Below are 109,503 nucleotides of genomic sequence, written 5' to 3'. Positions count from 1 at the left end.
AGGGCTTTCTGATATATCAATAATATTTTTGTGCAAGCATTCTTTGTAGAAATACAAAAAAAAAAAAGTGGGAGAAAAAGTAAAATTTGCTGACCCGTGAAAGTTAGGATATTTTGTAAAATTTTTATTGTGGGGGGCCCCTTTGTTGTGGAGGCCCTGGGGCAGTAGCCCCGCCTGCCTCTCCTAAATCCGGCCCTGTCTGGAGGCAGATGTCATCTCATTGAAGCTGAAAGTGCCTAACTGGTTGTAAAGTTAATTTTGCTCACCGCCGAGAGGCCACAGCCGGTGCGGTTCAATTTATGAATTGAATCCAGACTGATAAGTGTATAACCATCCTCTTATTATATAATAGCCGATGATCGAGTAACCTGCGTGTTTCAACAATAAAACTCGCGCCACGGCATGATAATTTGATAATATGTTTTAATAACGTTTAACATGCAGGGAAAGGCTCTATCATGACAAGGCTGAACTCGATCCAATAACTTAATTGTTTTACTGGCAAGACTGTCATTTCAGAGGAATCAAGAAACGAAAAGCGGTCAACTATAAATGCTACCTACTGGAGTTTATGGTTCATTCACTGGAGTTAGGGTTACAATTTCAACTATCAAAATATCCCCAAACAGGCAATGGCTTCGTTCAAATGTAGAAGCAATTTTCACCCGTCATACCTTGACGGGCGATTTTTTAGTAGTAAGATAAAAATATAAAGTATTTGCGCACATAGCTCAAAACTATCTGCAGGAATTAAAATCAACATGTAGTGGGTAGGTGAAATTTTTAGTAAGAAAATGCCCTTTACTTTCAATCATGTATTCATGAAAGCAATAATGAACATTTTTCATCAATTTATCTTCAAATTTTGAAGATAATTAATGTTTGATATGGATATTAGCAACAATTTTCAGTCAATGCACATATCTACCTACAGCAAATGTAACTATTATTACTGCTTTTGGCATATTTCATACAGTTCTGCCTTAGCCATAGCTTAAAGACGGTAACTTTCTGCTTAAATACCCAAGATTTTCCTTCAAGAGTTGAACTGCAACATGGCTGCGTATTCTCGCACACAGAAATTAATAGTAACAGATAAAACCCATTTTTGAAAACCTCCAATTATCCGACTTTTCGATTATCTGAATGATGTCCAGTCCCAATTATTCAAAAATAATTGGAGTTCTACTGAGTTGAGGATACTGTGGCACCCAGTTTGGGAGCTCCTGTACTGGCTGATATTCAATAAATAAAACAGAATTTAAGACTTTTTGAAAAAATCCTTGATTTTTCCAGCAAGATGAAGCCCTAAACAGTTATGCTTGCATTTTGTAAGCAAAATGGAATGATATCTTTTTTTAGTAACTGCAAACATGATCAAATGTTTCATCAGTTTTGATTTACAAATAATTCAAAGGACTTTTTAGAAAGTCTAAGGAGATAGATTGAAGTACCTTGGAAATTTTTTTTCCCTAGTAGTCTATATGCACCCTGATATTTTGTTACATGCTTCAACAAAGTTATTCGATTAAACAAAGTAAAGCAAATAATTGACTGAAAGAAGTAGGAGGTAAGAATTTCCTTAAGATTATCTAATTTCATTTCCTTTATTTAATTTTAGAACATTTATTTTAGACTAGTGGTACCCGCACGGCTTTCCCCGTAACAGAAAAATTAAAAGGTCTTTTGGTTCGCCTGTATAGTTACAAATAATGTATGGTGAATTTTTTCACCAATTGGCTTGTGCCCATGTTACGGTTCCATGTTATGATAATTTCGTAATTTACTCGTCCATCTTATGATGGTTTTGTTCTTAAAATTGAAACAGAAAAAGAACCACATCGAATTTTCGAAAAATCGCTTCGAGGTGCACACCCTCGTGCTACAAACTAACTTTGTGCCAGATTTCATGAAAATCGGCCAAAGGGTCTAGGCGCTATGCGCGTCACAGAGATCCAGACAGAGAGACTTTCAGCTTTATTATTAGTAAAGAAGATATACTAACTTAGAGATGTCAATTTTATTGTGCTTTTTCTTAGTACTAGTTTGTAATGATTCTTTTCTTTTTCGAATTGTTTCATGAGACTTAATAAGGAAAACCATTGCTTTTTTACAACAGCAAACATTGATACAACTGTGCATAAAAGTGATTTGTTATTCTTCCACAATCCAGTGTCTGCTCTGGAAGTAGCAGACTTTTATGTTCCCAAATATCATTCAACAGATCTTTTGCTAACTTAAATTCACATAACATTCTCAGAATATTAATTTTTTCTTTACCTTAAAAAAAACAAATGTACTAATAGTGAATACTTGTTTTTAATTAAAGATGATTTATCAATTATAAAATCAATGTTCACTAACATTTCAACAAAAGTTTGTGTAAAGCGGTCTAACATGCCCTGTGAGGTGGACCAATGTACCCCGGCAGGTTGGTCCATTTTACAACTGTGTTAGAAAATTAATATTAAAAAAGTAGATCAGTTCAACACTTTCAAAAAATAAATACAGGATGAAAAGAAATGCTTACTGAAACTTACTATAGAAAATCAAACTGCTCATTAAGTTTTTTGATAAGATAAAAATAAATAAATAAAAGTAGAAAAGTGTAACGAATGTGCCTCATCTCCCCCTAAGCCACCCTGCAAAGTTAGGCATATATCAAAAATCTTGAAAAACAAACAAAATGGATCAAATATATGTATACAAATATAAAAAATAATTTTTTAAATACACCGCCTACAATATATTTATAAAATATGGAAAAGAAAATAACTTTTTAAAGACAAAATTGATTACAATGGAAAATTACTTTTAGAAAATCCTTGCTACCTGTAGTATAGATAAGTGGAAAGAAAAGCTCCCATGAGATCTAAAACTTAAGGCAAGAAGTCTATCAACCAAGTGTTGGAAATCTGGGTATTGAATCTAAATTTTAGGTCAGATAATGTGCCTAGCAAGCTCTTATTTCTAACTTTGAAGACATATGACGCAGTGAGAAGCAAAGAGATGTAAGAGCCAAAATTAGAAAATTTTTGATAACCAGAACAAATGTTAGGTGAACATCTTCTCTGTTTTGAGGCACGAGATAGTACTAGTAGTCCTGGTATGCCCCAAAGCAGAATACTTTAGGATGTTCTGCAACGAAAAATCATTCTACCAAAATTGTTCTGTAAGTACTTCAAGCACTGTACATGAAGAATTTCATTTCCACAAATTCGGTGCTAAAAATCAAAATCTTTTCATATAGAAGTTTTTTTATTTATTTTAATTTTTTTAACTGGATTGTTGTTATTTTTTTCTGTGGAAATGAGATATTTCCGCAAACATCACAGCTTTCAACTAAATGGCTAATTAAAGAGCACTGAAAAAATAAAAAAAACTTTATCACAGTGTTAAACCTTAACTGATTGAGATTCTCCAAAAATAGTTTATATGCTTTTTAAAATGCCTAGAAAGAGCAAAGATACGAAATTTTATAAAAATCCGAACTTAGGTGTCAAACCACATTTTTTTTGGCTTATTTTACATGGCATGAAGAAGCAATTAAAATAATGTTACTCAATAAAGAAATTACTGAAATAATCAATAAAATGAGGCAAGTTTGGGTTGCATGCAATGAAACACTTCAAAACTTTCTAAATAATAGAAATCTTTTCTGGATCCAAAGGGATTGGAATCTCAAACAAGACACGCAATTTCCGGTGATGGACGTGTTTCAATGATGGCATGTTTCCAAAACATAGGCGTATGGTGGAAATTGCAGTGTATGAAGATTGATTTGGAAAGTCCCACAAAGGACTTATCGAATTCAACATTCAGAGCTTTCCGCCAAATTATCGTAATTTGCGAGAATTTTAGATTTTCTTCTAATTTTAAGAAATCTGCAGAATTTCTGAAAAATTCTATCTTGAGTTAGAAGATATTCGTAGAAAATCAGCAGTTTCTACTTATTTTTGGCACCGCGGTTTCTGCAGAAAATTCGTCAGTTTTCCTCTCACATTTGAACAGAATTGTTCTGCAGCTCTGGCATCTGTTCTGCGACGTACGTCGCAAATTTAGTAGTATTCTGCTTTGGGACTGGTAGGTGCTGCTATACAGCATGATTTAGAAAAACTTTTCAATGAAAGCTTATCTAGGACGAGAACACATTTTATTCAAAACTTGAAAATGCCCACTTACATCCCTTAGCTTCTCACTGCCTTACTTCAACACGTTACTCAGGACATCCACTACCCATGATACAAATTGACAATAGCAAGAACAGCTAAATACAAAGATTAATTTTCAAGAAAAATATTTTATTCTGATTTATTACAACCAGGTTAAGTAATATACTAATTCTTTACTGTTTAGGGAAGTCAATTTCCCATATTTTTACGGAATAATCATCACTACATGATGCCAATAAATTTGGAATTTTAGGATTCCAATCAATAGAATTAACATCCTGAGTATGAGCTTTTTCAGTTAGCACGAGACTATAAGTAGGAGCATGAGGATCAGAATCATTATCTTCTTTAAATATTCTGATACAATTATCGCCACAAGCAGTAGCTATAAGGTCATTCGACTTGTTCCAGGAAATATCGTAGACAGTACGCTCATGAAAACCAGACAACGTACAAACACATTTCCATGTTGGATCACGACCGATCGTTCCTATACCTTCGGAGTTCCCAGGAAGATATTCTCGCCAGATTTTAACAGTTTTATCATCACTACACGAAGCCATCAAATTTCCGGAATTGTTGAAATCAACAGACCACACTGTTGAAGTGTGAGAGGACAAAGTACAAAAGACAGACCAATCATCGCAATCCTCTTTGTAGAACTTTATGGTATCATCATAACTTGTCGACACAAGAATGTCATTAAAAGGGTGCCATCGAACACATTTTACATCCTGAGTATGACTATTTAGAACACTAGCACACTCGTACTCGCAATCTTCACCAACTTCCCAAATCCAGACAGATTTATCTCGGCTGCAAGTAGCAAGATATTGACCAGAAGAAGACCAGGAAACGCTTTTTACTTCATTTTCGTGCCCTTCAAGTGTTGCTACGCATTCGAATTCTCCACTCCTCTTATCCCAAATGCATGTTGTCGAATCGAAACTAGTTGACGCCAAAAAGGAACCACATGGCGACCACGCAATGCTACGAATAGTTCTTTGATGAGCGTCAGTAAGAACAGCGACAGAACTCCACGTATCACCTACTTTGCTCCATAATCGGATTGTCTTATCACCCCCACAGCTAGCTAGAATAGTACCGTTAGGATTCCAAGCAACACACCAAACTCTGTCTTTATGACCTGTTAGTTCGAAAACGTTTGTAATAGACATCACAGTGCACAAATGTTGTTATAACAGGATTTGCGATGCAAAAACGATGCTCAGAATCAAAAAAGAACTATGGTTCTACGCATAACAAATAAATCGCCTTATAAAGCTAAAATTGTCATTAAAACACTTCGAATAGAAATAGCGAAAGCTGTAGAAAGTTTAGCTAATAGCGATCAGTGTTTTAAAAGCGTTTTTAAAGAGCTCCCTAGGTTCGGCACCAAAACAAAAACAACACATGCTTCACTGAAGAAATTGAGTTGTAATTTTTTGACTTGAATGGAGTGCGTTTAAAATGGAGCAATGCCCGTGCTTCGGTGTGTTAACTTTCAAGCAAAAAAAAAAAAAAAGGTTATGCGTGTATTTAACGTGTTAGCGAAAATGAACAGCTCTGACTATGTTATATTTGTAAAAACTATTCTTAAACAGTTGATCTTCTTGACAAATCTGAAAAAGGATCCTCAACTCGCTGAAGAAATGTTGATGATGGAGCCTCCCCGAACCCCCTAGTTTCTAGAGTCCTTACAGGAACTCTACTAGTTTCAGACCCGGATCTGCGAACCCGCAGTGGAGAAGAGGGAGGGAGAGTGAAACGTCCTTAAGGGGCCCAATGACCCAAGAAATTAAAAAAAATAATAAAAATATTTAATTTGAATTTTGACATCTTGAATTCAAATTATGTTTTTCGCAATCACGAGTGTGTGTTTGTGCGTGTGTGGGGGGTATGTGTGTTTGTGTGTGTGGGGGTATGTTGTGCTTGCTGTGTGTGCAGGCATGTGTGTTTGTGTCTGTGCTAGCATAAGTGTATGGGTAGTTGTGTATAGAATGTGTGTGTGGAGGGTTTGTATGTGTGTGTAGGCATATGTGTTTGTGTCTGTGTGCAGGAATGAATGTGTGGGTAGTTGTGTGTATGTGTGTGTGTGTATGTATGTATGTATGTGTGTGTGTGTATGCCCCAGTAGCACAACAATTTTGGCCAATATCGGTCGAGTATTGGCCAAACCTGGCGTGCGTCGCCGTATGTCGGACGATTTTACCCGATTTTGGCCAATACTGGGCAGTATTGGCATCCCGATACTGAAAAAGTGAAAAGGCTTTATAAAACGTTTTTTAAAAGGAAATTTTGTGTTTAATATAAAGGTAGAACTGTTATAAGACTTTTTCCAGTAGATTTGGTATTTGAAACTCCTGATTAACGAAACTGACAGACCTCGCTATTGGCCGATCTAGTCCAATACTGTATAGGCTTGGCCAACTGATACTGGTCAAATCAGAAAAACTTAATCAACGGTTACTTTTCAGAACATTTCGCAATTTCCTCCCGAAAGAATAACATGAATAACAGACATTTAGACAAAATTTAGCACTGCAAAAATATATTTGGAAATTTACGCTTCCTGTCTAATGTCCAATGCTGTTCGATACTCAGCAACATTGGTCATCTCAATTATTAAAGTGCATTCAAAACAGTTTTCTTGCAAAGCATTTTGAAATTCAATGCGTGGGTACAATTGGAAAAATTATACTGAAATAATTTAGGAATCTATTATCCACAAAAACGAAACGTATGGAGGTTTGGTTCTGCCGACATTGGCCGATCGCATCTGATGCTGCGCTGTATTGGTATTCTGAATTAGAAAATTACTTTTAAAACAGATTTTTTGCAAGACATTATAAATTTCTATACGTAGGTACAATGAAAAAAAGTCATTTTACAATAATTTATCGATCTATAATACACGATACCGAAATGTACAGCGTTTATCTTCTGCTGACATTTGCCGATCGCATCCGATACTGTGCTGTATTGACAGTCTGAATTAGAAAATTACTTTTAAAACATATTTGTTGAAAGGCATTTTGAATTTTAAGGTGTAGGTTCAATCAAAAAAAGTCATTTTACAATAATTTATCGACTTATATAATCCACGATACAATGTACGGCGTTCCACTTCTGTCGACATTGGCCGATCGCATCCAATACTATGCTGTATTGACATTCTGAATTAGAAAATTACTTTTAAAACAGACTTTTTGCAAGACATTTTGAATTTTAATACGTAGGTAGGATTTAAAAAAAAGTCATTTTACAATAATTTATCGATCTATAATACACGATACTGAAATGTACGGCGTTTTTATCTTCTGCCGACATTAGCCGATCGCATCCGATACTGTGCTGTATTGGTATTCCGAATTAGAGAATTACCTTCAAAATAGTTTTCCTATTGGATGTTTGCTGCTTCTAATAAGTGTATAAAATTGAGAAAAATTATTCTGAAATAATTTAGGAATCTATTGTCCCCGATAAAGAAATGTATGGAGTTTCGCTTTTGCCGACATTAGCCGATTCCATTCGATATTGTGCTGTACCGTAAGGCTACGGCTGTACATCCAGCGCTCTCTGATGACGCATGCGCAGAGCCGGGAGTTCTCTCGCTCCGCTCCGTCGAACGAAGGACGCCATTGCTGTTGTTATTAGCTTCATCATTAACTCGTTCTGTGGGTAAGTTTGAAATCGTTTTGTATATTGAATAGAATTGCAAATTTCTTTAAACTAGAATTTGAAATGTGTTATACTTTTTGCATTCACTTTTTGTTCAATACACATAGTGTTCTGAATACCCGAAAAACCTTCCAAATTTGCTTGTGCTGTGTTTGTGATTGTTTTATGATGTCAATAGCGTGGGGGGGGGAGGCATTTCAATTAAAACTTTTTAGCATGTGCTATCCTTTATTATAAATTGTTCCTTTTCACGTTTTGAGAATCGAGCTATATTAACGTTATCGCTAACACTTACAAAAAAAAAAAAAAGACGCCGAACTGTTTAGTTCTATATGTTACAGCTATTTTGCTTTGTTTTATATTTTCTTATCTTGCAGAGATTTCATATAGTACAGGGAAATTGCATTTTAGCTGTTTTCAAGCATCGAGCAAGAGATAAAAACATATAAAATATTCTTTTTTTTCCCTTGAAAATTCTTCCCGTACTCTTGAAAAAATAAGTTAGAATATAGTTAGAATAATTGTCATTTACTGTCAAGTATAACGCTTATTTGTGAGGCAATATAAGTATTTAATTTATGTCAACAACCAGTTAATATATTTAACAATTCAGTTTTGAATCAGATATGTACCTACAATTTCTGAACATTTTGAGGCTTCGAGGAAAAAAGATGGAAACTTTGATTCTTTACAAACATTTTTTTTTTTTAAACAGTGATGTTTTGATGAAAATAATTTCATGAATTCACAAATATTTTCAATATTTCAAGTGCATATAACATATTACTTTTCAGGGAAATCCAAACTCAGGAAATGGATAGGTACCGTAGCAAAAGAGGGTTGTAGTAAGTTTATGCTCTCTGACGCTGTTTTTTTTTCTGGTGCACTTAACTGTAGTTGGCACTTGACATCAGTTTATGAAAGTAAAGGTATTGAGTTATTAAAGTAAGCAGAAATAGTATCTTTATCTCTGTTGTGCTGTGTATTTTCTCTGTATTGCGATTTCAGCGGTTGTATACTAAATTGTTCAAAGCTGTATGTAATATTAAATATTTATTTGCAATTTATTTGTGATTTGTGCTTATCCAAGTTATTTGAGATAATTGCAATATAATGGCTGGAAGTGAAAAGATACTTAATTCTATAATAATTGCTTAAAATTGTATCTGTAAAAATTATCATAACCACAAAAGATTACATAATCTAAAAGGTTACTTATTACATCATCCTACTTGCTGGAGTAGTAATTGCTTGTTAGTATTTTAAATAAAAAGCATATATGCCTTCAAGATTTTGATGCATAGAAAAATGCTCAACTAACTACATAGATTTGAGGAAAAAAAGAAATCTCTTCAACTAACGAAATCCCTATTATAGCATATCATAGTGTATGTTGTTATATTTCCTTATTTTCAAAAACAAAATTTGAAATGTTTTAATATTTGCTATTTTATATCTAAATGTGAAAAAGATAATTTCTAATTATAAAGAGTATTTTGATATTATGGCAAATATGAGTTTAATGTAAACTTCTCATTAACATCTTTCAGTAATTTGATTTGTTTGCATCTGTTAAAAAAATTGACTTTTTCGATTACATAATTTTTAATTTTGTCTCAAGAATTATAGTTCAAGGTTAGGAACTTAACTTTAATAAAAGTTTAAATAGTTGTACAAGACTTTCAGTTGTATGTTGCCATGGTTCGCTGGTATAGGTATATCTATATATGATATTTTTCATATTTATTTTTGGAACTAGGATAGAATGCACTGTAATTTGGTAAAAAATAAAATGCATACTTGAAACATAACAGTAATGTTTATTATTTAGGTTTGTTTAATTACTGCCTTTTTTAATATCTATGTGATTTTCCCTGCCAGAGGTTCAAGTTGTGCCGCCCGTATGACCTCTTGATCTTTTCAGCAGGGAATCCTCTCTCATCAGACTCTAGAGATGAATGATACCTGTTTGTCCACACAACAGAGGATCTTCGACCGTCTGGCTTCGAACCCGCAACCCTTTAGTCCACTTCACTGATCCATGATTTGGTAAGTTTGCTCAATAATAAAGCCAATTATAAAAAGTTTTTGTACCGCGATTTTTTTAATTTTCTGTCGGACCAGTGATAAAAACCTTCCAATTGGGAAAACATAAAATTAGAGCAATGACTAAAATGTACACATATTGTTAAAAAATAGACTCTTGTCCAATATTGAGAAAAATGTGTAGTCTTTACTTTTTTTTTTTTTTGGATACAATTTCACTTATAGCAGAATCTGTGCTAACATTTTTTTGCAAATTTACTTCTTGGTTGGCAATAATAAATTAAAATAGCTTTCTAATTTTTTAAAATAGAAAACATTTATCTGTTTTTGGAAATGTTAAAGCATTTCCATGTAACATAGTAAATTTATCTATGTTTAGAAAAATTATTAAGCTGAAACAACACATCTAAATTGATAATTTCTTTCCTGATACATGATTTGGGTCATTCCAAAGTTAATGCAACATTTAATGTCCAAGACTTTAAGTTGTAGGGTAGTTCTCAAAAGGTGAGAACAAAAACATTGCTTTTGAGCCATTTTTAAAATTTTGGAATTTGAAATCAATTTTGCTTTTATTGCATAGCATGTATACCTTGAACGTCATACACAAACATAAAAAGACAGCAGGTATTTATGCAATTTAATAAATAGCGAATTTAATGATCGGTCTGTAGATAACAGATTTTGGGCATATAGTTGTCCGGTAGGTAACAGATTTTGGACATCATCATAATCAGGGCTGTGGAGTCGGAGTCGGACTAATTTTGGGGTAAAGGAGTCGGAGTCAGAGTTGTTAGAAACCATGCCGACTCCGACTCCGGGGCTCTTTTTTTCTTTCATTTTCACTGACTCTCCTTGCATTTTTTAAAAACTGACTACCAATTGGTTCGATTACATGTATAAAAAGCTACTAATGAGAAAATAAGCCATTATGGCAATCAGCTAGCTTGAGTGCTTACCGAACTTTCTGTAGCCGTTCCCTAGTTTTCTTGCCTTTTAACTTAACTAAAAGCAACTGTCAGCAGACTGTTTTGTTGCCTAATATTGTCAAGTAATCACTTTCAAATAAAAATAGAAACATAGTGTTTTGTTCAATCTCAGTTATAAAATAGTAAAAGGAACATAACAATTTAGTTAGACGAGGCCCGTAGCTCAGGTGGAAACTTTTGAGAGTGATCCGCAAACTCAGATAAGTTCTGGCGAAAATGCACAAATCCAAAAGATCCGATGAAATAATAGATTTTTTGTTCTTTATTAAGACTATTTCTATAAGCTTAGTTCTCACTAAAAAGTATGGAACAAAATAAGTGTAAATCATTTCTTGGTTACAACACTCAATAATTACAGTTAATCTTAAAATCTTCATATGAAGGTTAATCTAAAGCAGCCAGTAAAATTTAAATTAAAAATTTAGCGAAGAAGAAATATAGGTATAGTAAAAGCTATTCGTACACATTTGTACACCGCCGAATTTTGTGTAAAATTAGCTCCTGATGTATATGGGCCCTATATTTGTTGAAATTTTATTGATAAAGTATAATTTAAAATATATCCGGGAAAATTTTCAGAATTGAAATATTTATATTTTTTATAAACTCTGAAATTAACTTTGGAAGTCACCTACCAGATGGGTGTCACCCGGGCCAAACCACCCCCTCTCAAGAACTTTGCCGGGAAAAAAGCTTTTCTCTCAAGTTACAGCTTTCAAAAATTGAAAGCACACGATTTGATCAATATCTATTTGTTAAACGTTAAAGGGGGGAGGGAAAATTACAGCTAATCCTTCTCAATTTTTTTTAAAGGGATTTTTAAGTCATCTCACTTTTAAACTCGTAACTATTGGAAAATTTGAGTTTTAAATTGAATTTCTAACGTTGTATGTGTCTTGGGTTTACAATAAAAAAACAAAATGCAAAATTTTCATAAAAAAGAATTAATATTTCAATCTCTGTTTAGAGGTTTTCCCCCTTTCCCTGAAGAAAAAAAGGGAATTGAAAAAGTACAATTAAAAAAATAATAATAATAATAATAAAATCAGGAGTCGGAGTCGGGCGTTTCAAAATCCAGGAGTCGGGGACAGAGTCGGCCATTTTCCTTCCGACTCTGCAGCCCTGATCATTATGAAAGTTTCACTTTTTGAACTTTTCCAATGAAAATTTTATCTATTTTTAAATCCTGCAATGAAAAATAGAGGATTTATGAAGTACATGAGTGACCTTATATACTGGTCTTAAAATAATAAAATTTTGTTATGGTTTTGTATAATCCGAAAAAAAAAACATCCATTTTGCCAGCGCAGGTGATCAAGTCGCCAAAACCGCCGCTGTTGGCGAAAACCTGAATTCCTCTCTGGTAACCCTCTGCATACTATACGCTGTGAGTTGTCGCCAATCGAGGTTTGCTTGGCGATTTTTGCCGCCTTTGTTTACTACTCGTTACATCATAACTTGAGTTTCTACTGTTATTTATGTAATGTCTAATGCATAATGTATTAATTGTTCAAAATAGCAATGAATTAAAGAAATTAACATTATAATAGCCTTTAGTTAGTAAGGTTACAAGACAGAAGAGCATATTATAATATTGAATAAATGGACAGAATTATCGGCGTCTAGATCGTAACGCAATTTGGACATCTCACATATATGTTTAAGAAAAGTGATTTTACTTCAAAGATACTGCATAAAAACACATGAAAACACTTTAAAATGATTAACAATTGATTTTGAGGATCAAAAAATACCTTTAAAACATATAAATCATATATTTAGTACTCAAATAATAGCATTGTCAAGATTGTAACTTTTGGACATACATAAAACTTCCAACTTCCTTCTTTTTTTAAATTTTTTACACAATTAATAATCTGTCTTTAATTTTTTAATTTGTAGAAAATATTATCAAAAAAATATTCAGTTTGAGATTCATACCCTTAATTTTGTTTTGAAACGGTTGGAAATAATTAAAAAAAAAATTTTTTTGATGGTACATTTGCCCAGTTAACGTTTTGAAAGTCCAAAATTGTGCCTTTTAGCAATGAAAATATATTTTTAAGGGTATTTGAAGAGCATTTTTTCCATAATTTTTAATATATTTAACAATTATTTCCATTTATCATTAATATTCCATAATTTTATTTTTCCATAATTCTTGCCTCTATACAGTATTATTATTTAACTCAAAAATTTTTGAGTCAATTAAAATGAAAGTTATTTTGTGTTGAAGCTTCAAAGTTGAGGTCTGTGCTTGCTCCCCCTTTTGAGAACTGCCCTGTAACCTTTTCCCAAATTTTACTCCAAAGTTAAATGTAAACATTAAAAATGATAGGTCTGACATATTTTTCATTGATACATTACTAAAATTAAGTACATTTTTTACTTTTTGAATGGGGTTATTGAAATTGTGTCCTATAAAACAACCATGTCCCAACAGCACTTTATTTATTTTTAAACCTTTTTTTTTTCATGTAATTTTTTTAAAATATGTTTCTTTTTCTTTTCAACTCATTATTAACATATTATACTAACATGTTTTTAAAATAAAATTTCAAATTTATTTTTATTTTATGGAAGAAAATCTTTTGTCTCCTGTGGTACTGCCTCCTTACTTCTTTAATTATTATAATAAGAATGTGTTACTTAAATATTGTCAACGATAGCTATGTACTCCTACAAGTTATTAATGTAAAGTAGCCATTTTTTTCGCATGTGCTATTTTGAAGAGTTCCAGGTGAGGAAAAAAGAACTTTAGACATAAAAGATATAATTATTTTATTGTTAAACCCATGTTAAAACTTTCAGGTTGAGTTTAAAAGAAAAAAAAACCATATACTTTTGCATTGTTTCCATTAATACAAGGGGAATTTTTAATACCATTTTGTCCCCTGTGTTACCTTGATCTTGGTAACACAGGAGACAACAAAGTAACATAGGGGACTTAATTGTTTCTAAGCTTGCTATGTAGTTAAATTTTAAAAGAAAAAACATATTTAGGTTGAAAGAATATGCAGTATTTTAAATTATATGAAAAATATGTCTGTTTAATATAATTAAGAAATTGCAAATGTTTCTTTGGTTACAACCAAATTTTATCACAGATCGATGAACAAAACAAAGGAGGACTAAAAGGCACATTTTTCTTCTCTTAAATTCTATTTAGATTTCTGTTGTAAGAATTTTTATCTCTTTTGGAGTTATCATTATATAAGTTCAGTTTTGGTACTTGGAAAATATTTTTAATGAAAAAGAGCACTATTTTTTTTTTTAATTTCAAGAAGGGTGTAGTGTTTAAAATAAGAAACAGGTTTTTACCTTAATGTTACTTTCTTAAAGACCTGCTTAACCTACAACAATGAGATTTTTAGTAAATTTGTCCTCTCTTTGTTGCAGAGTGCCAAGTATTTTCCTTTTTTCAAATCTGAATATTTTATATTTAATGTTAATTTGTAATGAATTGACTTATATATATATATATATATATATATATATATATATATATCATTTCTAGTTCATATTAATTTTTTTTCCTGGTTATTGTTAATTTTAAACGAGTTTGTAATCGTAAGGCTGATGCATATGGTCACGAGAATTATGAATTAAAAACAACAAGTTTTAAATTTAACATCTGAATATTTTCCTTTGCATTAAAATTACTTTGACAGTCTGAATTAATTTTGTACTGTGGACAAATTATAACTTTCAATATATTCAAAAAAAGTATGTTTCTTTATCGATTATTGAACATTTAAATTTGTTCTCTATTTCAAAATTATTTTCTACATCTGATGACTTTTTCAAAAATTATTTTCCACATCTATTTATTTCTGCATCTGGCAACTATTTTGAAGGCTTTTATATCATAGATTACTAGAAGCAATTATTTTAATAGCTGAAGTCAGTGGTAGCCCTGAGGAGATTTTGTTTTCATGAAAAATAGTGTTTATAGTAAAACTAGTACCAGGTTGTCTTAGTAAATTCAACAATAGTGCATGATTAAGAACTTTTGATTGTGAAGTATCTTTATTTGAATGACAAAGAAAATAGATGACTTACTTTAATACTCCTTGTATTTTGAACTTATTCAAGCCTAGAAATATGTTTTTATATTCTAAATATTATTTAGAATATAAAAAAATATTTCTATAAAATAATAATACAATTATTTTTAAAAATTAGAAGAATTAGCATCTAAAGCCTCTAGAATTTCTTTTCCTTTTTGCTTGCAAAATACAACAATTAGAATTGTGAGCAAAAATGAGAAGTTTTATGGAATCTGATCTTAATTTAAGAAATGTATTGATCCTCAAAAATCCATACTCTGAACAGTAGTTTGATAGATCATTTTTGAAAGTAATAAAATTAACAATTTATGCAGAATAAACTACTTAATGATAAAATAGATTCTTTCTATTAGATTCAATCTAAATTTAATTGTGGTAAGCTAAATCTAAAATAAAAATTTTTTCAAAGTGATTTTCTTATACATTTAATCTGTATTGAGTTTCTATCGCCTGTAAATTTTCTGCTGTAATTACCTAGCTTAGGTTTGTACTACATAAATTTGTTTGATATTGAACCTATAAGTCTTCACTCTTTCTGTTTACAACAACAGAAGTACACAACCATTCAAAGAAAATCATTTATATCCGCAAATCAAGTTATGCGTAATTTTTTCATTTTGTAATTTAAAAATACTTGCTAAAATAATATGAGGGATAATCTATTTGTATAAGTTATTTTACAGTGTCTAATAATTGCAAGGGTAAATGGGGGCTGCCACTAAAAGCCCACAGTGGTTCACGAGCAATCTTCGTGATCTGCAAACATTTTAGTTGATGGTGAACAGCATCATTTTTGTAGCTGAAATTAAATTTATCAAAGAAAATTTTTGGAATCATATGATTTCATCACACATAATTGTTGTAAAAAAAATATCTCCATTTCAACTTGTACCCTTTGGGGAAAGGGTTCCCTCCCCCCAAGCCGAAAAGAAAGGAAAAAAATGTAGGAATCTGCAAGAAATTTTTTGAAAATATAAATTTGCCAAAGTAAAGAGTCTTATCAAAGAGTAAGACATGATTTGGAAAATATTTCGTTACTGTTATAATCAGCAGTGAAATAATTTTATAGTCTTTAATCATCTCCACTGGAGCAGCAAGAATTTTTACCTGAAAGGGAGGGGAGATCTATAGTCTTGATGTGTTTAATTTTATCTAATTGGTAGCAAATTGCTAACTCTACCGTTTCTACAGTAATAGAATTAGCAGTATATGTTGAAGCTAAGAACTCGGGAGAGTTTGACCTCCAAACCATTCTTGTTGCACCACTACTTATGTCAGATTAACTACCAATTAATTAGCAATACCCTCATTTTACACGGATTTCATTACACACAGTTTAAGATTTGACACCGTTATTTCATTATATATGGATGAGTTTTGATTTATGCTGATTCAACATTAAAATGCATAAAGTTTTTCAAAATTTTCATATTTCAAACTTCTAAGATTGTAGATAACAAATGAAAACTGCATTTTGGCATGCTTATATATATTTGGCATGCTAAAAATGTCTCCAGTGGCTCATGCTCCCTTAAATAATTAGGGAGCTTGAGCCACTGGAGACATTTTTAGAGCTCTTTTCAGAGGTAATGTTATTAAACTCACACAATTTATAGCTCACTTGAAAAAAAGCTTTTAGAAGTGACAAATAAGAACAAAACCAACAACAATACCAACATTGATGATACTCGACCGAAAGCTTCCACATTTAAATTTTGAGCCATATTTTGACAGATCTTTCTGATTTGTGTTTATAAAGGAAGATCCCATCATGGAAATGATGCAAGTGACCATGGATGTGCTCATGCCCCACAAAGGCAGTCATTTTTCTATGCCCCTGCATAGAAAAATGACTGCCAAAGGAATATCATAAACAACTCTTATTCATATTCCCTAAGTTAATTCATATTTTCTTCATATCCATTGTGTATTTATATTGGAATTAGTACATATTTTTTATCAATGGAACATAACCTAATCTATTTTAACATTACTGTTAAGTCTTCATTTACGTTTGTGTGGAATGTAACCCCTGCAAAAAACAAGAGTCCATTGTATGTAGTTTACAATTTACATGTTGGTTATAAGTAGTAATCCTTACTATGTGTTTGCTTTGCACATTGCAGAGTTAAAAAAAAGGTGTAAATATATTTTAAGTGACTGTTTTTTTCTCTCTCTCTTTAGCAAGTGTAAAAATTAAGTAGGATGCTGCGAATACAAATGCTATCAGCTGCAGAATCGGCAGATACCTGCTGGAGCTGTAGATTGGGATCATCGGTCTCACAGTATCAAATAAAGGACACTGAATGGTCGAAACGAAGACAAAAAAGCTGATAATATGTAAACACAATGTATATGTATGTTTTAATGAAACATATTTATGTTATAAATAATATGTATGTTTTTTACATGTTACCTAGCTGATAATATGTAAAAAAAAATGAATAAAAAAAATTTTCCCAATGAACTTGTAAATATATAAATTGTTCCAAAATATTAATTTAAGAAAAAAATAAGGATTTTGATTATATCATTTATATGAACGAATGAGGGAACAAACATTTATGATGGAAATACTGTCAGTGGGAAGAACTATCATGCTTAAATCTGATCCTTACTCTTAACAATAATGAATCTTAATTTCCCACAATCTTAACATTTGGCGTAAAAAAAGTAATTTGCTGCTCATTAAAAATCATAAAAAATGAAAGATATTACTGTCAGTAATCTAATTATAAAATAAATGATAAACCGTCAATTTTCCTCTAGTCTAGTTATTGTAGCTGTAAATTATATCGTTTTAAGACAGAAAGGTCGAGGGACCTTTGACCAGTGCGCTAGGAATAAAACACAAACGCACAGTTCTGGGTTTTATACCTCTAGTGCAGTGTCAAAGCTTCATAGCTATGGGTACCACTTCTCAGTAAAGACGAATTCCGTTTTTTGAAGAAAAAAAAATCGTCACACAGATTTCCATCCTTCAATTAAAAGAGGTAAAACAAAACCCTAAAACTGGAAGGATGGAAGTCTGTATGCCGATTTTTTTTAAAGACTGAATTCTGTTTTAGCAGTATTGCCCAACACTGGCTAATAGCTACATATATGATCGGCCAGTGTCACCTGGCCCCATTGGCCAGTACTGGCTCGAGTATCGGCCAATGCTGCAATAGAGATTGCTACCCGGTATTGGCCAATTTAGTTCGGCCGGTACTGGCCAATGCTGGCATCAAGTATTGCCCAATATTGTTAAAAAGTCAGCCGTTCGACGCTGGCCAACCCAACTTTAACCGATATTGGCCAAAACTCGCTCCGAGTATCTGCCAATACTGGGGAAAAATTACCGGCCAACATTAGCCAATTTTGATTTGCCAGTATTGGCCAATACTGGCAACGAGTATTGCCCAATACTGTAAAAAAGTTAGCCGTTTTACGCTGGCCGACCCAACTTTACCCGATATTGGCCAATCTACCAAACACCGTGGTTATGACATTGGCCGATACTGCTGTGCTGCTGGGAAAATACAGCGACTATTTTAGTAAGTGTAACTGAAATTCGTAAAAAAGCTAGTTTTTTTTTTCTCCTAGGAGAAAAAATTTGTAAAAAAAATTAAAAAATTGCTTTTAAGTTTACCCCCTAGTTACCACGGAAAAAAAAGGAAAAGTTTTACCGAGTTTAATTTTTGAAAACAATCGTTTTAAAAAGTGGGAAAATGAAAGGAATAAAACATTCACAACTAGAAAAAATGTGAAATTTATATTTTTGTATAAAAAAAGTTTCGTTAAGTTTCGTCGCGATCGTAAAAGATCGCAATTTTCGTAACGGTACCGTTTTTGTGAGTGCGATTTTTGTAAAGGATTAGTTTTTGCAATCGCGATTTCTGTTTCTCAACTACTTCTTTTTTTTAAACTGTTTTTTGGTTCTTAATTTCTTTTATTCGTACTATACATTCATTTTTTAACGATAGCTAATTTTCTTTCGATCGGAAATATGAATGTGACGCTTCGAGCTCTTTTTATACAGTCAGTCTTTTACTGTTGTCTTTAATATTAACAGTCAAACAGTGAGAAAAATATACTAGAATGTGTCAGTGCTGGTTTCTCTAGTGTATTTATTCAGGGTTGGGCTAATATTTGAAAAATATTTTTTGAAGTTTTCCTTTTTAAAGGTTGTTAGGAGAAAAGTTAAATCACGAATGTCCCACTTCATGGCATTAAAATGATATAAATGCTTTTTTTTAATTTTTAATAGGAGACTATTTTAGAAATTATTTTCTGTATCTGGTAACTATTTTGGAAACTATTATTCATATTAAAGACAATAAAAGCAAATAATTTTAGTTGTGGAACTCGCCCCCTTCAGAAAATTTTGAAATTTTACAGTGGAAATGTTGGTTTTTAGTTGATTTCAGAGTGATTTTATTGTATTGTTTGCTGGAATGATGTGTAAGAACTTTATATCGTTTTTGAGGAAGTACATCACAATAGCCACATTTTTTGTCTTTATTAGCCATGGTTGTTTCAAAGAAAAAGAAAATTGTAATGTTATACCAATAAATACCAAATGTCAGAGTATAAAATTATTATATAATGCAGTACTGAAAATAATTAAGGGAATGTTTTTATTTGATTTATGTAATTATTTATCATCTTTCTTTTTTTAATGGAGAAATACTTTTTAATTCGGATAGCACAATTCTCTCACACTGGCGATGTATGACGACCGGGTCACACAATAAGCTGCCTATTATTGTATTTTTGGGTTTGCTTTCAAGTAAATTAACTTGCATTTAGCTGTAGAAAAATATAAGTTGTTTTACAAAATTCCTGAGGAGAAATATATATTTTCTTCTGATAAAATATATTTCATTTCAATTTTCTTTGAAAATCGAACCAAAATTGTTGGGGATGCGGCGCACCCCCCCCCCTCCCGCACCCCTGTAAATCCGCCTATGCAACGCAGCTAGTAAATAAATAATTACAAGAAAGTACATCTTCATATGGATGTCAGCATTGAAAATATCCCATGGACAAAACATATGAATTTATCTTAAAGAATAACATAAATAACCATTGAATAAAATTAATCTTACTCGTGAGATTGAAGTGATAATACGAAATTCTGGGCTTCATGTCCTTTGTTTCAAAGACTAGGGACGAAAAAAGTTATTTTCTGCCATTTCTAACATTGATCGCACATCGTCTGCGATATGACTTGTTTAGTACTATATTAATAAACAAATGCAAATATCAGTCATTCATAAGTTATTCCTAAAACATTGCTATTCCACACTAATAACTAATAAGCAACCAACTTAACGAAGCTTAAAAAATGCAACGCCACGTGCAGCTCCTCTGAACCGACTGAATCGATGTGCTAGCAATGCGAGGGACGCTGGGTAGAAAGAACTGTGCCTGTTACTTGTTAACTGTAACCATGTAAAAAGTTAATTCCTGTTTGTTTTGAAACACCTCAACTCTTTACCTCAAAAATGTGCTTTTGCGATTTCCGATTATTTCGTCTTAAGACATATTGAAGCACATTTATCCCTTTGATATTTTTTTAAAACATATATTCAAAATTAATGTTATTTAAAACATACAATTCTAAAGTTTTGTTCTTCTGCACTGCTTTTAAAAAACTGAAATGTCACAATGAGTATGCAACATTACATCATTGGAAGAAGCTTCGCATAATAAACAACAAAATCATGCCAAAAACGAGAACGATCCCAGACGAATTAAGAGAAATCAGGGTGAAAGCAAAAAATGCTTTAGTCGGAAAACCTCCCATTCCTCCTAGCGAAATGTATTTGTGTGTGCTTGGAAATGGAGCTTCCTCATCATGCAGAGCTGTGTTTTTAGTCACCGATCAAGGGAGGTAATACTTTTGATTATGAACTATTCCGAAAATGCTCAAAGTGTTTTTGTGCTCATTTAATAACTTAGTGCATTTTACTACTGATTGTTGTTGAGCCCAGAAAACTTTGTTGAAGTTTCAGGTTCTTTTTTTTCTTATGTTTTGAAGTACAATGTAGCACATTGTGCTGTTAGTGACAATTGTGTTGTTTTTTATAATTGCCTGTAACCCAAAGTTTTGCATCGCTTTTAAAGAACTGAAACATTGAGAACCTTATTTTTGGATTTGCCAAATTTTCAGAAAACAAATTGGTGATTATGAATAAATATGATTACCTATTTAGTGTAACTTTTTCTAAATTGAGGGACATTTTGCTATGCAGATTTTTTGTGAAAACATGTTCTGTGGAATCTTATTTGCTGTCCGTTTCTTGCTCCATAGCCTGGCCTAAGACAGAATTACAAGCAACCACTGGCTTACTGGTTTTGACATCCAGACACTGCAGTTTCACCCTTGTTTTTGTCTCAACAGTCTAAAACAGTCATAACCAAGCTGGAGACAGCTGTTTTTTCATTAGAGCTGAATTTAAGCTAGTGGCTAAAATTAATTTATTGGATTTCAATTTTGAAATAGTTTTTGGGTAGAGCCACAGAACCACCCTGCTCTTTTTCACCCTAAAGTCCCCCGTACCTACCACTATTTGTGGCTCAACTAGTTGGATGGGACCCTGAAGACAGCTCTGATTTTTTGAACCAGACCAGAAACCAAGCAATCCTTGGTCTAGCACCCCCAGAGGGATTGATTCACTTGGAGGACTTTGTGACCACAAGCATATTTAACGTCCCCCCAGTCACCATTAATGAAGACGGTGGATCTTTTATCCTGCCAGGATTGAACCCGAGACCCTTTGGTACAAGTCCGATGCCTTACCAATCAGGTCACCACGAACCGCCCTGCATGTAACATCATAGTACGGCTCAACTTGTAAAGTGAGGGTAAATTCTTAGGTTATAAGCTTATAAGTTTCCTCCTTATAACTGGGTTATAAGGAGGTATCAAATTGATATCCATATCAAATCGATCAAAGAAGTAAGCTTTTCAAGCTGACCCCTTCCAATTTTTCTAAAAAATTTTACAGAGATAGTGTTTGGTAATAAAAGTAAAAACCCAAATTTTTAAATTTTTAGTTTGAATATTCTTTGATTTATTCTTTAATTATTTTTGTATTTGATTATTTTTGTAATGATTCTTCTTTTTGATCATTACAAAAAATCAAATTTTGGTAGAAGGAGTAGCTTTTGAACATACATAACTTCTGTTCTAATTGCACTACATGCAAAAAACTTGATACCAGTTTAAAGCTCTTAAAACATGCTTTAAGATGATATATTACATGATACAAAAATGCAATCTAAAATTTTAAAGGTCATTCAAAATTACCTTTGACCTTGAATATTTCCTAAAGTTATTATTTTAAAAATCTAAAATATATATATATTGTACACATTATTGTGTTCTTTATTTGCGCCAAGTTTTATGTTGGGACAATTAGGGGATAGGCTATAATTTAATGTTTCATGTAACGGATGTTTGACATTAAATTGAAAAATAATGATATAGCAACATTTTGCAGATGATAAATTAGAAATGTATGACAATTTTAAAATTATATTTTCTCTTTTTAAAATATTGTCTGCGGATTGACTTACAAGAACGGGTTCCTATGGCATGTGTGTACAGTGGCGGATCCAGCCGATTGTTTTGGGAGGGGCCATCCGAAATTTTTGAACAAACTCCCCAGGACTGAATTTAGTTCCATGCCACCCCTAGGCAAATTTGAAATCTGCCCCCCCCCCCCTAAAAGAAGCAAAATATCCTTGACTCAAAAAAACGTAAAAAAGTGTTCCCCAGATTCAAACTCTCAAACTTATGAAGAAATGATGGCGTTTCACATTCTGAGGCGCCCCGATTACAGTGATCTCCCACAAAATTTTTTATTCGGCAAATTTTGCTGACGATTCGACAAATACCATGATTGAAAAACATTTGAATTTCATAAGATGTGTGAAAGTAATCATTACTAAATTACCAGAAAAAATGGTCTCTGGAAAATGAAAGAATGTTAATATTTTACGTTCAAGAATAACAATTTAATTCAAAAAATGTGTATTATAATAGCAAATTTGCCGCCCCTGAAAAGTTTGCCACCCTAGGCAGCTACCTACTCTGCCTATTGGGAAATTGGGCCCTGATAACTCCCCAGAAATTTTATTAAAATGAAGTTTTAAAAACTCAATTTTCGGGGTATCGAGACAATATTAGGTGAGGGGGTGGGTTTAGGAATCTCCCTCGAAAATGTTTCAAAATTTAAATTTTCGAGTAATTTTTAAAAATTAGGAAACTAAAAACGCATTTTGTCTATTTTTGATGATGTACGGAGAAAGGCCAGGACCCAAAATACTTTTTGAAAATAAAGCTTAGAAACCAAAATATTCTGTCATTATACATTGAGAAGTTAGAAGAGGAGGGGTGCTCTTCTAGCTCTTCAGCTGTCCAGCCTAAAAATGTACCTTTAGGTAATGTTTGCTTACATTACAGGACGTGTGAAGGTGCTTAGAATCCTTCCTTCCTGGAAATATTTTGCCTTTGAGGCTCTAAAAATTCGATTTTTAACTATATTTATACATATTTTAGAAAGGGATGGAAGATTCGTGAGTTCCTCCGAAAAACCTCCTTTTAAAGCTAGCATCACGATATAAACTAGGGAAGGAGGAGGTCCTATCAAAACTCGTTTGTAATTGAAGTCCAAAAAAAATTCATTTAAGTTGCTTTTAAGCAAGTTAAGTGATAAGGGCTGGATAAGCTAGTTTCCGTTGACACTTTTTCCAAATAAAAGACTTAAAATGCAGTTTTTTGCTACATATCAAGGCATTCGTGAAAGGACATGGGAAAAGGGGGTTCTCCTCCTAGTTTCGAAATTAAAGCCATAAAAACGAAAATTTAGGCTCTCTTTGGTCTTGTGAACAAAAGTTATACTCTGAGAACCGCAGCATTTAGAGATCGTCCAAGTGTCTGTAGTTGGAATCAAGAAATTGATGTAAAAGATGGAGAAAAATTTTGGAAAAAAAAAGTTTTGTTTTGAGGATAGGGATATAATTTTTCTCCCAATTAAGACCTAAACTTCTTTTTCAGCAAAATACAAGTGTTAAATTTTGTTATCTTCTCATAATATTTTTTTCTTTTTTTTTCTTAAAACAATTCCTACAATCACAAGGTTTTGGGAGGGGCCATGGCCCCCATGCCCCCCCCCCCCCTAGATCCGCCCCTGTGTGTGTATTGTGGAAGTCGGACTTCACACCAAATTACGGTACAGTTGGAAAAGTTAAGCAGCGCACCCCAAATTTCCAGCCTTTCTGGCACAAGACAAAAACAACAAAGGTTCTCATCCAGATGAGTTAATCAACTTTTTAGTTCATTCAATTCCTCTGGACATTGCCAAGTATTTGCTCTACACACGAGTAAATTTGTTGAGTTCACTCGGTTCAGTTTTAAAAGCACTGGGGTATTTTGAGAAGAAAAATTGAATCTACGAAGTTGCCTCGTGTGAAGATAATGGAATACCTCAGTCAACAAGTTAACAAGCAACTGTTTTGAAAAGTTGATTCAACTAACCGCTTCTTGTTTATAAAGTCCTAATAGAATGCTACAAGTAATGAAGTTCTTTTTGAACTTTCTTTACTTAAACATGTGATTGCATTGCAGTTTTAGCCTGTTGTAACAGGGCGTAAAACTGGTCAGTACAAGTCAGTATTCTTCATCTTTGTCAGTATTTGTCAGTTTTTTCAAAATTTAGTCAAGTCGGTAGGTTTTTGCAAATTTGCCGAAGAATTCATTTTTCTTAAAATGAAAAATATTGGCAGTGATATTTTTCCTGTTTTCCTTATAACTTTATAAAATGTCAAAAAAATGAGACATTGCCAATACTGCAACCTAATTTTGCCAGCCTGGTTTGGCTATTTTGCAGGTATTTTTGAGAAACATAAAATGTTTTAATGTTAATGCTGATTTAAATCCTTTACAAAGAGTAGGAGTATGTCAAAGATTTTTTTTAGATTTAATTTTATTTAATATACCGTCAGTAGATAAAGGGTTAATTGAAATAGTTTTTTGTAGATTTAACAGCATTGACATGCAGTACGTGGTAAATAAGGGGTGATTTCTTAAAAAAATTTGTTCATCAAATTGATTTTTTTTCCCAATTTTTGTCCCAAATGTAACAAAGAAAGAAGTAAATGACATATTTTTTTTTTGTACTTTTCTCAAAAAAGATGAAATATATGTTTATACTTCTTTTACATATCTCGTAGCTTTAATTGTGTTGATTGTGATACATTTGAATTCTGTTTTAACCCAATATTTCTTATTTACAATTAAAAGTCTTCTGAACATGATATGCTTGTTCTCAGTTTTACTAAAAAGTTGTCATACTTCTATTTAGGCTTTTTAGTTTTTTTCTCTACCTCAAGCGCTCATCATTACAGTGGCGCAGCCACGGGAGGGGTTTTGGGGTTAAAACCCCTCCCAGAACACAAGCACATTCATTTCCTCCATTAAAATCAATGGAAAAAAGCAGAGTACAGTGTGGTCTCGACTTACGAGAGGGATGCGTTCCAAAACCCCTCGCGTAAGACGAAATTTCGTGTTGTAAAAAGGGCTATGTATACGACTTTTTGATATGCATAAAACTATCTTTACATAAAACTATCATAAAGCTTTAAACTATTTCTTAAGTATATGTCAACGTTCTCCACATAAAGAACTGAATTCATACTGCATTTAAACGAAAAAGAACTCTATTCAATATAAAATACTGTTATGATGCACAAAACCAAAATGCGATCAGTATTTAGTCGGTATTTGTCAGTATTTTCTAAATTTTTGGTCAGTAAAGTCGGTATTTTTGTCCCTCCAAACAGTTTTACCTCCTGTTGTAAGCAAAGGCGACTGAAACTTTTAATTTTTAGGAGGTCTGAAATTCTTAATTTGTTGAATAAAACTTTAAATTTTGCCGAATGATCATAATTTTGCCAGAAAGAACTCCAAATTTTGCCTAATGATGTTAATTTTGCTGAAGCATCAGATAAAATTTGTTGAATAAGGACATTTTTGGAAGCTTATATTGATCTCCCATGACCTTTCTTGGGGCGCACCTAGTTGTAATCCTTTTCATCTGCCATAACATTGTGCATGAAGACTTGAGACCAGTTTTTACTCAAGTGCAGAAACTGGAAGGAGATATAAAATTGCAGTTAGAAGCAGAAAGCAACCTAGCAAAGCATTGGCAAGAAGAAGTATATAACTGTTAAGTCAAGTTTGACTGCATGGATAACTTGTATAATTATTTTATGTAGTGTACTAATTGTACATCACGTTGAATGAATTTTTCATTTTTCTAATGTTGTATTATCAGCATAATTATGATACATTTGGGCACACATGTTTGACTTTCAATTGATGGCAATTGATTTTTGGCCACTTTGAGTAATATTAGAGTTTAAATCATACATGATCCCATTGTTGTCCCAAAATGAAATATGGCTCAAATAAAGAAAATAACAGTTCATACAAAATATTTTTTTTTTCAGATATTTAAAATTATAACTTTTGAAAATACTCAAGATCAAAGGTAATTCAAATGTCCTTCAAAATGAAAAATTGTTAAATTATGCGTGACTCCAGTGTTATCACAACATGAAACTTGGCACAAATAATGAAAATAACTGTGTACAAAATATAATTTTTCAGATTTTTAAATTTATAATTTTTGGAAATACTCCAGGTCAAAGGTCAATTCAAATGACCTTCAAAATGAAAAAGTGTTAAATTATGCATGATTTCAGTGTTGTCCCAAAATGAAATTGGGCACAAATAAAGAAAATAACAGTTTATACAAAATATATTTTTTTCAGATTTTTAAAATTGTAACTTTTGGACGTACTTAAGATCAATGCAAATGACCTTCAGAATGAGAAATTGAATTTTTGTATCATGTAATATGTCATTTTATAAGCTCTTAATGTAAACTTTCAAAATATATAAAGTTCAAGTTTTTAGCTTTATTTATTCCAGAGTTTTGGTCAGGCAAGTATGAGCTGGTGGAACAAAACGTTAAAATTTTGACCCCTTATATCTGAAAACCTACAACAGCTAGAGGGTCAAAATTTGTTTTTTTCATACCACTTAGTAAATGGGTGTGTACCTGCATAATATTGTTATAATCTGTGAGCACTCACTTTTTAGGTGTGTGAGTTGACATGGAATGACCCAACTGGGGCTGAGCAGGCTGTGGCAGAATTGTAAACAAACACTGAGGGATTTGAAGTTTCCCTGTCATAATATATTATCTTTAAAATTCAGCTCTCATTTATTAGTTTGGTAATAATTATCATTTTCATCGCAGATTTTTTAAAATTGTTTTTTGCATATTTCAGATACCTCTTTAACTGTGGTGAAGGAACACAAAGGTTATCCCATGAATACAGGTGGGTGAATATAACAACTGTTAAAGATTCTTCAAATTTACTTCCAACTGAAATGGTTTGTCTTTACTGATTGTAAAATCTGAATGTTTACTTTGTTTGTATCTTTACTGTAGATTGAAATTATCAAAGTTGGACCATTTGTTCTTTACTTATAAAAGTTGGGACAATTTTGGAGGGTTATTAGGTAAGTGGGCAAATGTGACATTATTTATGCTTGTCTTGTAGTTCATTAGCAGACCTCAACTTTAATCTGAGGTCATTCCACCATCACGTGCAGCCCAAAAAGATGCTTAAATTTCATTAAAATTTTGTTTCATCTCTTAATATTTTAATTGAACTGGGGTAAACAGATTTTTTAATCTGCCTTTGATACAAAGATACTCCTGACATAGTTACCGTATTATCTTGCGTTATCCGACATGCCGCAAAATTAGGGGGCCACCAGATTTTCAATAACACTTGCCTGGTCCTTTCCTGCATACCGGAAAAATCGAGGTTAAGAAAAAAATTAATACTACCTATAAAAAATATAGGTTTTAGCTTAAAAATGAATATAAGTTCTTTTCATATCTTATTAGTATTAACAAAAAGTTTAATTTTGTAAAAATATTTATTAACAATGTCGTTTGTTATTTTAACAAGAAAAATATTGTTTAATAACAAATAATTTTATAAAATTTAAATTAAAACTAAGTAAGGAAACATTTAAGTAATAAGTTACTGCTCCTGAACCAGTGCTAAAGAATTTATCATAGCTATTCAATAAACAAAAATTAAACTTACCTCTTTAAAAGGAACCTAAAATAGTTTATTTTAAAAAAAATTGAACAAATCGCAGTAACGATGATTGTTACTGAATTGATTACTTTATTGGCATGTAGTTAAATCCATTAATAATGACCTACCTTAAATAGCAAGCACATATTATGTGCAATACACTTTTTTTTTTTTTGGAAGAAGGTTACTTTCGGTATTTATTTATTTATTTTCCTTACAGTGGTTTGCTTTCTGATCGGAACTGAATGGGGAAATTTACTTTTGCTTTGCTGCAAAATAAACCTCAAATTATCTGGCATGCCAGAAAATTTGAATTTCCTGGCATGCTGGTCAACCTTGCTTTTTTCCCGCATGCCAGATAATGCGGGGTAATACGGTATATTTTTATTAAACAATTTAAAATTTAATTTATTTGCATGCATCACTTGCGGGACATCCAAAGTCAACCTCTTGTAACTTGCTTATGCATTAGTTAATATTTTTGCTCTATTCATGTAAATAAATTGTAGATTTTGAGAGCAAAGGTTGTAGTGTATAGGAAACATATCTCATTTTTTGAGAAACAGTAGTTTAAACCATTGTAAAAAAAATATATACAGTAGAACCCCTCAATAAGGAACACTAAGGGGACTGGACAATCTGTCCCTTAAGCAGAGGTGTCCCTTCTTCGGAGGTAGATGAATTCACGCATGTTGTGTAAACTTAGTATAATTTCATAATAAATGTAAACTAATGATATTTTAAGATTAATTATTGAAAATATTTCTAAAATTCAGAATTATTAAAACTAAAAAAAAAAAAAAATTAAATTGTATCACAAATTTTGTGGTATCAAAGTTTTGTAACTGATTTTCATGAATTACAATTTTGAGTTATTGTGTCACATGGATTTTTTTGATGTCTTGTAATTTGAAATGCAAAAAAACAGTGATCATATTTCAAGTTTTCTGTACAAAACTTTTCATGGGCGGCACACTTTTCTGTTCAGGCTTAGCACATTTGAAAAGAAATGATGAGAGGAAAAGCATGAATGTAGGCCTCAGCAAGAATTTTAGAATACTTATTTGTTTACTTGCCTGTTGATCTCAAGACAAACTTTTATTAGTTAATTTTTGAAAAAAAAAAGGAACCTTGAATTCCTGTGAATTTGATATTCCTAATCGATATAATTTAATTTGATGAAATTTATGCATAAGCTTTTTGTAATTTTTCTTTGTGGCTGTCCCTTGAAGGAGGTACTACTGTGTATGTATATATATATATATATATATATATATATATATATATATATATATATATATATATATATATATATATATATATATATATATATACTATATATATTAGCATTCCGCAAGCATTTACTTTCGGGTAATAGGTCGCGGGAGTTCACAGTGCTTGGTGCACCTAGTTTCGAAAATCTCCTATAATAATTACTTATTACCTATAATTTTTTGCAATTTTGAGAGGATCCCGGGACTCTGGACTCCATATATATATGCCCTTGTCCTTAACCGATCTTCAACTGTTATTAACGATTTTTTTAAAGTATTGATTATCTTTGCAAACACAAGCCATCCACATTTTATTGTTATACCTATGTTTAAGCAAGAACTTCTTTGTATACAACATTTTTAGTTTTTTTTTCCTGGTGCTAAAACTATTAAGCTGCTTGATGAACTGATGTTGGAGTAAGCTACATAAAATTGGCCGTGTGAAAAAAAAGTCTTCTCCAAAATAGATCCCTGCTACTTTTAATGTCTGTCCTTCTGACTTATTAACGGTTATTGCAAAGCAAACTTTTACAGGAAACTGCACACTTCTAAATTCAAAAGAATAGTCCACCTGTGATCAGGCTTACAGATAATCATAGATTACGTAATCGTAATCTGCGTAATCGATTACATTTTTGTGTAATTGTAATCATAATCATAATCTATAAATGGGAGACTCGTAATCTCGTAATCGTAATTTTAATCAAGTGTTTCTTGCATAATCGTAATTGTAATCTAAGTTTAGATAATCGTAATTTTGTTACGTAATCGTGTAATCCCAACTTGCTGAAAGTGAAAACTTTCAAGTTGCGTTTCTACAATGCTATGCAGACGATGGGATCTGGACTGAGGAAAAGATAAGACTTCAATAGAAACGTACAAAGGACTAGACAGCAGAGCCTTTAGGCCCTGCTGTTAAAAGGGCTCGTTGGCGAAGGGTCATAAACCTGCCGCATCTTAGTGGGTTTTGTACCCTGTAGGTGTCATTGACAGGAACGCGTCCCCAAGTTGAATTGGTCATCAATTTTCCTTTTCATCTGTGAATCACAGACAAACAAGCGGAGCTACCGCCTCGGAAAGAGAACAATATCAACAGTGCCGTACAAGCACATGTTTTCGTTTCGACAAAGTTCTAAAAAAAAAGTTTTATGCCTTTGGTGGGTTTTTTTTTTTTTTTTTACTTTCATTGGCGGAAGAGGAGGAATTTTGTCAAAAGAAGAGCGAATTTGGATTTGCACTTCAGTGCTCATTCACACGCACTATCTTAGCGGTTCTTTGATTTTTGTGATGATTGACCAGAGTGATTGAAAAATCACTCTGGTAAGTGATTTTTCAAAATATTTTCACATCTAATTTAATCTTAAATTTATGCTTTATATTTCAATGCTGATACTTTTTAATAGGTATATAAGAGAAAAAAGTTTGCATTTAAAGAATTTAAAAACATTTGTTTTAACCTTTGTAAAAACATTTGCTTTTGAAAAATATCATTATAAAATGCTTATGCATGTGGGGGAAAAAATAATGCCTGGAAATCATAGCAAAATTTATTATACTCATTTTTACTTTTTAAAGTGCTTTACAATTATATTGCTTTAAGAGTGTTCAAACACTATCTTGAGGACCTCCTGACCAAAAATTTGCAATACTCTAATACGACAGTAAAAAAACTGTTGTCAGCACTAACTTCTTCTAGAATGAGTCACTATGAAGAATCGGAAGCATTTCAAGTGGCTTCATTTTTAGACCCAAGGCTCAAATGCAACTGGTACGATTCAAGCACAAAAAATAAAATAAAATAAATTATCGAGGAAGAAATAATGTCTAACAAAGACTGTCATAACATTTGCACTGAATCAGAAGATAAGGACATAAAAGATGTGTCACCAAAACAGCCTGCAGAAAAAAAGGGAAATTGTTCGCATTTTTAGAAAAACCAGCCAGCACTTACAAAAATAATAATTCTTTAATACAGGAGAAAATCGAAAGCGAAATAAATGCGTATGAAACTATCGTACCAAATGGGCATAATATTGATCCCCTATAATACTGGGGATCCAATATTCATGTATACCCATTACTGAGCAAAATTGCTCCCAAGTACTTGTCAATTTGTGCATCATCTGCACCTGTTGAGCGGTTATTCAGTATTGCCTGAAAGTTTTATACCTTACAGAGAATGAGGATGAAACATGATACATTTAAAGCATTGGTATTATTAAAATGCAATAAAAAATTGTCTTGATTGCAGTATTTATTTTGAACATTTATTTTCCTATCATTTATTTATACTATTTGAATATATTTTAATACTATGCATGTTTTGCAAAATTAAATACATAGGGTTTTTTTTTTTTCAAAAATAGGTTGAATTAAATAATATTATAGCAAATTGTAGAGAATAGAATGTAGAAATATAGTACATAAATTTTAGAAACTGTATTGGTTGCATGAAAAATAATAATGAAAATTTAAATCATGTACAAAATGCATTATAATGTGGCAAGTCATTTGGATATGGGACACCTAATTACCTGTGCAGGATATATGGTCAAAATAGTTATGTAGCATTTAAAAGCACAATCAAAAATCATAATTTTTTAACTATGACATTGTTGCCGCAAAATAATAATTAGAATAATATAGTATATGTGTGCATGTATTTTCCTCTCACGAGTCTGTAATCGTAATCAAAATCGTAATCGGCACATCGTAATTGTAATCGATTACATTTTTGACATAATCTAATCGTTGCTGTAATCGTAATTACGTTTTGGCAGAGGATTATAATCGTAATCATAATTGTAATCTCCTATTTTTCGAGCTGGTAATCATAATCGTAATCGATTACATTTTCTCGTAATCAACTCCAAGCCTGCCTGTGATGATGTTCTTAAAAACTTTGCTTCTAGTTTTGAAAAAATGAAAGCAAAAGACAGAAACATTATTATTTGACTTGAGAAAAGCCTCGAAGAATCACGTGAGAAACAAAAACTATATCAAATTTAAAAATTCACTTTCGACCAAAAGTTGAGATGAAGTACTGAATAATGATTTGAATGGAGGAAAGCCTCCAAAAATAAGGGAATTAAATTTCAATGACAGGTTTTAATTTCACTGAAATTAAGGGGTTTTAATTAATTTCTCCTAAAATAATTGATATTTCGAAAAAAACTTTCTTAGTGGATACTTTCATAATCATGTGAACATGCCTGCCAAATTTCAAGTCTGAGGCTTCAGAAGTATTGGCTGTGTGTTGATATATATATATATATATATATATATATATATATATGTTATCTCAGGACATTTATATATATATATATATATATATATATATATAATTATTTTTTTGTGCTGATAAAAGATGCAATTCGGTATCTTGAATTACATACCTGCAAGATATATACACTAAGTGTAGGGCTGAAATAAGCTCTTAACTATTGTAATTTGAATTTATTTTTTTCTTTCATGAGGATGGTAGTTAAAAAATAAATTTCATACATTATAATTTTTCCCAAAAATATATTACTTATGCTGTAAATGTTCACATAAAAATCATTAGAGTTTTATTTTCAGGTTTATCTTTAACTGTGCAGGACATTGGAGTGCCTGAAATAAATATACATGGGCCACCAGGCATTGTATGTATACGTAACCCATTTTCAAATTTGAAATCTAATACACAAAGTCATTAGGTTTAAATTCACTCTTGGTTGTAAGTTTTTATATTAATGAAGTCATTAAATTGAAAATGAGAACAATGAATTTTTTATAGCATGTTTATTATTATTATTAATATAAAGCTTTAATTTTGAAAGCTTTATATGCTACTGACTTCCTAAATAAAGTCCAAATAATATTAATAACAATTAGAAGGTGCTATAAAAAGGGCTGAACCCACGAGTAATGCCACCCCCTCCCCCAATACCAGAGATGCCCCAAAAGAGAAAAATACCAATAGTGCAGTCTGTGCATTGACCCCTTCCCACCTCATGTAAGCACCAATGCTTTTAATGAACTGAAATCAATGCTTGAACTAAAAAATTTTACATCTGGAGTTATAATAACACCTGGTGTTAGATTCCAAGTCTCAAAATAAAACCAAAAATACATTTTCTGTAAACAGTGTATTTAATGATGAAATTTTTTAGTGAATTTAAAAAAAAACGATACACATGCACCACAAGATTATTTATTTATTTGTTTTCATTATTATTATTAGGGTAACGGCACCAGTAACAGACATGCTTAAGACATTGCTCTCAGGTTAACTCAATTTTCTGAGCCCTTTAATGGATTTAGACTTTTAAAGCTATTTTTCTCTCATTCAACTACATCTCATCTAACGTTCAACTGCTTCTGGGTCCTCTGATTTAGTTAATTCTATTTTTATTTGCTGAATTTCGGAAAAAAAAGGTCTGACCCCCAGTAACAGACACCGACAATTGTGATGGTAACCAGTAATAGTAGGATGAGGAAAGGAGATAGAGGGGTAGGATGGGTAATAGACAGAATTCCGCTTTTCTCTTCAAAATGTGCAAAAGTTCTTTATTTTTAGATCTAAAACCTTATTAAACTCAAATGAACATGAAACACCGGCAGACCTAGTGGTGGCTGTTTATAACCTTCCACCACTTCCTCCTAAATACCAACTGGCTTATAAAATTACCTCTGACAACACTAGATGGTTGCACCGTATTCATGGGTCGCAGTAACATCAGTGTTACCCGCCTAAAACTATTATTATTTAAATCCAAGCTTACGACTGTCTATTACTGGTGATGTTATTATTATTATTTTTTTTAATGTTAAAATTGAGAAAATGCTTCTCACTTTCCCTTCTTGTGAATTACAGATTGGGATGAATTGGAGAGTCAGAAAAGGTTTTCAATGTTGTCTAAAGTTTTGAGCCAAAAACATTTTAAGTTTTCAAAATCTGGGCATCAAATAAAATGCACTTAACTGCAGCTTATTTTAAACACTGATTGGTGCAAAAATTTGTTATTGTATTCACTTTATTTACTTATTTTTATGTTTTTAAAGTAGTGTCCAATCTGAGAATAAAATTTGAAGTTTAAACATATAGTCATGTGAACAGATTAAAGTTAAAAACTGCTTGCATTTATGAATGATTAATTTTATGCATTGTAACAAAGATCATTTGTTCTTTCTCAATAGGATATGCTGTTTGAAAATTCCCAGTCATTTGTTTTAGCTAAAGATATAAAAATAGGTGAGAACATCAATTATATATTTGATTTATTGTGAAATTGTACAACTTAAAATAAATATGAATCTTATTAGCTCATGTGCTGTTTCTTTGTCTTGTATGATTTGTTTTTCTTTGCACTTTTTCCATTGGGATTTTATGATTCTATAAGGTTTTGTCTTGTGTTAGCTATCTTAGCTCTCCACAAACCATAGTGTTTGTATAAAAATGTATCCTCATTGCTCACTCAAAACTTTCATTATGGCTTTGAAAGAAAAAAAAAAGATGAATGAACCTTGCAGAGAAGGGAGGGGGGTGTTATTGACCTTTTGTGTGATAAAACTTTGTATATTTTCAGATTTTACATGCTTAGAAATCAGTTGGTATCTTGAGTTGATGTCTGCAGTTATTGTTTTAAAGTTATGAGTAAAAATTAATTTGTATCATTCATAATTTTGGGTTGGGTGATAACATTTCTCCCTTATGTGCTAATGGTTTTTTTAATGTTTTTTATTGTAAAAAACATTCAACAAATCCTTTTTTGTGCAGTCTCTACGCCGAAAGTTTTTCTGCCAAACTTTGTTCAAAAAAATTCACCTGCTAGAAAAGATTTATAAAGCATTCAAATTTCCCCTTAGACTGTGTAGTTTACCTTTCTTTTTAATATTAAAATTTAAACAAATAGTTGTTTTAATCAAAAATGAAGCATAAGAGAGAGGTGTCCTTGCCAAGAGCTTGCAACCACAAAAACAACTCAATTCAAATAGGGTTATTCACTCAAAAGTTATTAGGCAGGGTCGGGTAACTTTCATTCAATTTTTCAGTTTTCAATATACTGAAATAATTTATCAAATTTTTACTTCTATTTGTTCTTAATCATCTGTTAAAGAGATCTTACAGTTTTCTCATGTTATTAAAAACTTTTGCAAAAAAGCAGACTACAAACATATTCTCACTATATAAAAAATGTATATATATTAGCAGAGGGGGTACCCACACGGTAACCCCCCCCCTCTCCCGATGTTAAATGATTTTTTTAAAACTAAAATTCATGCACACATTTTAGCCGCTTGCGACAACCAGCTTTTTCGCCTTTTTTAGGTCATTTGCCTTTCGGTTTCACTTACTTTTCATTTCCCTTTTATGACAGGTTCGCCGCCTACAGCAGCTGTTTAAATAAATTAAGCATTATCATTAATTTATCTATATCTTTTTCGAATTAATTTGTATAAAATACTTTCTACACCTGTTTAAAGTTGCATTTTGTGTCATTCACCTTTTTACGGCAAAATTGCCGCCTTCTACGGCTATCTACCTATACGATTTCTAATTTTTTTTATCTGTCTCTAATTATTTTAACCTTCTTGCTCATTCCCTAATCTAAACAAAGATCATTCAAAAAACTGTGCTTTATTCATTTAATTAAATAGCACAAAAGAAGCTCTCGCCTTGTTCCCCATAGTGTGCAAAAAATAGCATTTGCAAAAAAAAAAAAAAAAACCTTCATTATTTTAATTGAATTAAATGCACACAAATGTGTAACGTAACATAAAACTGATACAGTAAAACGTCCAGTGGGAGGATGAAGGGGTGAAAAAAAAAGGAATAAAATCTCTAAATTAAAAAAAAAAAAAATAAAGAAAAAAGCAAGCACTACTGTTAGCAATAGCAAAAACAAAAAAAAAGAGATAAGCATTGTAGCGATTAAGATTTAATTCCTCAATATTGAATAAAAAACCAGGTTATGAGGTCAGTAGCATACGCATCAGCAGAATGAAGGAAGAATTTTTTTCGACCACCGATGCTTGTGAAGATATGATGTGTTGCTCTGCATTTAAAGAGTTGTTTAAAAAACACTATTTCATATTTTTGAAAACTTTTTTTTCTGAAGAGGGAGAAATGTTTTCACTATTACATACTTAATTTTCAGAAAGGAATCTCCTATACTTTTTGCAAGATGAGTTTAGAAAAAAAGTATACCTAGAAAACAATACAAAATAAAGGTTTTTTCAAAAATTCATAAAAAGGCAAAAATTGGTTTATCTTTAAAAAAATTTCAGTCATCATATTTAAAATTAAATACCTTACTCAAAAAAGATTTGTCTGGCACGATTGGTTGGGGGTTCTGTGAGGTAAAAAGTGCTAAAAATCACATAAAACATTTAATTATGAACAAACATATGTATTTTATGTATTCAGATGTATAATGTATATTATATATTTAGATTCCTGGGAACACCAATCCCCATTGCACGTCCCATGAAACTGTTGCTGAAATTTTGTCATAAAGTCATGCACATCTCAAAAGATTTTGTTTGTCAAAAGATGTTTTGTTACCTTACCTCTTCAGCGCCAGTTACATACGTGTCAAATGTCACACTATTATAAATCTTTCTATGAAAGGTATTTGAGTGATTTTGATATGTGCTAAGCTTGTTTGTGCTCAGATGCTACTGTGATGCACAACTAGTGATGTAAAACACCCGGGTATTTATTTTTAGGGGTAAATACCCAGGGTATATACCCGGGTAAATACCCAAAATGGGTATTTACCCGGGTATTTATTTCAAAAATATATATTCAACTAAAATACTTTTCTGTATGTACTCCACTATGTATATATACAGGGTATATTCCAAAAGTAATTTTTTTTTTAAGTAATTTTTTGAACAGATTTGCACAAACACTCAAAATTCTTCAAAGTAATGTCCTTGGGCTTTTGTACATTTCTTCCATCTCCTCTGCCATGACTGGTATGTGCTCTGAAAGGTGTTTTTGGGGACCTCCCCTTAGGTCTTCGTCGTGACTGATTGGATCTCTTCTAGGGTTGAAAAATGGGTTCAGGCCTGCCTTAATCCAAAGGAACAAAAAGAAGTCTGTCCGGGGCGACGTCAGGACTATAGGGGGCTGGGACAGCGTTTTCACCTGGTGTTTAGCCAGGAACTCGCGGATTTGCAGCGCGTTATGGCAAGGTGCTTCGGCAGGAACTTGCCTCACACTTTCCTCATCGCTAAATCTTGAGTAATGCAAAACACAGCACTAGACAACATGTTCAGTTCATTTGCAACCATCTTGATAGTCAATCAAGGGTCAGAGTCCAACAATTTAAGAACACGAACCACATTGTTGTCGGTTTTGATGTTTGACGGCCGCCTAGAGCGTTGTTCATCATGCACGTCCCTTTTCCCGGCCCTCTTTAGAGGTCTTTAACCATCTCAAAACTTGTGAATGAGACAAAGAAGAATCCTTGTAAGCCTCACGAATCATTTTGTTAGTCTCCTCAAGAGAATTTGTTGGTTAAGCAACAAAACTTAATCGCATACCATTTTTCCCGTGACAGGATTGATGCCCAGAGGTTAACATTAACTTACGTCCAGCCGCTTCCACAGCTCAGAGAACCCTGAGACTGGTTTTTCGGAAAACCTTAGGGTCCCCCTCACCTAAACCAATTAGTTCGATTATACTCCGACCAATAAAAACGGCCTGGAAAAAAACATTGCATTACTTTCATAATACACCTAGTATAACCAACCATATACAAAACAATAAATTTTTGCCCAAAAATTGTATTTTGACGAAAAATTATTGTGTGAAACAACTTAGCAATCTAATATGATATTCACATTAATTGTGTTGGATATGCCCAATCAATGTTGATAGCCAAATTTCATTTATAAAAAGCCATTCTACAAAAAGTAAAAAGCTTAACTGGTTACAAAAAAAAAATAAAAAAAAGCAAATATCTTCTCTAATTATGACATCGTAAAGAAAATATTCTTTGGTTCACGATATGTTTCTTTCATAATTTCATCAAGTCTTTCAATAAAAAAATTATAAACTGTGTAATACATGTGTATGTATCAGTTTTACCAATTGTTTCATATTTAGATTTTTTTAAAAAAATCCCATTCACTTTTTGCATATTTTTTGTAAAATACTCAGTTTTTGGGTATTTACCCAGGTCCTGGGTAAATACCCAAAACATATTTACCTACCCACTGCGTATTTACCCGATCCACATCACTATGCACAACTGTGTAAGTAGTAGTAAAATATTTGAAAAGCGAAGAATGTATTACAAAAGCTTGAATGATCAAATGTTGTCCATAAAAGAAATAACGATTATGGAACATATCATTCTGTTGCTGAAAGAGTTAATTGTAACTTTTTTTTCACAGTAATGAAAAATTTCAAGGAGCCTTTTGTTGATAACTGTATGGAGGTCAATTACATTCCAATTTTTCCTGAAAACCATAAAATGGAAATGAAACACTCACCTGCATCGAGTGCTTCTTCTGAGGATGAGCTTGAAAAACATGATAATGTATCAGATAGAAGTAGGTTTTCAAAGGTTCTCTTTTTTTTTTGCTTTTATTGAATTAAATTTCTTAATTTTGCAAACTTCTTATAACCTTTGCACATTTTTTAATATGAAGTGCCTAAAATTCTAAGGCAATGTATTTCAAAGAATAGTACATTATGATGCTTGAGTTTTGGACTTGGGCAGTTGGCTCCTGGGCAGACTGCATCAGGAGTGAAATGTCCCAGAGCTAACTCAAAATTATGTTGTATTTTAACCGATGAATCCCAGAATTCTTGTGTTTTTAAAATATTTGATTCAAAATGAATATAAATGTTGATGTTGGGATTCATACATAAAGCTCTCAATTAAGAATAATTTATCTTATGAAATAACAAAGCTGATATTCAAAACACAGCAACTGGGAATTTCAAATGCAGAAAGTAAGAAGGATTGCAAATGAGAGCATGCAGATTAACAAAAGAAGTAAAATTCTTCCCTGAACATCTTTAGACAAAAGTAGGTGCTATTGCAAAATGTGGTGGGAAATTCTCTGACTGTGAATGTTTTTATATTTTTCATGCTCAATAAAAGTGCTTATATTTTAACAGAACATCTTTGCCATAATTTGTTAACAAACATCCAAAATGGCCACTAATAAAGTTTATTAATTTTGAGAGAAGGCTAAAATTTTTGAGACTCCTTGAATACACCTGTTCTGTTCCTGCTCTATTTAGATGTAGGGGGATCAGGGACTTTTGGTCTTTTAATCTCTGCTTCTTTAAAAGACTAGTGCTATGGTTGCAAAAGAAGCAAAATTCAAAATAAGGTATCAATTGCTTTGTATTCTCTCTCAACCCACGAGAGATGAACTATTTTTTGCTCATTTTCTAGTCATTTGGAGTTTTAAATGGCTGAGAAAAATTGTGAATGTCTGTTATCCTAAATTCTGATTAAGCTTTTAACTGACCAGTTTTTCAAAACTTAATGAACTTTGTGCCTCTGCATTCAACCATTTTTATTTTACAATTTATGCACTCATTGATGGATGTAAATGTTACAACATTGTATTAATTGCTTTGTATATTTTATTTGCTTATTGTACAGGAGCGAAAAAGATTCGTTCAAGCCGTGAGAAATTACCTGACATGGTGATGTGCTATGCATGCAAGGTAAAGTACTGGCCCACCGGGCAACCAACCTTATTACCAATGCACCCCTGCGCCAGAATTTTTCTTGTTCAAAAAGGTTCTTTGCAAAAAAAAAAATCCTTTTTTTTTCTAAGACTTAAAAAATATTTTTTCCCTTTAACTGTCGATTTTTCTACTCTATTCCTGACACCTCGAAATTCTTTAAGCAAAGGTTTTATGGCAATAAAAACCTTTCAGTTAATCACTGAGGAACCTCGTTAGTACTATGCTTTGGGTATTTTTTACATAATTTTTTGGTGAACCTTCGCAGAGTTCGCACATTTGCTCCGTCATAATGTAAGTTGGGGAGCTGTATGGGGTAAGTTAGCGAATACAGAAAACCTCAAAATAGACACAGAAAATTTCTTATAAAGTCTCAATAATGCTGTAAATAAGCAAGTAAAACTTACCAATGAATGAAAAAAAGCGAAATTAGTGCTGTAATTGCTTTAAAATTAGGTAAATTACATCATATAAAAGGTTTAACTTTTATTTTTGAAGTACAGGGTGGCGACAGATCAGGGAAATCAGGGAGATCAGGGAAAGGTCAGGGAACTTTATTAATCAGGGAAAAGTCAGGGAAATATCAGGGAATTTTGAAAAAATAACAAAAAATCAGGGAAAATTGATTTTATGAAGAAAAAAAATTTTTTTTTTTTGCTTTACAAAATTAAGTACTCTAATTCCCTACGCATTTTCCGCTAATTATCTGTTCGGAAAAAAAAAAGTAAAATGAATGAGGTGCGATATTTGTGCATCTTTTTTCCTCAACGTCAAAGTATTGAATCTTACTTATTAACCACAGGATGAATTTCCTAAGATTGCTTCTGTGTATGTTAGGGTGTTTATTTCATCTAGCTTGAAATTTCCTTTTAAGCTTTCAATGCTACGTAAAATAAACAACCATACAGGCAAAGAGGAAGCCTTCATTAATGCCTTAGCTCCTTTGCCGTTATTCCATTGTCTCAACGTAATTAGCGTACTATAATCATAATTTCAAGAAGAAATCTTTGATTTTTGTTTAATACTATAAAAGCTTAAAAGTTATTACTTCTTCGTGTTTTTAATTTAATTGCTAAAATTGAACTTTCAATAAAAAAAACTTTGTTTTTTGTCGTCATACTATTTGTTGTCACCGCAGATTATAAAGGTTTTCTTTTCTTCAGACTTAAGTGATTCTTTAATTTTATAACTAAGTTGTATTCTTCTTTTATATATTTTGAAATTAACTAATTGCTTTTTTTTTCTTGCATTTCAAAGTTGTTTGTCACGAAAGCAATCTAAGATTTTTTTGTTACATACTGAAATCATTTGAAATAGAGTTAACTTGTGTACTTAAGTAAATATCTTTATTTTTTTATTGTTAAAATGCTGTATTCATTCATTAAAACCTATGTTCTTGATTAGAGAAAAGCTCCCTATAAATGGATGTCAAATTGTTTCATCTGTTTTGCATAAATATGTCAATTAGTTATCTAAGAGTAACTACATTACTTCTATTCTTTCACTATTACTTGTTATTCTTGCAGCAATTATTATATTGTTTGAAAACTCAGTTGAAAATAATTTCAATTACTTTTTTGTTATTTGATAAATACACATATGTTTTTATGAGTAATTTTAATAGTTTCTTAAAATTCTTATACTAAGTGGTCTCTGGTTAAAGTAAAGTTTTTTTTTTTTTATAGTTTTCTATAATCTTTCCATGTAGAAAAATTGAATATACTGTTTTGTAGGGTTTTTTCCCCTAAAAAAATTGACTTGATATGTTTTTTTTAACCATTTTATTAAAAAAGTAGCATTTTTTAAAATATATCTTTAGTTCAACAACTTTACACAACTTAAAACGTTTAAAATAATTCATTTTATACAAGCATACAATGGATTTCAAATAGAGCAAAGAAAGAAAACCATTATCATTGGTAACATAAATCAGGGAAAATTGGTGAACTTAATCAGGGAAAAGTCAGGGAACTATTTTTCACAATTCCTGTCGCCACCCTGAAGTAAATGCTGAAAAATGCAAAAGTTATGTGAAATGAACTATTTTATTTGACTCCTTTCTTCTTTTTCATGTTTCTTTTGGGTTTACATTCCTTTTTTCTTGAATTTAGAAATTTCTTGTATGTTTTGTGATATTTTTCGTTTTTCTGCTGCGATTCTTTCTTCCTGAAGAGCCTTTATGACTGGAGTGTAAAAGAATATTGCTGTAGACCTCTTTCGCTTCCATCCTTTTTCGATCTGACTCTCTCCAGCTTTAAGATAAGGTCATATATGATCTGGAATGCTTAGAGACGTAATTGGGTTTAGCATTAGCTGAGACATAGCGCTATCTTCAATAAGAAACTCAAAATCTGAATTATTGAATGAAGTAGCAACTCAATTTGATCTTGGAAAGGTATATCCAGTTTTACTACTTTTTTCCAACATAAGGCTGCCTGCTTGGACAAACAGATTCACTCATAGATCCAGGAGATTGTTAGCCTGAACGATCCGCAGGGCCGGATTTAGGAGAGGGCAGGCGGGGCTACTGCCCCGGGGGCCTCATCAACAAAGGGGCCCCCACAATAAAATTTTTACAAAGTATCCTAACTTTCACGGGTCGAAAATATCGGATATATACATATACATCAAAATATTCGGATATATATCAAAGTATTGAATATTTTCGAAAATATAATTATCTTTTTGAACCCTGATTAGGGGCCTCCACTCCTTCATTGCCCTTGGGCCTCCACACTTCCAAATCCGGCCCTGCCGATCCGTGATATAACATGGCATGAAGTCACAGACCTGAAAAATGTTTGATTTGCAGGAAAACACACCAGTTCCCTTGAAACCCTTCATAATATTTATGGGATTTTCTTCTTGTGAAAAAGCAACTGTTACCACTGTTGGTACGTTGTAAATTGCCATTGACTTTTCCTGGATTATTCACCATCCAAGGATCACAGGCGAAATTAACATACTTTTTCAATAGGCCATGAAGGCTCCTATCAAGGGGCTGCAACTTGTGGCTATAATGTAGTGGTAAAGGGAGTAGGGTTATTATTCTTAGTAGTGTAGTATCCTTACAGAAATCAAACCCTTCTATTGACGTCGGCGTCGTATATGTCTAGTAACAGAATCAGAGGTTTTTTTCTTTGAACATCTAGTGTTTTTAGAAAAATCCTTTAAGAAATTTGGAAGCATTTCAACTGTTATCTACCCACTAGGGGATGCACCATACATCATGCAGATTTACATCTAGTGGGGATGTCCCATGGTTGGTTTTTCTCTTGTATTTTCTCATTTCCGGAAAGAAGAGTACGTATATTAGCAATTCTATATAAGAAATCATAAGCTTGTCTATTTGAAATGATAAGCTCAAGAATAGTGTAACTAATGCAATTATTTCATTAAATTGTCAATTTACAGAATTTAAATTTAAATTGTTTGATGCTTTGACTCTAAAAACTGAACTTGGCAAATATGCGAATTCGCACTCTTACCCCAAAAAAGGTTCGCCTACTAGCCCCAACTCGCCATATTAAAATCAGGTTATACTGGTTTGAAAATGGTTTCATAAATTAATCCGAATAAGGCGTCATTTGTTGCATAATGAGCAGGGCTATTCACTATTAATAAGTTTTGGTAATTTACTCTACTAGTATATATTTTAAAAGAACATAACTAAGGATGAAAAAAATTATTTAACACTACAAAAAAAAAACTTTCTCTTGTGCTACACAGAGAAAGTTGCTACAGTTTGGCAGATTTGACTGAAAATACACTGACAGTAGTGAGGCAGCTATGTGGTCACATGACAGCTCACTCAGAACTATCAAACCGAAAAGGAGAAAATTATTTAACATTTGCACACCTACCCCTTCGCGTAATAGCCCCGGTCTCCCCTATAGCTCAAACTTATTTTAAAATCTTGAAGCTATTCTGTATTTGTCTGCAATTTGGCTTTGTTTTTATAATTTTAATTATTTTTATTTACGCCCCCCCCCCTCCACCCAATGAATTCTCATATTTTTTGCATGATTTATTTTGCACATGTTGGTTTTGTACATTCCAGTTGATGTTCTTTCTTTTTTCTTTTTTTTTTTGTTTGTCTGTGCTTTTTATTTTTGGATATTTATGCTTTTTTTTTTTTCATTTCTCAAAAGAAATTTTTTGAGAATTTTCTTCTCTTCTTATTTCTCCTATTTTTCTTTTCTCTGCATTTCACAGTTATTGAAAGTTCTTTTTTATAAACTGCTCTTTTTTATACTTTAGCGGTTTATTTTTCCACCAATTTAATTCTTTACTGTGTAAGTTTTGTATCTATGGGAAAGCTCTCACACTTAAATGTAAATACTTATTTTATTAAAGGTATTTTTAAAAAGTCTCAATTTTTTACTAAATTGTTAGTCTGATTTGAAATTATTTATTATTATTATTTTATTTCTTTTTTCTTTTTTTTCTTTTTGTATACATATAATAAGCAATTGTAGTATTGTATTTAAATTTAAAATGTATCGATTGTATTTGTGAAATATTCATGTTTTCAATCCCTTGCTCCAAAATAGGGTCATAGCAAACCTGGTCATCTTCTGATTGAGAAATGTGTAGAACTTGGCGTCCCTCCGTAAGTTTTAATATAAGTGAATGTCAATTGTAATTTTTGCATTTTTTTGAATATCTTTTTATTTAATTTTAATCATTAAATGATTAAAAAAGATGAATATTTCAAGAAAATTTGAAATGCAGAATAATTTTAATTTAACAATTTCTTCAATTTAATGCTACATTTCACTGGTCCGGGTTTGACTGCATCGAATGCCTATGCTCCTCGATTAAACGATATCCTTGATTTAATGATAACTTTTTCCAGTCTCTTGACAGTCGTTAAATCGGGATTACACTGTGTACTAAAAAATAAATACACTTAAAAAAACAGTTATTAATTGCTGTAAAAATCATGTCTAATAATGATGTTTTAATGTTCTCGCTGTAATATTAAAATTGCAAATTGATTTGTCATAATTCTTCTATGGGAAAGACTAAGAAAAATATTTTCAAAAATTTATAGCATGAAGTTTTTCTAGCATAACGCCTTAGTAATAAAATTGATTCATTTAATTCATCAATGGAACAGCTTTAATTACACTATTGTGATGGGAGAATACCACAAGATTGATATTTGGCATTGTATTTGTTATTTAAATTAAGCTCTCTCTCTCTGAACTTGAATAAGCTACTTAAGTAGATGGCGCCTCACCATCACAAAATGAATGACAGTTAAAATGTTAGACTTCCTGACTTTAAATAATTACTAAACAAATAAAACATTCTGAACCTCTTAAGTGCCCCAGGCATATATATACTACCTTGGCAATTAGAAGGGAGAAGGGAGAAAAACTTACTGATAATAGGATATTCTCCCCCCCCCCCTTGTCTGCTCATAAGTCAGCTATTGTCATGTTTGAAAATGCAAGTTAAATACCTCTGGCATCCAAAGCTGTTTTGCTTTAGAATGCTGCTGGTGCCAGCTATTGAAAGTTATAGAAAACATTGTGTGTAAATGCTCTTTTTTCCTTAAAAAATTAATTGGTTAACATGTGAGTAAAAGCAGTATCCCTGACCCAGGTGATATAGACAAACACGCAAACACTGTTTACAGAAAATATTCAACAATTTTTATCTTTTTTAAGCAAATTTTTGTATTATTAATTTTTGTTTTCGACAAGAGACAAAAGTTGTCTGTCAGTTTTTAGTTACCCCCAATTAACAATACTGAAAAATTAGTTTAGTTAGTGGCATTTAACCGCTTTTAACTTCCCATTTTTGCTATTTGTGGTGAAATAAGACTCATGAAAAGCACAGTGCTTTTTTGCCTAAAATTTTAAGAATTTGAGTTTGTAGACAGTTTTAAATTTTATCTTGGTCTACAGTATCCTCAATAACATGTTGGGGATAATCATACGAGAACTTAGTTAACTATTATACAATTCAAAGCTCAAGACAGAAAAAACGTGCTCAAACAAATCATTTCACAACTCTTGAAATAACTGCATCGATAAGAAGTCGGTAACAGGTTATGCAGTCCTCTTTCCTTTTTTCAATGAAAAGCATCTAGAACAAATCTGTATTACACTGCCAAAAATGCTCTTGAGAAAATACTGTAGTTGATTACTTCTCTCTCTGTGGTTTTTTATTCATGAGATGGCTTCATATTCCTGTGTAGACATGGATGTTTCCTGTCAGCTGTAACTTTTGTCTCACATAAATCTTGAACTAGTGTTTCCTGTGATGTCGTCTCTATGGTGGCATAGGCCAAGGTGGGCAACCTGCAGCTTAGTAGAATCATATTTGTGGGTCTTGAGCTTTTAAACTAATGGTGTTTCAAAATTAGCTGTAAAATTGGCATTGACAAACAAATTTTATGAATTCATTACATATTGTGCAGCAAATCAGATGCATAAACTGTTTGACCATGAATTTGAGACGCCTAGTCTTCAAATGAGGAAAAGACAAATCCACATATGCATTTGTTACGTTGGCTATTTTAGGATCTACTTCTACTGTAAAGTTGTTGACCAGTATTTTGACCCCATTATTAAAAGCCAATTATACAGTGCCTGGTGATAAAAACCACAAAAGTTGCATGATGTTAAGAACTTTTGAAGGTTCACCAAGTTGGAAAAACTTTACTACTCCTTCTCAATCCCCAAAACCTCAGTAATTTTTCATGTTTGTATCTTTAGCATTGAATTTGTATGTTAAAAAAAGATACAGCCTACTGAAGTAAGGTTTTTGCTATTAGCTTGATTTTAATTATTAGTAAGAAGCAGTTATCCATTTTCTTTAATAGGTTGAATATTATGCTATGTTACTATTAAGAATAAAATGTTTTGGTTTTATAGTAAATAATTGTTGCACTGCAGATAACTGTTGCATTAATTTTTCTAACAATATTAATGTTTGTACAATTTGGCTTTTAAAAGATTTTTTTTTACCACATCGGTGAAAAGCAGCTCTTACTCTAAAAAGGTGGTCAACCCCTGGCATTGACAAAAGAAGCTTCTCATGACCACCTGAAATTTTAAAATTCTACAGTTTCTTCATATATGTTTGTTTTACAGTGCCTTTTTTTGCTTGAGCTCTGAATGTTATTGATTAAAATTGAAGCCCAATTGCATTCTCCTGTATTTGACAGGAGAATGGAAGTAGGCTATGATAATTTTGAAATTATGATTTTTACATTAAATTAGTGATGCCCAATCTACAGCTTGCAGGCCTCATCTGACCCACAAAGTTGTTCTGTGTGGCCCCTCGCAATGTTACAAATGGAAAAGCACGATTGATGACAATATCACAATTTGGAGCAAAATACCATATATACTCGCCTATAAGTTGTCCCCCCCCCCCCCCCACTTTTAGGAAAATCAGGAAAAAATCGAAAACCTGTGTATAAGTCGAGCCTCTACTTTCTGAAAAAATTGGGAAAGTTTTGCCACTAATTTTATTATAAACATTGTAAAAAGAAGGAAAATGAAATGTAATTAACATTTTTATGTTAAAAACGTACGATTATTTTTCTTTTGCACAAAAAGTGTTCACATCTGAGATCGCTATTTTTGCAAAGAGTTTTTTTGCTGTTACAATTTTTGTTACTTGGTGCTTGTATTTTACATAAACATCAATAAAATTCTGCGTTATAGCCATATTACATTTTTTTTTAATGAGCATTAATTAAGAACTATCGGGAAAATTCGTAAATACGGTGATTCCAGCGCTTTTTGCGTAGTCGGCCGTTTACTGTAATTATTTAGTCTTTATTTCACAGTCAGATCATGTAAAATTATTGCAGAATGTGTAAGTATTTACTTCCGTAGCATCTGCTGAGAAGGGTTGGACTAAAATTTTGAAAATGATAACGTTTTCCAGTGTTTTTTTTCCTCAAGAATTGTTTGGGAAAAATTTTCGGAAGTTCTACCCTGCGTATAAGTTGACCCTCTAATTTTTAACCTCACTTAATTTCTCGACTTATAGGTGAGTATATATGGTACTCAGCAATCGTTTTCTGGAAAGCAGATGCAAAATATAAAAGTGGCATCAAATAATGAAAACAACAATTGTTATTTTTATATTTTCTTTCCTTTTTCCATGTTTTTTCATGTTACTTAAAAAAAGTTTAAAAATTAAAAAATTTTACTTGTGCTCAGGCCCATGAGACTCATTTTAATAGGAGGTGTGGCCCTTGTGTAGAGAAAGGTTGGGCACCACTGCGTTAAATGATAAAAAATGAAACGGCTTTTGTATTTTTCTCTAGGGGGCCATTATTAGGTGATCTTAAAAATGGTAAAGATATTACTTTGTCTTCTGGAAAAATTGTAAGTTTTTAATTTAGTGAAAATCTAAATCTTTATTTAGCTGTGCTTATTTTTAAAGTTACTTGTTAGTTATTCTCATTTCCAAAATAGGTTCATTCAAAAGATGTTGTTTCAGAAGAACAGCCATGCCCAGCTTTTTTAGGTGAAAATTATTTATTTTGCTCATTTATTTTGTTTAAGATTTTTGTAATACAGCAAGTTTTTTTTATGAAATAAACTTCTCACATGAAAGTATGCAATTTCTTGAAAATATATTTGACTAAGTACTACTTGTATTCTTTGTCAGGTGTCTCTGATTGTGTCTTTGAAAGTAACAATGGCCAAATTCTATATTCAAATCATTTAAAAACTTTCTTGGTTGTAAAAATGAGCCTGTCAAGGATTTTATTTAATTATTTATTTATTTGTATGGCATTTTCTTACATGTTATTACAAACTCGAATTGTTATTTATTTTGCATGTAAATTTTTTAAGCAAAGTATCTTGTTATATTTATTCTTCTAATAGCATTTTGTGCTTTACTCTTGTGAAATAGTTGTGGAATGCCCCTCTGTTGCCTTTTTAAATTCATTCGTGAAAGAAGAAAAATTCAAAAAGTATCAATCCTCTTCCCCTTCACCTTGTGATATAGCATCTGTGGTTGTTCATTTCACACCATCAGATGTTTTGAAAAATCAGATTTATCAGGAGTGGATGACGAAGTAAGTGCTCTTTAATTCTACCAGTGGGATTGAATCCATGGTGTTCCACAAAAGTTTTAACTTGAGTTGTCGGGGAATGTGGGACAAAATAAAATTGTTAAGATAAATTTTCAATTTCGCAAAATAAACAAATTGGAAATTTACTTTGAAAATTATAATACGTAAAGAGAGGACAGTAAATTTTATAAGCGAGCTTATATTGAAAAGTTACTTTTAGTTATTGACATAAAATTTGTATCCTTCAAGTAAAAGCAATATACCATCGATTCTCAATAACTCAAAGCCTTATAGTTTAAATATTCCTTTACCTTGAAGTTTTTCTTACGTCTCAAAATAGCGTTTTCAATAGAAAATTGTCTCTATATCTCAAATGTACTCCTTTTAATTCAAAGTTTTTATGAAAATTTCGTTTTCATTTTATTTATAAAAATACGGCTAAACTAAGAAAAAAAGTTTTTTTCCCTTTTAACACATTATTTGCTAATGAGCTTGTATAGATAATATATTTGCCATATTGCTCCTTAGTGCTTACAGTGTTGCAAGATTGGATGAAAAGTATGGGGAGGTGGGAAATGAAAAGTATTGGGACACTTTTTGCCTACTTTACCACCTCCAACTAATCAGCAAGTATCGTATTTTGCTAATATTTTACTGAAGTAACCTTTTACATGACATGCTTTATTTACATTGTTTTTTTTTCATTTCAATCATACTTTAGCACAAAACATATTTGGATCTTTTTTATTTAATTGTAATATGAAGCCTGTAAATTCATAAAAATGTTTTTTATCTAGAGTTGTGCAAACCTAACCTGGCAGCGTCGTAATACTGTGATTAGAATCAGCGTAGCTGAGAATTTTCACTAAACTTCTTTATGTAATGTTCTGAATAGTTAAAGTACTAATGTCGGTATTTTAGTTATTTCTTTCTAATACCTTTGTTATTTTACTAGATTTCCAGACAGCACACACCACTTGCTGATTAACAATGATAATTCCAGTTTAGGTAGTATTGGAATTCACCGTGTGCAATACAAATTAAATCTTCTTCATCCAAGGATTTTTTCACAACTTCTAGAACAAGAGGTAGTTCCGAATTTTAATCATTTGTGACGTTTTGTATGTTTACCAATCAATTCATGTAAAAGCAGCTATAAAGATATACTAGGTGGCCATCATAAAAGAGGTCTAATGTTAGAAAGCGTAATTTAGTTTGTTAATTATAATCATAGTTCAAAAAGATCTATTCAAACCTTATATTTTGAAAATAATCTTTTTACTGGTGAATCTTTTCAACACCAATTGTTATTGTTTATGGCCTGTTTTAGAATAGCTATTTGAAATTGCAGAAATATCTCACTATCCTTGTAATCTGGTCCAAAAAAGAAAAAAAAAATTCCAAACCAAAATTGAATGTTTTCCCCGATTTCAATACTTCCAATGAATTTTCATGAGGTAATAAAAATCCACCGATAGTAGCACCTCATGAAAGAATGGATACCTGCTCCTTGAGAATGCACCAGGTCTGCAAATGACAAGGAGCCAATATAGAGACCCATTAGAAACAATCAGTCATTCCTTTTAATTGTTCCAGTGTTCAATGATCCAGTATCAAACAGTGGCAGGGGTTTAGGAAGACGATTGCCCCCCTCCCTCTTCCTACTTTTGGTTAATTAATTTTTTTTCCAATTTAGGAACCAAAACTGAATATTTTTCCTGATTTCAATACCTCTGATGACGTTTCATGAGGTAATAAAAATCCAAAGAGAAAAGTGCCTCCTGAAAGAATGGATGCCTGCATTAGAAACAAACAGTCATTCCTCTTAATTGTTCCAGTATTCAATGATCCAGTATCAAACAGTGGTGGCGATTCAGAAAGGCACCCCCCCCCCCACCCCCTACTTTTGGTTTATTTATTTTATTTTCCAATTTAGGAACGAAAACTGGAAATTATAAAAAAAAAATGCAGAAATGTCAAAATTTTTAGAACATAATTATTTGTTTTACTTTGTATATCTGTTTACGAAACCTTATTTAACACAAGCAATAACTTTCAGTTAATGTATTCATTGTTTAGATCAGCGGTTCCCAACCAGTGGTTGCCGAACCCCTGGGGGTTCATGAAAAAAATATTATAATGGCGGAGCTTTAACATGTCTGGTGAACATGCTGATAAAGTCTCATGTTCAAGCAGTTTGAAACAAATTTTGTGCCTTTTTTATTCATTTGTCTCTCGCACATTCGATGCTCTTAGTATGAAAATCATTGCATACTTGCTGACATATTTTACATTTAAAGAATTAAGTCTGTCAATGCAAAGCGCCTGCTTTAGCGCTTTCATTGTGAATGAAGCCATGCCAAAAAAGCTCTACTTATGAATAATGTTATTGTAAAAATATATATATCTGCAATTCTATAACTTTAACTGTAGCAATATTAACTGTAAGTAAGTAGTTCAGCTACTACTCAACTTTGTATCTGTATTGTTGACTTAGCGCCGGTGATCGTTCGTAAGTCCTAACTTCTACAGTGAATCACACGTGTGTTTTTGAAATTGATTTATTATCTCCAGTATGGATAAGATGAATTCAATTGAGAAGTTAGAAGGTGAAAGCAATTGGGCTAGCTGGAAATTCGATGTAGAATTGCATTTAACAGTGCAGAAAGCAATGCCAATTGTCTTAGGTGAAATGGTCAAACCGGAAGCGCTAGCTACGGAAGCTACCGAAGCAGAAAGAAAAGCGCATGCAGCTTCTTTAAAATCCTTTAATGAGGCAGATGCGATTGCTCGCTACGTTATTGGTTGCAGTCTAAGATCTGAGCCAAAGCAACATATTTTAACATGTAAAACTGGAAAAGACATGTGGGATGTTCTCCACTCTGTGTATGAGCAAAAGAATGAACGGCGACTCGATCTTCTGTACTCTCAGTTGTTCAACTACTCCAAAGATCCTTGTGACAGTATTGCAACTCATGTATCTAAGTTGCAGAAAATCTGGCAGGAGTTACAGGAAGAGTTAAAAGGTGAGAACGTTGAACTTCCCAAGTCGATGCTGTTAAATAGAATTTTAAATACTTTACCTAATGAATATTTGGAGTTTAGGAATGCATGGGAATCTGTTCCAGGCAGTGAAAGAACAATTTCGAGTCTTACTGAAAGACTTCGTTTGCACAAACAAAGATTGGAAGAGTTACATCCTGTTGAGAACAAGAATGTTGCCTTTGTAGCAAAGCCCTCACATGCCAAGAAAACTCCTGATAAGACTTATTCAAATCAGAATGAAGCCAAAAACAAGAAATTTAAATGTTTTTTCTGTGGTCTCGCTGGTCACATGAAAAAGAACTGCAACAAGTGGAAATTGCAGAATAATGAGAAAAAGGAATCTTCAAAATCTGGACAGGTCTTTATGACTGTTGCAAATCAAAACAATCAAGATTATTGGCTCATTGATTCAGGAGCCTCGCACCATATTTCTTCGAAATTGGACTGGTTTTCTTCATACAAACAGTTTGATACTCCAAAGCCATTAAGATTAGGAGATGGAAGATCCATGTTTGCCAAAGGTATTGGTGAAATTAAAATTGAAATGTTAATACGTGGTAAATGGATACCTGGTCTTCTTACTAAAGTTTGGCATGTACCTGAATGTGATCAAAATCTTTTTTCATCTGGTGTTGCTTTGGATAATGGCCTTCATGAATATGCAGATAGCAAAGTACGTGAGTTTAGAACTTTAACTGGTGAAACTGTTGCTGTTGGTATTAGATATAACAGTGTTTACAAACTTCTTATGAGAGTTGTTCCTGATTTGGCATGTGTTGTTGTTGACAATGACAGTCTTCAACTGTGGCATGAACGCCTAGGCCATCAAAACAAACGCCATGTTCCAAAATTTTTGAAGAGAAAGGGTATTGAAGTAAAGCTTGATGGTGAATTTTGTGATGCCTGCATGTATGGTAAAATGCATAGACTTAGTTTTGGCTCTCGTCAAGATCGCCCAACTAGTTCTGGTCATCTTATTCATGCTGATGTCTGTGGTCCAATGCCAGAAAAATCTCTTGGAGGTAATAGGTACTATGTAGCATTCAAAGATGATTATTCTAAGTACAGAACTGTTTACTTAATGAAAGAAAAGTCTCAAGTCAAAGATATGTTGGGCATCTTTATGGCAGAAATGAAGACAGCAGGTTATATGATGAAAGAATTGTTAACTGATGGAGGAAGGGAATTTAATAACTCTGAAGTTCATCAAATTGTGCAAAAAGCAGGGCTGCATCATCGAATGTCTATGCCATATACACCCGAGCAAAACGGAGCAATAGAGAGGGAAAATAGAATTCTAGTTGAAGCAGCTCGATCAATGATCCATGCCACAGAATTGCCGGAAAAACTTTGGGGTGAGGCAGTGAATACAGCAGCCTATGTACTCAATCGAACAGGTCCCTCATCAGAAGAAGGAAAATCTCCCTTTGAACTATGGTATAAGAAAGTACCACCAGTTGACCATCTCAAAATATTTGGTACTGAATGTTTTGTTCATGTTCCAAAAGTCAGAAGGAAGAAATTTGACAAGAAAGCATTGAAAGGCTACTTAGTTGGTTATTGTGGTAATAGAGATGGGTACAGAGTTTGGATTCCTGAGAAAAATGATGTGGTTTTGTCCAGAGATGTGGTTTTTAAAACAGAAAAAGTGGCTGACAACATCTACCAAGAAACTCTTTCGCCTCTACAATCTACAGAAGATGTTCCTGTTCCTACTGAAGATGGAGGTAGTAATGATGTAGGGGAAGCTGCTACAACTGAAGATGAGAATAGATATACTACTCTAAGAGATAGATCCCAGTTGCGAAAACCAACAAAATTTGATGGATATGTTATGCTAGCTGAAGATGAACCAACATCTCTTCATGAGGCAGTAAACTCAAGTAATGCTGAAAATTGGAAGGCTGCTATGGAAGAAGAAATGAACTCTCTCACTGAGAGTGGAACGTGGGAACTTGTTGATCTACCGAAAGGAAGAAAAGCTATAGAAAATCATTGGGTTTACAAAATAAAAAGAAATTCTGAAGACGAAATAGAGCGGTTCAAAGCAAGACTGGTTGTTAAAGGATTCTCCCAAAAAGCTGGTATTGATTATCAGGAAACATTCAGTCCAGTGGTTCGTTGGGACACTATCAGATCTATTATTAGTGTGGCTGCTAGTGAACGTTTGAAGCTTGCTCAGTTTGACGTGAAAAGTGCCTTTCTATATGGAGACCTGCAAGAAGAGATCTATATGAAGCAACCTCATGGATTTGATGATGGAAGTGGGCGTGTTTGCAAATTAATAAAAAGCCTATATGGCTTAAAGCAAGCTCCCAGATGCTGGAATCAAAAGTTTAAAGATTTTCTTCAGAATGGTGATCTCAAGCAGATGGACAGTGATCCTGGCTTATTTGTAAATAAAGATAAGACTTTGTTTTTGATCTTATATGTGGATGATGGAATTGTTGCTGTGAAAAATAAAAATCAGTTGGAAATATTTCTTAAAAAACTTACAAAAGAATTTAATGTTAAAGTTGAACCAGCTACATACTTTTTGGGCATGCAAATTAAATATTTAGATGATGGTTCTATTTTCATTCACCAAGAAAATTATTGCAAAAAGATCTTGGATAGTTTTAATATGTCTTCAGCCAATCCTGTTTGTATCCCCATTGACAAAAGTTTGTTATCTGAACCTTTTGAAAAGCTTGATGAAGAGGTACCATACAGAAGAGCAGTTGGCAGTTTAATATATTTATGTATGGTAACTAGACCAGATATTGCTTATTCTGTTAGTGTTCTATCTCAAGTTTTAGACAAACCTTCCAAAATGCATTGGTGTTTAGTGAAGAAAGTTTTGAAGTATCTTCGAGGAACTTCAAAATATGGTATCTTGTATAAGCCAAATTATATCTGCAAGCAATTGGAAGCATATAGTGATGCTGATTATGCTGGTGATACATCAACCAGAAGATCTGCATCAGGGATGGTCTTCAAGTTTGCTGGAGGAGCCATTACCTGGGCCAGCAAGAGACAGACTTGTGTATCGCTCTCAACTACAGAGGCAGAATTTATTTCAGCCAGTGAGGCTTCAAAGGAAGTAGTGTGGCTACAGAGACTTTTCCAGGATATTTGTCCTTTGATAGGTGTTCCTGTGTTGCAGGTGGACAATGAAAGTGCTATAGGACTAGTCAAGAATCCTGAATTCCACAGTCGTACTAAGCACATAGCTGTCCGCTACAAATTTATTCGTGAGAAGTATCAGAATGGGCAGTTAGATGTTCAACATTGCGAGAGTAATTCTCAAGCTGCTGACATTTTTACTAAACCTCTACCAAAAGCTACATTCCAGAGACTCCGCCAAATGATTGGCATGTGTGAAATAGAGACTTGATCTATGATATAGACTTGAAAGAGAGCCCCCCCCCCTTTTTTTGTATTGCAGATATCAATTTAGGGGAAGTGTTATTGTAAAAATATATATCTGCAATTCTATAACTTTAACTGTAGCAATATTAACTGTAAGTAAGTAGTTCAGCTACTACTCAACTTTGTATCTGTATCGCGTGTGGTGTGTTTACTATGATGTGTGCACTTTTTCTCGTGCAGTATGTATATTAATCTTAATGTAACTTGCTTAATTACTTAATATAACTAATTTGTCAACTCTGCTGCTTATTAAAGTTCTCAGATGAAAGAATTCGAAAGCGTTCGTTTCCTCAGAAACTTTTGATCCAAAAGATTGATTAAACTTGATGAAAACATTAGATGGATCATATGCGAATGTCTCAAATATTTTGATGCTCAGTTTCTTTAACATTTGAGTTCAACGAAGAGTTATTGCACTTGTCTTGTGTTAAAAATGTATAGAGGTGAGATTGCACTGTTGGTTGTTGCTATAATTTTGACACTATATAGATATAGACTACAATTTACTTCGAGCTTCATCATCGAAAAAGAAAAAATGGCTAGCACCCAAAAATACAACAGGAATTATGAAAATTAAATTACTTTAGAACATTTTAGAGGATGAAGGTTTGGCAGTGTGAGGTTTACCCAGTAAAAAAATCAACGAAATTTAACTATGCAACTTAATTTGCGCTATATGTAAATAAGGAATTTTTGAAATTTGTGTAGAAAACTTTTCTTGTAGAAAATGAGCTTAAAAATATTTGTTTTGTTATAAATTACCTTTTGTGTAAAAATGAGAGTAAATGTGATATTGAGAAATGGGCGCTTCTATTATTTTTCAGTATATGAATTTTACTCCACACTTATAGATTAATTACAGAAAAATTTTTCAGCAATGACACCTTTAATGTACGCAGTATGTCTTTGTTAAACAGCTAGGCTCATAGTCCTTTTCAAGAAGACATAAACCTGGAGATCTTTCTCATTTTACTGGAAGAAAAAAGTTTATTTAGTTAATCTGAGACCGTTCCCTGAGAGGTATTTTAAAGGTCATTCTTTGATTGACTTCTGATTTAGTGGTAGAGATAAATGTACCCTGCGCCCTGTGTCAGAAAAAGACATTTTAAATTTTATTTCCATTTGGAATATGTTTCTGTTTCTACGTATGTAAAGAAGGATTTTCTTCACAAACAGAGATAACTGCTGGAACAGATTAAATGCTGAACCTAGTATAAAATTGAAGCCGTCAAATATTTCAGTCAAACGTTGAGCGTCTTTGTTCCACAAATATCCCATTTTGAAATTTTTTTTCAAAATTGATTGAAGCTCACAGAATAATCACTGCACACACAGAATAAACACTTGTGTGGTGAATTTTTCGCATTCATTTTTTATCGATCATTTTAGTTTGTAGCAATATTGGTTCTTCTATATTTTGAAATTAATGTTTTTGCTCTTTTTATAAACTAGTAAACTATGGAGCAGCATCAAACTAAGAAAAAAATGTCCCACGTTTTAGTTTATCTGTGTATGTATGTGCATGCATTTTTTTTTTACTTGATACTTATTATCTAATAACCAAGGGGTTCGCCAACTTTTTTCGGAGCTTGGAAAGGGTTCGCATGGGAGAAAAGGTTGGGAACCGCTGGTTTAGATATTAATAAATTATTTTTTTTACTTAAACAAGCCAGACCCTTTTAATAAAAATATATTACGAAGCTTTGGTGACACCTCTAAATACTTTGGGGTAAATAATGTAAGTCTAATTCATTAGTGTTTTGTCGGCGAAAGTTATTGTGTACAAAGTTTTTAAAAAACCTTAAGAAAAACGTGACTTAAATTGTTATACTTTGTTTCACAGTAAGTTGGCACTGAAGGGAAAGCTAGGCGAGCCGAATTGCAGCCGTTGTCAAGGAAATGAGGTTACTCTGAGTAGGGCGCGTGCCAGTCAGCGGCGCGACTTGCTGAATTTGGCGAGGGAAAAAATAATAATTTAAAATACCAAGAGCAAAACAACTATCCTTGAAGTTTTCAAAGAAATTACATTTGTCTCAAATATGTTTCATCATATTTTTATGACAAATGCGAGGCTGTGAAGGGAATTTCACTTTACAGCAGCGGAGAGCTATCGGTCACAAAGTAATTAACAAATAATTCTGAATGATTAAAAATTAGCAGGAAAACAAATAAAAAGTAATATTTAAAAGAAGAGAATATGCTCTGAAAGACGCACACTCTGTTTCTGATTATTTCTTCGTTCACTGATAAAAAGCATGTGCCCTCTCGTCAAAATACGGACCATCCAGTATGTATATATCATCTATTTCAAAAGAAAAGATAAGACAACCAAAGTTGATATATGTAAGGAGAACGTTAGCACACAGCTGTGAACATTTACCCATGGTAATAATGGGTACCAAAGGCATAGAAAAGAACCGCGTTCTTTTCAGATGTATAACAAATGAAAAACTATCAGACAATGTTCTCCAAAGCGCATCTTCGTTTTCCTACTGCAGATTAAAGTTCATCAACAAGCCTTTAGCGAAAAAAGAAATGTTAATTTTCAGTCCTTGCCTTGCAATTTTATTAGTTTGTTAAGAAGTGGATCTTTTACCTTGCCTCTGACATGGAAATGGTATTCCATATGTGCCTCCTCTTATCCATATCATGTATATATAAATCTATAGCTTTTTTACAACTTGTGCTTTCAGAAAAAAATGACTAAATTAAACTGAAATTGCCTTAGCTTTCCGGACAAAATTGATTGCATATTTGAAATAATCTGCAACCTTTGTTACCCTCCACATTCTTTACCTCTGTTTTGAATAACTTCTATTCAAGTTTTCACATGCACTCGACTTGCTCTCTGGAGTTGAGAAATGCATCCTAAGTTCGTTTAAATCTTTGCAACAAAAAAGGAACTCTTAATGTTTATAGATTATTTTCCATAATCCCTCTGATTTAAAAATCCAACTGTGCCAATTCCAACCATTTCTTCGGAATTTGGAAAAGGTGCCATTGTATCTTTTTATACATATGTATATAAATCAAAGAAGTACCTTTGTGCAGAAAAGTAAAAGGAAATGTAACAATGATAAATCGTTACAGACGCCTGTTTTGAGGTTTCAAGGAGCCCCTTTTTCATCGAAAAAAAAAGATTGTGCTCACTTTTCTGCATTAAAACTGGGTGTTCCTTGAAACCCCGAAACACTTGTCTGCAATTCTCGGCAAATTTGTGTAACTCAACGTTGTTTTATTATCTAAAATAATATACTTCAACCCTGTACACGCGTTTTCCTTTTATACACTCTAGTAATAACGGCAGAGATCCGAGATTAAATAACCAGTTTCAGAAAAAAAAGATTGCCCTTTTTAAAAATTTTTATTCAAATAAAAAAACTTAGAAACTTTATGGGAACAATTAGCTATTACTATTTCGGAGCTTAGAGAAGATATTAATTTTGAATTTTTCAAAAAAAAAGGTCGATTTCAAGCTTAACTTATTTATGAAAAAAGTTAAAAATAATAAACGAAAATGCATCGAGGTTAGAAAATGCTAGAGAATACTAGAAAAGTTATGGCTCTCAATTTTGCGTGACTGTGAAAGTATATGATTAACCCCGAAACTCAATTTATTAAAAATTATTTTACTTACCTTAGCGTAGTTAATGTAGCCTACTTTATAGGTATATTTTGGGAGTGAGTAAATTTACTTCCTATAAAAAATTAATTTAAAGTAGGGGTTCTAAACCTGCAGAGGGTAGGGCGAATTAATTTCAGATTTCGAGGGAGATGAGTATGTTTCAAATTTAAAATGAAAAAGTAAAACTTCTTCATCCAGCAGTTCATCGGTGTAAATTTGTAGTAGTGTATCTGTACATACGTGAGAGCATTATTTTTTTTTCCTCCATAAACTTTTCAAACGATCCAAAAAAAAAGAATAAAGAAAAGAAAAAAGAAAAAAAAAACGACTTTTGCCGTAGCAATTATTTGTACACAACAAGTATTCGTTGCATTCAAACAAAATTCGAGTTTCTTTCACTTTTTCACAATAATTTTCTTGAAGTTTGGGCTTATTATGTAAGAAACGAAAGCTTTTTGAAACTACCATGTTATAAATCTCAAATTCAAAGAAAAAAAATCCTGATGTTGTTCCTAATTGCAGCGTGTAAATAATTGAAAACTAATATTTTCATTTCATTTTTTGTTTCTTAGGCTCACGAAAACTGTTTTTAAAAATGTATTCAATTGCTTGGAAATAACGATGGAAAGCATAAATGAGAAAAAAGACTAGGCGGAAATGCTTTGACCACAATGTGGAGAGTTCATTCAAGAGTCATAATGACAATCAGATGTTTTTCCTTGGGCGATGAGAAGTGGGGAGAAACGAGTTCTGGGGGGTTTGCCGATCCACAGGAAGCACGCCAAGGTTAACCTTGAAAACTCAAGTCTTCGCCAAGACAGAAGTCGAGTGACGGCGCTTTGATTTTCCTTTCGTAATCAAATTCTTACAAATTAAGTATATTTAACACACAACAACTTCAACTATATATCTCAACCACATACATTCTCTATTTTTTTCACCTCATTTATGAATTTACACCCGTTTAAACCTCCAAATTTACTAGAACTACTTCTCATCGCGGAGTAGCACATCTCGTACCTTTCCCTTCAGTGCCAACTTAGATTGGAATATACTATAGACTTGCACTAAGAAAAACTCGATAGCAAAGATTCAAATTTTTGCGATCTGAATATTAATAATTAAACTTAGCAAAAATTTAAATTTTTGCTATCGCTAACAGTTTGATGGCTTTTATTTATTTTTTTTTTTTTTTGTCCTCCCCCTCCCCCGCACTTATAAGGCCTAATCGCCGCCACTGATATCAAATGACTCAGTTCTTGATTCTGAGATTAATATTGAAAGGCATAATCGAACCTTGTTAATTTGAATACGCTTAAAAGGAATTGTGTACTGATCAAACAAACTACATTTACGATCCCCATCCTACTGTGTTTACAGATTACACTATGGTTTATTGAGTAAGACAAACTATGTTTTATGCAGTTTGAGTTTGTTTTAACAAGCTTTGACTGTACATTGTTAATCAGCATACATTTGCAAGAAACTGCTACTTTGGTGTTACAAGGAACCCTTTTTTCAATGCAAAAGAAGTGAACTTATGAATAAAAAGAAATACAACAAAAGTAGCGAGACAAAACCATTAATATCACTTTTTAAACTTTATTGTTCTGCTTTGTGGCTTCTGTCTATCTTTTCATCCGTAAGCTCTTCTTTTGCTTTGAAAAAATAGCTCGTTTTAACCCAAAAACATGTGTCTGCAGTTTTCTGCAAATTTGCTTATTAATGTTGTACTATTTTCTTGTATTTTTTTAACACAAATATATTTATTTATTTCTGTGTTTCTTTTCAACGCATTTTTAGCAGATATGCTTGAATTTCAAACATTGATCTATATTAACATTTCAGATATATACTCAGAGATAAGATAATCTTTTTGAAATGAAAATCATTTATCTCAGATGCAAAGTCTAAGGTTAAAGGTTTTAGACTAAGATTGTGGTACATTATTTTACTGTTGTTTAATTGTTTAAGAAATTAAAAATCATGTTAATGGACAAAACTATCCATATATTGATGAAATTACAGATGAAAAATGTTTCATCAATTCAATCCCATATAAAAGTATTGTGAAAATTATAAATATTTCCCCCCTTTAATGAATGAAATATTAGTGCATTCTACTGTATTTCTATGTTTGAAATACTTTTCCATAAATAATCAAAAGTTTAATGTTTTGTGGTTAATGTTAATCAACCTTTTTCCCAACTAACAACTATAGTTTCAAATACTATCCCCCAACCCACTACTGGGAGAAAAATCTCTATAAACTCTTATTCCCCACTTATGGCCCATGAAAATATATAAATGCATATAAGTAATATAAGTAGTCATTAAACACGTTTCATCTTGTTAAAAATTGCTTGTAGCAATGTCAACTTTTTCGTGTTCAAATTGGTTATTTATTTATGCATGTGATTTTCCTAACTAAGAATGTACTGTTTGTTTTTCGTAGCTGAAATCTCTCACGAGTTTGCATATGCATCAGGTCTGCTCCAATTTATCAAAATCAGGGTGGAACTCGGAAGTAAAAGAATGCAAATTGAAAATGTTAAATATTTTGTTCAATAGTTTTTTCAAAGTAGTGTTGAAAAAGTCTGACAAAGCAAGTGTGAGCATAAATTCCCATCCTCAACCTATCACCTCGTTTTAAAATGGAATCTATCTCGGGTGCTAGTTTTCACTTTCAAGAACTGACAAAAGCCAGGGAGGTGTACACAATTTTAGATTTTTTTTTCAAATTTAAGTTTTTTTTCCTTGCCAAATGTTTAATGTTTTAGTTCTATATTTACTTGTGATCATGTTTTCATTGCAACTGGAAGGATGCATCTGGGAATAACGGTTATGAAAATAGAGGTGGTTTGTTTTAAAAATTTAATTACTGTATGTATATCCATACATCAATTAATGGATTAAATAACTGTACTTATTGTGCTATTTTTCTAACAAGAAAATGAAATTATAACATCAAAAGAGACATTTTTCCCCCTTTCTTTAAAAAAAAACTTCAATTATCTAAACTAAACTAATTGTTTTTTCATTCTTTCAACAGTAATTTCATGCATAACTGAAGTTGGTTGTCAGTGGTCTATCATTTTTTATTGCAAATTCTGTGTATTGTTCAGTTTACCTTCATGAATTTTTAATTTTTTTATTTGTTTCTTCTGCAGTTGATTACAATATATTACATTCCAAAGATGTAATTTGGAAGATTAAAATAGGGTTTGTTTATGTTGAGTCTCATATTGCTGCATGAAATTCATTTGTTGATTTGTTGGTAAAATGAGTGCATGAAATTCATTTGTTGAATCATTTTAAAACAATACATCAGTAGCCCTAGATTAAGTCAAATCAAGTTGAACCATTATATGTGATATCTTTATTGATTCTGTCCTATGTTACTATAAACGGCCGGGTGGTTGATGTTGCTTTGATTAATATTGTTTGCTTGTTATATTACAGGGAAAAGAATCCCTTGGAAGTAACTGCTCAATCTCCAAAGTCATTCAAACAAAAACTCTAGACCGTTATTATTTACGCCCACACAAAGGACTAGACAGGTAAATATTCAGTGTCAAAATTTTCGTCTTTGTTATATACCTCTTCCCTTACTTTCTTTCTATTTTTATAAAAGTTAAAAGAATGACATAATTCAGTGAATTTACAATGCTGTTGAAACTCTATAGTATGAATGCTAAAGAAAAAAGCATTTTGTATGCACTGTATTACCCTGTTCCATTTTGAACTTTCTCTGTTACCTCTTCTATGGATTTGCATTTCTTTTTGTAGTTTTTGAGTCAAATTTGGGCATGACAGCTAGAAATGAGAAATATGTCTCTGCGTATCTGTGTCTGACCAATATTTTGGGGCCATACCTATTTAGGACTCCAATTTCAAAAAATGATTAGGAGATAGACTTCTGGTGTAACTGCCCTAAAACTGCCGCCTCTCCATCATTTAAGGTAACCTCATATAAAGTAGATTATCACATTGGTAGATAAAAATACATTCGCATAGCAGAAAAAGGTATGCAAACATAGTAAAACACTCCCTATCGAAAAAGTGAAGATAAAAGCTAGGGTACAAACATCATAACATTTATACCCCAGCTATTGCTAGAGAAAGGTAGTAAAAAGAAGCGGATGCGTGAAGGGGGTTTGGACCTTCCTTTAGAATTTGAAAAATTGATATCAAAACGCTATTTTTGTTACGTTTTGGTGGTAAAGTTAAGTGAGATGGGGTTGAGGTTCCTTCCCAAGTATTTTTCCTTACTATAGTCAATTTCAAGCTTTCTTTAGTGTTATAAGGAGATTAAATGCTCTTTCCAGAAATTTGCACAAATAAAAGGTTAAAAATGCAATTTTATGCTACCTGTGATAATGTTGAGGTGATGGGAAAGGCCCAGGGGCTCTCTTTGAAAGTTTTTCGCCGTAGAACTCGGGAAAACACGATTATAGGCTATCTTTGGAGACTTTAGGAGAAGAAATCTTTGGCGATTTATTTTGAAAATTTTTCAAAATTAGAGTATTTAAGAAGTAGTTTTAAGCAATTTCTGGTGAATTTACGTTACTAGGCGGCCCTTATCCAGAAGTTTTTCGACATTGAAAACTGAAATTAGTACCATAACTGGTGACATTATGGAAATGAAGAGAGTTCGGAAGCCCTCTCTGGAAAAGTTTCGTCATTGAAGTCTGAAAGATGCAATTTTAGTCGATGTTTGGTTAAGATTAGGATATGGGAAGTTTTTTAGGCTCTCTATGAAAATATTTTAACAACTAAGTCTTCAAAAGGCTGTCCTTATCGGCCTTGCGTTTGGGAAATGAAAAAAATTCACAGGCTGTCTCTGGAAGTTTTTTGACCCTAAAGTGCGAGAAAAAACTCAACTGTATGCCTTCTTTGTTAACGTTAGGGGGATCTCTTAATGTCACAAAAGTGATGTCAGGTCTTTATTCTGGAATTTTTCAAAACTGAGGTCCTAAAGATGTGACTTAAGGTTTAGGTTTGGGAAAATAGAGGAAAAAGAGGACCCCTGCCTCCTCTTGACTCTATCGGCCTTCTTCCCCCTCGCAATCTCTTTCAAGAAGTCATTTTTAGGTTCTATGTGAAGAAAAGAGATTCGGGGATTCTCTTGAAGAATTTTCTGCAGTGAAATTTAAAGCTATCTGTGCTGACATTAGAGGGGGGGGGAGGTGCTCGAGGGGACCCTCTGGAAATTTATCAAAGTTGAAGTTTTAGAAGCGTGATTTTTGGCTGCGTTTAAAGACCTTTAGGGTATTGAGAAGAATTTAGGTATTTTTTTTTGCTACATTTGCAAATTGAAGTTTCAAAGACACAATTTATTCTATCTTTTATAGTAATATTAGGAAAAGAGTGAGTGTTCAAAGATCTTCTCCAGAACTTTTTCGAAATCCATGTCTTTAAAACGCATTTCAGGCTCTCTTGGACGAAGCTAGAAGACGCGTTGGGGTTCAAAGGCTGTCTTCTGAAATTTTTTGATATTGAAGTTCTGGAAACATAATTTTAATTCATATTTTGATGGAATGGGTTGTCTTCAAAGGATATGTTTCAAGCTTGAAAATGAATCCTTTTTAGTCACGTTAAGGGAACGGAGAGTGTTGAAGACTTTCCCTACAAAATTTCGACATTAAAACTAGAAAAGCAATACTAAGCTTTTTTTATAGCATTGTTAGGGGAAGGAGATTCGGGAGTTCTTCTCCGTCCTAAAAACATATTTTAAAGCTCACCTAAGCGAGGCTAAATATAGGTAGGAGAAGTTTCACACCAGAAATAGTTTGATATTGAAACCACAAAATAAAATTTCATTCTATGTTTGTCCAAAAGAGGGGTGAAGATTATGTAAATTGGAAAAAAAAGCTAGAACATTTTCTCCAGAAATATTCGGAAACAGTGTACTGAAAAGGCAATTTTAAGTAATCTTTGATGACATTAGGGGAAAGCGGGGAGGGGGGGGGGCTCACCCAACAAAATTTTCCGAAATTATAAGCCTAAAAATGTTTTAGACTCTCTTTGTAAAAGTATTGCAGTATTTAAAATCTCCAAAAATTCAATTTTATCCAGTGCAAGTTCTGACCTCATGGGGGGGGGGGCTATAGCCCCATTAGCCTGAAAATGAAGTAAAATGTATGACTGTTAGTTTGAATCCAATAACTTCAGATTAAAAAACCTTGATAGCATCAGGACGAAGCTATTTCCTCCAAACCTTTCCATGTTATTACAAATCACATTTTAATCTGTTTTAAATTTTGACCAAGTGGGAGAAGGAGCTACAGTTCCTTTAGCCCCCCCCCCCCCAACCCACCATTAATACGCCACAGTATATATTTATTTAAATATAATGCATATTCAAATTCGCAAAAGTATTGAAATATTTGAAATCTTTGAAATTTTTGTTTTGTTTAGAGTTATTTCTGACCTCATGACCCGGAAAGGGGGGGGGAGCTGCAGCCCCCTTAACCTGGAACAAAGTTAAATATATATGGTTCGTTGAAGTTGAAAGTAATAACTTTCAGATTGAAAAAAAAAAAAACATTGCTGAACAATCCCTGTATCCCCTATTTCCTCCAAGCCTTTCCATTCCATTGCAGATCACAATTTAATCTATTTTTTATCTATTTTAAATTTTGACCAAATGGGAGAATGGGAAGGGTTACTCTCCTAGTCCCCCCCCCACCCCCCACCTTCTATTAATATGTTGCTGTATATAGTAGTTATATTTAAATGTAATGTTATTTAAATTCACAAATGTATTGCAGTATTAAAAGTCTCTGAAATTTCGATCTTATCTAGTGTAAGTTTGGACCTCAAGGGGAAGGGGGGCTATAGCTCCTTAGCCCCTCCCCCTTTGGATCCGCTACTAGTTATAACTTAATTTATCTCATCTCATAAAAAATTTATTTCTTAAAAATGCAGAGTATGAATTTAACTAAAAATTTGAGACTCCATAAGGTGTTACATTTGAACCCGATTTAAAAGCAAGAGAGTAAGATTATTTTGTTGGGGGGGGGGTGAATTTGCGGTGAGGTAAAAGGAAGCATGATTTCATTCCTGACTGAGTCATAACATTTCATACCCAATAACTCTCAACGATTGTAGCCTTTGACACAACTCTCAAAATTTGATCCCTCAATTGATCCAAAAGAAAGGGAAAATCCAAAGCTGGAACATCAAAATAGTATTTTCTTTTATCCCATCTGACCCTTCGTAGTTAAAAATTTTTTAAAAAGAAGTCAATTCGTTTGAGGTATTTTTTTATTCAATAAAAAATTAGTGATTAGTTAAACTACACTTTTTTTAAAAAAATGTTTGAGCTATTTATAACTTGATAATTAATGTTCATTAAAGCAGAAAAAAAGATTTGGTAAAAGGTTTTTTTCTAGGAGAAGTTTACTTTACTTTACTTTATTACTTCCTTGAAAAATTGTTTTGCATTGTCTATTTTTTTATTTTAAAAAAGTTCTGATATTTTTTAATATTTTCCTTGTGCAGGAGTAATGTTGTTAGCCTGCAGCCTGAAGAGTTCGTAGAAGAAGCTTTAAACACACCTCAATTCCAAGAAAATTTAAAAAATCTTCAAAACAATATAGAAAAAGAAAAGAAAATATGCGATGAAAGTATAAAGTTTTTAAATATTAAAGTATTATTTGCTTAGCTCATGTTAAGTCTTTGCTTACATGAGAATACTAATTTGCCTTTTATTTAGTTCTAGGCTTATATCCAGAAGTGATCTTTTTGGGCACTGGTTCTTCAATTCCAAGTAAAGTTAGAAATGTGTCTGCTATTCTTGTGAACACTTGGTATGCAATGAAGACTTTTAATTATCTGTGTTATTTTGTTGTCATTTTCAAATTTGGTAAAATAAAGTGAGGACATTAATGAATTAAACAAAGTGGGATTTTAATGTTGTCATGATCATATTTTTTGGAAATTGGTTTCCTTTAAGTGGAGAATTGTGTAGAAATGAAATTGTTGATCTATAAATTCAATTATTTTCTACGATCAAGCTGACACAGAAGTGAAGGTTTTGCATAACTTCTGATGTTAGAATATCTAACAGTATAGGAAAAATATCCCAGAAATGACACAGAATATGTTGATACGTTTTCAACTGCAACGCTATGGCTTTGGATGTTTGTCAGAGTACCAAACAAGACCGATGGTAGAAGAACAAAAGATTCAGATACTTCAATAGACAGTTCAGCTTTTGTTATGCTCCAACAAGAGTCTCCACCAACCAACAATTATATTGACAAGGGTTTTACATTGTCAGAAAGACCTGTAAGTTGAAATTTTTTACTTTGGGCAAGATTTTAGCAGCTGGTATTGAGAATCTCAAATGTAGTCACAGAACGTTTCTGCATCCCAAAAACTATTCTTCCATGTTCATTAGTTCTTATTGACCCTTTGATCATGACCATGACATGTTATGACCATGACATCACATTGACTTTAAGTATCCTAACAATTACGTTATAGTATGAATTAGTAGCTAATTTCTAATGTACAAAGCCAAAGAGAATGTGGACTAGTATCGGGATTCTAATGCAGCATTGTAATGAAAGAGTTGGTGCAAGTTCTGCAATACAGCACATAGAACAATCCACATTTAAATATTTATTTTAAAGAAATAATCAAATGGTAAAATTTCAAAAGAACATCAAAAGGTAAAAGCTTGAATTTATAAAATGGTAAAAATAGTTCACACATCCATAGATGAAAATCTGACTTGCTGGTCATTCATGTTAAATCATCCAGCAAAAACGTAATTTGACACCCGAGGTTCTCGGATCTTGATGAAACTTCGTGAGGCTGTTCTATGCATGGATATAAGAATAACTGGAAATTTTTATCTTAATATGACAGTTACTTTTTAAATGGCAGAACTTTCCCAAAAGCTTCTCGTTTAGCAAAAATCACATATTCAGCAACCATACATGCATCTGCAGTTTTCATTATAAAAGATTTATTTTTTGAGATAGAGGGTTTTTTTTTTTTTTTTTTTTTTTGCATTTTTATCGGTATTGTTCTTTAAAGTCAAATTTATAATTAGATTTAATCAGGGGTCTGCCCAGAGGATATTTGGGTCCGTTAACGGACCCTTCACAAAAATCCGATCAACCAAAACGGACCTTTCACAAAATCCCGATCAAACAAAACGGACCTTTCACAAAATCCTCAAACAAAACGGACCCTTCACAAAATTCTGATAAACAAGATCGGATCTGTCACAAATTGTTTATTGAAAGAGCAAATCTGAAAGCAAAATAACGCATATTTCTGTGTATAAACCGATAATTTTTGGAACCTTTTTTTAAGTCAAATTAGAGGGATCAGCTTATACAAAATCGGCTAATTTTGAAAAAAAAAAAAAAAAATCGGCACTCTTGGGAATGCTCCTGCAAGCGATAAATAATTGCTACTGCCAAATAAATATAATGGTTGTTTGTTTTATCACAGCTAATTAGCAGCGGTGTTGTTGTAAACTTTTCTGAAAAGGCATTGGTAAGCACTTTTCTCTGCTCATGATTTAATAAACAATAATAATATATATCTGCAAAATGAACTTAAAACTGCAAAGGGATAGTAAGGGTGAGGAAAAAATTTGATCGCTTCAGATAGGGTTACCTTCTTTAAAATTATCACCACTTAGCATCTGGCGTTAAACCTTTATAACGACTTGATTAAAAAATATTCTCATTTTGCCAGCTTGTCAATATTTGCGTTTTTACGGTGCAGTGCGATGTTTAATTGTTATTTTGGGAGAAAATTATATGGGTTTTGATTTTTCGATGCTAACAAGGATGATTAACTTTAAATAAACTCTTTTAATTACCGTTTTTTTTCTTTAGATGTCTACATTTTGAAAATGCAATCCTTTAAATCTGATATGAGAGTCATATTTTGTTCTTTTTTCGAGCTAACTTCGCTTTATTAGGATGCAAATAAATGAAAAGTCTCTTTATTTCTGTTAGAACTCTCATTTCAAGTTTTTAAAGCAAAATTCCATTTTCTGTTATGAGTCAAAAATTAAAATGCTGAATAGATGGTTTATTTTATTTATTTATTTTTTTGCGTCAACTGTGTCCACAGATATTAATGAAATGTTTATCATAGGACTCTAAAATGCAATTTTAAAATAATTTTATCAAAAATATTTCTTTTACAAGCCGTTTTTATACTTTTGATGCCTTCACTTTGAGAATTGCGATCTCTTTGCATCCGCTATGGGAATCCGATTTTTCGAATTTTTGATGATTATTACGCTTTGTAAAGAGGTAAACAATTAAAATATCTTTTTATTTTTGTTAAAATCACGGAATTTATAAGTTTTAAACGAAATTCTGTGCTTTTTAAGAGTGTCTTGGGGGTCAAAAAGTTAAATTCTGAACCCTATTCAGAATTTTATTTTATTTATTTATTTTTTTGTTACAATTATTTTAAATACTGTACAGAAGTATTTCTAATATAATTTAACATAATGTAAAATGGTAGATAAATATTGATGCATGAGAGAGCGATTCTCCCCCCCCCCCCCGCCAAATATCAGAAAAACACTCCAGAATGATTTTCTCGAGATAAAAGAGGAAAACACTCAACTTTAAGTTTAATTGATGCAGTTTGTGCCATCTATAGATTCTAAAATTTCATTTTAACAATTTTTTTTTTCTTTTGTTTTTTTGCGAAATTTTTTGATTTTTTACAAAATTAATTCATTTTTCACAAAATTATTTGATTTTTCACAAAAAACGGACCCTGTGAAAAATTCTGGACAGACCCCTGATTTAATATTTAAATCAGGTAAATTAACTTTAAAAATATTTAAACAGCAAAATTGAGTTCAATTTTGAACATTGACTTGTGCTCAGAAAGTGCTGAATAGCATTTTTAGCCCTCCAAAACTTCCGTAGCCCAATATATTCTCAGAAACTGGATTGAAAATGGTACAAAATTACGCAATAAAATTGGTGGGGTTTGGAGTTTTATTCAAGTTAGAGATGATCAAAAGTGTACTTTTGAAATGCACAAAAATCAACCAAAGGTGTGCTCTACTAGATCAGAGAATAAACTAATAAATAAAATCAGTCATTCAGCACCATCAGGGTATGTTAATTAGATAAATTAAAGTGAAGAAAAAACATTAATATTAATGTATGAGCTTATTTTTTAATAATACTTAGAACTGCTGAAGTTGAGAACTCTCAACTTTTGAGGTTGAGCTCTTCTATCACTCATCAGATATACAGGGAAATAACCAGTTTCTAGGGAGAAAAATATGCATTTATTAGCTCTTAGAGATGCCAGTTTCATCTTCACAAGTTTTAATCATGTTATGATCTTACAATTATTTCACAGCATTTTTTTTTTTTTTTTTGGAAATTCAAGCTCAAATCACCACTCAAAATCTGATTGAGTGTTAAATTTATACTTTTATTTTAGTAATGTACTTTAACTCGATTATCTGGAATTCTGAATTCAAAACCTCTTTTAATCTAAAGCGGTTTACTTTTTTCTTTTTTTTCTGTTGTTAAGCAAGCAATATCAGTTTAACGTCACAGTTATCAGTCAATTGTTCTGAAGGTGCCAAGTTTTCTCTGCAATTATTTCACTTTGAATAATTTTCTCCCAAACCCAGTGGTAATTTTTTGGGACCGTAAAAAATTATATTTATGAAAATGCCAGGCATTAAATTTGAAAATTATCTAAAACCATGTAGCGTGTACTTGTATTTAAAGTCCAAAAAAGAAGAGAAAAAAAAAGACTTGTATTATTTCATAAATAAAATTGTTATGATAAAGTGTACAAAATTGTGTTTAACTAATGTTACTTTGTATTTTCTGTCTTGTATTTCATTGTATATTTTTTAAAACTTAATTATAGTGATACAGTAGAAAACATCATATGTAGAAGTCTATTTGTGGATGTAAACATTTTTAAGGCCTAAAATAGAGTTTATGTGATCTTCTGACAAAACTTTTTAAGAACTCCTTTTTACCCGAAATTTTTATTTTCAATTTACAGTCTCAAATGAAAGATCACCTATAACCGACCAGCCGTCCGAAGGCCTCAGAAACTGATCTAAGTCTTAAACGTGTTTATACTTACAAATTTATTTCTGTGTATGGTGTTTTTAATTATATTACTGTAACAATAAAAAATTTTCAATAAATGCCATACAAGCCAGAAAATGCAAAGACAAATCAAAAAGACAAAATTTTGTAAACTTTAACCTTTATAGTTTTATTAACAATACAATCCATAGAATATTTTGTTTTTCAACTTTAAACATGAATACATAGTTACAAAATAATCACTTACTAAAATAATTTTATTTTCACCTTCGATCGCTTTCTAATTTGTTAGCAATTTAAAAATTAGACTTCTTACTGACGACGTTAACTTTAAAGTGACGTGTGCTTGACAAAAAATAAAGTTTCAGTAAACCGTCATAGAGGAAATAAGTTTCCCATAAGTTATGGGAAATTTATTACAGAGATTAAAGTGTATTAAAAAAACAATAAACATAAATTTGACTCCCAGTCACATTTTGTATTGTAACTACAGAAAACTTTAGTTCAAAAAAAAGAGATGAAAACAAGGGTCAAGCAGACAGTAATGAAGATACAGCTTTAGTCTGGCCAACTTTCATGTGGACAATTGGCAAGCAACCAGTGAAGACAAAACCAAGTGATGAGTCCAGTAAAGGGAGAAAATGTTCCTAGTTTGGTTCTGAAATTTGTGAGTTGGTTTTATAACAATAAATTTCTATTAAAAAAAAAGTTGGGACTAACTAAAACCATTGTGAAAAAAATGTAAGAATTTAATTTATAGCATGATTAAAACTTGTGAAGATGAAGCTGGCATCTCTAAGAGCTAATAAAGGCATCCACTTCACCCTAGAAACTGGTATTTCCCTGTATAGTTTTTGCCATTTTGGCTGCACTTATTTTGTTAACATCACTAAGAGTAGCTGTGATTAGTTGTGTATCCCATAAGCCTGTACAAATCGATATAGGATGTTTCCCTTTGCAATTTTGCCTCTTTGTGTGCAAGTTTTTGAATTCTATCCACAATTAATGTGAAATAAACAATGTCAATGTTCTGGTTAGAATGAGAGTGTTTAGCCTAAATCACTCTTAAAGTGGTGTCAAGTAAGTAAAGGAAAGGTTTTGTGAAAAACATCAGCCAAAAAAAATATGCATTAATTTTAATTTCAAGAGATCAGTTTGTGTTTAAACATATGTGTAGGTTGCTTTAAAAAAAAGTATATATTTTTATGAAAAGTTACTTCTAACTCTTGTTTTAAAGTTACTTTAAATGACTTACTCCACTGTCATTCTTGAATTTACAATGGGTTTACTGTTAGGAGTGATTGATGCTTCTCATGCCAGAAAATTCTGGCTGCTAATCCAATCAGTGGCATGGAAACAGACTTATGTCACACTGTCATTCTCACCTGAACAGCAGTTCCAATTAATGGAGAATTTTTGTGTGTCCCCTTTTTTTTTTTTTTTTTGTGCAATTGGTAAACTAAATAGAAGAACTAAAAAAGAATTCACACACAAGTTCATGCTTACCTTAATTAGAAAAATTTGACTTTTGTAATTATCATTCTAAGACTACAAAAGAGCCTGATTCCTAAGATAACTTAGGGCACGGTTAAGTCTAAATCCGGCCCTGCGTATAAGTTTTACTTGTATTTGTGCATGTATGTTTGTGGCATCACAGCTCCAAAACAGATGAACAAAATTTTGTTATTTTTTAAAAAAGTTGATTGGATCCAGAGTGTTTTTAGCTATAATTTATTTGAACAATATTTTATAATTTATTCAACATTTTTTTAATTTTTGAAATAAACATAGCTTTTGTTAAAATAAAAACTTGCAATCAATTAACAATCCCATATTACTTATTAACTTGATTAGTATGGGAAATATTTTTTGTAGAAAATGTATTATGATTTTGCAAGAATGAAATTTTCTTTTTCTTTTTTACTATTGAAACAAAGCCTAGTTTCTTAGACTTAAATATTTCTTTTCAAGCAAAGATGAATATTTGCTCATGGATTGTGGTGAAGGGACGTGCGGCCAGCTCACAAGATTGTACAAAAGTATGACAACTGATATTTTGTTGCATACAAACTGTGTTTTCATCTCACATATGCACGCTGATCATCACTTAGTAAGATACTTCTTTAAATTATTGATTTTTTTATGTTTTTAATAATTCTATGATAATAAATATGAGTTTAAAATTATTTATTTTTATCTGAATTTGTTTTAGATTTTAGGAATTACTTTTTTTCCCTCCATAAAAATAACTTTGTACAAATCCTTAAGCTTTTTCTACTAGCTCTGGTACTGCTACTGTAGCTAGGAAAAAAAATTCCTTGTTTTCTATTACATTAATTGAATGTGTTCTTATTAAAATTTAGCCTCCCTGTCTGTCCTTTGCATATAATGGCAGAAATGAATGCAGTAGAGCAGTCGTGCCCAACCGGCAGCCCAGGGGCCATATGAGGCCTGCAAAGCTAATCTTTTTTTTCTGGGTTCAATCATGTTGTTTGAAAGGTGATTTTACTCAGAGTTGCAGAGTTCATTGAAAAAGAAGTGTTATAGCTTTATGAGTCTGAAACTTTGCAGTTCTACAAAGAATCAGCACCACAACTCAACTCAGCGCCATTGAACCTTCCCTAGTAAAAAAGAAATTACTGTGTTGTTGTTGTCTTGTGCCAACTAGGCTGGCAATTTGGGGTGCGCTGCTTCATTTTTCCAACTGTACCGTAATTTGGTGTGAAGTCCGACTTCCATAGTACTCACAGTACACAATTACAGTGTTAAGTTACACAAATTGCAGAGTTACTAGGAACTCCTTCAATGTAAAATAAGTCAGCTTGCGGTTGAAAAGACATACAACAAGTGCTTTATCTTTTGTGCACAAAAAGCTTTTTAAGAGTACTTTTGACCCCACACCCCTCCCTACACACACACACACACACACACAAAATCTCGTCCTCCTCACTTTGAGTGGTTAGCAACCCTGTATGTAACAAAATATTTTATTAGTATGATCATTGAAACTGATCTTTAACTCACTCTCTTTTTAATTTGCTGTTTTTTTTCTGCAGGGTTTGATTCAATTTCTGAAACGGCGTCAAGCAGCTTTTGAAAGACATGATTTGGAATATGATCCACTCATTTTAATTGGCCCACATATGTTGCACCTTTGGTTAACCGAGTATCATAAATCTTTTGAACCTATTTCATCACTTTACAAGTAATTTATTTATTTATTCATTTCCAGTTTTGCTTTTGGAAAACATTCTAAATTGCTTTCTGAACTTTAATGTTTATTTTAGATTTATTTCGTGTTTTTCTTTATGGAATGAAATGCCTGAAAATGAAAATCTTATTATATTCAAGACCAATAATAACATACAGGTAAGATTTTCAAGTGAGTGGCATTGAGAATGGCCTTTAATACTCTAGTCCAGGGCTTACACTAGGGGAAAAAGTAAAGTGGGATCTCCTACTCAGAGCAATTTTTTTTTTTTTTTTTAATAAATTGTTTGAACACTTTAGATAAATATTTGTTTCAGCAAGGTATTTGCATATCATAAGCACAAAACTTATTTAAAGAGCATAACATTGAATAAGAATATCTCATATGTTTGCTAGAATTTATATGCATCTTAGTATTTTAGACTAGAGACTTTAACTACGTTTTCAAAAAAAAAAAAAAAAACATTAAACCCTTTTAATTTCTGCTACATAGGCAAGATTATTTTTTTAATCAATAATTTACCAAGTAGTGTGCTAATAAAGTACTCTCAATTGTTATAAAAAGTGTATCAAAGTCTAAAAGAAACAAATATTCAAAAATGACGATTTTGCCGCTGAAAGCATTTTAGTGCAGCCTAATGCAAAATGGGTTTAAAAATATGTTTTTTTTTTTTTTTTTTGGTGTAACTTAAAGCAGAGGATAAACTCTTAAGTTCCAAATGGAGTTTAAGCTGTTCAGTAATCCCAAAGATTAAAGCTATTCTCAATCTTTTATTCCTGTTTCTTTGTAATTCCCAGATTCTTCTGTTCATTCGTAATGAGCTGAAAATTCAGAATTATTGTAAGCCATTTCTTTTAAATTAAACATCTTCTTAAAAAAAGTATGGAAAACAGAAAAATCTTAGATAAGAAATTTCACTAAATGGTGATTAGTGTGAACAGCCCACTTAAGGATTTTTATTAAGGGGGATTTTAGAAAAGGTTGCAGGAATCACACACTTGCCCAAACTCTTCTCTAAGCACTCTCTTGTTCTACTGTACACTTTTGGTTTCATTTTGTTTGTCAATATAACAATCATATTTTTCCATTTCTTTATTGTTAGTTGTGTTAAGAAGCAATGTATATATTTACTCTTGTTTACTTGTATTTCTGCACTACTTCAGTAAAATATTTCTAAGCATTTCCCCTTATGAAACAGGAAGGGTCCCAAGGACTACTGCACTCAGGAAATAAGATCAAAGATGAAAATATGCTATGAATCTTTGATGCGGGAAGAGTCATGCTTCCCCATTGTTTGTAGGACCTCTTTTAGTGTAGTTTAGTTGGCCCTTTCTGTAGAAAGAAAGATTTGAAAACTAGAAGAGATTAATTTGGATATAAGCAAAATGTTTAACCCAAAGCTAAAGCACCCAAGTTTTTGTTAAACTTTAATATAACGTACATGATTAAATTTGAATCCATGGTCAGTAAAAAATATTCACTCTACCACAACTCCCTAGATGTCTCAATCATCTTTGCGACCCAATGAAATTTGAAAGAAAAAATAAAATGTGCGAATCATTTGCCCTATGATGCTGATGTGAAAACAAAGATGATATAATCTTTGAATATGATCGTCTAGCATTTACTCTTATTGGTTATTCAGGCACTCCTTGTGCAGATAAGATTTAATCGTTGGATACTTAATGGAAATTTAAAATAAAAACATTGTGATGGAAATATTCATAAACTCAAAAATTTGGTAAAAGTTCCAAAAATAAATAAATGAAACAAAATGGTAATAAAAATCTCAATTAAAGTCTCCCCATCTAATTTTTACTTCTAAAATATAATTTGAAGAAACTCTGGTTTACAAAATCATTGTTTGCATCAGTGCGCAGGAAGAGTCAGGTTTTCTCTTTTCTTCAGGGGGGGGAGAGGGGGGGACATCTTCTGAAATGTTAGTAGAATCACCAAGTTTAGGAAGTCATTTCATATAGATTGAGTCACTTGAAGCACGCAAAACTCTTGGACACATGAGAACGTCTGGGGTTATTGGTTCCTATTTTATGACATTTCTTTTTCTTTCTTTTAGTTATACTATTTCTCATAACCAAACATAAATGTTTATTATAAAGGGAAAATGTCTTTGTTTTCATTGCATTTAAAACTTTCTTCTGTAATGGATTTCTGGACTGAAGAAAGATGTTTTAAGTAATGAATAATCTTAAAAAATGAAAATAGCATTAATCAGTATTTTATTTTTTATTTTTAAACTATATCACCAAAATTGTTAACTCAAAAAAATCTATTACAGTAAAACCTGTAAAGTTGACCACCCTTGTAAGTTGACCACCTGTATGAGTTGACCGCTTTTTTCAGGCAAGGAATTAGCCCTTATCACACAAATCAACCTCTGTAAGTTGACCACTAAAGTAGTGCACCGCAAGTGGTCAACTTACACAGGTTTCACGTCTAAGAGCATGAAAAATTTCGATTTGGTCCTACATTCATATGGTTCCAAGGTACCGAAATTGCTCTCATTTTTCCTTCTCTTTCTCTTGCTTTTCCATATTGTAAAGTCTGCAAGTCTGCATGTGTGGGAGAAGAGTAACCCCTCACAAAAATTCTTCCCACCTTTCCAATGATAATTGGTACTTTTAGTTTAAAACTTTTACCTTCCATGCTGTAATGATTTTTTCTTTTGTTTTACTTTCTTTTAGATTAAAAAGATTATTTGAGAAGCAGCCTATGTCTATCATATATTATGTAAATGATTCCATCTGCAGCAAATTTAACAAGAAAAAAATAGTTGTATTAAAACAAAACTAGTATTTCATATTTTTCTGGTAACATCAGTTTTTGACTCTTTTTCAACAAATAAGTCATTTGATAGCAAAGATATTTTTCACATCTCGTTTGGAGGCTATGAGCACTTTGCTTGTACAGGAACAAGCTGACATCTATATAGCTCACATTTGTGTCTTTGCTTTTCGTATATTTTAGTATAAACTTTTCTACCAAGTAAACAAAAGTGCATTCACTTCTATTTTTTCTACAGGTTCATACTGTTCCTGTGAACCATTGTCCCGATGCATATGGAGTCATTCTTACAGATGCTACCTCAAATTGGAAATTGGTATATTCTGGCGATACAATACCTTGTCAAAACCTAGTTGATGCAGGTACTAAGTGTCTCATTAGTTTTTGAAAATGACGAAATTATATGTAAATAAATGCATTTTTAATGTTTTAAACTTTTTTTATTTCAACCAAACTACAAGAACTTTGTAGAATTTATAAAGTGTACAAAATATTCATTACCATTTATGAAGTGTACAAAGTATTCATTACCAGTTATGATTGAATACAAAGAAGATCATCTCAACATAGGTGGGCACAACCATTTTCAGTGAAAGGCATTAGTAGAGGACCCCATGCCCCAGAAAATGACTGATGTTAATTAATGTATGAAAAATTTATGTCTATAGAATGTTGAATTCCTTTTATTAAACAACTTTGATTAAAACACAAAGCTGCAAAAATTTTGCATTCACATGATTCAGAATAAAAAAGTAAACCTTTTCCGAAACAGAAAATGTTTTGAGCATCTGATGCTAAGCCAATAGTGTACCTAGGGGGTCTGGGGTCCCTGGCAAACTTCAGAAATTGCACCCCTCCCCCCCAGCATGGTCCCAATGGGAAGTCACCGAAGGTCACTGTGACCTCCCAAAAAATTAGAGAGGCGGGGAGCATTTAACTAATTGATTTAACAAATTAGGAGACAATATTGTTACTTTAATGTATTCTTATTTTCTGTTTCTAAATTATTTTCAATGCTTCCCAATTTTCCTTCGCAGTTTCATGTACAATATATGTGTGCTTAATCCAACTTTATCATTTGGTAAAATTGGGACTTTGTTCAGCATATTCAGAATTCTCCCCTTCCCAAAAATTTTACTTCTCTGCCCACCATTTCACATAAATTCAATAAAACCAATAATATTTTTAATTCGTTAATAAATAGTTATAATGTACATTCTTGAACCGAATGATAATAAAAAAAATTTTAGCTCTGTTTATAACAATGTATTTATTTATTTATTTATTTTTTTAAACGGGTTAAACTTTTAATAGAATTTGTTTCAAACCATTCAGAAATTGTACAATAAACATAATTTACACTTACTAAAAGAAAAAAAGAAAAATTAATTTTTTTTTAAATAAAAATCAAAGCATTTTTAAAAAATTATATTATAATTAGGAAAGCAAAGAAAATACAAAAAACATTGCTAATCTGAAATTGACTTAAAAACATGACCATTAACATACAGGCAAAATGAAAGTACTATATATATGCTAACTAAGGCCTCCCAAAATTTTTTTCAACTGAGACTTTTTATTATTTATTATAATGAGAATAAATACTTGGATTAAGAAAAACTATGCACTTCAAACTATACCCGGCACAATGCCCCCTACCCAAAAAAATGTAATCATCCAGCATACAATGCTCTCCACCAACGCTCCCTGGTGTGCAAATTGTGTGTATAACTCTTTAGCTAACTCAATGAATTAGAATAGAATGTTATTTTTTCCTCTAGCTGTTTTTCTTGCAAGACTTTTTTTATTGAGCAATCACGATTGCTTATTGTTCTCATTTGACCGTTTTTGGTGTCCGTGCCTTTTTCAACTTGGACCAGAAGCCTTTGCAGCACCACCGCCCACCGTCCTCTGCTGGCGGCACGGCGCGGCTGCTCCGGTTTTGAGCTATCCGATCTCCTGTTCGGAGGCGTCCATGTCCTACACACATGCACGTTCACACACACACATACACACACACGACTTCACACACATACACTCACACACGCCTACCTGCATACACACAGGTCTACGCACACACACATCTATGCACACGTAGGAGGAGAGGCAGGCTTGGGGGGGACAGGAGCCGTTTCTAACAACAATAACTCCAATGAGTAGGGTCCTGTCTCAGTTCGTGATTGCGAAAAACATAATTTGGATTCAAAATTTCAGAATTCAAATTATTTTTTTTTTTTTTTTGTTTATAAAAGCTTTTCTCTGCTCATGTGATCAATTCTTTAAAAAAATTATTATGATTTTTTAAATCAGTCAAAATGCCGTCCCCCTATCTGCTGCGCCCCCGGCGAGAGCAACTGCTGCCAACCCCTAGTTAGGCTGCTGTGCTAAGCATCCTTTCCTGTCACTGCTGCTTACACCATCAGAGGCTCAAAACTTTGCACACATTAAAAATGTTTATGCAATATTTTTGAAATTTTGTGCTTTAATTATGTTGAAATTTAACATTTATTTTTGATGCATAAAAGTAAACATTTTGCTTTCTACTGGAATATTTTATTTATTTAAATACACCAAAATATTGTTATCAAACCCATTGATGCAGAACTAAATTATTATTTTTTAAAAAATTGCTTCTTTTTAAAAGACATTTTTAGAATAAATGTAAAGTACCTATGGTGTATGTGACTAATAAGTTTTATTGCAAAATGATTATTATAGTAAAAATATCATCATAGTAAGAAATAAGCTTCATAACCATAAGAACAAAAAATCTTAAGAAAAATCAAACATTTAGACATCAAAACTAAGGAAATTATGTATCAACGATATAAAAATAAATTTAAAATGGAATTCTAGCAAAGGGTACATTTTTTTAAAGTTATTGAAGAAAAACTAATGCAGTGCAAAAACAAGATTTTAGCATGAACTGGGTATAAGTACATGATATTAAACTGAGTGATGAGATGGGATAGTTGAGCTACAAGTTTTGAACAATTGGTTTTGATGAATAGGATTCAACAGTGGCGGAGACAGGGGGTATAGAAAGTCATATCCCCCCTCCCGAAGCTCAAAATTATGTGTATGAAGTACAAGGGCCTAAAATTTCACTTTTTGGCCTTTAATTTCATAAGACCATGAAAAATTTCTTGCATGCCCCTCCCTATGAAGAATTTCTCGCTACACCACTGGCATTCAATGTTGTTCATTGAAACTCTCAGTATTGATTACAAATGTTTGTCTGTTAATTTGATCCTTAATTTTGACTTGATAATATTCATTGTGAAAAAGTTTATTTTTGCAAATGCATGTACTATCAAATATTGTAACACACGTGCTTGCATTTTAATTTTGAAAATTGTGATATTTTTATTCTTGTTATTTGGCAATTATTGTATTCATATTTCTCGTTGGCAACACTTTGAACTTTAATTTAAATTAAGATTCCAACTACAATCATTGTAAGATGTAGTAGCAGTTTATAGTTATTAAAAGCTCAGTTTTCGAGTCTTATCTTTAAGTAATAAAATTAGTACAATTTTAATAACTATAAATCTTGACTGATCTCTTCCTGAATTATGGAGCAGCTCCTTAAACCAGAAAGGTTTGATATAGATCCAACGTACGCAAACGCAGAAGCTAAATGGATCCACTGGAAAAAAACGTTTACGAATTTTTTAGAAGGTACCCCAACAATTCAAGAATATAACAAGCTACCATTACTGTGCAATTACGTGAGTGCAAATGTTTACCTATTCATAAATGACTGTACGACTTATGCGCAAGCTATGGCAACTCTTGACTCTATTTTCGTAAAAAAACGGAACATCATATTCGCTAGACATTGTTTGTCGACGCGAAATCAACAAAATGGGGAGACGGTCGGTGAATTTTTACAATCTCTAAACCAGTTAAGCAAAGATTGTGAATTTACAGACATAACAGCAGATGATTATCGCAAAGAATATATCAGAGATGCGTTCATTCGTGGATTAAGATGTCCTAGAATCCGCCAACGTCTTCTTGAAAACACTTCAATGACTCTTGATCAAGCTTTCGAGCAAGCCAGAACCCTCGAATTAGCGGAAGTGCATGCTGCTTCATATACTGGAAGTTCTGATCAGCCACTCTCTGCTGCTGTGAAAGACAACAATTTTTCGGAAGAAGATGTATCACCTGCGGCATATGTCTCCAAGTCCTCTAGATGCTTTTTCTGTGGAAATGATATACATTTAAGAACTTTGTGTCCAGCCCGTGACGCAATTTGTAGAAAATGTGGCAAGAAAGGACATTATCAACGTGTTTGTAAGTCTAAGTCATCAAGAAACTCATCAAATACTTCAGCATCTTCAAACACTCTTGCATCGATTTCGGGAGCAATTCACTGCCTTCAAAAATCAATAGTTAAGGCATCGGTGAACGATATTCGACTAAATGCATTAATCGACACAGGGAGCTCCATGAGTTTCCTTAATGAGAAATATGTATCTAAATGCAATGCGAAGATCGAACCATATTCGGGAAAAATATCTATGGCCAATTCTTCAATGGTCGCTGAAGTAATGGGTTGTTGTAAAGTAAACTTAAAAATTGATCGCTTCACTTATCCAGACGTGGAATTGCTAATCATGAAAGATCTTTGTAGTGATATATTAATAGGTCATGATATCCTGAAAGGGCATTCATCAGTAGAAATAGAGTTTGAGGGTAACATGCCTCCATTAACAATCTGCTCTTTGGCTGTAGCGCAAGTTACACCAGTTTCTTTGTTTTCCAATTTAAACCCAGCTTGCAAACCAGTAACAACTAAATCAAGACGACAAACTAATGAGGACTATCATTTCATGCAGATGGAAATCCAGAAACTTCTCGAAGAAGGGATCATTGAACCGAGCAATTCACCATGGAGAGCTCAGGCTTTTGTTATTAGAGGAGACAATCACAAGCCCAGGATGGTTGTAGACTACTCGCAAACAATTAATAAATATACATTACTAGACGCTTATCCTCTTCCTAAGATCGAAGAAATAATTTTAAAAATTTCTAAAAATAAAGTGTTTAGTAAAATTGATTTGCGAAGTGCTTACCACCAAATTCCAATTCTTGATAGCGAAAGGCATTACACCGCTTTCGAAGGATGTGGGAAATTGTACCAATTTTTGAGAGTACCATTTGGAGTGACCAATGGTGTAGCTTGCTTCCAAAGAGTGATCGATAAGATTGTTGAGGACGAAGAACTTAGTTTGACGTATCCATTTATTGATGATGTGACTATATGTGGAAAAGATCAGAAAGAACATGATAATAACTTAGAGAAATTTTTGACTGTGGCGAAGAAATATAATTTGACTCTAAATGAAGAAAAATGTACGTTTTCGACAAATTCGGTACAATTACTGGGATATATTGTTAGTGACGGCCAAATTAAACCGGATCCAGATCGTCTGAAACCGTTAATGGAAATGCCTCCTCCCGAAGACTCTTCTGCGTTGCAGCGGGCTTTGGGTATGTTCGCCCATTATTGTAGATGGATAAATGGTTTTTCAGCAAAGATACGCCCTCTGCTAGGAAAGAAACAATTTCCTCTCTCAGGTGAAGCGATATTGGCATTTAATTCACTTAAAAATGATGTAGCCAATGCTATGTTGGCTGCAATAAAGGACGACATACCTTTCAGGGTTGAAACAGATGCTTCGGACTTTGCCATAGGTGCCACTCTAAGTCAAGCTGGCCGACCTGTTGCTTTTTTCTCAAGAACCTTAAGCTCATCGGAACTAAAACATTCTTCTCCAGAGAAAGAAGCGTATGCAATTGTTGAATCTCTTCGTCATTGGCGACATTTCTTGATGGGAAAACATTTTGAAGTTTTTACCGATCAACAAGCAGTCTCATTTGTGTTTGATCAACGACACAGTAGCAAAATTAAAAATGAGAAATTAATTCGCTGGAGACTTGAACTCGCCAGTTTCAAGTTTGACACTATATATCGTCCTGGGAAACAAAATGTAATTGCTGATACTTTATCACGTATAGCTGGTGCTTTAACTCCTAGCATAGATTTATGTGATATGCACAACTCTCTTTGCCATCCAGGGGTGACACGAATGTATCACTGGGTTCGCTGCAAGAATCTTCCTTTTTCTTTAGAGGATGTAAGAAAAATAACGAATTCTTGCTTGATTTGCAATGAGTTAAAACCCAGATTTGTTAAAAATTCGGGAACTCTTGTAAAAGCTACGTCCCCTTTTGAAAGATTGAACCTTGATTTTAAAGGACCTCTTCCTAGTGTTTCAAGAAATCGCTACATCTTAACAATTGTGGATGAATTCTCCAGATTTCCATTCGCTATTCCTTGCAGTGATATTTCCGCATCTACCGTAATACAGAATTTGAAGAATATTTTCTCCATTTTTGGAATGCCATCATTCATTCACTCCGATAGAGGATCAGCTTTTATGTCTCACGAGTTAAAACTGTTCCTAACATCTCATGGTATAGCCACGAGTCGAACTACTCCTTATAATCCTGCGGGAAATGGACAGGTGGAGCGCTACAATGGAATAATCTGGAAAACTATTCAACTTGCCTTAAGATCTAATAATATGAGAACCGAACAGTGGGAAAGTGTTGTCCAACCCGCTCTTCATTCTATTCGCTCCTTACTTTGCACGGCCACCAATGCCACACCTCATGAGAGAATGTTCTCCCACTCTAGGAGATCACATAATGGCTCATCCATTCCCACTTGGCTTACTCAACCTGGTCCAATTCTAATGAAGAATCATGTACGCACAAACAAGCACGAACCGCTAGTCCAAGAAGTTGAACTAATTGAAGCTAACCCAGATTATGCTCATGTAAAGCTTGCGGATGGAAGGGAGACAACTGTTTCGATAAGACATCTAGCCCCAAGAGGAGAAAACATCAGGCTTTCTGATAGCCAAGTAAATACCGAAGAAAACGAAGTAATTAATTCAGATTCGTCGCCAACTCACACAGACCCTGTCATCAATTCAGAAGATTTGGCGGAAAAGAACTTGGATGTTACACCATCTCGTCCTACTCGCCAAAGGCGACCTCCTACTTACCTAAAGGACTACATTCTGAACTGAGCTATAAGAATCGAATTTTTATAGGGGGTGAATGTGATATTTTTATTCTTGTTATTTGGCAATTATTGTATTCATATTTCTCGTTGGCAACACTTTGAACTTTAATTTAAATTAGGATTCCAACTACAATCATTGTAAGATGTAGTAGCAGTTTATAGTTATTAAAAGCTAAGTTTTCGTGTCTTATCTTTAAGTAATAAAATTAGTACAAAAATAACATAAAATAACATAATATTTTGAAAAATATTATAAAATATATCATATTAATCCTTAGTACTGAAAAAACCTGGAGCTAAGAATTTCTAGAACTCCAAAAGTCCCACTTAATAATTATTGAAGGAGCTGACTCAATGTTCTTTTAGAAGACAATTTTGATGTTTTTCTATATGATTATTTCTGTCTACTTCAATTTAATGTTTTATGCACTTACACTCACCATGCAGACACTTTTAGATGTACTAAACATGAGAGGAAATAATTAACTAACTTTCGTTTTGACTGTTTCAGGAAAAAATTGTTCACTTTTAATTCATGAGGCTACTATGGAAGATGAACTTGCAGATGAAGCTGCATTCAAGAAACATTGGTACGCTTAAAATGATTCATTTTTAAGCACTTTTATTATACTTGGCCTGATTGTCACGGAGAAATCTGAGGCCTGGTTTTGCTTATATCTCTGCAACTAGACCACTTAGAGGCTTTGGTATTTCACTAAATGATTTGCTTAATCTTAAGGTACAACTTAGCGCTGAAAAATTAAAATTCTAAAATAAAATTATTATTTCAGTTAGGATTTAAAACCGCAAATTCCGTGTAATTTCCCTATTAAATGTTTAAATATAAAACCCATAGTTACAAATTTCGTTGCCTTGCAACAGTAATCTTAAAAGCAATCATAATGAAAATTTTGAATCAAGGCTTCTCTGAAGCAAGCATAAATCCTAGAGAAGAACAATGATTAAATTTTAGTACCAACTGCTTAAAGTTTTAGACACGTATATAGGTTTTTTCCCTTTTTGTACCGAGCATTTGTATGAAAAAATAAGGTGAAGTTTTGTGAGGGTAAAATTATTCTATTTCTGAAAAAACATTTACACTAAAAAGAATACCAGATTTTCTTGTATACAAGCACTTTTATAACGCACTGTGCAGTAATAAACTCTTCTGGTCTCAAATTTTGAAAACTACAGGAATTCTTAAATTGTCCTTTCTGACCCAGAAAAGTTATTTTGTCCTTTTGAGTGCATTATGAAAAGTGTTTGGTATTTTTTCAAAAATTCTGTTATTCTTAGAATAAGGCTTTGATTGCATTGACTGAAATTGTTTCATGAGAGAAAAAAAACTGTGGTACTACCTAAAAGTTTTTATTTCTGTAAGTATAAGTATTAGAATTTTGTGCCTTGGGTGAAGAAGTGTTTAAAAACAGAGTTCAGAAACGTATAGTGATGGCACTTGAGATTCACTACTTTTAATTAAATAGTAATTGAGAGAAGAGAATGTAGCAAATAACTGAAATTAGTCGATTTCCTCATTATTACTAGGGTAATGACATCAGTAACAGACATGCTTAAGATATTGCTCTCAGGTTAACTCAATTTTCTGAGCCTTTTAATGTATTTAGACTTTTAAACTTTTTTTCTCTCATGCAACTACATCTCATCTAACATTTGGCTGCTTCTGGATCCTCTGAATTAGTTAATTCTATTTTTATTTGCCCCATTTCAAAAAAAGGTCCCCCCCCCCCCCCCAATAACAGACACCAACAATTCTGATTATACGCAGTAACAGATAGAATGAGGAAAAGATGAATGATGAACAAAATTTCCCTTTTTCTCTTCAAAATATGCAAAATTTCTTTATTTTTGGAACGAAAGCCTTGTTAAATTCAAATGAACATGAAACACCGGCAGACCTCATGATGTCTGTTCAAAACCTTCTACCACTGCCTTATAAATACCAACTGGCTCATAAAATTCACTCTTACAATGTATTCTCTGTATCCATGAGCAACAGCAACATCAGTTTTACCCTCCTAAAATTCTCATTATTTAAATTCAAACTTAAGACTGTCTGTTACTGGACCCTTGTCTGTTGCTAGTGCCGTTACCGTAGTGTTCAAAAAGCAGCATTCAAATGTATAAGAAATAAGTCAGTCTCTCTCTTTCTTTTGTTTCTTTTGAAAGAATTTTTCAATATCATTAAAGTTTGATATTTTGTTCAAAAATGCAGATGAAGATAAAAGTTTTAATTTTTCTGCTCCTGTTGTAAAAACATCAAATAAAAATGTATTTAATGTGCACCATATGTTTTTATTTGTGCTTCTTTTCTTATTCATTACTCCGATTTATTTCAGCACAACAAGTGAAGCCATCAAAGTAGGGGAAGAAATGAATGCGAAATACACCATTTTGACTCATTTTAGTCAACGATATGCTAAAGTTCCTCTCTTTAATGAAAATTTCCACAATCATGTGGGCTGTGCATTCGACAATATGAAGGTAAGTTTTCATATGTAAGGAGTTACTGGCAATGATTTGTAGCGAGTTTAAATTACTTTGAGTTCCTGCTTAGGATTTGTTTTGAAGCAACTGCAAAGCGGCACTTATGTTGTTAATCAATGAAGTTATCATGTGAAAATTTAAATCTACTTATGATTTTAAACTTTTTGAGTTTCCGAATGTTTGCTTAATTTTAATAGATTACAAAACTGTTGTTTATATGCACCAACTGTTATTGAAATAGGTTTAAATGCGCTGTTGTTTGAAATTTGAGTTTGAGAACTTTGCATAGTTTGGGGAAAGCTTCTTCAAACTAATCTCTTAGAATTTATTGTTACAATGGAACTCTGTTATAATGTCATTCAATGGCCCAGAATATTTTTGACTCTTGTCAAATAACATTATAAGCAGTCTGCATTACCGCTCATTTGCAAATGAAGGTGATAAAATTTATTGTTGTTATAGCCAGAGTTGCTGTTTCGTCTACTTTTTTGTAAAAAATCCGGGACGCTGGACGAAACTGAACAAAATGATATGAATGGAGTATGGATAATGATGGAATGTAAATGATATGAAGGATGTATACTAAATGCAAATTTTATCTGAAAACACCAAAAAATGCACAAACTTGTATAGTTAAGGATTAATTTTTCAAAGCCAAGGACAGGGGAAATTGACTCCACTGACCCCCATAAATGACTGCATGAAACAAAAATTTATGTTGAATGATAAAAATACATAACATAATACAAACCCTTAAGCTTACTTATTTTGCTATTAATTTAGATGATTATTTTATTATAAATTTTATGTTTCATATTTAAGAACAAATTTATTTTAGTTCTGCACTTTCAGTCTTTTTCCTTTTTTTTTTTTTTTTTTTCAAATTCAAACTTCTGCCCCTGTTTATGCTAGATTGCATGTCAGCTGCTGATTATTTTTAACTAAAACTAATTTAATATTTACTTTGCACTTTGTATCATAATTTATGACAACAAGAGCTGAAAGTGTTAGTATTTTCAAATGATTAATGAATGTTCTGAAAAGAATGTTTTCGTTCTTGACAAAACAAATTTTTAAGAAAAATGTTTTTATTGCACCGAAATATTGGTTTCATTATTATTATTATTATTATTGATTTTTTTTTTTACTATGATTGCTATATTGCATTTTATTTTTTCACACTTAAAAATTTTATTACTGTATTGTTGAAAGATGTTTCTTTGTTTGGATTTTTTACTTTCATATTTTTGTAATTAATATCTTTGTTTCTACCAGTTTAGTTTTCATACTGATGATTATCAGCTTGTTTCTTTCGTTTTGTTTTTGCAACTCGGTCTTTCATTAAATTCCTTTAATACTTCCAAAGTACTGTTAGTTTATTTTTGGGACAGTTTTAAATCAAAAATACTGTTAGTTTATTTTACATTAGAAATAAAATGAGCGCTAATTTGTTTCCTCTTGATTTGTGTGTAGTCCTATCTCTTCCTATTTTTTCCTACTATTTTAAGTGATTTTCTTTCCTACTTTTCCTACTTTTTTCACTTTTGAGTCCTTATTTCCTGCTCCCCCCCCCCAAAAAAAAAAACACTTTGGGATCTGCACTGTGTCCAATGCAGCAACTAATTTTCGAGTAATAAAATTTTTTATTTTATCCAGGTTCTGATTTACATGCCTCAGGAAAATCTTCCTAACGCTTATCTTGACTAGAATGCTTGCATAGTGGTTCATATGATGCTAAGTGTGTTAAAGGGATATTGTACTAAATATTGGCCAACTTTCTTTGACAGCTCGAATCCGAGCATTTTGCTCTCTGCTGGTCAGTTTTTTTATCCACTCTACCTACGTGACTATGTTGGCCTGTTTGGAGTTGTAAAAACATCCTACCTTTCTCTATTTTGATTAACTGATGTGCATCAGAATGTGCAATCTTAAATAAATTGTCTAAATTACTTACGAATCCTTTTTGACACTGCCTGAATACTTCTCATACCGTATATGGCGGCATGCCACAAAATTCAGGGTTCACCAGATTCCCAGTAGGCTTGTGGGCATGCCGGGAAAACGAGATTACACAAATATATTAAATTTAATACAATAAGTATATGTTTTTAACTTAAAAAAATAACATGAATTCTAAATATAATTGTATAAATATTAATAAATAGTTTAATTTTGTTTCAACATTAATTAAAAATGCTATTTATTTTTTTATCCTGACTCGGAAAGTTTTATTGTGTATTTCTTTACAGGTTCGTCCCAGAGATCTGTACGTCTTACCATTACTCATTCCAGCACTAAAGTGTCTGTTTGCTGAAAATGTTGAAGAGCTCATCATCAAAGGAAACAAGAGGCGTAGAAAAATAGAATTATTAAAAAACATATCTGAATCAATTGCTATATAATAAAAAACTATTTATAATAATTAAAATTTTGCTTGTGTGATTGTTAAACAGGGCAGAGAGTTCCACTATTGAATTTTTTAAAAAAAAATTTAGATACTAATTAATCACCAGTTTTACCTTTTTTTTTCATTAAAATTTCTTTTTAATTAAAATATTGTCTGTAGAAAACCCAGGGCTCGAAGTTGTCCTTAATTTCCTTAACAATTGAACTCTGAGAAGTGGGCTCTCAAATTTCACGAAGTTTTATTTGTTTTGGACGAAATTGTTTCCAGTGAAGCGCACAAAGTGAACATTTCGTCAAATTGAAGAAATTCCTGTCATCACTTGTTTGGTATGCGAGTTTAGTCAAAAGTAACAAAATACTGTTGACCCTGCTTAATGGAACATTGTCCATGCCAAGAAATCTTCGATTAAGCGCGGAAATTTTCCTTACCTTTCTAAATTGACAACATTTGTCTCAAAATGTAATAACAATTAAAGAAAAATAGCTATATAAGGGATTTAGTTAATCTTATTGATAAAGTGTTTTTTGTCTGAGCTAAATAAACAACAAAATAGTTCATTAATTAGTATATATATTACAAGTGTGTATGAAAATTATAAAAAAATTAACTTTTACAACTTGAATAGTGATCTTTGTTTTGTCACCTTTTTGCCGCTCATTATTTTTTGAAAAATTCCATAACAGTGCATTGCTCGTTCAAGGTCCTTTGGGAACTCTTTTCCCCCTCCTATTCTACCATGTTTTACATTTAATATTCATCAATTTACTATCTTCTAAAATGTATATATCTCTTAGCGTCATTTAATTTAGTTATCAATCTTTTTTTTTTTTTTTTTTTGTAACGTGAAAGACAAAAAAAAAAAAAAATAGTGGGATGAACTTTTTCTTGCCCATTGTCATCAAGAAAATATTACTTTATATTTTTACGTCATTCTTACTTGATTATTTTCTGTCAAAAGTTTTCTCAGCAAAAATATTTGCGAAAGCTGATCCCTATAATTCAACTATCCGGGGAAATTATCTGATCAAGCAGGGATTTTTTATTGGGTCTTTACTATAAGGAAATATTCGGTTCTGGGAGGTTTTATTTCTTTAAGCAGGGGTGCACCCCTCCAAAAAAAAAGCAAGACAACCCTCTAAAAAGAAAAAAATACCCCTCAAAACAACTCCCCTAAAAATTTAAATTCCCTCCCTAGGTGGGCAGCCCTGCTATAAGTGGGGTATTGGGCCTTTGGCCGTCTTTGATAAATTTAAGTGAATGAATGGATTTTAGGACTTCCCTAGGAAAATTTTACAAATTTGAAGTTCCGAAAAAGAAAGCCCCTTTATTTTGGGCTGATCCATCATACTTTTTTAAGATTCTAAAATATGATTTGATATAATACCGTACATTTGTTATGGAACATTTGACCCAAAAAAAGTACTCTTGAGGACGGGGAAATAGGGTCAAATATTTTTGTCCGGCATATACAAACTTTTTAGTGATGATAATAAAATTCAATCGAAACTAAATGCTGAACCCTTCCTGAAATTTGTCGAAAATGAACAATCTGAGAAACGCAGTTGTGTGCCATCTTTAATATCTTTATGAAGACTGGAAATTTTTCCAAATTGGAGCTCCAAAAACAATTTTATTTGACTTTTAATGATGTTAAGGGTGAGTTTTCGGGTACTTTATCAGTAATTATTTGAAAGGTAAGGCCTTAAACGAAATTTAAGATTATTTAAAATTATATTGGCGGAGGTGGAGGGGCTGAAGCTCATTAATAAAATTTTCGAAGTTAGTTGTCAAAAGTTTTCTCAGCAAAAATATTTGCGAAAGCTGATCACTGTAATTCAACTGTCCGGGGAAATTATCTGATCAAGCAGGGATTTTTTATTGGGTCTTTACTATAAGGAAATATTCGGTTCTGGGAGGTTTTATTTCTTTAAGCAGGGGTGCACCCCTCCAAAAAAAAAGCAAAACACCCCTCTAAAAAGAAAAAAATACTCCTCAAAACAACTCCCCTAAAAATTTAAATTCCCTCCCTTGGTGGGTAGCCCTGCTATAAGTGGGGTATTGGGCCTTTGGCCGTCTTTGATAAATTTAAGTGAATGAATGGACTTTAGGACTTCCCTAGGAAAATTTTACAAATTTGAAGTTCCGAAAAAGAAAGCCCTTTATTTTGTGCTATCTCTATGATGATGTTAGGGAGAGAGAGGCTCGAGTCAGATTTAGTACACAAGCCAGGTCAAAAAGTGGGGGGGGGGGATCATTTGACCCACCAGGAATCTTATTGTAAGCCGTAATGTAGCTCATAAAAAATAGTTCAAGCACCACGCCGTACATTTTGGGTAGTACATGCGAATATACATGTACAGGGTGCGTACGCTCCTTCAAAACTCCTTCATTCAGGAAATTTCTTTGAAGCGCCCTTCATACTCCTTCATTTTGGTTTTAACTCCTTCAAAACTCCTTCGTTTTTAGTTCAAGACTACATAATTTTCCTCAATAAAAGTAACTTAAAATACTTCAGCAACTTAACATTGTCACAAGTGCAAAGGTATAAGGACGATTTTGATGTAGTAATTTCGTATATTTATTTTTCTGCAAAGACGTTACTATTTATAACTTGATCATAGAAATCGTACAAATTGAAGGTGAAAATATAATTAGATGACTAAGACATTTTATAAGTGAAGTAAAACATGCTTAAACGGTGCTTGGCTATTTTTTCAAGTTTTATGATTGTTGCTTTTCCCTCCATCAAACTCTCAGCACCAAAAGTCAGTTTGTCTAATTATTATTTAAATATTCAAAAATATATAAGAAGATGTACTATATTAAGCGATTGTGTTAAAAAAGCAATTGTTTAGTAAATCACAGTCATGATATTACAAAAGGGGACATCCACCTCCACAAGTGATGTCATGCCTTGAGGGGGAAACGGGTTCATGAAATTGACAAGGGGAAGAGAGCGGGTGACAAAGTGACATCACATAGTTATTATAATAATATGACGTGACAAGAGGAGTAGTAAGGTGAAGTGTGACACTTTGTGACAAAGGGGAAGGAAGTCAAATATGTTGAAAAAAAAGTGCGACATCATTTAAGGATAGCTCATAAGTACTCCTTCAAAACTCCTTCATTGTATTTCTGAAATTGAGTACGAACCCTAATGTAGCAGGAAGAAACATATTGGGAAAGGGTATCTTAGGACAAAAAGATTTTGTACGACATATAGTTAATTTTAAAGATGATCAATTAAAAGTCATTTTTAACTCTTTGCCATACAAAAAAAAAATGGGTCGGAAAAGGCCCAAAAGTGTTTTTTTTTTCCAATTATTTCACGGACCTTTTCAGTGATTTTACCATGTATGGCATTGGCATATTTTCTTTTCTTTTTAAATATTTCATTTTTTTTGAGTGCCATACTAATTTATTGGTACGGGGGTGAAAATATGAGGGTGCCACCCCTCCCTTCAGACCGAAGGATGCAGGTCATTTGATCCATCATAATTTTTTAAGATTCTGAAACTTCTTTAAATAACAATTGATTTGATATAATGCCGTACATTTTGGGTGGTACATGCACTACACCAGAAGCAGGAAGTGACGTCTCGGGAAAGGGCATTTTAGGGTAAAAAGATTTGTACAGCATATAGTTAATTTTAAAGATAATCAATTAAAAGACATTTATAACTTCTTGTCATACAAAAAATAGGGTCAGGAAAGGCCCAAAATTTTTGGTTATCTAATTATTTTGTGGACTTTTTCAGTGATTTTACCATGTACACCATTAGCATATTTCTTTTCGTTTTTATATATAATTTCATTTTTTCAATGTTGTACCAATTTATTGGTACTGGGGTGAAAACGGGGGGGGGGGGTATCAACCCCTCCATTCAGACCGAGAGTTGCTGGTTATTTGATCCATCATATTTTTTTAAGATTCTAAAATATGATTTGATATAATACCGTACATTTGTTATGGAACATTTGACCCAAAAAAAAGTACTCTTGAGGACGGGGAAATAGGGTCAAATATTTTTGTCCGGCATATACAAACTTTTTAGTGATGATAATAAAATTCAATCGAAACTAAATGCTGAACCCTTCCTGAAATTTGTCGAAAATGAACAATCTAAGAAACGCAGTTGTGTGCCATCTTTGATATCTTTATGAAGACTGGAAATTTTTCCAAATTGGAGCTCCAAAAACAATTTTATTTGACTTCTAATGATGTTAGGGGTGAGTTTTCAGGTGCTTTACCAGTAATTATTTGAAAGGTAAGACCTTAAACGAAATTTAAGATTATTTAAAATTATATTGGCGGAGGTGGAGGGGCTGAAGCTCATTAATAAAATTTTCGAAGTTAGTTGTCAAAACGCAGTTTTAGATGATAGTTGGCTATGTTACTGGGAGGAGAGGTTCGGGATCCGTCTTCAGCAATTTTCTGATAGTGAAATTCCAGAAACGCAATTTTAGATGACTAGTTGACCCACGCGAAGCATTCGAGTTCAAAGGAAGAATTTTCTGATTTCAATGCAACCTCGAGATGCTATAGACCAAAGCAATGCGTAGTAAAGCAGCAAAATAAATTGAAATTTATTCTTCTGCAAAATCAAACTTCAATTTACCCTCTTAAAATCAATGTTGTGTTTCCTGATTTTAACAACAAAAGATATACAGCTTAGAATTTTGCATATTAGTGGACACTTGAATTAAAATTCTGCTAAAAAACAAAAATCCATTAAAACGATATTTTTCGGCCCAGATTTGAACTCCCACCTTTTCCCTCATTAGCACTCTGCTTTGTCCAACCAAGCCAATGTGTCTTCGCTCTCAGGTGCTATTCATTTCCAAAATTATTTCAGTGATTTGGTTTTTCCATAATGAAATTTTCAATTTCTAGCCTTATATTTTTATTTGTTTGAAATACAAGTGTTTGCGGCCCCCGTCAATAAAAAAAAAACATTTTGAATTTTTTGGTAGTTCAGACTTATCTTAGTTTTTACACTTTCTTTTGTTTTAGATGTCATGTCTCCAGAACATTGCGATAAAATTTTCATTTAATTTCACCTTTTGTATTTAAACACTTAGAACTAGCACACTAGCAGTGGTGTGACTAGTCGTGACATTTTAAAATCTCGCCTTACTCTGTTTCAACTTTTTCTCTAATTAAAATGTATTTTGGTTTCACATATATTTTTCTCTACTTAATCACTATTTTCATGATGATATTTTTACAAAAAAAAAAGAAAAGAAAAGAAAAAGAAATTTAAAAATTCCGGCAGCCCCTATGAAGATGTTTATTTACGTATTCATTTTTTACTTGACTGACGCTTGTCATAGATTTGTACTAAACATTGAATACTTTCTTTTCGTTAAAAAATGTTTGAACTGTTCGTTTCAGCGCTCCTCAGAGGTAAATCATAATGCATAACCTTGCTTGGATGTTCCTAAATAATATTCAGAGATTGCATTTGCTTTCAAATTTTGCAGTAATAACTCTTTTCGACACTTTTATTCTATTTGTTCACTTATCATTTGTAATACATGTTCTTAAAATCGTAAAGGTTTCCTTTCTGCTCTTTTTTTTTTCATTACTTATATGAAATTGATGACGCCATTTCTGAAAAACTGGGCGGGGGGGTAGCAAAACCCTTCTTGGTGATGACTGTGGTGCCCCCCCCCCCCAAAAAAAAAAGTTTGGTTATGCTATGCATATGACTATTACTGATTTTCGCAGGCCGCGGAGTAGAGTCCACTTTCCCGCATTTCGGAAATCAAGAGTGTTTAAACAGTGAAAAAAAAGGTGAAGGTGAATTCAAGTGCACTGACCACTCCGTCTGCTCACTGCTTTTGCTGCTCATTGGGTAGAAATTCCGAAATTCCCAAAAAAGGCAGATCACATTTTTGAAATCAGGTTTGAGGTTCCTGATATGATGCTGTATACACCTTGACAATCAATATTGTGGCAGCCTGCTGATAGCATAAATGGAGTAACATAACAATATTGAAGGCAGCATTAATGCAAGATTATTTTTCGTGCATGTCAACCTTTATGCAATACCGAGGCAAGTTATTTTACTCACTTGCCGATCGATGCAACAAGTTAATCATATTTATACAGAAAAAAGCTTTGTATTTTGCTCAATATGTTTTGTGTTATTTAATCCAAGTATAGGTAAAATCAGTTCTTAAACTCTGGGCACCAAAGAAAAAAAATTGTTTCGAAATAATTATGAAAGTCCTCAACAGCCCCATTCCTTTAAGATCGTGTAAAGTTTCCCCAAGTAGCACAAAATATTAATCGACATAGATCGATGTTTGAATCCCGATTAATAACGGAGACGGTTTTAAGAATATAGAATTATGTCGAAGTATATTTTTTCGTCGGTTTTATTTAAAAAATCGTTTTTACTTCTTGTTTTGGTGTTTTTAACAAGTTAATCATATTTAAAAGCGTTTATTTAGTAATTTTCTTATGAATGCGCAATTCAGAAGATAATTAGAAAACTTTTTAAAATATCGAAAAACGTTTTTTAATGTCGAAAGAAAAATATTGTAACACTGACGTATTTTGACGTCAATCTATGCAATAAATCTTAACATGGTTTCTACACATAGAACTATGTCAAAATATGTTTTTGTTTCGACATTATTTAAAATTTCATATTTAAGCTGTTTTAAATCAAGTGGAGAAAATAAATCAACTTCATAAACAAATGATTATAAGGAAGTACTCTGAAGCTGCACATATCGAAACAATGGAAAAAAGAAATACGTACCTCGATGTTTTTTTGCATGAATTTGATTTAAAGCGTCATTTTTACTATTTTTTTCGTTGTTCGGAATCAATTTATTATTAGTAAAAGTGTTTATATAATGATATTCTTATTTATATAAAATCAGAAACAAAATGGAAAAAATTGCAAACATTGAAAAACGTCTTTTAATGTCAAAAGAAAAATATTGAAATTCTGACGTACTTTGATGTCAATGTAATAATATATCTTAACATGGTTTTCTAAACATGAAACTATGTCAAAACATGTTCTTGTAAACCATGTTCGACATCATTTAAAATTCCATATTTAAGCTGATTTAAATCAAATTGGGAATATAAATATACTTTTCCTTTGGTAATATTTTCATTAACAAATGATTAAAAACAAAACAAAAAAAAAAAATTTCTGAAGTCCAGGTAGCACAACATACCGATCGATGTAGAAATTTTGCAGCAAAAACATAGATCTACATTTTCCCCCCGACATCGATCTTCCGAAAAACGTAACACTTTTACAAAATAGATCTATATCAGTCCTGAATGTAGATCTAGATTTTTTTCTTACGTCGATCTGTTTAAGAAAACCGCTTTTTTCCGACATAGATCTATATTAGTCTTGAATATAGATCTAGATTTTTTCCTAACGTCGATCTGTGTAAAAAATAGCTTTTTTCCGACATAGATCTATATTAGTCCTGAATATAGATCTAGATTTTTTCCTAACGTCGATCTGTGTAAAAAATAGCTTTTTTCCGACACAGATCTATATTAGTCCTGAATATAGATCTAGATTTTTCACCGACGTCGATCTTCCGGAAAACGTAACACTTTCTGAAAATAGACCTATATAAGTCCTGAATATAGATCTAGATATTTTTCTTACGTCGATCTGTGTAAAAAAAGCTTTTTCCCGACATAACTCTATATTAGTCCTGAATATAGATCTAGATTTTTTTTCCTGCATCGATCTATGTAAAAAAATCGCTTTTTTTCCGACAAAAAACTTTTTTTTTTTTTTTTTGCCCTCAAACTTGTACGACTTGTTTTTTTTATTTTGCGTTATATATTAATTTTACGCCATCACGCCTGTGCGACTTCGTTTTTTCCCCCTTGCGCTCGCAAACCTGAGCGCCATAAGTTTTTTTGCACTTTTTTTTTTCTTTCTTTTTTTTTGCGTCCTCAATAATTTTTATTTTATTTTATTTGTGCCCTCGATTGTGTGTGCTTTGGTTTTCTTTTCTTTTTTTTTCTTTTCTGTGCCCTCAAACCTGTGCACCTTTGTTTCCTTTTTCGCCCTGAAACCTGTGCCCTTCGGTTTTTTTTTTTTTTAATTATTTTTTTTTTTGCATCTTTAAGCTTGATCTCCTTCGGTTTTTCTTTTGCGCCCTCGAGCGTGTGTGCCTTGTCCCCTCTCCACTCTTAATTCGGAACTCCAGCGCTCGAATACGCTACCTTGCGGTGATTTATAAAACTGCGAATGCAACTAAAACATTGCCACGTTGCGCTCCACTTGTATCTGTTGACGTAAACGCGGTCAGTTTGTTCTGAGTAACGCATTCAACATGTCTAAGAACGCCTTCAACAACAGAAATTAATTCGTCCCTTAGTAGTATTCTCGAGCTTCTCAAAATAATGTTAGTTTTCCTTATTTCTTTAAAAAAAAGTACTAAATGGTGGAAGCGTAAACAGGAAAACTCTGGATTAACAAAATTGGATAACGTTATACCAGGTAAAATTTTTTATTGTTTTGTATGAATTTGTAAGAATATGAGTTTTTTTTAATCTTAAATTAATTTAACTAATCATATTTTACAGCAGCATTTAGTTGGAATGGACAGTATGCAAAATATTTTCTTGAATTTATTATCGTAGAACAAAATGAAAAATGTTTAACCGAGAAAGAATTTACTTTATTCCTTTTATTCTCAGCTGAAAGGTTTCGCCAAATTTGTTTAGGGTTATAGTTTTGGAATTGTGCGAGCAAAGTAGCCTTGGCGAGATTTCGCGTTTTTAGTTAAACCATTTTTAATTTTTATCATGAGTGGAATAAAATGATAGTAAGATTACAGAATTCGATAAGTAAAAAGAAATAATAGTCAATCAACTGAAAAGAAAACTACCACCATATATAAACTGTGAGTACACATTTTATTTATTTTGTTCTGAGTGAATTTGAATAAATATCAGTTTTTCAATTCGATGAAGAAAAAAAAACGAACTTAACAACATTGACTGGACACTTTTCCTTAACCTAATTCCACATAAATGATTTAAATAACCTTTGTTACTACAGTATCCTACTGAAATAGAAAGTATGCAAATAAATTTTCTTGAAAATATTTATCGCAGAACAGATTGAAAAATCCAGAAAGAACGTTAAGAATTTGAACAAAAAAAAATAAAAGTTCGCCAAAAATCTGTTTATAGGGTTATGGTTTTAAAATTGTGTGAAAGAATAATGTATCTTGACAAGATTTCGCATATTAAATCAGAAGAATTCATGCCAAGACGGTTATAAATGATATTTCTAAGATATGCATATTAAATTTCTAGTGTTCCAGTTACTGATGACAGTCTGCCACGTATGTGCTCTGACAGTCAACACCGGTATATGTCACGATGAACTTAATATGTACTAATAATAGAAATGTCACGAAACTGAACTTAATATGTACTAATGTATAGAAAAAACGGTACAAAATGAAAATGCCGTTCGAAGCGAACCAAAAATTTATGAATTCCGAATTCAACATCGTGAAAATGGCTGCTTCAGAACAACTTACTGTGTGTTCTGCATTAATTGTTTACTTTCGTAATACTTTTTGGTTTCTAATCTCTTTCTATATGGGTCAGAATAACCAAAAGACTTTGAAAAATCTTTTCAAATGAATAAAGCGAAAAAATCATACATAACAACAAAAATCACAACACTTTTAGCATTTTCTTCGTTACCACATGCGTTTGTTTTAGTTTTTAATTCCGCCATTAGACAGTGACTGCAGTGCCCCTATAGTTCGTTGGAGTTGCGTCGCAACTCCAGCGCTCGAATACGCTACCTTGCGGTGATTTGCAAAACTGCCGAAGGAACTAAAACATTGCCACGTTGCGTTCCACGTGTGTCTGTTGACGTAAACACAGGCAGTTTGTTCTGAGTTTTCATTAACGCAATCGATGTGTCTTAGTTTGCTTTCAGCTACAGAAATTAATTCGCCCCTTAGTAGTATTCTCGAGCGTCTCAAAATAATGTTAGTTTTCCTTATTTCCTTTTAAAATGTGGGTTGATTGAGAAATGGTGAAGGCGAAAATTCTGGATTAACAAACTTGGATAACGTTATACAAAGTAAAAATTTTTATTGTTTTGTATGAATTTGTAAGAATATGAGTTTTTTAATCTTAAATTAATTTAACTAACCATATTTTACAGTAGCATTTAGTTGGAATGGACAGTATGCAAAATATTTTCTTGAATATATTATACAAATACAAATACAATACAAATACAATACATATACAAATACGACGACCAGCAGCAGGCTCTGGGCCCAGCTAGACTGGTCCTAGTCAATTTACAATCCCCAGTGAAGATCAATGGCCCTCTTAAAACTATCTACTCCTTTGCTCATTACCACCTCTTCCGGTAAACTGTTCCAAGGTTTCACTACCCTGCTAAAATAATAGTTTTTTCTAACATCCATGTTAGCCTGAGATTTAAATAGCTTAAAACAATGACCCCTTGTCCTGTTTTCAGTGCTAAACTTCAATCCCGTAACATCTTTCATTTTAATAAATTTAAACAACTGAATCATGTCTCTTCTTTGCTTAAGACTGTACATTTTTAACCTTCTAAGCCTGGAATCATAGTCTAAGTGAGAAAGTCCATTTATTAGCCTTGTAGCTCGCCTTTGAACCCTTTCCAATACATTAATGTCTTTCTTAAGATAAGGAGACCAAAACTGAACAGCATACTCCAAATGAGGTCTTACCAAACTTCTATATAAGGGCAGAAGAACTTCTTTAGATTTGTTTGAAATAGATCTATTGATAAACCCAAGCATCTTATTGGCCTTGTTACTAGCAATGCTGCACTGTTGGCTAAACTTTAAATCCTGAATTATTAAGACCCCCAGATCAGTAACTTTGTCTGCCTGACTAATGACTGAACCTTGCAAATAATAACTTGTACACTCATTTCCATGCCCTAAATGTAGCACTTGACATTTCCCAACATTAACAGCCATACCCCATTCATCAGCCCACTCCGTAATATGATCTAGATCCTCTTGCAGCTGTTTTGCTTGTTTTTCATTATCTATAGTCCCCATAACTTTGACATCATCAGCAAAACAATTCATGTTCCCAGAAATATTTTCGTTCATAAAAACAATGAACAAAACAGGCCCTAACACTGATCCTTGAGGAACCCCGCTTAAAACCCGTAGAACAAAATGAAAAATGTTTAACCGAGAAAGAATCCTTATATATTATTTCTGTAGCCTGTTTTTGGTTTCTACGCCAGATTTTCCTCAATTCTTGAACGATTTCTTTGATTTACACCTTATTTTAAAGCTTATGGTGCTGGCTACTGACGAAAAATAGATCCACGGTCTAAAAATTGTTTTTTTCAGCCGAAAAACCTGTTTTAAAGAACCAGAATGAAGTTTTCGGGTAAACTTATAACTTTAACTTGCACTCTGACCGACAGAGCTGAATAGCTTGATCGGCAGAGCGTTCTTCTCGTAACCTGGAGAATGCGTGTTCGGGCCCACGTCCGGACAATCTGCATCAAAAAATTAGAGAAATATCGCGCATTGCATGAACACTTAATTAAGTGAATAACAAATATGAGTGAATAGAATAAATGAGAAGGAAACGCTCCTTGCTGTTATGAAAACTTGATGTGACTTAGTGCTAAATTACTTCGGAATTGTACGTTTTTTTTTCTTTTTTAAAGCTTTGGCTCTGGTAAGAAAATTACAGCATAATGTAAGCGAAAATATAAGTAACAGTTTAAGATTTCAGACTACAATATAGAATTAATTTTTGTTCAGAAAAAAACAGCAAATCGTATATTGAAATATATATTCTTCTAATGAGTTTTTGACTCTTTGTACAAATAAAAAAATTACTACCTCAATTTGAAAGGTAAAATATATTTTTTTCTTCTTTTAGCAAAAAAAAAAAAAAAGATTATCACATTTTTACTACATTCGAGAAGCTACGCTTAAAATAGAGCATAGTTCAATTTATTTTGTATTTTAAACCGTGCTGTTAAATGATAAACACGTGCTGCCATCTAAGTTATAACGGTTCAAGCAGCCTGCGGTAACGAATTGTAAAAACTTTCAAAAATAAAAACATTTCTCTTCAATATCTTATCTTATATATTATTCCCTTCTCATTTTAAAACTTATCGGGCTGGCTAATGACGGAAAATAGACTTACTGTCGAAAAATCAAGTTTTCGAAAACGCACCTTGCTTTTTGAAAACCTTGATGCAATCTGTAGTTCTTATGCATTTTTTTTTTTTTTTTTTGCAAAGTTCTAATGCAGTTTTCCAATTTTTTAAGTCGCTTTCGGCAAAAAAAAAAAAAAGCCTGTGTGTGTGTGTGTGTGTTCATATTTTAATAACGCTTAAAAGCACTGGAATTAGTTGTTTGGTTAAATTGATAAGTTTTTTTCGGTAGAGCGTTCGGCTAAAACTATCTAAACTTCGGGCAAGCTTGGGCTGCCCGACATAATATCGAATGTATATTAGTATTACGCATTACATGTACTCACAACATACACACGTAATAAAATAAATGCAGTGGGAATGCTACTTGGTGTTTCTACTCCTTTATGCAAGCTAGAGTTATTATTCAGATAAGTTGACTGTTAATCGAAGGGTATTCTTCCTTTTTTTTAAGCTCTGACTACATCCAGATCACTCAGCATAATACAATCATAAAAAAGTATTAGATTTACCTATAGAAAATCTTTTTTGTGCAGAAAAACATTTTCATTGTATGTTGAAATGTTGATGTTTCTAATAGCAGTGTTCAACCTTTTGTACAAATGAAAAAATACTACGCCAAATTAAAACTACGAGTTTCACCCAGTAAACCTTTAATTTTTTATTCGCGCAAATACGATATAAAGCATTAAAATTATTATCAACTTCATTAGCAAGAATTCATTTTTTACTCCTCTGCTTTCTACTGTAAAAAAAATACATTTCGTCTACGTTCGAAAAATTACACTTAAAAAACGGACTCAGTTCAACTGGTTTTGGTTCTGAATTTTAAGTGTTCGATTAAAAGAGGAACATGTGCGGGCGTTTAAGCCGTAACGGTTAAAGCAATCTTCATGTGAAATAGTTCAATATTCAAAGATAAAAACACTTATTTTCAATCTAAATTATTACTTCTCTAGAATGCTTATTTCAATCGCTACGTGAGATCTTCGTCATTCTTTAATCAAATTCCACGCTTTACGAATAATTTCAAATCGTATCATGCTGGTTAATGACAAAATATAGAAGCATGATCTTATTATTATTATTATTATTATTATTCTTATTATTTTTTGGCAAAAAGCTTTTTTGCTGTTTTTTACCACGCATGCCTTCAATGAATAGTTTTCGAAAAGGAAGGCGCAATTGCTAGGTTTGTTGGGGTGTCGAGCTGTTAATCAGAGTGGCGCCAATTCGAATCCGTGCCAATAAATATCTCTTTAATGTTTCTTTTTTTTCCTGTAAGATGCTCACATGGGCAGGACTCTATTTGCCACAACCTGTTTTTTCACATGCACAAATATTGCTTTTTCACGAGTCACTACTCAGCCACTTTTAATGATATTTATGTTTGCATTGAAAATATGTACGGCCAAAAGGTGAGCGATGATCAAATTATCACAGCGTTGTATTTAACGTGGTTTTGTTATTGATGTCTTTAAATTACATGCCTTCTCTTCTGCGCTTACTTTTTTTCAGTTCTTCTTCATAATGTTCTTCCTTTGAAATTTTTATAAAAGCGAAATGCCTTATGAAACGATTCGAAGCATAGTGCGGAGTTCCGCACGGGTCGACTAGTTTACTTTATTCCTTTTATTCTCAGCTGAAAGGTTTCGCCAAATTTGTTTAGGTTTATAGTTTTAGTATTGTGCGAGCAAAGGAGCCTTGGCAAGATTTCGCGTTTTTAATTAAACCATTTTTAATTTTTATCATGAGTGGAATAAAATGGTAGTAAGATTACAGAATTCAATAAGTAAAAATAAATAATGGTCAATCAACTGAAAAGAAAACTACCACCATATATCCATAAGAATTTTGTAGATGATTTGCATAACATATGACATAATTAAATCGTAACTCAGAAATCAGAAACATCGAAACAGAAAAATTTTAAATTAACTGATTCGTTAATTCGAGAGAAATAACTCAGCTACAAATGCAAAACAATAAGCGCTAGTTAAGCAAAGCAAAGAAGAATCATCTTCTTTTGGTAATAATTTGCAATGTCATATTAAATTTTCTAGCATTAATTGTTATTCTTTTCAGGCCACAATTATTATTTAGTTTTATCAAGAATTGATAAATATCGAATTCAACATCGTGAAAATGGCTGCTTAGAACTACGAACTATACGTAGTTTGCATTAATGTTTGACGTTTAGTAATGCTTCTTGAATTCTCATTTCTTTCTACGTGGGTCAGAATATCAACAAGACTTTGAAAATTAATTTTAAAAGAATAAAGCGAAAAAATCATGCATCCGAACAAAATTTACTAGGCTTATTAGCATTTTCTTCGTTACCACGTGCGTTTGTTTTAGTTTTTTCGTCCGCCATTAGACAGTGACTGCAGTGCCCCTATTCGCATCTCCAACGAACTATAGGGCGCACTGCAGTCACTGTCTAATGGCCGACTTAAAAACTAAAACAAACGCATGTGGTAACGAAGAAAATGCTAAAAGTGTTGTGATTTTCGTTCGTATGTATGATATTTTTCGCTTTATTCTTTTTAAATTAATTTTCAAAATCTTGTGGATATTCTGGCCCACGTAGAAAGAAATGAGAATTCAAGAAGCATTACTAAACGTCAAAGATTAATGCAAACTACGTAGTTCGTAGTTCTAAGCAGCTATTTCCACGATGTTGAATTCGATATTTATCAATTCTTGATAAAACTAAATAATAATTGTGGCCTGACAAGAACAATTAATGCTAGAAAATCAATATGACATTACAAATTATTATCGAAAGAAGATGATACTTCTTTGCCTTGCTTGGCTAGCGCTTATTGTTTTGCATTTGTTGCTGAGTTATTTCTCTCGAATTCCCGAATCGGTTAATTTAAAATTTTTCTGTTTCGATTTTTCTAGTTTCTGAGTTACGATTTAATTATGTCAATCAAATCATCTACAGAATTCTTACGGATATATGGTGGTAGTTTTCTTTTCAGTTGATTGACCATTATTTCTTTTTACTTATCGAATTCTGTGTAATCTTACTACCATTAAAAATGGTTTAACTAAAAACGCGAAATCTCGCCAAGGCTACTTTGCTCGCACAATACTAAAACTATAACCCTAAACAAATTTGGCGAAACCTTTCAGCTGAGAATAAAAGGAATAAAGTAAATTCTTTCTCGGTGAAACATTTTTCATTTTGTTCTACGATAATATATTCAAGAAAATATTTTGCATACCGTCCATTCCAACTAAATGCTGCTGTAAAAGATGGTTAGTTAAATTAATTTAAGATTAAAAAAAACTCATATTCTTACAAATTCATACAAAACAATAAAATTTTTTACCTTGTATAACGTTATCCAAGTTTGTTAATCCAGTTTTCGCTTTCACAATTTTCAATCAACTCAGCGCTGGAGTTCCGAATAGTTCGTTGTAGTTGCGAATCACTTTTGCGTAAATTATCAAATTGCTGTTATTAAGAGAAGAATCCTAACTTCAAGCTCTTTTCCTTTTTTTTTTGCGTAATAGTGTATAAAGTAAAGTAAAAGAAAAAGTCCCTGACAGCTTGACATCTCAACTCGTTTCAAATCAAACACTATGCCAATCGCTTTCCGATTGGTTGTTTATAATGGGCATGTTTTTCAAGTTGTGTTGTATTAAGTTTGGGTACTTTAGGTTGAAATTTTAATATTTGATGCATCTTTAAGGAAATAAGAAGTCATGTAATAATTTTTTTTTTCAAAGTGCGTGATTCTGTCGTAAAGAAAAGAAGTTTCGGTCGCGTACAAATACCCATCTGCGACAGGTAATGGAATGACTTATGAAGTATTTGAGTGAAAATAACGAAAAATGTGTGTGTTTTAAGTAAAAAGGATTCCTATTAATACAAATAAGGTAATGAAGTGTGTAGGGTAATGATTATGTCAGAATTATGTATGATTTATATGTTAGGTAAATAAATTACATGATTCGCAATTTTTTTAAAAATCTTTAAACAAAATATGCGTTGTTTTTTTGATTTTTAAAGTTATGTAGTGTACATCCATTGAGCTCTAATCGTAAGAGGTGGCGAACTCAACAGTCTGTTTTTTTTGCCCAAGTTAGTTTGGCGAAATGATTAAACTCTTTTCGTGTTTAAACTCAAGTTTTATTCTATAAAGTGTTTTGCTACGCATTTTACGAGTCCTTGATCGTAGCCTGCATTGATCTACTCAGTTAGGGGTGTCAAAACTAGCAGTCTTTTCCCACTGAACAAGTTGTTTTATTGTGCGAAACGTTTTGCCATACTCACTGGACATTCAAACCGAGAGTTTCAATGCAGAAAAATGAGACCTTTCTCCTCTTAGTATTACGGCTCAATGTGTACATCAGATTTGTTGATACTGTAAATTATTTTCTGTGTGTGTGTGTGTGTTTAAGAATAAGAGATTAAAAAAAATTTTTTTAGCTTCATTTCCCAGTAAAAGTCAGAAAAGAAAAAAGCATGAAAGAAGGTTTGATGCATCTTAAAAATATTGCAGAAAAAAAAGTCAAAAACATAAAATAAATGTCAAAAAATTAAAAATTGGAAAGTAGGGTACTAAAATGGGGAAATATGGTGGTCCGTCTGTCTCCCACCCCCCTAATAACTTTTGAGTGAATAGTCATAATATTTGAACAAATTGTTTTTGTCGAAAGATCTCGACGAGGGAACCTCATTCCCACGTTTCATTTTTCAATTTGATATTAATTATAGTTTTTCTCTTCAAACTTCCATCACTCTGAAAGCATAGCCAAATTGATATTACTTCTTATTTAAAAACTAACTTAGAGATAAGAATTTGTCCTGTTGTTTAATAGTTTAAACCAAAGTTACTCTGAGTTACTTTATTGTTATTTACTCTCTACAAAAAATTAATGTTTAGATTACAGTTTCATTGATATATTGAATATTTTAGTTTTAAATCTTAAATTAAAAATCATAATTAGATTGAATTAAAAGTACTAAATATTGAAATTGCTACATCTGATTCTCAGATAAAGCACATTTAGTTTTGAAGCAAGATTTAAATTACTTAGGCAAATGTTGGCCAAAATGCATTTTTCCGATGTCAGTTCCGGACGGTTTTTTTCCACCTTTGGCAAAAACGTGCCAATTCTATTAAAAAGCGATCGAAATCAAAGGCTGTTAAACTTTAAAAGAAATTAGGCAGTTAATATGTTTGTTGAGAGATAGATAAAATCATCAAAAATTCTCAAACTGTAAAAGTACTCCCTTGTAGAAGCCCTCCCCCCCCATGTTCATGTTAAAAATTTGAAAAATTTATTTGTAACTGAATAATTCCACTTTGGTTTTGCTTAATTTCCCCTTGGATAATTTTACTTCTTATGATGCACCAATTTACATTTTACATATTTATTTACATGGTGGTATATGCAGGGATCCCTGCCCCCTACCTCCCCAAATCTTTAAAAACTATTAAGGTAGAACTTCAAGTCAAAATAATGTGTTAATCTATACCATTGCACTCTCTCAACAAAAATTATTAGTATATCTAAGCTTTTATTTGCTTTGTGCAATCAGCATATTAGACACGTTACGTCCGTAACACTTTTTTGTTACGTCCGTAACAAATATATTAATTTTTATCATAAATTTTACAAACAGTATCCATGAAAACTTTATGGTTTTAGAAAGCTTGAAATCTTTAGAACAAGTATTTAAAAGAAAATTTTAGAAATCTATGAATAATTCACAGGAATATTGGCAACTGTATGACAAAGTATACATGTTGCTGTTTTCTGAGTTATGTCCGTAACAGGTAGTTTTAATTTTTTGTTACTTTTTGTAATCAAGCAATCTGCACCCAAATTTTTACTAGCATAAATAACATCAAACTATACAACAGAAAAACATTTTGTAGCTTTTAATGTAACCAAATTAAAATTACACATATTTAAAGTCTGTGATTGTTACGTCCGTAAGGGTGGAATTGCCCAAATGCAAGTGTTCAAGATTTCTTTTTAAGAGATATTGTACATCAAATTTGATGCCTTAGAAATTCTAAAAAATCCAACTTGGAAAATGAAAGAAAATAGGATGTATTATAAATTTGATGTACCCATTAATGAATGAATAATAAATTGTTACTTTGGATAAAACACCACTTTTTTAAGAGTGTTGCATTCATTATGTCCACTTTTGTTACTTTGATGTCTCATGTGTTGCCACATGTCCCTTGTGCCACGTTCTTTTAATCTGGACAAAAGGAAAAAAAAAAAAAAATTGAAAATCAAATTACAACAGATGCAATAACTAATTTGTCTGGATAAATATTAGTATAATTTTACTGTATTGATATGCTTTTTACTGAGCTGCATTAAGTTTTACATACAAGCAGAGCACATATAAGCAAAACACTAAAGGTAACACAGGGGACATAAAAATCTCATTTAAAAGAGCAAGGATATTTCCCGAACGAAAAATTATAAGGCAGAGTAAAAGTGCATTTATATCTAAATCTTAGCACCATAGAGATAGGTTTTTACTTTCATCTGAAAATATGAAAATAATGATTTAATAATAGTAACACAGGAGATATTTTTTAGCTTACATTTTTACATTTCTAAGTTTTATGACCAATATTTTTTTAAAAAGTGCTACCACTGTTCAAATTATATTCATGTATATATTTACAAATCTCTCAACCATTATTTTGATTCCATTAAAAAAAAATTTTTTTTTTGTTTTTTCAATTCTTGAAAGATACTTTTATTTTTTGGAATGACCCTTTTACATAAATATGTGCATAGAGGATTTTTTTTTTTCGGCAATGAAAATTCTCTTTCTTTTGACATTTTATTTTTATTTATTTTTGAACATGCATTAATTCATTTTTAAAATTATTTTTTGGAAACAGGGGAAAAACCAACTTTTTTTTGGATATGATGTAGACCTCAAGATTCAGAAAATTTTCAAGTGGCCAATGGCCACTAGACTCAAAAAACTTGGTGGCCACCAGTTTTACCGGGTTTTGAAAACAGCGCTCTAGTACAAGAATGGGGGGGGGGGGGGAGGATTTAAATTTGTATCTTTTGAAACAATTATGAAAGTGATGCTAAAGGAATGCTAACAAGAAATATAAATTATATTAATCATTGAAATATAAGAGGCTTTGGGTGAAGGTTGGGAGCTCCTGAAGTAAATGATTCATTCCACCCATTTTAAAGTTTCATAAGAAAAAAAAATCATTAAACCAAAAATAAAGTAGTGTACACAGTACCATGGTCCCACAGTGAAAAAAAAAAAGTATTTCCCATAAAAACAACAACAAATTCCTTTAAAATCTTTTTGTAAATCATTGCAAACGCCATGGTAGGAAAAATCAACATGCACTTTTCAGGTAACTAGTTTGATGAAAAGAATTAACTGTAAGAAAATTAGCACGAAGGGAATCGAAAAAATATTGGATAAACATATAATTTGAACTTTTTCAATAATTAAGATTATTTTTTTTTTGGCATAAAAATAATTAACTACATCAAATATACAATTTGGCATTTACTATATCTCCAAAAAAAAAAAAAATCTTTTTGATTATTTGAACTATTTGGCGACTTTCCATACGCAGCATCTCTATAGGATGACTGAAGGGAAAACAATCAAAGGACTGACTATTTGGCTTAATTTTAATCTGATTTGAAGATTAAAAAATTACAACAGTTATTCGAATAAATAGAAACTAGCCCCTGTTGTTTAAATGATTTTCAATGGAATGTATTCCTAATCGATTGCGAGTATTAGCGTCCACATCACAGCAGAAATATAAGATATAGTTTATAGAAATATAGTAATATAGTTTTTTTTCTTTCTATTTTTAATGATGTATAGGATTTTTAATGAAATACAGGATTTATGGAACAACATGGAACATT

General features: G+C 32.3%; 2 protein-coding genes across 2 annotated transcripts; one reads left to right on the top strand and one right to left on the bottom strand.

Annotated features, from left to right (window-relative positions):
* Positions 1–4,300: 4,300 nt before the first annotated feature.
* LOC129220877 (probable cytosolic iron-sulfur protein assembly protein CIAO1 homolog) lies at positions 4,301–5,589 on the bottom strand. The gene has a single exon (XM_054855312.1). It carries the CDS (start codon positions 5,348–5,350, stop codon positions 4,346–4,348), a length of 1,005 nt encoding a protein of 334 aa, XP_054711287.1. The 5' UTR covers positions 5,351–5,589; the 3' UTR covers positions 4,301–4,345.
* Positions 5,590–20,459: 14,870 nt separating this feature from the next.
* On the top strand, positions 20,460–89,365 carry LOC129220713 (ribonuclease Z, mitochondrial-like). The gene is made up of 22 exons (XM_054855143.1): positions 20,460–20,836; positions 27,307–27,357; positions 27,471–27,541; positions 32,988–33,052; positions 34,590–34,644; positions 38,799–38,957; positions 40,028–40,092; positions 44,667–44,725; positions 48,413–48,473; positions 48,564–48,615; positions 49,009–49,174; positions 50,127–50,259; positions 62,715–62,812; positions 66,759–66,883; positions 66,973–67,066; positions 73,310–73,448; positions 74,395–74,543; positions 74,626–74,707; positions 77,590–77,713; positions 84,968–85,046; positions 86,814–86,958; positions 89,211–89,365. The coding sequence occupies exons 1-22, from the start codon at positions 20,541–20,543 to the stop codon at positions 89,361–89,363; spliced, it is 2,421 nt and encodes an 806-aa protein (XP_054711118.1). The 5' UTR covers positions 20,460–20,540; the 3' UTR covers positions 89,364–89,365.
* Positions 89,366–109,503: the final 20,138 nt, after the last annotated feature.

This window comes from Uloborus diversus, chromosome 4 (assembly GCF_026930045.1).
Source record: "Uloborus diversus isolate 005 chromosome 4, Udiv.v.3.1, whole genome shotgun sequence".
In the NCBI taxonomy this organism is placed as follows: domain Eukaryota; kingdom Metazoa; phylum Arthropoda; class Arachnida; order Araneae; family Uloboridae; genus Uloborus; species Uloborus diversus.
This window is presented reverse-complemented; position numbering and strand designations above follow the sequence as displayed.

What these genes read in the sequence shown, in the direction of transcription:
- LOC129220713 (XM_054855143.1), top strand. Translation starts at nt 20,541, where the DNA reads ATGTTATTTAAAACATACAATTCTAAAGTTTTGTTCTTCTGCACTGCT. An exon ending in AGGTTATCCCATGAATACAG is followed by an intron (nt 27,358 to 27,470) that starts GTGGGTGAATAT and finishes TCTTTACTGTAG; the next exon opens with ATTGAAATTATCAAAGTTGG. An exon ending in TCAAAACCTAGTTGATGCAG is followed by an intron (nt 77,714 to 84,967) that starts GTACTAAGTGTC and finishes TGACTGTTTCAG; the next exon opens with GAAAAAATTGTTCACTTTTA.
- LOC129220877 (XM_054855312.1), bottom strand. Translation starts at nt 5,350, where the DNA reads ATGTCTATTACAAACGTTTTCGAACTAACAGGTCATAAAGACAGAGTT.